Genomic DNA, 144,179 nt, shown 5'->3' on the forward strand with positions numbered 1-144,179 from the left:
ATTGTCAAAACATTATATTGCTATTTATGTTACAGAGTAATATAGCTGCACGCAACATTGTCAGTTAACATCTGCGTCATAAGCTTGCGGCATATGCGAAGCAAACTCATGTTCATCCTGTAATACTTTAAGTTATTAAAGTAACTATTATTTTTCAGCCGTAATAAGAACTAAGTGAAACTTAATTGATTAACCTGTTCGCAGGATAAAAATAGTTCTCGTCAACAATACAGCTGACCCTCAAAAAAAAAAAAAAAATTGCCTAAATTAATAAATAAAGCATAAATAAAAAGTTGAAAATGAAAATACTTAAATTAAATATTTATAATACAAACAAAAAAAAAAAGATTAATTATACATTTATTGTAGGCTATAGAAAGTAAAAGTAGCCACACCCAAAACCTAAAATGCGTCCCGAAATCTCATACTCATAACGCAGTATTCATAAAACTTTTTCTGAGCTAGCTAAAAAATTATTCTGAGCTAGGCTAAATTTCATGCAATCATTTAATTTCTGCTGTTTCAACAGTTACTAATATAACAAAATAAACGAATATATATAGACCTGAAGATTATGCAAACGATCATGTGCGCGCAAGTGATAGTCTGTTATACAAAAAGTAGCCTGATTTAATTAAAAAAAACTCTAATATTTAAGTTTCCGGCAGTGATAACAAGAATGAAAATTATTTTGGTTCAGAAATAAAATAGTTCAACAAGCGACAATAGTCTATACAGTAAAACAGAAAATAAATAATAAATAAAATATTTATAAATAAATTTAAATAAAATGAAAAAAATAAATGTTAAAATAATAAATAAAATAAAAACAAATGACTGCATGATTTTTAAACATGCAGACGTAGCCTAATGTATGAGGAAACGCATTTCATATTTAAGAGTCATGGAAAAACATCTGCAACGCAACTATGAATAAAAAGCCAGTATTGCAATTTAATCATTTTATATTTATCCTGTTTTGGACAGAAATAAGGGATAGAATCTTAGTTCATCCGACTTTATACAGAACCCAAGTCATCCCCGCTCTCATCCTCAGTCAGTCTTTGGTCAAGCTCATGGATCGCTGGTTTGCATTAAGAAATACAAGCGCATACAAGTGAGAGGGATGCAAGTTGCTCTTTGTCTGACAGTGTTGCCGGCCAAAGAAAATGTCTTTCTTTTCTGGTGGCAGGGATAGCAAGAAGTCATTTCACTAGCTTGATTAGTAGAGGAAACTGATGTTCATTACATTACTTGGTGTTTCCTATAGGATTTTTTTCCAGCTGTGGCAGCAGGCTTTTTTTTTTTTTTATATACAGATCTACCAAACACCTATGGCGTTATTTCAATCTCTTTGCTTGCGCGCAAAATTATTAGGATAAAAATCATAATATGCAGAGTGTAGCAAGGCAGAGGGAAAACACATACACAGTCGTGTAAGTTACAAACAAGTCCCCGGAGGGTGCTTTATTTACAAAGTGAATAGTGTGAAAATACGTTGATCTTCTTGGTTGTGGTGCTCTGGGGATAAGGTGAAGGATAGTGAGAGTTTGGGTGCTGGATCGTCATGAGCTGGAGTCCGCTGTGGGAGAGACAGAGAGACACAAGCGTTAGCACAGGGAGTCATCAGAGAACGAAGCTCGTCTTCCTCGTGTGTGGGGCTGGCTTTTATGTCTCTCTGGCTGATGAGGTCCAGTTGTGTGTGATCCAGTGCTGATGAGGTGCCAGCTGGGGTGAATATGGGACCAGGGTGACGTGGCATCGGTACACTCGCTACAAGAGCAATAGAACTTTATCTATAAAGTATACTTATGGAAACTGTTAATCTAACTGAATGAAAGCTATTTCGTGTTTGCTGGCCTCACGCATCAAGCACCTGTCAGTCAGTCAGTCAGTCACACGTATGAGGGCTAAACAAATGACGCACATACAGTAAAGTTTGCGCTGTTATAATTCACATACTTTTTCATACGTTTTGGTGCAATTATAACCAGCTATTTAAAAAACACAACTGAATGTTTTGAATGGAAAACTGTAATGTTTTTTGGTGTGGTGCCCCGCCACGGAAGAATTAATGTAGCGGAGACCATGTAACTACCATTCAAGAGGATTCCCTGTGGTGTTAATCTTGATAATGTAAATAATCTTGAATTTAACCCTCAGATGTAGTTGGAAGCTTTAACCTTGGATCGTGATGTTTGTTGGATACGTTTGTCGTTTTGATGTCATTTTTGGTAAATGCACGCTCGAGTAGTCGATTGCTTCTGAGAGCGTCGACTAGTGGTTGAAGTAGTCGATCGCTCGACTAGTCGACTAGTCTATGCAGGCCCTAATAATTAGTGATTAATTATCAGCACTAGATCCAGTTTTCCTTTTTGAATGGTAATACAGAATGGTATGGAAAAATACATCCTCTCACACAGGTACAGAATACACACTGTTGTTTCATTTGGCTGTTGTCTGTTTAGTGTGTTCACATACAACTTTTTGGTCCAGACAGAACCAGATGCAACTGATGCGAAATGGTTCTTTGATGTTGGCTTTGTGTGTCCTAGGCTTTAGACATGTATGAACCTTAATCACAATATTACCATTGTATAGGATATTTCACTGTATTTTAGACTGGAATACACAGGGCAGTAGTCGACATTTTGACATATTGCTCCATGCTATTAGCAGGTTTGGCATGCTGTCCCGGGAGAGAACCCTGAGCTCCCGCCTGTTCAATAAGCATATAAGAGGGACCAAGATCAGGTAGGTCTCGAAACCTCCCCCTGCTAAAGTGAGGAAAATGAGGAGATGGGGTTGAAGGAGGGATACTTCCAAAAAGAAGATGTTTATTCTTTTTTCACCAGAATGGGAAAGTCCCAGGGTAAAATGAGAAAATACGATACACCGGTGTTTTGGAATATGGAAAAATTATTTATACTTGTCTCTTTTATTCCTGTTTATGTAAAGCACTTTGAATTGCCGTTGTGTATGAAATGTGCTACATAAATAAACTTATCTTGCCTTGCCTAGTAGGGCGAAATATGTCTATTTATTGTAAGCTTAAATCAATCTGATTGGATTATTGCTGATTACGAATGAGAGACCAGTCACATTCAATCATATCACATGCTACTCTCAAAATGTGTTTGTAAAACACTTGAAACTTGTTTTAAATAAAAAATAAAACATTACTTTTAAGTAATAATTAGTTAATTAGAAATTGGGTAAACAATTAGACTACATGTGAATGTATCATTGGTCAATGCACCTCAGACTGACTGCAGCACATCAATTTGGTAACATCACCACCTACTGACCAAAAGTGAAAACCCTTCTATCATATTAGTAATCGTTTCAGTGAGGTTAATAGTTGGCTTGTAAATTATTTTAATTTCAGTTGACTGAATTTTGTATGTTTTCAGGGATGTAAACGTGCTCACTTAGATGCAGTGCATATTTTGTGTGCTTGCATATGTGATTCTTCAATATACTTCAAAGGATTATGCTTTTCCATTGTCTGTGTGTGTGTAAAAACAGGCAGAAAGAGCAGGTCGGAGTGTGTGTTTGTACACTCTGTGTATCTGTTTCACCTGGCTAAGCATTGTGGGTCTGCACTAACCTGATAATACCTCGGTCAACATGCGGCACTGGCTCTGAGAGGCAGGAGAGGACTGTAGTTAAAGACGCTTATTATTCATAAAGGCAACTCCATGTCTAGATGTCGAAAAGCAGACATTGAAGTTTTTAATTAGGTGATTTTTCTTTGACTTTTCTCACAGACCATTAAAAGAAACAGTACAATTTGGTGTCTCACTCATATGGAGAAAATCTAACAGTTTGATCCTTAATAGAAACTAATGGGCTGAAACTTTTTTTTACGTAAATGTCATATGTTTGGATCAGATTTATGCTTATACGTCTTGACTTATCTTATGCACCTTTATATAAAATACACCTTCTAATGTAACTTTTTATAAGATACCTTTACACAAGATACCAAAAAGATGGTGCTACAATAGTTAGCGTGAATGTAAACAAAAAACTGTTAAGCCAATTCATAAAGTGTTACTATATACTAGTTGTATATATTATCTTTAGGTTTGTTTTTTTCTCTTTATGCTCTTTACAATAATAACCTAAATTTAGGTTTCCCTTTTACTATTTTGGTGAGGTTGCAATGCTAGTGCATGGGGAATAACAAAAGTACAACACTTTAGGCTGTGATTCAGTTTTCATAGATGGTACTGTTTTTGTTGATGGATATACTTTTTCATCTGGATCCCAACTCACGCTCATGCTGCTCTCAATTTAAGCTACTGTCATTTCTAGCAGGCAAATGTTGAACAGCACCACCAGATCAGGTTGGTTGGAGCCACCATCTGTAAAAGTTAGTGCCACTGGTGCCAGTGCTCTCAGATGTAAGTCTCGAGCCCTGCATAACATTAACATAATCATTAAGCTGCAGTTTTGACATTTGAATGATTACCATATTCCTTTGTGTTCTTTTTAAACTTTTTTGGTATTGCAGTCTGTTATATACTTCATTCAGTTGACAAGGAGAATCAAAAGCTCTTTACTAAATTGGCACCTGTTTTCCATATATTTCAGTTTTAAAAAAGTATGGTGGGTCTTGAGGTTGATACCTGTCTAGATGGGTTTTGGTATAATAAATAAAAGAAACAGGATAATTAAAGTTTGGAACCACTGCAAAAAAAGATGGAGGATACCTGTTTTGTATTAAAATGCTATTTTTTTCTATCCTTGGTGCATTCCAAGCAGGACATATTGCCCTACAAAGGGCACTTTGGTTTAAAAACAATCATGATCGCCATTGAAATTCCAAACTGAAGTGCTCAAATCTGAAGGACCCTTCAGAATGAGGGATTGATTGACAATTTGGGCCCACATGATGCACAGGGAAATTGTTTTGTGTCACAAACAGTGTTGCATTTGGAAGGGCTCGTCTCTATTCACCTTATTATTCGCCGACGAGCGGGCGCAGCCATTTGAATTTTTTTGGCTCGAAACTTTCGGTCTCATTCACTTCCATTCATTTTTAGACATTACAAACTGCTTGTTTCGCTGTTTGATGTTGCAAACTGATATTTCCTTATTATATTATTCTACTTGGTCTATATAGTCATGCAAACATTTGTTTGTAGAGCAAGTAGTTTGACCGTTTTCTGCCGTTTATTATACCTAGTCATTTATCCCATAGGCAACTTAATCGGAATATCTAAAACAATCGCGAAAACAGGCACACTCCAACAATTTTTGAATGAGGTCAATACCCTAATCCATTTGAAGCTGTCACTCTAGAGAGTAAATTCTTTGAAGGGTTTGGGTCATAGGCATGGCCGGAGCAAGCTGAACTGGCGCTCTAGGCAAACAATGATCACGCCACCCTTAACCTGAAAATGACCAGTTCGCGAACTGAGGACAAGGGGGGTGGGATTTTGGGGGTATCGTGGATTTTAGGGGGTGTCACAGATGAAAGTGAGGACTGAGGGGGTGAGGTGGGACAGGCACCACCCTCACTATTCAACCTAGGTCGCCTCTATGGACGCACCGGCCCTGGTTATAGGGATGAACCCTTCTAAATTGAACACAGTGCTCATTAGAAAACATGTTTTAGGAAACTTATCATTGAATTCAGGTGGTCCAATCATTTCATGGTTACTGGAGTGTAAAGTCAAGCACCCTGGCAAGGGCTAGCCCAAGCTTTTAGGGAGGCCTAAACAAAGGTTTATTTGGGGACCTCTCAGTGCAAACAAATATGACACATCATTGTTAAAGGTGCAGTATGCAAGATTCACATCCAGTGGTTGAACTAGGTATTGCAGCTCAAAATCATAACACTTTTTCACCTAACACCTCTGCTGATGCTTCCATGCAAAAAGGAGGTTGCTAGAGTGATGACACAGACAGGAGTGTGCCTGAATATCAAGCCTATACTGTGCCCTTACTAGATGCAATGAAAGGAATATTTTCTAAATTAAATGGAGTTTTTGTTCAAACCATCCCCTGAAAAGGCTATTTTAGAAACGGTTACAATTTCTCATAGCCAAACAACAGCATAAACTTGAATTGCTTTAGCTTTGTTGCATACATTAGCCTACATGGTTTACATAAGCCTGAATGGTTTTATTTTGCAAAACCAAGTACACTACTCCACTGAAGGCTAAATTATTTTTCTGCATTGAGTGTATGCGAATGGTCAGGTGTAGCCTTCGCATACCTTCACTGTCACTGATGCCGATGCTAAAGCGCACCAAGGTTATTATAATTAATAAAAATGAATGAAAAAAACGAAAACTAAAATGTAAAATAATTGTTGTTAACTGAAATAAAAATAAAAATGAGTGTTTTTTTTTTTTAACTAGAACTAACAAACTGTATTGTGTACATACAAAACTAAAATTATAGCAAAAACCTCCTTTGTTTTCATATTTGTAAATGTATATAATACATAATCTTACTGTTAGCGGTTTAGAAGTAAATCTTATTCACGTTGCAGGTGTTTGACCTGTGCGGCACCTCAGAGTCTGTAGTCTGTAGTCCTGAAATGCGGCCAGGTCGAGCCGGTTCTCCTCCAGTCATTCTCACTGTTGCTCCTGCGACAAAAACAACGAGTGGACATGACGGCAGCACAGTGACAGCATTACAGACTAGTGATGTGTGATACCACTGGTTTCCTTTCCGATCTGAAGTAAAATGAAGTAGAGTATCGGCGATACCAATCCGATACTGATACTGCCCGAAAATTACTGTTTGGGAAAATAAAGTAACAAGTAGTGTACTTAAAAGTGTCACTTCATACTAAATACGAAACATATTACGGGTTATTCTTTTTTTGTTGATGAAGAATTATCATACAAAACAAGAGCCAACTTACATATTTATTGACAGCATTTGAGCATTTATATCTTAAAACGCCTGCCTGAACATCTTTAAAAAACATTTACACTTCTACGTTTAATGACATGTCAATCTGGTTCACCTGAAAGTGTTTTGAACCTTTTTTCATTGTTTTATCATTGTCACAAAAACCCAAGCCCCCAAAATACAGCCACATCACCGCATTTTCTCTCTCTGTAACTGGATAGTGCCTGCCTGCTGCACCTAAGAACTCTGAAAGTTGTATAGTGCCATATTACACATATGACTTGGCAGGCAGAAGAAGTAGTTCCAACTAAGTTGGCATTATTCAGACAACTAGGGTAATTGTGGTTACTTTCCACTGTATTTCTATTTTAAAATAAAATACATTAGTTCCAGAATTTGAAATATCGATATTTTGATAGGATAATCGATTCTAGAACATACAAAGCTGGTATCGGGGATATCGATATTTTAGTATCGATCCACACATCACTATAGACACTTTAAACTATTACTTTAACACATTTGTGCCCAATAATGGGTTTTATTTCTGTTTCACGATTGTGAACTAATCTTTTTAAACGTATCTTCTAAGTGAACTGGTTGAACTAGTTTACCAAATTGAACTAAATCATTTGAAACGATTTGTGTCTAACAAGCCTAATACCCTAATATCTCTGACTCTAAACAATCCAATATATACTCTTATTTAGTTATAAGAACAGTAACATTACACTGAGATCAAATTTGAGAAGTGGTTAACTGTGTGATTCAGTGAACCAAACACAAACAGTACATGACAGTCTGCTGTGAGTGAACTGATCTCGAACAACTGCAGTAAACCGAGGGCTTAAATGAGAAGATCTGGTGAAAAACTTAAATTTATTTCATAACAGAAAATTGTAATGGAATTTAAATAATTGAATCATGCTTCAGTTGGGTTGCAAAACTTTACTGTAAGACATTTTTTAGATCGTAGTGATGTTTTAACTGACTAAAATTACTATTGCTGACTACATAATGTTGAGACCTAACATCCGCGTTAAAGATCTTAACTTCCCATCATCTAACCTCAGAAGCAGCCTTGCACACATATTGTACTCTAGGCTGCAGTCTGTTGTATTTGAATTTGAGGATGGGTAGATGATAGTGTTCATGTGTCTTCTGAATACAGGTTTAAAAAATGTATGGCTTAGTTTTTATTATACAATATTCATTCTGTTGATTTTGAATCTTGCACCTAACAAATGTCCTTATTTAGTAAAAAAAGGCTAAAACTAATACTGAAACTAATAAAAACTAAACCAAAACGAAACAATTTCAAAATATAGAAACTAATCTGCCTCTAAAAACTAATTAAAACTAACTGATTTGAAAACAAAAAGTCAAATCGAAATAGAAACTAAAACTAATAAAACATCCAAAACTATTATAACCTTAATGCGCACCTCTCAAAAAAAAAAAAAAAAAAAAAAAAAAAACAATTACTACACCTCATGACTGGGATTGGTTCACTTGGTATCGCTGATGAGCGTGGGTGGAGCTGAGGGCCACAGGAGTGGAGCTAGCCTGTTAGAATGAGTATTTACCAAGTGTTGAATCCCACTGAGGAGCTCCAGATGGAGAGTTTTCTTTAGTGTTTACTTTATGATTAAATATGCCGCAAGCATCTTGTACAGTAAAGTAGCATTATAGGTGTAAAAAATAAAATAAATAAAAAAATGCCTGTGAAGAAACTCGACACAGAGGAACATAGGAAACCCACTGCTAGCTAACGTTTTAAATGTGTTATTACAGAGCACAGGAGTATAAATGCACAACTTACTGCAAGGCATGTGCCATGGGTTACACAGAAGTATAAATCAGCCTTTATCATATGGCCACATGCCACAGTTGTTTTTTTCTTTTAAATCCAACAATCAATGTTTCATGTTGTGTAATGAATTAACCTCCAATGTCAGCTTGCTATTAAGCCTGATTGTTTTCAGTTTACCTTTTTTTTTTTCAGAAATAAACATCCTTGTAATGAGAGGGATGGCACCCTGGCCATAGGGAAGAAGGAGTTTACCAGACTTTAAAATAGTTTTAAGAATCAAAGTGAAGTGAAGTAAAGCTTTAAGCTGCGGTCACACTGGGCTTTTACCCCCATAGACTCCCATTCATACGCACACGAATGCATCAGACTGGAAACGCAGGGTCATGCGCTAAGTTTCGTTGGTTGCTGCGGTGCAAAGTTCAAGCTTGGTGAACTCTGACCTGTGAAATCGCATCACTTGACTGCGTGAGACCAACCGAGGATCAAAACATGACCTCTTTGGACAGAAATTTAAAACATGGAGCAATCGCTCGCTTTTTTTAATGCCTAATAATCTTGTTAATTCCCACCCCTTTTCTCAGCGCCGCACAACAGAATTTCGCATTATCAAACTCTAGTGCAGGGGTGGCCAACCCTGTTTCTGGAGAGCCACTTTCCTGCAGATTTCAGTTGCAACCCATATTAAACACACCTGCCTGTAATTATCACACGGTGTTCAGGTCCTAATTAATTGGATCAATAGTGTTTGATATGGGTAGCAACTGAAATCTGCAAGAAGGTGGCTCTCCAGAAGCAGCGTTGGCCACCCCTGCTCTAGTGTGGCCACAGCTTTATCCTCCACTGCTTTTAAGATCCAGAGCTCCTCTGTGAGACTCGAGACAGGTGGTGCACACAGGTGACGGTCGTTAACTCACAATTCACTAGCCTCGCAAGCTGAAACTGCGGTCCCACTGGGCTCTTCCTCCGCTAGATTTCCATTCATACGGATGGGAATGCGTCAGACCAAAAACGCAGGGTCATGCGTTAAGTTTCGCAGTGCAAAGTTCAAGCTTGGTGAACTTTGACCTGCGAAATCGCATCACTTGACTGTGTGAGACCAATAGAGGATCAAAACACGACCTCTCTGGACAGAAATTTAAAACATTGAGCATCGTGCATTTTATTTGGTCAGTTTATTGACCTATACTGTTGAACAAATTTGGATTCTAAAAAGATGTTATTGTTTTTTTTATGAGCAGACTGTTTATCCTATTTTGTGGTGCAGATAGATGAGAGCTAAAGCGAGAATACAGGTGCTTTAGTACAGCACAGGGTCATATTTCACTTTTATTGTGTAGATCAAGACAGAGAGTGGCCCCCATGAAACTGGCCATAATGGGAAAATGCGTAAAGTGTTTAATTCCAATTATCCTAAAGATGAGCATGAACATGACTGGTTAAGCTACATCTTATTAATTTAAATAGAACGAATGTGCTTAGTTATGGTTTAAATTAATCACTTAATTTCATTGGGATGAAATAACTGAAAACCAATGACCAAATATAAGCCTAACTAATATATCTGTGCGCAGCTTAATCATTTTATATGATAACCACTATCCATAGAACATTTTGTATAATCAAAAGCTTAAACGGTGTGTATGCTCTGTTCACTTGGGATGGCAAAGCTCACAAAGGTATTACAAAATGCTGAGAAATATGTTCAGTATTTTTAATGCATATATTCCTCCCATGAGTTCTTCCCCTGTCTGCTTTTATTCAGCTCAGGGATAAGCAACATCAATCACATTTGCATTACAAATGTAATATCTGGGGAAAGAACTGATTTGATTACTGACTTCAAGGCAGAAGGATTTATGGTGGTGCCCTGGCAAACCTGCTCTTTTAGCCAGATTTTGACGATTTTACGTTTCTAATTTTGTTCGTTTATGAGGGACATGAATAACAAAAATTGTCAACAGTTGTTCAGCTGGAAGTGTCATGGCACAAACATTCATCAAATACAAGCTACATATTCCCAACCGACATGACCACGTTTTATTCCCTTCACCCTTCATTCTGAAGATTCTCAATACGAGGAAATGTTTTGTTCTCTTGTCTTTGACTCATTTGTCTTAATAATTCTGTCATTATAAGCTATAAATCACAGAGACAACAATGATGGATGTAACAATAATCAGTTCCAAATAAAAAAAAAATAATAAAAAAATAAAAACATACAAACAAGCAAAAAACAAAAACATACTGTGTCTGTGTATAACTAGATATCAATTTTTTTGTAAATCAAATAAATGTATTTAACTGTAATTATAACAGTTTTAGTGTTACAGTAGTTCAGTTATGTAGTATGTTAGTTATTTTACAGTAAAAATATACAATGCTGTCAAAACATGTTTAGTAAGATAATGGTGCTTTAAATGTAAATGCCAGTAAGTTACTGTAGATTGTACAGGAAATTGTTAACAATTTAGATGGATGGATGGATGGATGGATGGATGATTAGATGATAGATAGATAGATAGATAGATAGATAGATAGATAGATAGATAGATAGATAGATAGATAGATAGATAGATAGATAGATAGATAGATAGATAGATAGATAGATAGATAGATAGATAGATAGATAGATAGATAGATAGAACGCTAACATACAGACACACACATGTGTGTCTGTATAATTACATTGATTCATTATTGTTAACCATACAAAAGGAAAAGGATAATTACTTTGTTAATATGATTTCATTTAATCTTTCAGTTTAATTTCATGAATTTAAATGCCTCTGTGGATGGCATCTACCCACACGTTAGTCTGTCTGTTTCTCCTATCCCTAAGGTTCACAATCTTGGATCTGGCCTGTACCCGGATTAGATGTTTTCTGTGGTCAAAGTCAAAAATCTGAAATTGATTCCTGCAAATGCCAGAGAAATCTCTGCATTGATCTTGTCAGCTAGTCTGAATACCCACCCGGTGACCTATTAGGACAAGCACCTTGACCATGATGGACGCTCATCACTCTAAGGCCTTGTTTGCTCTAATACATTTTGTTTTAAAATGCATAACTTTTGCTACGGTTATGCCTTCCATACACACTACCCCAGAGTTTTCGAATCCCGATAACAGAGCGTTTTGTAAAAGCTGAAGAGGCCATTTTCATTTTAAAATGCTGCTGCTTTGTGTCAGTGTGGATGGGGGAAAACGAAGATATCTGAAAACGGAGGCAAGGTTGCAGACGTTCGCGCTACCTGATTGGGGCTTTTTCTTCATATCAAGAACACAAAGTTCAGATTGCATCTTTTCTTTGTAAGTTAAGACTTCGCAAGTTTATAACAAACTCCCAAAGACACGCTGGGTCTTCAAATGTAACAGCAGTGTACTTTTATAAAGTCATTCACCCTGGCTATGTTTTACTATCTTAACAATAAATGAAAACATGACAAAGCACTGTCTCTTTTAATTTTTATATTAACAACTTAAACATAACAGAGACCAAAAGTATTAAGGCATCATGTACATATTTATATGACCGTCAACTTCAACTGTCAACAAAACAGAGCTAATAAATGCTTGCTTTCCTTTTCATTGAAAAATAAGAAGTGTTAGGCTCACTGTGTGGTTTTGGCATTATGTGCCTAATGTCAGGCTATATGCACAAAATAAAGATTATCAGGGGAAATGGTGAAATACAAAATAAATGTCTCTTTTGCTGAATATAATAATCAGTGAGCTATAATTTTAACAATCAATAATAATTGTAAAAGTATAAAGTACAATAAATGTATACAAGATAGGAAATAAAGGCAAGCAATCAGTCAAACGTGTGGATTAAAACAGCTGAAGCAGCTTTCAGTGCATGCCAGAGTACGTATATGGTCATGTGATGTACATTTTCAGTAGTGTGGACAGAGAGCTTTTCAGAAACACTAGATAAAACTTTTGTGTGGACTTGGATCGTTTTCATTCTAAAACGGCACTTTAAAATGAAAATGTATTGGTGTAAATGGGGCCTAAAGGATTTAAATGTCTTAGACTGCAAGTCATTCCAAGTCTTGGACTTGGTTGTGGTTGGTGGAGCTGCTCGTGACATCTTTATAAAACTGAACTGAAACAGTTTTGATTTAACTAGAATTACACCAGCAGTCCACCACAACACTCCTGCCTGCCTGATATACTGAAACAACCTTTTTAATCTCAGTTATTCTTCTACTTTATAGTCCTTTTGGGGGCGAAGCAGTGGCACAGTAGGTAGTGCTGTCTCCTCATAGCAAGAAGGTCACTGGGTCCTAGGTTTTAGCATCGGCTCAGTTGGCGTTTCTGTGTGGATTTTGCAAAATGACTTGTTAAATAGATGTTTTTTTTTTTTTTTATTTGCTTTTATTTTCTACTGTGTTAGAGCTTATAATATCAAATATTAACATAGACCTATTGCTGTTATCAGTGTAAAGTATAACTAAATAAAAACATTCAAATTACTGTAAAGAAGTAGTTTTTCTCTGGAATTGTAATTTACTAAGCAGTTTTTAAAGATTTGTACATTTACTTTTCATTGAGTAAATTTTAGTGCAGTGTCATTCTTTTACTCCACTACTTTCCTTAACCTCCAGTCACTACTTTGTTTTTTCCTGTCTATGGGAATTAGAAAGATCAGTCTTGTGATTCCTGTCCAATCAAATTGCACATAGAAGGTAAATCGCATTATAATGAACTACCTCAAGATATGTGCGCTTTATAGTTGCAGCAAACTGTTTGGAAGCATTGAAAGTGTTCAAGAATATGCCCAAAATCTTTAAACGCATTGATACAGAGACTGTTTAGACGCATGTTACTGATGAGAAGATGTTTACTGTATAATGACCGAAATTACCTTAAACACTGAGCAGGCAAAAGACGTCAGATTGACGTTGTACCCTAACGTTATATGGACGTTGCATTTTGTATGGAAATGAAAATCAAGTTGATGTCAGAACTCAATGTCAGGACAATGTTAATGTCCAATTTCCAAGCTAAAACCAACCAAATATCAACGTCTGATGATGCTTCAGCTTGACGCTGTGAACGTTACCACTATAACGTCTATAAGATGTTGAATTTTGGTTGCCATACCTGATGTCAGTATTTGATGTCACTTTCTAACAACCTTAAATCTATCAAATATCTTCATTTGACGACGTTATTGGACATCAAAATAATGTTGTCCTAATTTTGGTCACCTGACATCACAAACTAAACCTAACGTAATTATAACGTCATATGTTGTTGTGTGCCTGTTGGGCAGTAACTAGATGCATTACATACATTACGTTTAAGCACTCATGCACAAATGACAGTACATGTAACATCAGCTTTTAACAGTGTAATACTCACTATTCACTACTCTTGAATACTTTTAAAAGGGCTAATTTTTACTTATACTTTGAGTAATATTTTCAACAGATATTTTTATTCTACTTACACTACACTTTTGGCAAGTAATGATACTTGTATGTATAATTTTTCAGTACTCTTTCCATAACTTGTTATTAATCTAACAATCATTAATTATTAATAACTAATTGATTTAGATTTTTTTTTTTTTAACTGATTCCACTTTGTGGTCCCTTTAACTCAGGGGTGTCCAAACTCGGTCCTGGAGGACTGGTGTCCAGCATATCTTGGTTCCAACCCCAATTAAACACACCTGAAACAGCTAATCAAGCTCTTTCTAGTTATGCTACAAACTTAAAGGCAGTTGTGTTGAAGGCAGTTGGAGCTAAACTATGCAAGACACCGGCCCTCCAGGGCAGAGTTTGGACACCCCTGCTTTAACCAATTCAGAGTACACATAGTATGTGAACTTAATGCAACATATTTAAAGTAGCCTACTAAATAATTTTGATGCATGGAGGCACATTGACACTATTCTTAGAGATTATGTCCTTGAAAATTCACAGTGTGATTTTCCTTTACTTGACAGAGCACAATTCCACAGTTCCTGGCTTTTTGTTGTCAAACTCTGTGAAAATTGACTAACTGAAACTGAGCCTAGTGGTTCCAACATAATAAGTATTAGTCAGTTGCAGTTTAAAGCTTGTTTATATTGTTTGCTGTTTCCTGTATTTACTTAAATGATGTTTCAGTCATTTTCTTAACCTCTGTTCTCTTTGACTCCCAGCAATGTGACAGCTATGCTCTCACTGGCAGCCGAAATCATCATGATATTAGCCAAAATATTACATAAACGCCCGAGGGGGGACAAGATCGTGGATTCAGAGACATTATAATTGCACTCTTGAACCTGTCTGGGCCATATGGAAAATCAAATGTAAACCTTTAATCTCTGAGAGTGATTACATTTGCAGGAAATGCTATTTTAAATGATGAGAGTGGGCCATAATGTGAGATGAGAGACTGTGAGAATTATGCAGTGTGGTGAAATAACTTTTTATTAAAAATGGGTTATTTTTTCTACATTTGTCTGATGTAGCTGTTCATCAGGAAGAGACGACATGCATATATGGCCAATCCAGAATGAGAGCTTTAGATAACACAGCATTATATAAGTACTTCAGTGGATAAAGTGCCTCTCTGTGTTCATCTGTTTTAGTCACAGGACCTGTTACTCACCGCTGCCGTGTTTATGACATTAGTGCGGATGGAATTATGATAGAGGACTCTCAAGCATCTGAGTTAAAATAATAATAATAAAAAAATTATTGTCAGTTCTGATCTAGGAAAAAAGTGTCATAATCAGCAAAGATCAGTGTTATTTTAGTGTAATGGAGGTATTGTAGTTTTCAACCAGTATTTTATTCTTTTACATACATACAAAATCATTAAACCTTCTGTCCAATTTGTATTCTTTTTCAATTTTTCAAGTGATACTTAGTGGATTGAGATTTTCACAGTATTTCCTATAATATTTTCAGCTAGAACATAATCTATATTATTATATCTTTATTATATTATTAAATACTATTAAAACATATTACATCTTTTATATTTTCAACAAAAATTTGAATTTGGGGAATAAAAATATAAAATAATACAAATTTTGCATGAGGGCTAATACATCTGACTTCAACTATATATATATATATATATATATATATATATATATATATATATATATATATATATATATATATATATATATATATATATATATAAAAATCTTCTCACCGTTGAACAGAAATTGGGGAAAAATAAACAGGGCTTTGGGGAAAAATTGAGGAAAAATAAATAGTTCTGACTTTAACTGTATATATACAATATATATATATATATATATATATATATATATATATATATATATATATATATATATATATATATATATATATGTATATATTGTCATTGTCACCATAGAATTATAAGGTTCTATCTGACATTTTTGTCAAAATTTAGTTATTCACATATTCTTAATAAATGACAACTCATTTATATTATGGGATGTTTAAATTTTAAGGCTTTTTATTTAAAAAAAAAAAAAAAAAAAAGGTTTCACACATACTGTTTGCTATGGAAGGGAAATACTTTGAAGCTCAATATCTCAAAATCATTCAGAACACAGATAGAACCTTATGATATCATGGTGACGGTATGCTTTTAAATGATGATTCATGTTTAAATTATTCATACAATCACTTTGCCTTTCCAGTAATATTTATTTTCATAGATGTTCAAATAAAGGAGATGTACCTGTTTTATGAGAGCAATCGTGTACCTTCATTTCTATAAAAGGTACAGAACAGTATCATAAGAGGAATTTTCTGTACCATAAGATACCATAATGTACAACTTTTACAAAGGTACAAAACTTATAATACAAAATAATAATGTTTCTTAAGGAACATCATTTGTACCACCATGTACCTTTTTCTGAGAGTGCAGCATGCTTTGTGTGGTATTAAATTAAGATAGAGAAATGTTGACAATAAAAGTAATCTTAGGTATTTAAAGTTAACAGAAATACATGTTAGAGTTTAATCTTCACTTTAGTTGGAAGATTTAGAAGATTTACATGTATTGCTTTTAGTTTTGAGATTACCACCTTGCAGAAGCACCTGTGCTTTGCGTATTAGCACAAATATTATCAGACTTTTGAGTTTAAGGTAAATAAAAATACAAATGTATTTAAACTTGTGATAAAATCATGTTGGACCAACTCAATTTTATTTAATTGATTAATTGTTTTGTTTTTTTTATTTGTTTTTTTTTTGTTTTGTTTTTGTTGGTGCTAAACAAATATATTAGATGAATATCCTGCTCTCAATTAAATTGAATTCATCCGATGAGTTATTTTTTGAGTGTAATGTGTTACTGTACTGTTACTTTTGAGTTACTTTTACTTTTTATTACCTGGCTAAGGCTTGATCTCTAAACTTGTTTTTTTTTTTCTTTCTTTAATTGAGGTGTTCTGCAATTAACAACACACTGTATAACCTACATCTACGTTTACCTTAAAAAAACACATTTAAAAAATAGGATGATGTTATCTGAGAACTTCCTGACCCCAGTGCTTTACATACCGTATATACAGAAAATTGAAAGTTTAAAGCAGTGTGTTTGCGACTTTTGTACTATTTGTCTATTCAAATTGACTGATAAACACATTCTCTAATTGACAGGGTGATTCATTGTGACTACTTTAATTTTAATTTGTTTTTTAAAAGCTAATTAATTAACTTGCATTACATTTTTTTAAAAGGAACTTAAAAATTATTACATATTTTTTTTAAAGTAATGGTATACTTCACTCGCTACATAGAAAAGTAATATGATTATGCTACTCGTGTTACTTGTAATGTGTTACCCCCAGTACTGACAATTTCATTTAGTCCCTTTATTAATCTGGGGTTGCCACAGCGGAATAAACCGCCAACTTTATTCATTCATTCATTCATTCATTTTCTTTTCAGTTTAGTTCCTTTATGAATTCAGGGTCGCCACAATGGAATAAATCGTCAACTTATTCAGCAAATGTTTTACGTAGCGGATGCCCTTCTATCCACAGCCCTTCTCTGGGAAACATCCTTACACACTCACTCACACTCATACACTACGGTCAATTGAGCCTACCCAATTCCCCTGTACCGCATGTCTTTGGACTGTGGGGGAAACGGAGCACCCGGAGAAAACCCACGCAAACACAGAAAGAACATGCAAACTCCACACAGAAACGCCAACCAACCCAGCCTAGGCTCGAACCAGTGACCTTCTTGCTGTGAGGTGACTACCGCGTCACCCCATTTGAGTTTTTGGTGGCCTATATTCGCATACAGATGGAATTATAACGGCTCCTGCTTTCCTGATATTTTATTAACAATTTAAAAAAAATACTTTATGGTACATTTTAAATCTTGGAAGGGTTAAAACTGAGTGGTTGATTTTACCATCATTTTTTCTGTATTTTTGTACATTTCTGTACATTTGTACACCAGCACATTCAAATCTTGAGCAGGAAAAAAGGCTTACACTATTACATACTTTGGCTCACTAGTGATCCAATACACTTTTAGCAAAAAAGTAATGAGAAATTCCTCATTCATTATTTATTCTTTACTAATTGCATTTTTACCATGTTATATTTTGTGTTAATTATATAAAAGTATATAAAACAGCAAAGAAAATGTTATTGAAATTAAAGTAAAATGTTGCATTTGATCTTGTATTAAATAAGCTTATAAGCAAAAGTTAAACACTAAGTAAAATGACACCACTTTAATGTTTTGATTACATTTTCAGCATCCAAAACCTCAATACATGCGTACACCGACAGTAAATATGTAACAGCAATGTCACATGTAACAGATGAATAGAGGAAAGGTTTGAAGAAAAGATAACAAATATTATATCACTGTCTTTAGCTCAGATGTTAATTGATGGATTAAGTCAAGATTTTTCGAACAAACCGCATCTGAAGAAAAGCACTACCCTTAGGTGCTTCCTCCTCCGATCCTCTCTTTTCATTTCATTCCTCCCACAGTAAAGATCTCCTCTTTCCATTGCGTTGCATTTCCAAAAATCTAAAAAAAAAAAAAAAAAAAGGAGCTTCAAGCACTTCATCACCCACCAGCTGAGAGACATTTATCATCCGTACAAAATACTGTCAGTAAAGTTAATGGAAGTGCTCAAGTAATCCATTTCAAACTTCCAACTCGTCTCTTCACTCTTATGGGGTTCAATCAGATTTCAAACCCCCTCAAAACTTACTAAAACATTTAACTCCGGGTTGCTTTGCAGGTTTTGTCAAGGTTGCTGTAAATTTTTAAGCAGCCCAAACATGATGTCTGGGGAGCTGCAGAGCATCTGGAGTGTCTTCATCTGGTGTTTCTGCAGAGTTTTACACCCAATTTACAGAAGAGAGACAGAGTCCAACCTGAAACTTTTCTCAGTTTTTGTGTAACAATTGGGAAGAGAAGGTGAGCGATGGATCCACGTGCAATAAAATAATTATTGAAATCCAAACAAAAACACAATGTTCAAGGCAGAACAGCAGGGGAAACCAAAAAACAGAAATTCACAAATTCAATGACCAACAAACAATGTATGAAGCACTGGGGTTTTAAATACACAAGGGCTAACAAGTAAACAGGGTAAAAATGAGTTGTGGCAATCACTCAGGCAACGAACAAGGGTTTCTGTGGGGATAAGCTGAGTCTGGTTTCTCTCAAGGTTTTTTCTCCATCACTTTCGTCAATATGTGAAGGTTTGTTCCTCGCCACTGTTGCCACTGGCTTGTTTGGTTTGGGACTTGTGGAGCTGTGCATCGGTAGACTTGTTTGAACTTTCAGCAGTGAAATTTAAACTGAACTTCAACTCTGAAAACTGGACTGACAGTTTCAATTTACTAGAACTTTTATGCAATTTACTTAGACACAATCTACATTGTAAAAGCACTAAAGAAATAAACATCAATTAAATTAAATTAAATAGACATATTTTAATTTCTAGATACATTTAAAACCATTGAAGTCCACCGCCAACTGCAGTTCCTGAATTTCATAGTTGCCATTTTTCTTTTATAAGTAATTTTTACACGTTATTCATGTTTCATTTCTCAAGATGCAAGCAAACAACTAAATAAAAGAGATCTCAAGTTTTTTGTATACTTTGTCAAATGTTCAAGCAGCATCTGTGGTTAAAGGGTTGGCAAATAATAAAGTGATAATAAGTTAATAAATCAAGGTTATTGGTCCTGTTTAATAATTTTGGCTTTCATAACACCACATCTAAACATAACCATTTAACTGATATCTTTACCTTAAAGTAGTCTTTTTTTGATACATAATTTGATACACAGCTAAATCCTTAGAGTAAAATTAACTTCTCCCACGGGTCCCACTCTAACAAAGAGTTAAAATGACACTAGAACAGAGTTAAAGTGCTAAGTGAATGAGAATAATGAACTCTTGCTGTTAAAAAGCAGAATCAGTGAAAAACAAACAAATATATATATATATATGTATATTGTCAAAATTTTTACACAAATACGCAGTACCAGGTCACTGAAACCCAAATTTTTGAAAATTCTTGTCAGGGGAAAGATTTTCAAAAGTGCTGGGTTCTGTGTTTTTTTAGAAAATTGAGGAAAAAAAATCCACACAAAAAATGTTGTGGACATGGTTTTAGGAACTCTCACTAAAAACTTGATGAATCTCTAAATCTCAGCTCATCAGGATCATTAAACAACTCCATAAACAAACTCAGCAGATTTATATATATAAAAAAAATAAATTTATCTTTTTGAAACAAAATAGTCTGTTGAGGAAACTAGTGTATGCTTCACCATTGTAAGACAAAATAATTACTTATTTGTGTTGTTACATTCATTAAATTATATGATAGATAATTTCTCATTATCAAATCAAATTCATATCAAATATTTTTTATTATTATTTTAAACATAATAAATGCATTAATTGATATGAATTGATCTGTTAAAAGTTGTTTTGAGTCAGAAAGCAAAATGTTCTCTATTCAGTTTTAACATTGAAGGGTTCTTACAACACATTTGCCTATTCAAATACGATTTTCTTGAAAAAAAAAATAATAATAAATCAAGAACCTGGAAAAAAATAAATGCAAAACATGTTCATATAGGACACTATTAATAAGGCTAAATGCATGAAACCATTTTAGAAAACTTGGGCACACGTGTTTTACTTAATTTACAAACTAATTTGATCGTTCTTTTTAAGTGGCACTTCTTGTCCTCCATATTTGTAACTTCAAGACATTTTTTTTTATAAAATCCATCATTAAATGGCTTGAATTATTGTAAGTACATTGTCACAAGTTGGTATTTCTTCTCTCTCTTGGGGGAAAAATACTACAGTCAAATTACTGACTTGTAACAACAGGATATTTTTGGCCCAAACGAAAAAGAAAAAAAAAAAGAATCACAATTAATTTAAGATCTCATCTGTGTTCATTTATTTATTTAAAATGCAGTTTAATTCATGCATTTCTAAAATATTAGACTTTTGACCTTTCGATTCTTGCCAAAAGTTTGTTTTCTTTTGAGAAATCACTCAAGTATAACACAGCTGAAATTAATCAGATACGTAATGTTCTACCAAGTGGAATTACTATTTATAACATGTTTTTTTTTGTAGTTTTTCTTCTTTATTTTCTCACAATTGTCAACGAAATACAGTCTACTAATGTCATAAAAATACTGATGTTCTGAAGGAAACTTGTAATTAAATTAACTAGATGTGTTTAAAAATGGGTTTTGAACATTTAATCCACCCTGTTTGGATCCGTTTGACACTTTAATTAAATTCAGCATTGAACTTTTTAAGTATAAAAGCAAAAACTTTGTAAAAGGATTTATTATAAAGCGATCATCCGGTCGTAAAATTGCTGTCTTCTCTCTTAGGAAATGTATCGCTTTTGAAGCATCTTTAGTTCTGAATCAGCCAGTTTGCTGACACAAAAGAACATGATACTTTGGATTAAAAGGAAATCACCATTTGTATTTCAAGATCTCATTTATTACCTTTAATTTTTTAACATGTAGTTTAAGTCCTCCATTATAGAAGATTACCAGCTTGACCACTTGATTATAGTCAAAGGTTGATCAGAGACTTTATTTCTCTTTGACAAATTACTCTAGTATATCCAAAACACACTTTAAGGTAATTAGATAAGTAAAGCATATGTACTTTTTAAATTGATTACTTTGTCCTGCTATCTTCAACACTAAACTTACATTTATTTTACTCCACTCCTATGTTTGATACAAGAAGACACTTTAATTAAATGCAGCATTAAACTATTTGAGTATAAATGCAATGAACTCTGTAAACGGAATTATTATAAAGAGATTGTCCAGTCGTAAAAGATTGCTGTTTTCTCTCTTAAGAAATGTATCGCTTTTGAAGCATCTTTAGTTCTGAATCAGCCAGCTTGCTGACACAAAAGAACATGATACTTTGGATTAAAAGGAAATCACCAGTTGTAATTCAAGATATTATTTATTATCTTTAATTCTTTAACACGTATTTTAAGTCTTCAATTATAGAAGATTACAGCTTGACCTCTTGATTATTGTCAGAGGTTGATCAGAGGCTTTATTTCTCTTTGACAAATTACTCTAGTATATCCAAAACACACTTTAAGTTAATTAGTATTGCTATTCTCTACACTAAAGTTGCATTTATTTTACCCGACCCCGAAGTTTGATACAAGAAGACACTTTAATATAATTCTGCATTAAACTATTTGAGTATAAACGCAATAAACATGGTAAACAGAATTATTATAAAGAGATTGTCTAGTCGTAAAATTGCTCCTCTCGCTCTCTTTTGGGAAACGCACTGCTTTCGAAGCATCTTTACTTTCTTTTAAATCAGCCGGTTTGCTGACTTGGAACAACAAGATATACTTTGGATCAACCAAAAACGGATTAACTCTCAAACCTCATTTAAGATCTCATTTCTTTGTTTGTTTCTTAAATTGTACTTTAATTCATGCATTGCATTTGGTTTGGTACAAAAAAAAGCCAACTTGGACTAAGAACTTAGAATAAAATGCCCTGTTTTTCAATAGCGACCTCCTTGTTTAATGTGTTATGAAAACACGAAGCTATATTTAATTCAAAAGAAAGTTTCACTAGATGCTTTTACCTGCTTGAAAATGTAATTTACTGACTGAAGGTTCTTGATGCATAATTCTATATGCTGAACACAATTACCTGCTTCAGATAAGTAAAAAAAAACAACATAAAAGCCTGGATGAGTAAGTGTTTTTAACCCTCTTGAAGTGAAAACAGCGGCTCGTCCTCTGATCTGTGAACAGAAATCAAAAGAAAATGGCTTGTACGTGTGACGTGGATGTGTCTGCTGTTGCTCACGTCCTCTATGATGAAGCGAATAGAGTACTAACTAATAGCACTGCCTCTGCTTTTCCTTACACACTGCAGTCCTGCAGCTCTTGATGTATGGAGAAGAAAAGTGAAAGTGATTAGGCAAAACTCTGATTAGGCAGACCTCAGTGTTTTATCCGCTAGACTTTATTTTGGTCTTGTTCTGTGGTTCTATTCTGAGTCTTGATTGACCGGTCAGTCATTAGGTTGTCGTGTCTGGGATTGTGTTACCCTGAACATGGATGGATTTTGTGCTTTTACGTACTGACATCCAAGCATTAGGTGTCTGTGATTTGTCTAGGAACTACTGCTTGCCTTTTGGTAATAATTGCGGTCCGAAATAGCTCATAATCACCTTCCAAATATGGGTCTGTAAGAGACTATTTGGGCTTGATTTAGTCAGAATGTGAGAGAAAACATGTTGACTGCAAACAACCAATTTATTTGGTGTTTTAGTGGTGGTATCTCTCTTCAGCTCAGTATTAAGACTGCTACAAATAGCAAACGGACAACATTAACGTGCTGTCTTCTGAATTATTGGTTTCCATATACTGATTAATATGAAGAAACTACGATAAAAATATAGGTAAAATAGAATGTGTCAGTGCTTTCATTTGTTTTTATTATTTATAATTTAATTAAATAAGTACACTTTAAAAGCTTAACTAAGTTAATCAAGTTAAATAAGCAGGTTAGGCAAGTAACAACATTGCTTTGTTCTGTAGACAATTGAGAAATAAAATGAAGTGATGGTGAACTTAAAAATGCATATTTGTAAATATAAAAAAAAATAGGAAATGTTATGAATATTTTATTGTTGTAAAAATAGCTTTTTTAGAATAGATTATTTTTTTTTTAAATCACACATTTATGTACACACAAATACTGTAAAATTTAAAACATATACTGTATATACACTCACTGGCCAATTTATTAGGTATGCCTTACTAGTACCAGGTCGGACCCCTTTTTGCCTTCAGAATTGCCTTAACTCTTCGTGGCATAGATTCTAAAAGGCACTGGAAACTTCCTTTGAGATTTTGGTCTATATTGACATGATAGCATCATGCAGTTGCTGCAGATTTGTTGTCTGCACATCCATGATGCGAATCTCCTGTTCCACCACATCCCAAAGATGCTCTGTTGAATCAGGATTTGGTGACTGTGGAGGCCATATCTGTACAGTGAACTAGTGGTCATGTTTAAGAAACCAGTCTGAGATGATTTGTGCTTTATGACATGATGCGTTATCCTGCTGAATGTAGCCATCAGAAGATGGGTACACTCTGGTCATAAAGGGATGGAAATGGTCAGCAACAATACTCAGGTATGTGGCATTGACAAAATGCTCAATTGGTACTAATGTGCCAAACTGTGCCAAGAAAATATGTCCCAAACCATCACACCACTACCAGCAGCCTGAACCATTGATACAAGGCAGGATGGATCCATGCCACCAAATTCTGGCCCTACCATCTGAATGTTGCAGCAGAAATCTAGACTCATCAGACCAGGCAACATTTTTTCATTCTTCTACTGTACAATTTTGGTGAGTCTGTGCAAATTGTAGCCTCAGTTTCCTGTTCTTAGCTGATAGGAGTGGCCCTCAGTGTGATCTTCTGCTGCTGCAGCCCATCCGCCTTAAGGTTGTTTGAGTTACTGTTGCCTATTCTATCAGCTCGAACCAGTCTGGTCATTCTCTTCTGACCTCTGGCATCAAGAAGGCATTTGTGCCCACTGAACTGCTTCTCACTGGATATTTTCTTTTTTAGGACCATTCTATGATGATTATAAAGATGATATAGAGATGATTGTGCATGCAAATCTTAGCAGATTAGCAGTTTCTGAAATACTCAGACCAGCCCGTCTAGCACCAACAACTATGCCACTTTCAAAGTCATTTAAATCAGCTTTCTTCCCCATTTTGATGTTCAGTTTGAACTGCAGCAGATCGTCTTGACCATGTCTACATGTGTGTGTGTTTGCAGAGTGTGGACTACAGTGCTAAAATTACCATGTTAATACTGTACACATGGAAAGAAAGTAAAGTGGTTCACTCAAGACATCAAATTTAAAGTGTCTAGCAGGAATGTCAATGGTTGCATGTGTAATGGCATATGCACTTATATATGTATACAGTGTACACCTACTGTAAGACAGTACTCGGTTAAAATCAGATAGGTCTGAATCTAAAACATTTTACACACCAAGTATGTAAAATCGTGTGTGGAGAGCTTAGAAGGTTGTTTTTTTTTTACCTTGCTTTAGCGAAATGTCTAGGAGTGGAAAGCACTTTAAAGTGTGCATGTGTTCAGCATATAAAAAACCATAAAAGGACAGCAAGACATCAACATCAGTCCTAAAAAGATGACAGCAATTTAGTTGCACTTACCTGCTCACTAATCTCCAGAAACAACAACTGGGAATTTCTATATACAACTTTTAACAATTTATGCAGTGAGTGTGTCAAGTTTCGACGTTTTATTTTCTTTTTTGTATAAAATATCATGGAAACACGAGCTCAACATGCTTTTCAATATGACTCACACAGTATGATCAGGCTTAATTTAGCCTATTCACCCCACGTAATCGAGTTTGAGGCTGCGTTCCATTCTGTAGGATTCTGATCGTTTTAATCCCTTCAAAGTTTTCACACTCCAGAGTTGAGCTTTGAAGGTTGAAGGGTGTAGGCGGACCAAAAAATCTTCATTTGAACCCATTTCGGCATCATATTACGTCATCTGCGTCTCAAGTTAAACAGACGCAAAAATCCATCAGTTGCACACTTTTAAATCCTCTTTTTTTCCCCAGTGGGCCCTTTGAATTGGCCCGTTTGAGCACTTTAGTTTGGAATCTTTCAATATGGCGGCCATGATCTCATGCTAAAGTCCCCCTATCGAGACAGATTCCAAACCAGGCTTGTTCAGCACTGATAGAATATATGAAATTTCTGCACTGTGGAAAAATGTAACATTTTATAGTGCATTTAGTTATTATTTATAAGGCCATTTGATGATTTCAGTCCCAGATTTCAGAAAAAACTATGTATTTTTCAGCTTCTCTCCAGTTACATACAGTTTAAACAGTCTCTCGCTCATGTAGCAATTTCAAAAGCATCTGGCTGCAGCCTCAGATATGCAGTCTCAGACATACTGTATGCACTCAAAAGCTAACATAACATGCTACTGTTTACAATGTGTAAGCTATTGAATAATGAATGATGCATATTCTGACAAAATTAGAGAGTGATCAACTCTTTTAATTAAATTTTACAAGCAAAATATACATACATTGTACTGTAGAGGAGCATAGTACACAGCTCACACAGAATTCACATTCAACCCATAACTTTCTATAGATCATCACAGAGAATTTAGCAGCCAACTTGAGCATAAGCAGAATATACACTACTGAACAGATTTCAGACCACTGCTATATAAAATAGTATGTGAAAGGAAGAGCATGTCCGATTTCACAGGCTTCTTTCCATTCTGAAGGTTCGTCCCTATGCCCTAATCCCTTCAAAGGGTTTACCCTTCAGAGTGAGACCTTCAATGGGATAAAGGGAGTAGGGATCAAAGAAACTGTTACTTGGAATGCACTTTTGTATCACCTGTCACAACTTAAAGATGCACAAAGACTGATCAGAGTTGTTGTTTTTTTAGCCAGTTTTGAGAACTTCTGTTTGAAATGACCAGATGTTAAGTTGGAATGTAAGGAATGTCCAGTGCTGAGGCTTATGCTGGTGACCCATCAGTGAACAATTTAGGCTGTGATTTTACACTAAATTAATTTAAGATTGCAGATTTGTTTCTTTGGAGCACACAATGCATGAGGTGTAATCATGTTTACAAGAACACATTAGAAATTTAGCAAACCCTTCATTTCACTGATGCTATTAGCAGGTTCGGCATACTGTCCTGGGAGAGAACGAAGATCAACTCAATTTAACCCAGGGCTCCCACCTGGTCAATTAGAATGTAATGGGTAGGTCTCCAGAGCTCCCCCTGGTAAAAGGGGGGGGGGGGGGGGAGCTGGGGTGAAAGGGGAGATTCTTTCAAAACAAAGATAAGGAAGTAGGGTAAAATCAGTATATTTATTGTATGCTTGGATCAATCTGATTGGATTATTGCTGATTACGGATAAGAGCCCAGCGTGATCACATGCTCCTCTCAAAAATTAGTTTGTAAAACTTCACTTATCAGCACAGTTGGAGTGATGGTTCATGCGCTTGACACATTGGCATGAAAGAGGATGAAGCAATGGACTACTTAAAAAAGTAAGTTAAGTCTGTTGCTAAATCATTACTTAACTATAGAATCATAAAGGCTACCTGTTTGTTGACACAGCCTACATTTTAGGTCTAGAACTATAGTTCTATATAAAATAGATTTGTTACTACATGTAAGTAAACAGTGTCTCTTTTTTGATATGGACATTGATTTTAAGCGACCATAAATGTATGTTGACACTCCTCCCGTCAGATTCTACTGGCAGTTTTCTGCAGTTGAATGTGCTGCCCAGAATGACCATGTCAGAGCTTGTGGACTCATTATTATTCAATCAACATTTTTCATAAGAACAAAGTTTGGCTGCCTCTCATGAAATAGTTCCAAACAGTCACAGCAGAGCCTCCGGTGTTTTGTTGAATAAAGAATTAGCATTTGTTTAACAAATCAAGTGAGTTGTAGTGAGCCATTCCTACAGACTGCAACAAAAAAAATGCATATTTTAGTTAAAAAAAGGGGGGGGGGCATATGAAGGATTAATACATAGAATTTGAAAGTCATAAAGGTTTAAAACCACATGAGGGCGAGTAAATGAAAATTAATAGTATAATTAAATAATTAAATATTTTTTTAATTAAAATTTTTATTTATCCAATAAAACATTATGAAAACATAAATTAATCATAAACAGTCAATATCTTCTCTCATCACAGAAAAATTGCGCAGTACCCTGCACTAAATCAGCAATGGTTTTGTCGGACTACAATTGATGTCTGTGCCATCACAGTTTGGCAAGAGTGAGGGGTAGGAGATGGGGAGAGCGGGTGTTGCCGTTTTAGCCCCGAATAATATCGCAGGGGTGCCCCTTAGAATCGTAGTATCGTGCCCCTACGTAACCCCAAACACCCTCCCCCTCCCCCACCGTAACCCTGTTAAATTAGTGACGTCTTCTGCTGTTTTGACGTCAGCTGTAATTGTGAATGAAGGCGGAAGAAAGTAGTTCCTGATAGAAAAAAAAAAGTTTTTAGACCTTCTTATTTATATACATGAGTGTGTCGTCAAACTGTTGTTTAAACGCAATATCACACTCGTAGCAGTGCGATACAGCTGTATATCAGCACTGGTGACCCCCAGCGACCCCTCTCCACATTAAATTTTCTAAATAAGAGTATGAAACAGTACTGAGCCCTGTTTACTGATATCTGGTGATCTTGATAGTTTTGATGAAGCAGTGCTTCAAACCTAACCATCACAGCATATGTAATGGAGTGAAGAGTGTATGAAATGTCCATTTACTGTACCATCAATGTTACGAATGCACCTGCTCTCTGATGGCTAGTACACAATGGTAGGGGTTGAAATGAGGTATGTGTTCATGTATATATGTGTGTATACTGTATGTCTTTATATGCCGCTCACAACACAGAAGAGCACTTCTTAGGGGATGTAAAGTAGTTACTTTTTTTTAATGCAAGTATACTTAAGAGTATGTGATTTTGGATGGAGCCAATAACTTTCCAAATCACATACTACTTCAGCCCTCAATAAATCATCCACTTTGTACAAATCTACTGAATGAATGATATAGTGACAAAGACAGTGACTTGCTGCCATGTCTAGGTAATATTAATTAAAATTTTAAAGTATCATTTCAATAATTTAAATAACTTAATATTTAAATATTGAGGGAAGTCTAGGGTTCTCTCCTCTGCCCAGCCCAGGAAAATAAGATGAAAATGAATGAATTTATATATTGAGCATTTAAAATACAATACATTTAAACTAACAGAAACGTAAGAATTACATGAAATATAACACATTTAAGGTTTGCTTATTTGCTTCTTTAACACTTTTTAAAGAACAAATCCATTGTACAAACAGTGTCAGTGTTCATAAAACAGCATCACGAAAAGCATCTGGATTACAAAATACATCTGTCAAGATTCTAAAGTGTATATCCACTAGAAAAAAAAATGCTTTAGGGTTCCACAATACAAACTGTGAACTTTTCAGCCTTAGCCAGCTAGTTTTTTACTGAACAATTGTAAATGTTAATGCGCAGTCACTATTGTTAACCAAACGAGTAGGCAGTGGCAAGCTATTTCATTCCAAACATAGCTTGTAACAAGCCTCCCTTCTGCTTCATCTTGGACTATTGTGGCAACATTTCCAGGTGAAGGGTCACTCACTGCACATGCACTATAAGTAATATATGTCTGTCCATGACTTAAACCCACAGCTCAAGGTCTGACAGAGAGAGATCTTCATATTCCATTCCCGCAGAGTGTGTGTGTGATCGTGCAATATCAACCCGACATGATTCTGGACAACATCAGGAAATCAGGTAAAGATTCTCCATAATGCTTTAATAATGTTTCTACTGTGTTATGTGATCCATGAAAATAGCATGATTGTACAAGAGCACATTTTTCTAGCATACCGTCAGCTTACAGTTCCCTATAATTTGTTTCCTGAAATCATATTTTATCTTATCCTTTTCCTTAATCATTTCGGTGTACGAAACCCTCCTCCACTAAATGGCTTAAAGCCAGGATTTGTAATATTTAAGTTACATCAGCAACATTATTCATATATCTTTTGTATGACTGCCTTGCTTTCAATGCTTGTGAGAACACACTGCATTAAACTCCCAATGGGGATTTCATGCACACAGCGGGGTATTTATATATTGAGGCTGCCATGTTTTATGGCCACAAGAGTAATTAATTTAATATAGCTCACTGTTCAAATTTCCTATAAAGACGCATTTGATCTAGTGTTGTGCAACATCAGAGTGACTTGACTGAACAAAGGCTTCTTTATGGTTCAACAGTATATTAAAGTAACCAGAGAAGCTAAGTGGTTAAAATTATATTAGCATTAGCACCATCAATAATTGTCAACGGCCTGCACTCTGGGCCACTTTTAGCATTCTGCTTTCAGTGACCACATACACGCTCCAGTGTTTTGTGAAGGACTGAATTGAAATGCAGGAGTGAACTGGATTTATAAGGTCAGTTTTTGTTCTGGCAGCGACTGAATATGTATAGGTGAAAAACTGTCAAAAAAGTAATATAGGCCTATTATAGTTAAGTCTTTTGAAAACAGTATTGGCAATAATACTCTGATTAAGAACTCTTGAATTCTTTGGAACACACTGCATCATTCAATGTGTTGAAACAAGCATGCAAACTGGGTGGAAATATTTAGCAACTCTTCCACTTTTTTAAAAGAACCAATAGCATTTTGTTTCTATCACATCTTAATGACAGCTACAGTCTCAGAGACTGTTTAATTGCTTCTTAGCTTTAATAATTGAACTACCAGAATGTATAACTACTAGAATGGCCATAGTGGCCATTCTGACTGTACTAAATAATTTTTTTGCCTAATTTACATTTGAAACTTCAGAATTTTAAAATTAAGTTTTGAATGCTATGATTTATTTATTTTATTTTATTTTTTTTGTAATATTGCCAACAGTGCCTGCACAATGTGGCTTACTGAATGTGTTTAAACCATGTATGCGCACAAGATATCCATTACTTTAGTTTATGGACTCATTCTCTGATTCACACCCTGAAGCTGAACATGGTGGTAAGTGCTGAATGCCAACCGCCGTAAAAATGCAAGAAGTTGTTGTCCTTTACACAATGACGTTGTAACCATAAAAATCTACTGAAATTTCTATAAATTTGCCTATAAAAGCTACATTGCTCTAATTCTCTGGTAATGATCATGCTCTCAATCTTATTGTTATCTTTTTTTTTTTTTTGTTACACTGCAAATTAAAAACAAAAAAAAATTCTAAAGGCAATACCTAGATTTAATATGTAATGTAATGTAATGTAACGTGTAATTATATAGCGCATTTATTGTGTATGGCCATACACTTAAAGCGCTTTACAATCATGAGGGGGGTCTCTCCACACCACCACCAGTGTGCAGCATCCACTTGGATGATGCGACGGCTGCCACAGGACAACAGCGCCAGTGCGCTCACCACACACCAGCTATTGGTGGAGTGGAGGGACAGTGATCATACTGTGAATACTTTCCTTGCTGAAATTTCGTTCAATATTGAATCTCTTAAGCTTATTATTCTTGTTAATAATGTTAATAACATGTTTCTGAAAGCTTATAATAATCTTTTTTCTTAATGATTGAGGCTTTGTAAATATCTTTTTTCCCTCTTTTTTCTTTCCTAACATTTATTATTGTATTTTCAATGCATTGATGTTATTTTTATTGTATTCAATAATATATATATATATATATATATATATATATATATATATATATATATATATATATATATATATATATATATATATATATATATATATGTTATATAAAGAATATGAATGAATGAATGAATGAATGAATTATAAACATATTTTTGTAAAGTTAGGGTACTATTAAAACAGGTTTTATTTTGATGCAGTTAATGAATTACAACATTTGAAAGCAGTCCAAATGACTGCCTCTGTAGTTATATTGTTAAAACTACATTTACAAACAATGTAAAAACTTTCTACTTAACTACTAGTATGATCGTGAGTCTACCATAACTACCACAGTAACTAACTAACTAGCTAGTCATTTGTTTCCTGAAGTGAAGTGAAAAAAAATTCTGTTGAAAAATTACAAGTACAGTTCTTCATGTATATGCATACACAGTTTTGCACCTAAAACATAAATGTACTGTTAATTAATCAAGCATTTAATCAGTCAATCGATAGCATATTTAATAAAGTTTTAAAATTTTAAAATCATGGCTCACTTTTAAGTTTATTTTATTATTTTTTTTACGTGATTGTTTTTTGACTATTTAAAAAAAATAATAGTGTAGGTTATTTTGAGACAGCATATGTAGGTTATAACACAACTATAGGTTATTATAGCACCTTCCCATCTATGGGTTATTTTAACCCAATGCGTTGGGTTATAGGATTTAACTAACTAAATGTATTTTATTATTATTATTATTATTATTATTATTATTATTATTATTTTTATTTTTTTATTTTTTTATTCTGGTATTACCAGTACTAGCGCTACTATTAGGTTTAAATTTATGGCTGGGTAAATAAATACTATACAAAAATATTGAAAATGCTTTATTTCCATTTCATTTTAGTTCCAGACACATTTGTTAAAGGGCGAGGCAGTGTCGCAGTAGGTAGTGCTGTCGCCTCTCAGCAAGAATATGTGGAGAATATGGAGCTCTGTGTGCTATAGAGGCTGTGCAGCAGCTGCAGCAGGCTTCAGTCAGTGTCCACAATGTACAATACATTTTAACCTCATCCACATGCTTCTAAAAGACGATCTTGGATGGTAAAACGGATATAAAAACCATGACACAGTGGTAATTTGTAAAAAAAAATGATTCGATATGGCTTAAATCAACTTTATAACACAAAAACAATATGCATGCATAATACGGCTGTTTTGTGTCAGTTAAATCAGTTTATTGTTGAAATTAAAATTTTTAACCTAACTAGTTGAGTTATCAAATAAATACCCAAATAAAGGTTAAAAATAACCCAACAAAGCACCAAATATGTTTAACTCAACCATTTAGGTTAAATAAATAATTCAAAATTTTTTAGAGTGCGAGTTTCCATCATAATATAGAGCATGTAAGTACATGCACACTTGTCAATAACTTATCAGGCTTGTACATTTAAACTGACATAATTAACTTCATGGGCTTTTTTGGAAGATGGAGCTTTGAAAAAACTGGAAAGTATTTCCAAAAGACTGGAAATATATGTGATGCAATAATGTACGGTATGCACAAAACAATGTTTTTTAGAAATATTGAAGTATGTTAACCTTTTCTACTACACCCAATAAATAAAATAATGACCTTTTGAAACAGCATCATATAGCCTTTTTAAAAATTAATTGACATCCTTTAACTGAAAACCCAATTAGTGAATTTTAATCAACAGCTATGAAAGTGTATAAATTATACACTTCATCTTTAACATTTACTAGCAATCCAATTTTGTAGTAATTAAAACCCAAAGCTGTAAATAAGGATTACTGATTCAGTTTATTAGCAGTAATTTAGCAGCTGGCATAATCTGCATTTCCCATACTGCAGTGGTTGTTTATCAGCTTTTTTTTCTTTAACATCTTCTGAACAGAACTCCGTGAGAGACTTTAAACAAGCTTGGACACATTAGGGTTGAAAACGAGCAGCATAAATCAGAAAGAGACAGGATACAGGAAGAAAAATGGTGGCATATTTGTGCATAAAGTTGAAGCGCTCTGAATCATATTAAACAGCAGAGCGGATGCCAGTTTAGCTAACATTATTAGCAGCTAAGTTTCACATCAAAGTCCTCCCCTTTTGATTAACCTCATATTTCATCAACCTCAACCAGTTGGGAACCAGTTGGGAGTCTAAACATTGCCACTGGCTATAGGATTATGAGAGTCTCTTATTGCCTTTCTGCTCATGAATATCCAATGAATACAATAGAGAGAGAAAATAAAAAAAACAAATGAAGGAACTTGATGGTCTTTGGTGGCAATCTCTCTCTGCGTGGGACGCCAAAAGGGGATTTCTCTTGTGCTTTGCTGTTTGTCTGTGATTACTGTCTTGCAGGTGGTCAGACATCCAGAGAGCAGAAATGGCTGGGAGGCTAATTGTTTTCCTCTGCCCCCTGATGACCGGCCAGCGTGTTTTCATCCGCATTTGCATTTCTTTTTGTTTAAGCCCAGAATCCTCTTCAAATCCGCTTCGTAGATCCACTGTGTTATTAAACATTTACGGAATTTGTTTGTCTGATATTTCATAAAAGGCTAAGGGGGAAAAAACTGAATCAAACTATAGTCTTTTATTGGCTTTTACAGTGTTTGTTGTTGTAAACACTGCTTTTAACCCTGAGTAAAGGAATGTTTCACACTTGTTATGTAGAAGTGAGGTCGGCATAGCTTTTTACTCCAGAGAGAGCCTTTGTTTCACCTAAATCAGTCCTCACAAGACCTCAACATCACAAGATGCACACACAAGGATTGGAATCTACTAGATGCAGGGTAAAAATGCCAAAAATATGAAGTATAGCTGTAGGTAAGCAATGTCATAAAAGAGAGTGTATCATCATCATCATCAACAACATCAAAGCCTGCAACCCCTATGGGGCATAGACATCCACAAGCTCTCTCCAGACATATCATCCTAGTGCCAATTTTTCCACCTGCATCCACATAGTTCATCTTCTTCAAGAGTGTATCCGCTCACTTGCAAATGTCATACAATCACAGAGAGAAAAGATACATGAGCTGCGACTGGGCTGCATGCTAGTACCTAAAGGGCCCATATTTGGTGTGTTAATATTTATATTATAATTTTAATTATCTGTTTGAGGTATGTCAATTTATTTTTATGCTATTGATGAAGTAGTATTCAACTTTAAAGCTCTTTAGACCATGTAACTTTAGTAACTTTTTGATTTAGTGGCTAATTCGTATGAATTTGTACGATCTAATTGATACAATTCATTACGATTTGCTCATTCTTCAATGACGGTTGGGTTAAGGGATGGGGTTTGGTGCCACGCCTCCTTTTTAAAATCGTACAATTTCATATGACTAAATGTGTACAAATTCATACGAATTAGCCACTAAACTGTATAGTTTCTGGTAAGATCAGGCTGGCCGTACCGTTTCTCTGCGTTTCAATGGTTATGTCTTTAAATAAATTATTATTTAGGCCTGTTTAATTATTAATTTATTATTTATGACAATAATTAAGAGATAAAATGAGTAAGTAAAATATAATCAACAAAAAAATGTAAATGAAAACTGTAAATGGAAACATAAATGAAAAGCTTACTTATTGAATGTTTTAGTCCCATCACACAAATAACAAACACTGCACATCTCTGTATTTAGGCTAAAACACTGCTTTATTCATGTATTTGTTTATTTGTTTATGTTTGTACTGTCATTTTAGTTGCCTTTATTTCTTCATTTTTTAATTTCCAAAATGAATCCTCATTGCACTAAACAAGTTTGCTGAAATAATAAAGCTTGTTAACAAGTTTTTAATAATTTATGAAGGAATTATAATGCTTGTTTCATTATTTCATCTTCATTTACAAGTAGCAGAATACTTAAATCTACTGTAGAATTATGTCTGTTCGCATCCCGTCTCTTTGTGCCTCCTGGCGGTATTGTCACAAACTGCTAAACATGTTTTTTTAATCCCTTGAGGTGGATTTATACTTCTTTGTTGAGTGATCGACGTAACCCATGGTGCCAGCTTTGCCCAAAGTCGTGCATTTAGTTCTGCATGCTGTTTGTGTTGTTTTGAAATGGCACTTTCGACACGCTAGCTGCCAGTTGGTTTTTATGTTTCTCTGTGGTGAGTTTCTTCGCTGGTATTTTGTTTTTACTAAATGGTATAAGTAGGCAAAACTTGCTCATTCAGTGGCGGTAACCGGCAGACGTGCAGCAACTTTAATCATAAAGGTAAACACAAAACAACAGTTTCCATCTGGAGCTCTTTCACAGGACTCCACACTTGTAAACAATCACTCCATCAGGCTCGTGGCTCTCAGCACCGGCCATGCTTGTCATCGATAACAAGCTGACCAATCACAGCGATACGCATCGTTGTAATGTGTAGTTAAATTTTTCGAGAGGCGCATGTCAGCGCCGGTGTCAGCCAAAACATACAAGGGGACATAGCTATATTTGTTTGATTTGTTGTTGCAATTTGCAATTTCTTAATTGCATTGTCACTACTGTATTTACGATACACGTATTCGTATTGAACCGTTCGGTATGAGACTTTCGGTTTGGTACGCATTGCAAACTGAACGATTCAGACTAATATCTAAATTTTGCCCCAATGCTTGCCTCGCCTTCAAGCTCTTCTTATTAGCCCTATGCGATAGAACCAAACGCAAAGGAATTGGTTAATATCAGCTGTCAATCACTCAGTTCCGATGACAGGGTGCTACATCCGCAAAATTGCCAAGGGCTAGATCTGAGAGATTGAAAACAAAACTTACAGATTTAGTTTTAGAAACCAGCTAGAGTTACAATTAATGGCACATTTGATCAGTGATCATGTGCTGAATGTCAATCCAGCATTTACACTTTACGAAGAGTGGACAAAAGACTTCCAGTGGTTAAAGTCCACTATGAAAATGACTAAAGAATTCATCGTGAAACCGGTGGGACAGAGTTTTCAGGTAGGCTAACAGTGTTTGCCACTGAATCTACACAAGAGATGTTCTAACGTTATTTAATCCTTCATTTAATCATCACAATACTGTCAATCGTGCGACATACACCACGTTCGCCATCGCTAAGGAGCATGCATTCACTGAGATAAAACTAATCTTGTAGCTCATGAAAAGACTTACTGCTTTTAAGATGATGTATGCAAATAATACGTTATATGTCAATATCATCTGTGCAATATCAAACACCACTCGTGAGAACAGCACAGTTATTATTGTTAATTCAGTTCATCTCATTCATGTCAAGCAGTGTGTGCAGGGCCGGGAGCGCATGCAGATTTTTGTTTATTTGTTAGTTGTGTTTAGAGTGTTAATATATAATATAATCTGTTAATATAAAATGTGTAGTAACGTGGCTTATAATTTTTGGTGGGTGCGACTACATTTTGTCTGGTGCACCAAAATTTTTGAAGTTAGGAGCGCCAGAGCTACAAAGAAAAAAAGCTTCATTTTGAGCCCTGTGAGACCTTAATCGGTAGTGGAAATGTCGGGTTTTAAAAAAATATGAAATGTAATAGAGCCCCGTTACATTATTCCTTCATAAGCCCATTTCAGTCAGATAATTCCTGTTTTTTAGATCCACTAAAATGGCAGGTGATAGTCAAATCAAGCAGATCTGTGCTGTCTGAAGGAAAGGTGGGCACTCGTCTTTCTAAAAATAAAAAATTGCTTAAAAAATTATTGAAACTCAGTTTCATATAAAAACTAAATTGATCTTTTCTTTTTATTTGTTCAACTACTACAATATTATATTTATTTTTTATAGGAAGCTTTTTGGTTTTGAGTATAAAGAAGGATTTGTTTAATTTGCTGCTAAGCAGACACCTCAGAAGTACAGCTCTATCACTGTTTAAAGTAAAAGAAAAAAGCAAGATCATACTTCTCTCATGTTAGTTTTAATACATTTAAAAAAAAATTAAATCAGATAAATCCTTTGGCTTTTTTCCTTTTTTGTTTTATCGAAAACATACTGAACCATGAGACCACTGTGTCATATCGAACCAAACCATGATTTTTGTGAACCGTAACACTCATGCGAGTAGATTTAAGCTCTGGCGGGTTAGACAGCCAGACCCTGCCGGTATGCTATCCTTAATTTTGAGCTCTAAAAAGTCATGTGAAATAAAAAAAAAAATTGTAATATGACCCAGTTGCTTATGCTCATACACGACACACAAAAAGTGATTTTTGTGAAATGAATGAGGACTCGAGGACATAACACAAAATCTAAGTCAAGTAATTTTAGCATGTCAAAGTCAAATGTATGCATAAAAAAAATGTATTTTCCCAACAACAAAATTGTGGCTTGTGAAAAACTATTAGCCACAGTGGCAGGTGATCAGAAAAGTTAATATCAAGCCCTGTGTGTGTGTGTATATATATATATATATATATATATATATATATATATATATATATATATATATATATATATAATTATTATTATTATTATTATTATTAAACTTATTATCTTACTAACAAAAATATCCAACTTATGTTTATGCATGACTTTCTTTTTACTGTAGAACAGAAAAAAATATATCACTAGTGGTCACAAAAATGAAATACTGAAAAAATGTGCATTAATTATGCAGCATTTGTTTTAAATAGCTTAAAGATTAGATTTTTTTTTTACATTCCACAACATAATCCTTATACAGTGTATTGCAAATAATAATAATAATAATAACAGCTAAGCATGAAAATAAACTATGTTTCAGCTTAAATATTGTTCAAGGTGTTCATCTTCAAGACATCATTATGATAAATATGTTGAAAGCAGTTTAAGATTGTCATCCAAAGAAAACAAACTTTAAGGAGGAGGAGGAGAAGGGGGATATTAAAGCAGCTGAAAGTGTTGAGCCAGAACTGTGACTTGTGCTACAACTAATTTCCAGGAAGTAAATAGCTAAACATCAATCATGACCTATATCATAGCTGTGGGTGAAGTCAACATCTTTTGCAGCATCATTTTACAGAAAATGAACAAAGACTTGAACTCTTGTGTTGTTTTTGCTTTGTTTTTTTGTTTTTTTTGTTTTTTTTTTTTTTGTATTTTGTTCTTCTTTTCTTTCAAACAATTTTCTTTCAAGCACTTGGAGGGAAAGAAACTTTTTAACGACATAGTCAGACGCATCCATATAAGACAAATTGATTTGATCTATCTATCTATCTATCTATCTATCTATCTATCTATCTATCTATCTATCTATCTATCTATCTATCTATCTATCTATCTATCTATCTATCTACAATATTTGTTGATTTACCAGAACATTGTAAATATCACTCTGAAGGAACTAAGTCTCCTTTTATTGATATTTTGAAGTGCTGTAGGAGGTTAGATTGGTAAACACAAAGGTAGTTTGGAAGTATTAAAAGCTTTGTCAAACGTGAATCATCCAGTGTCAAGTATGAGTTATTTTGACTCTGTAACCTCAATGCTAGCTTCATTTTCACTTCAATATCATCAAATTTGCTTTAAAACTGTAGCTTTTCAAGACAATCACAGCTTTTGAAGCCATTCAAGACAAAAATGTTCAAAGATCTAGATAAATGCCATTATTATGTACTGCATTCATTAATTCATGCATTCATTTTGTAACAAGGGAGTCGTATGACAACAGAATTGAGGATCTACGTGCAGCTTATTAATAAGATTTATTACCAAGTAATGAGAGGTGATCTGGAACTGGTGTGTGTGTGAGGTGCCTGGTGGCAAATATAGCGCAGTTCAGTGGCAGAAGTGGCACAGGCTAAATCACTGGTGATTGTGACACATTTAATCTGAGCTCCCATTGCACCTGGTATTAACATGCATTTTTGTGCTCTGTTTGGGTTAATCAATACATCAAACAATCATTTAAAAATATATTTATATATTTTACATAATTTTAATATTTTGGGTTTAAATAACAAAAAAATGTTAAGAAGCAAGTTTTACTTTGTTGGATACTTTCAATAACAATTGTCTCTCTCTTTCGCAGATATGGATTGGAACTTGACCTAGAATCTAAAAGGACAAACTCAGGTAAGTCTTTGATAAACTTAAGCCAAGAGCAGATTAACTTGATTGAAAGGTACATTACTTGATTGAACACATTTCATAATTACCTCATTTGCTTAAAACTTTTTGCTTAAAAAATAAGATAAAATTGTTTGTATAAGCTAAATATATGGTGTTTGTGATTATAAATATTTAAAATATGTTTAATTTCAACCTTCATACACTGCACCAAATACATGCATTTCAAAATTAATTTAGGACTTGTTTTTTATTTAAAATAAAACATTATATATATATATATATATATATATATATATATATATATATATATATATATATATATATATATATATATATATATATATATATATATTTGTAGAATTATGTTTATTTGTAAATTATTTTTATATATGTAATATATATTATATAATATATATGTAATATATATTTTATATATTTAAATATATTTGAAATACATTTGAAAATACATTTTCCACCATATTTAATATAATGGACTGCAATCTCTGCTAAAATCTGCTGAAAATGTGCATTTGCTTAATGGAATCTTGTTTATTTGCGTCCTACAGTAGCATCATAGACATAACTCTCATGCTGTTAACTTTGCAAACATTTGCAAATCCAGTTATTCGTTTTTCAAAAGTTGCAACTATATTTAATTACTTTAGTTCCTCCCCAGCGTTGAATATAATACGCATTCTATACTGAACAAGTGATCAGAGTCCTTGATCCATCTCTCAGGTCAAGCTCTGACAGAAAGGAGTGTAAAAAAACAGATAAGAATCGGCACATTGGATTCTCAAACAAACCCATGAGACAAGCTTTTTGATCATCCACTGTGGTTCCCTCATCACCAAGTGTGCAAGAAAGAGAGCAGTGGATGAAAGAATCTATTAGATTTGAGTATCACAGTGTTTGTTCTGCATTGTGAGCAGTCAACATGACTCACAACCCCCTGAATCTCTCATGTTTAACCCCTGTGAGCTGCGCATCTTTATTTCTGCCTTCCTCAAAGGACTCGCTGAGGCCCAGAGCACATTTCATCCATCTGTCCATCCACTTTACCCGCCATTTTTATGCCAGCTTTTTCATTGCTCCACTTTCATCACCAAGATATTGTCCAAAGATTCATTTTCTCTTTCTTTCTTTCTTTCTTTCTTTCTTTCTTTCTTTCTTTCTTTCGTCATATTTAGATGTTTGTTTAAATGCATTTTACATTGATAATGACAGGCTGCAATGTCAAGCAATGATGATGATGATAATAATAATAATATATTACATTTTTGGGGGGAGACTCCTTATCCACCACCAGTGTGCAACATCCATCTGGATGTCACAACAGCAGCCATATTGAGACAGACAGCACACCACACACAGAAGATTGATGAAGAGGGGAAAAAGTGATGAAGTCAGTTATGATATGGGGATGGTTAGGGGGCCATCGTGGTCAGAGGTCGGTGGGCAAATTTGTCTAGGATGTCAGGGTTAACCCCTACTCTTTTCGACCGCAGAGTGTCGAGACCTTGGTTTAACGTCTCATCCGAAAGATGGTGCTCATTGAGCAGTATAGAGTCTACTTCTCTATACTGGGGTGTTCGGACCCACACAGATCAAATGTACGTATTTTATCAGGCTTGCTTTTGTAAAACAGTTGATGATACTGCTGACTGTCTGTGTGACTAATATGAAGGAATATTTGAAACTGTTTCCACATTATGATGATGAAATGTGAGACAGAGACATTGCAGCCTGCCAATGAAAAGAGGCACTGGTGTAGTTAGCAAATGCTCAGTAGCAATTTGTGGGCTGGTTTGTATGTAATTCCAAAACAACACTCTTCAAACCAGTTTGATCATGTCAGTTACTGTAAGTAGGTGTAAATCCCTAAAAGCGAGTGCTGGGTAACAGGTTAAAGGAATAGTTCACACTAAAGTAAAAATGTACTCACCATTTACCGACCCTCAAGTAGTTTCAAACCTATGTGAGTTTATTTCTTATGTTTAAAAATCTGAAGACAAATTAGCAACTGCTATTCATTTCCACAGTAACCTGTAGCCATCTCTTTAACCTGTAATGATTTTTTTTTATTTTCCTGCAGAGCTGTTTCATCAGGTAAGATGAGGAGTGTCACTGCATAGCTATTTTTAGATTTCACCAAAGATGTTCACTAGGACTCAAGTCTGGGCTCTGGATGGGCCACTCAAGCTTATTTACAGAGTTGTCCTGTAGTGACTTTTTTTTTCTTAGCTGTGTTCTTATAGTCGTTGTTCTGTTTAAGGATGAACTGTTGCCCCTGTCTTGAGGTTCAGAGTTCTTTAGAGCAGGTTTTCATCAAGGATGACTCTGTACATTCCTGCATTCATCTCTCCCTTGATCCTGACTAGTCTCTTAGTATCTGTTGTCACGATTGTTTTAGAACTTCGGATTCAGTCGCCTATGAAATTACTAGGAATAATAAATGGCAGAAAACGGTCAAACTACATGCTCTACAAACAAATGTTTGCATGACTATACAGACCAAGTAGAATATTATAATAAGAAAATATTAGTTTGCAACATCAAACAGCAAAACGAGCAGCTTTTAATGTAAAAAATGAATGGAAGTGAATGGGACCAGAAGTCTCAAGCCAAAAAGATTCGAATGGCTGCGCCCGCTTGGTAGCTGGACTTGTGGATGAGGTTTTGGAGTTGATGAACTGTACAGTAGATGCACAATTTCATCATCATCAACATCATTTTCATCTGCTTATCCAGGGCCGGGTCGCGGTGGGCAGCAGTATTGTTAGAGAACCCCAGACTTCCCTCTCCCCAGACACTTCCTCCTGCTTTTCCAGGGAGATCCTGAGGTGTTCCCAGGCCTGCAAAGAGACATGTTCCCTCCAGCGTGTCCTGGATCTTTTCCCAAGGCCTCCTCCCGGTAGGACATACCTGGTAGGTGTCCTGGAGGCATTCGAAACAGTTGCCCGAGCCACCTCAGCTGACTTCTCTCGATGTGGAGGAGCAGTGGCTCTACTCCGAGCTCCTCCCGGGCGACAGAGCTCCTCACTCTGTCTATAAGGGTGCGCCCTGCCACCCTACGAAGAAAATTAATTTCAGCCAATTGCATCCAAGATCTTGTCCTTTCGGTTATAACCCAAAGCTCATGATCATATATGAGAGTAGGAACTTAGATTGACCGGTAAATCGGGAGCTTTGCCTTTCGGCTCAGCTCCTTCTTCACCACAACGGACCGGTACATTGACTGCATTACTGCTGCCGCTGCACTGATCCTCCTGTCAATCTCACACTCCATCCTGCACAATTTCTGTATGCAAATTAAAGAAAAGTAGTATAGCTGCTGTTACTAATATTTGTGAGCAAGATATATTTAATAAATTGAATGGGGTGTACTAAATGATATGTACAGTAGCATACAGTTATAGGATGCATTGTGTATATACTTCACTCAAAAGACATGTCTTTAATCTAGATTTTAACTAAGAGAGTGTCTGAGCCTCGAACATTATCAATAAGATTATTCTAAAGTTTAGGAGTCAAATGTGAAAACGCTGTTCCAGTTCTTATGGAAGCTTCTCCTCTCTCCACAGAGAAACACAGGAGGTCTTTCAGAGTGAATATTGAGTTTTCAGTCACCTTTCTTGTCTCCCCCAATCATTCAGTTTGAGTCTAGGAAGAGTCCTGGTGGTTCCAAACGTCTTACATTTATGGATGTTGGAGGCCATTGTGTTCAAAATGACCTTCAATGCTCGAGAAAATGTTCTGTTTCAACTAAAATTCAAGGAAAATGTTTCCTAACCCAGCTTCTCCGGGGGGTTGTAACATAACATAAAAATTTGGGTTGAAACATAACCTAAAAAGTTAATTTACATAGTATCCATGACACACCATTAGTTGGTAATTTCACTTAGAAAACGAAATGTCTGTAAACACGTTTATGTGGTTTTGGTTGTCAAACACTCACACAAGACTAAAGCTTGAACAAGTAACATGCTTGCTTTAACCATTTTCAGGCCCCCAAAATGTTGTTGTTGTGTAAAACTACAGCCAAAGCAAATACGGAGATTCAGAATATTCAAAACCAAATGCATTTAGCTACTAATGCATAACTACAACTGCTATATCCATTTGTAGATCTACTTTGAAATCTAGGTCAATGATAAAACATCAGATGCATATTCCTGCACAAGTCCCACATTGTAGGTTTATAATAACTCATATCTAGGGCACTCAATGAAAAAAGAGAAACACAGATATGTTTTAAAGCTTCAATATGAATTTTCAAATCTATTCTGGCTTTATGAATTCCTCTTAGGTCTAACGCTCCTGGGTACAGTACATACAGTACTTTAAACACCAGCGGAGGAACAACATACAGTACAGTGAGGTGTAGTGATGAAACTGGAACAGAGATGTTTCAGTACAGGCCTCAAGGTTCAGTTCACAACATAACCATTTTGACCCTCAGTTTAGAGTTTCAGGCAACCAGCCAGGATTAAATAAAACAAGTGGAGGGAATATACAGCACCTTATCATTTTATTCATCGATCTGGACCTTGACTAAAGTCAGTTGAGGATGCAGCATGAGATCAGCTATGACTAATACAAAAAGTGGAAGAGGATGCTTGTTTTGCTTTAGTTTTTCAATCAATGAAACAAAACTTTGGCCACTCACACTTTTTTCCAACTGTTAGAACGATTTAGCAACTAAGCCGATAAGCACCAAGCCAAAAACAGTCAAACTGCACACAATGAGCTTCATCCTAAAGGAAACGGCAAAGCAGATATGCGCTATAAAACTCGATAACCTTCAAAAGACGTTGGTGCATTTTGGAGCCCATTAGAGCATCTTGCTGCAAGCTTCAGACGCAAAGACCTCTTTATCTCAAAGTTAAACTAAGTGAAAAGCACGGTACATGCAGTGAAAGAGATAAACGGAGAAGGAATAGAGGGTAAATGTGATGAAACGAGGTTTGAGGAAGTGAATGAGGACATCAGCACTGGAGGACTGATAATAAGATTGATGTACCAACAACAATGAATTCAAACAGTGCACTAAAAACAAGCACACAGCACAGAGTAATTGAGTGTTTCCTTAAAGGGGTTGTGATTGGATGAGGATTAATGTATCCCCTGTTAGATGATCCATCTTATGCTGGTAGTTTCTGTGTTTTGAAATGTGATAGCTGTTTTTTTGCTTGTCTAAGCAGGTCATTAAATGGACATAGCAATTTTTTTTATCCAGCAACCGTGCTCTAAAAACCAGCTGGACAACTGGTAGCTGGTTTGCAACTGGTTCAATGTAGTCTACCAGTTTACACCAACAGCACAGTACATAGAAGAGTACATCAAATATATATTTTTTTACAATCATTTTTGATGAAATAATAAAATAAAATAATAGATCAATGATAGTGTTTTCAAAACTTTCAGAAAAAGAAAAAAAAAGTGTGACTGATTTGATTGAACAACAAATTTATTGTCTTGCCCAAAGACACTGCATTAGAAACACCTCACACAAGCAGTAGTTTTGGCAATTTGATGAAAAGATTATAGAACACATACTTAAATACATATAATTGTTCATTCATTTACTTTTCGGCTAAGTCCCTTTATTAATCTGGGGTCGCCACAGCGGAATGAACCGCCAACTTATCCAGCATATGTTTTACACAGCGGATGCCCTTCCAGCTGCAACCCATCACTGGTAAACATCCATACACACTCATACACTACGGACAGTTTAGCTTACCTATTTTACATATACCACAGGTTTTTTGGACTTGTGGGGGAAACCAGAGCACCCGAAGGAATGCGAACACAGGGAGGACATCAAAACTGCACACAGAAATGTCAACTGACCTAGCTGGGCTCGAACCAGTGTCCTTCTTGCTGTGAGGCTACCCACTGTGCCACCGTGCTGCCCCAGGAATGTTCATACTACATATATGTTTTATCAAATTATTAAAAGCTTCCAAGGGTTTAGGATTTATGACTGTTAAACGTGTCATAACAGTCTTGTGAAAAGGGTCCATTACAGTAATGACCAGCTAACTTAATCAGCTATAACTAATGTTGTGAAGTTTGAGCTTGCAAAATACTGTCTTAGGGTGCTGCGAAAAGGGGTGAGATTAAACAAGATGATTAGACATTTAAAAAAACGAGTGATCAGACAATATTTAAAATTTCTGTACAGAAAAGTGTGCAGCATAAACACATTGAATTGCCAACTAGCTTGCTTATACAAAAACAAACCAGCCTGGTCACTATAAGCTAACATGCTGATAATCAGTGGTGTAAAGTAACTTATTACAAATACTCAAACTACTGTGAGTAGTTTTTCTCAGAAATTGTAATTTACGAAGTAGTTTTATAAATGTGTACGATTACTTTGCCTTGTGTACATTTTTTGTGCTGTATCGGTACTTTTAATCCACTACTTTTCTTAAACCTGCAGTCACTATTTTTTCTTGCTTATGAAAAATCAGTCCTGTGAATCCAATCACACATAGAAAGTAAATTGCATCATAATTAACAACCTGGAGACATGCACTTTATAATTTCAAACTGTTTTTAACAACAAACTATTTGGAAGCGTTAAAAGTTTTTAAGAAGATCCTAGAGACTGTTTAGATCAGGGTTGTCAAACTCAATTCCTGGTGGGCCGAAGCCCTGCACAGTTTAGTTCCAACCCTGTTCCAACACACTTACCTGTAGGTTTCAAACAAGCCTGAAGGACTCAATTAGTTTGATCAGGTGTGTTTAATTAGGGTTGAAACTACTTTGCAAAGCTGCAGCTCTTTTGGAACTGAGTTTGACACCTGTGGTTTAGATGCATGTTACTGATGAGAAGATGAAGGATGTTTACTGTATGTTGACTGAAACTGCCTTAAACTCTCAGCATGCACAAGACATCAACATGACATCAAATTGACATTGTACCCACTATATTGCAATTCTTTGGAAATGAAAACTGGGTTGACGTCAAAACTCAACATCAGGCCAACATCAATGTCCAACGTCAAACCTAAAACCAACCAAATAGCAATCTCTAATGATGCTACAGCTTGACGTTGTGTGGATGTTACCACTATGACGTCTATCAGACATTGGAATATGGTTGTCATACCTGATGAATGAATCCTCAGTATTTAACATCAATATGACGTTGGTTTAAGGTCACTTTTTAACAACCTAAAATAAACCAAACATCAACGTCATTTGATGTCGATATTGGACATCAAAACAACATCCTTAGATTTTGGCTAGACCTTGAATTTTGGTCACCTGACATCACAACCTAAATCTAACCTAATAATAACATCTTATGACATGTGCCTGCTGGGAAATGACTAAATGCACTACAGAATGTTACGTTTACACTAGGGTTGGGCATCTAAGCTATAATGCCGATCCGATACGCATCTCGATACAAAGAATACGATCCGATATATTAGCGATACATTTGTGACATATTGCGATGCAACACGATACGATTCACACCCATATCACGATACAATGCGATAATTCAGCACTAACTAATTAAATCAAGTTTATGAGATTTATGTAAAAGAGGATGCTGTGCCATTGAATGAGTTTGATTATTTATTAACCAAGCAAAACCAAGATTTTTTTTACAAACTGGCTTTTCTCTCAGAGCCAGAGTGTCAGTTTACAGTAGAGGGCCATTTTAGAACATATAGCACATATTATTTAAGTATTTTCAAGATAAACAGAATGTATAAGTGCAATATATATTAAAATATATATATGTGCTCTCTTTTAACATAAAGGTTTAGCATTGCACAACAAGAATTGTGATTTAACTTTTCAACTATGAAAACAAGTTTTACAAAGATATATTTTGCCACTGAATATTCAAAACTTAAGGTCGTGAACTAGCAGTGTTATGCTGCTTTGAAACATCACTGTCACTGTAAACAACAGGCTAATAAAAATATAACAAACCAGCAATCTTCTTGCTGTGAGGTGGTCAAACTACCCACTGTGCCACCGTGACACCCATTATTTTTATCATTATTATTATTAATATTATTATTATAATTAATTAAAAATTAACAGGAGGAGGTGTTTAAAACCTTCGTTCTCCGTGACACTAGGCTGAATATCTTTGCAGATGGACAGGGCTGGCACGTCCATAGAGGCGACCTAGGCGGCCGCCTAGGGCGGCAGTATAGAGAGGGCGGCGTCCGCAACACCCAGTTATATCCGCGCATAGGGTGGCAGAATAGAGGTCCGCGACACCCGCGCGTCCTCAGTTATATCTGCGCATAGGGCGGCAGAATAGAGGTCTGCGACACCCGCGCGTCCTCAGTTATATCCGCGCATAGGGCGGAAGAATAGAGGTCCGCGACACCCGCGCGTCCTCAGTTATATCCGCGCATAGGGCGGCAGATTAGAGGTCCTCGACACGTCACTTCATTTTCATAACCGGTCACTTTCGTTTTCACATTGGGGTTGAGGGCGGCGTGATCGTCCTCTGCCTAGAGCAGCAGTTCAGCTTGCTCCGGCCCTGCAGATGAACAATGCAATAACATCCGTTATTGGCATAGAGCGCACAAAACTGTTGCGCATGGAAAAAAAACTTGCAATGCTTTTCTCACCACTTTTGGAGCTGGTAGCTACAGTGAAGCAGTGCAGGAAGCCGGGGATGCAGGAACACTGGAAGATGCTTTTACAACAACACCGTGGCGCCGCTTCAAGTGAGATTTCAGATTACTCGTACTGCCCGCGTATTTTATAAATGCGCGGCACATTATGCAAATTGCATCTGTCCTGTCAAGTCGTCCATCCTTAAATCCATAATGTTGCCATACTTTAGATTTAAAACTCAGTGGGGAATAAAATGTTTGTTTTGCTTCTCGCGCTTTCTGAGGGCGCACCACTAGCTTCATCCGCACACCTAATACACTGAGTTGTAGTGTAAGTGTACACATCCGCAAATCCGTTGCTAAGGCTTACTTTATGTAGGTCGATTAAATTATGCGCCAAAAACAGGTCGACAACACTTGTTAATAAATAAAAAAATACATTCTATATTAAAAATATAAGGTGTATCTTGGAAAAACCGATGCATCTCGCAAAAACCGATGCATCTCGATTTGCTTCCAAAATTTCATTTATCCTCTGCTGCTCAACCGATGCACTCGCATCGTGCACGCGCATGACCGCGTATCGATACATATCGATTAATCTTCCCATCCCTAGTTTACACACATGCACAAATAACATGTAAACGCATCAGCTTTTAAGAGCGTAATACTCACTACTCACAACTCTTGAGTACTTTTGAAAGGTCTTTTTACTCATACTTTGAGTAATATTTACAACAGATACTTTTACTCTACTTGCACCACATTTCACAAGTAATGGTACTTTAATTGAGTATGATTTTTCAGTACTATTTCCACCACTGCTGATAATGCAGGTTTGCTTATTAGCTTGGACCTGCTAATGCTGACATTAAACCAATCAATTTCTAGCTAGCATCTACACCAATTAGCATCTAAACTCAAATTTAGTTGTTTTTAAACCAATATTTTTTTAGAATGTGTATTAAACATGAACATGGCCAGGTGGTAGTAATCTAATGCTAATTCAAAGTAATTGAAAAGTTTGCAGTGGCCAATTATCATTTTAAAACTGAGAAAAAAAATTCAAAACTGGCTTAACTATCTAGTTAAAAAATTACGCTTGGTTCAATATGGTCAACCAGCTTATAACAGCTGAAGCCATGGTCACACTGGACTTTTCTCTCCATAGACTTCGATTCATATGCATGCGAATGCGGCAAACCGGAAACGGAAGTTAATGCGACAAGTTTCACAATTTGCTGGGTTGGAAAGTTAAAGCTTGGTGAACTCTGACATGCAAAATCACATCATGTGATTGTGTACAACCATTCAAAAATCAAAAGATGACCTCTCTGTAAAGAAATTTAAAATATGGAGCAATCACTCACTTTTTTAAGCTTCATCTACCAGTGCCGATTCCTTGGTTATTGCAGATGACTATTAACCTTTTAATGTGTAAGTTTTAAATACCATTTAATTTAAACACCACAATCCCATGATTAATACTAATTATATTTTGAAACATCTGATATACTGATCCTCATTTAGGAATATGTATCATCATTTAAACATAGTTAATAATAATCATATTATGTGATCCATGATGGGTGATGGCTGCCACCATGCACCTTGCAGTGGAGAGATTAGAACTGCTGGGTTTACAACGTGTAAATTTATCAACTTCTCCCAAAATCCATTTCGAGAGTTTACACTTAGCTGATGATTGATTATAAAGCTTGCTTGGCATGCTGTCCCGGGAGTGAGCCCTGAGCTCATAAGATCCTCGAGCCCGGGGCTCCCTCCTGTTGCAAGACTCTTAAGAGATAACTTTTTACTAGGAACATGTCTATAGTGCCGATTTGTATTAGTCAATTATCTTAAGTTGCATGTTTTTGGACAATGGGAGGAAACCCCGGGGAAACCTATGTGAGCACGGGGAGAAAGTGCAAACTCTGCACCGAAACATCTGCTGGTTTGGTAAAGCCTGGATCCAAACATATTCTTGCTGTGAGGCAGCACTGCTAAGCACTGGACCACCGAGTCACTCATCTAGGAAGAAGGAGGAGTAGTGGTGGAAGAGGGATTCTTTAAAACGAAGATATGAGTGATACGTAACCCAGGGTATTAGTAGTAGCTTAGGAGTTGTCTGATTGGTGCATTGAAAATTGGATAATGTGGATCCAGCCACTAGCAATCATAAGCACGTGATCCTCTTGCAATTAGTTTAAAAATAAACTTCACTTAAAATAAGTGGCTGTTTATTAAGACAAATAATAGAGTATATGTAGTAACCTAAACAGTGTGTATGTTTTTAAAATAATTATTAATGTGTCCATAAATATCAGCATTTGTTTTTTCAGTCTGTAAATCTTTTCCGTATCTTTTGCGAGTACAGGGTTATTCAATTGTCTGGAAGCTCAAATATACGTTATTTATTTGAAAAAACTTAGAAATGATATATGACATTTCCCAGAGATGGGTTGCAGCTGGAAGGACATCCGTGGTGTAAAACATGTGCTGGATAAGTTGGAGAATGGAGAAGTCTTCTGAGCCATTTGTTTAATTGTTTCTTGTTCTTTTAGGTGCTCTGGTGAGACGCTACAGGAAAAAGATGACAGGGCGGCTGTTGTCATTCTCTTTCACAAAACATGCCTCCTGATTCTCTGCTCTAAGTATTAATGCATATTTCATTACATTCTCACACATTTCACAATGGAACAATGTGTGAAACTGTGATTGTGAAACTAAAGCACCTGCTGCAGAGTAAAAAACAGAATCTACCTCGCAATAATAGGAATAATATACATTATTTGTTTGAAACACTTATAAATGATATATGACAAGTGCCATACTTGATGCAAAAAACTACCTTATCACACAGGTGTGATCAAACACTCCATTGACCGGCCTAGACTGATCAAACCATTGTGATTGTACACATCAAAGAGTTAATGTACTTAAACCAGCTTGAATCAACTAATGGCCAACTATACTATAAATAAGGTACTTTAATCAGATACTATATTCACATTCATGATATATCATATTCAAGCAAGGGAGAATGCAGAAGTCTTCTGGGCCATTTGTTTAATTGTTTCTTGTTCTTTTAGGTGCTCTGGTGAGACGCTACAGGAAAAAGATGACAGGGCGGCTGTTGTGTTTAATGAAGTGAAAGATATCATCATCTCCCCATGTAACAGTGCTAAAACAGTAGTCAGCTGCTCCTCTGCTAACTTGTGAATGTGGAAGTAGGACAAACAAACTTGAGTGGATGAAAGTGTTTTCTGTTATGAGAGTAAATCATGCTCCTCCATCGTGACTATTATCTTTTATCAGTGTCGCTTGCTCTCAAACTTATCTCTATTTTTGAACATAAGGCCCTATTAACACACTAGATATTTAACCTGAAAAAGGACCTGTAACACGCATATCTGTCAACAGCCCTCAGGTAGATTATGTTTTTTTTTTTTTACTCTGCAGCAGGCGCTTTAGTTCCACAATCTCAGTTTCACACATTGTTACATTGTGAAATGTGTGAGAATGAAATGAAATATGCATTAATTCTTAAAGCAGAGAATCAGGAGGCATGCTTTGTGCAAGAGAATGACATTCATTATGTAAAAGATAAAAAAAATAATCCAAGAAAAACAGGTAGACAAGGGTTCAGTGGAGAATAGCTGGAATTAGGTTTGTGATTTATTATAATTGTGAACCACTAATTCGAAACAATAGATTTGTAAGATTTTGTATGTAGCGGCAAGGTGGCTAAGTAGCTTGTATAGTTGCCTCGCAGTTAGAAGGTTACTTATTCGAGTCTCAGATGAACCAGGAAGCCTTTCTGTGTGGAGATTTCACATTTTCCCCGTGTTCCCATGGGTTTCCTCTGACAGCTCTGGTTTCCCCCACAGCCCAATGTATAGCGGAATTTAATAAACTACTGTAAATAGGCCATAGTGTGTGTTTCCCAGCATTGAGGGTTGTACTGTCAATGCTGAGTTGTGGCAGGAAGGTCATTTGCTGTGTAAAACAATTACCAGTGGAGGTTTATTCCACTGTGGCAATCTCTGACAAAGCAGAGAATAGAAATTCAAAAGCAGCCATCACTAATCCACATATATGCAAACTAAATAGAAAATTATTCAATTCAATTCAGCTTTATTTGTATAGCGCTTTTACAATGTAGATTGTGTCAAAGCAGCTTCACTTAAATGGTCATAGTAACTAGATCAGGGTAGTTTTAGTGTTTCAGTTCAGTTCAGTTTTGCTCAGTTCAGTGTGGTTTAAAATTAAACTAAGAGTTATTTTTTTTCTACAAAGAGTATTACAACTATAATAGTGGCTAAACATACTCAGGATTACAGGATTTGATTTGAGCTGACAAAACCAAACCTGTGTAATCAGGCTTTTTTGGTACCATGATGTTGATTATCAACTTTCTCTGTCAACTCTGGCTTTGATTATGATGTGCGATGAAGAGGGACAATCAGTGAGCCAATCATGTGCCTTGAAACAAAGATATTGTGATTGACATCTTGAAAGAGGGTAAGTGCAATTAAATTCACAGGTAAATATAATGGGTTTTAAAATTAGAAGAATGTAAAAACATTTAAACAGTAAGATGAAAAGGGCTGTTCATGAAAGAGGAGAGCTTAAAAGAAAACAGCTTGCTCATTTAGGGTAATTGAAGATTTAATTTTACATCAGTTTAGTCTCTTTATTCATCAGGGATCATCACAGCATAATGAACACTCATACATTACAGCCAATTTTGTCTATTTAATTCACCTATACATGCATGTCATTAGTCTGTGGGGGAAACTGGAGCACCCGGAGGAAACCTACGTGGGAGAGCACACAGGGAGAACATAAAAACTTCACACAGTAATGCCAACTGACCCAGTCAGAGCTTAAACCAGAGACCTTGCTGCTGTGAGGCAACAGTGCTAACCACTGAGCCTGTAACGAGGAGACTGACACGGAGGGATCCATTATGCAGTATTTATTAGTCGAGCTCTCACTCAAAACATACAATATGCACTAAAGTGCAAACACACGTCAACAATAGTCTGTGAAGTATCAAGACTGGCGTTAAATTGACACAGAGGGGTTTACCAGGCATTGGTCGAGGGCAGGCTGCGAGTATCAGAGTCCGTGTATCAGGTGTGGGTCGTGGGCAGGCAGCGAATATCAGAGTCCGTGTATCAGGCGTGGATCACGGGCAGGCAGAAGGCGAAGCAGGGTCAGGAACAGGCTGGAGTAATACACGAGGAATCAGGCAGGTAATAACGCTCAGTAATGCTGGCCGGGGCTAAACAAGACTTCGTACTAAATGAGTGTTTGTGTGCGGCTTATATAGGGTACGTGGGTCGTTAGCTAGATTCAGGACAGGTGTGTGCACAATCAGCGCAAGTGGATGATGTCATGCTAGAAGTCCGGAGATGGCGGCCTCTGCTGGCCAGTGAGGGGAGTGACTGGGACCGAGTCGGTGACAGAGCCCCCCACAACAAACGGCTCCTGAAGTGAGAAGAGTCTCGACGCCGGGGTCTTCCACGGGGGCGAGGGGCCGGCATATCCGGATGCTGCAAGTGGAACTCATCCAACAGAGTTGAGTCAGGAATGTCCTTACGGTTGATCCATGATCTTTCCTCCAGGCCGTACCCCTCCCAGTCGATGAGGTATTGAAGTTGACCACCCCGGCGTCTGGATCTCAGGATCTCGTGCATCTGATAGGCTTCCTCTCAGTCGATCATGAGAGGCGGGGGACCCTGTTCACCAGCTGCCACCTCCCTATCCGCCTCGGCTGGACCAACAGCAGGCTTGAGCAGGGAAACATGGAAAGTAGGAGAAATGCGATAATTGTTAGGGAGTGTCAGTCGAAAGGAAACAGGTGATATTTGACGTTCAATTTGAAACGGACCCACGTACCTGGGACTGAGCTTCTTGCAGGGTAGTTTCAAGCGAAGATCTCGAGCGGATAGCCATACCCATTGTCCTGGGGAATACGTGGGACCAGGACGACGGTGACGGTCGGCTTGCTCCTTGAATCTTCGGATGACATGTGACAAATGGGTGTGAGCTGCGTTCCAGACTTCCTTGCATTTTCTGAACCAGGTGTCGACTGCTGGGAGTTCTGTGGCCTCACCTGACCAGGGAAATAGGGGAGGTTGAAAACCTAGTACACATTGGAAGGGAGTCAGACCTGTAGATGCCTTCCTTAGGGAGTTCTGTGCATACTCAGCCCACATGAGGAATTTATTCCAGTCTGATTGGTTGGAATGACAGTAGGTGCGTAGAAAGCGACCGATCTCCTGATTGAGGTGTTCTGTCTGTCCGTTAGACTGAGGGTAATAGCCGGAAGTCAAACTGATATTTACTTGGAGGTTCTGGAAGAAGGCGGACCATAGTCGAGATGTGAACTGGGGACTTCAGTCTGAAACAATGTCTTCAGGAAGACCATAGTATCGGAAGACATATTCGCAGAGAAGTTCTGCTGTTTCCAGAGCTGTAAGTAATTTGGGTATGGCAATGAGACGACAGGCTTTGAAAAAATGGTCCACGACCGTGAGAATGGTAGTGTTCCCCTGTGACTGGGGTAAATCCGTGATAAAGTCGATAGTTATGTGAGACCATGGGCGACTGGGAATCTCTAGCGGCTGCAACAGACTAGCTGGACGTTGACGGGAATGTTTAGCCATTTGACAGGGGAACATTTGAGGAAGTTGATCACGTCTTTATTCATGGACGACCACCAATAACGGGACTGGATCAGTTGAACAGTATGCTGCCTGGATGACCTGAACTGGGGTGATTATGTACTTCAGCAATCAATCTTTCACGGAGCAGGGGGGGCACATAAATCTTGTTCTCGGGACATGCCTGCGGAGTGGGGTTTTGGTCAGAAGCCTGCGTTATCTCATGTTCAATATCCCATCGGATGGGTGTTATAATTAGCGGATTCTTCAAAATGGACTCTACTTCCTCTAGCGAAGTATCCTCCTCAGAGATACGAGAGAGCACGTCTGCCTTTATTCTTTGAGCCTGAGATGCAAGTAACTTGAAAGTCAAAACGAGTAAAGAACAGCGCCCATCTGGCTTGTCTGGGGTTCAAGCGCTTGCAGGATCTGATGTACTCCAGGTTTTTGTGATCTGTGATGATGATGAATGCGTGTTTGGCGCCCTCAAGCCAATGTCTCCACTCTTCGAGAGCCGCCTTCATGGCGAGGAGTTCGGTTACCCACGTCATAATTTCTCTCAGCGGGGTTCGGCTTACGGGAATAGAAAGCACAGGGATGGAGCTTATTTGAGGTCGGGGATCTTTGGGACAGGATGGCTCCGATACCGGAGTTGGAGGCGTCGATCTCAACAATGAAAGGTCAAATGAGATGAGATGGTAGAGAACCCGGTCTTCCACTCGTCTCCTATGCGGATACGGACAAGGTTGCAAGCGCTGCGGAGATCCAATTTGGTGAAATATTGGGCTGAGCGAAGTTGTTCAAGGGCTGCTGGAACTAGGGGTAAAGGGTAACGGTACTTAACGGTTATTTTCATTTAATCCTCTGTAGTTGATACAAGGGCGCAAACTCCCATCCTTCTTCTTGACAAAGAAGAACCCGGCTGAAGCAGGTGAAGTAGACGGTCTTGTATATCTCTGAGGAGCTGGAGAAGGGATTTATAAGTTCATGGCTTCAATTTCTGGTTGAGAGAGGGGGAAAATACGACCACGAGGAGGCGTGGTACCGGGTAATGAATCAATGGCACAATCGTACTCACGATGAGGTGGGAGCTTGGTAGCTTTTTGTTTGTTAAAAGCTTCGAGGAGATCATGATAATTCTCGGGGATTTGACAGATTTCGGAGTCCTCCATACTGGATATGGTGTTGATCTAGACAGGGGAAACAGAGTGTAGACATTGGGTAAAGCACTTCTTGCTCCATTTAACAATCTCACCAGTCTTTCAGGAAACTTAAGGTCATGGAGTTGTAACCAGGCGAGTCCGAGTATAACATGGTGTCGGGGAGAGTCTATAGCAAGGAGGGAGATTTCCTCTACGTGGAGAGAGCCTGTGCGAAGACATAATGGCAAAGTTCGGAACTTTACGTGTCCATCCCCCAGGGGGCGCCCATCTATAGCAGTGATGGCTAGAGAGGAATTACAGGAGGTTAGAGGGATGGAGTGAGCAGAAGCAAACTTGCAGTCAATAAAGTTACCAGCGGCTCCTGAATCGACCATAGCCAAAGTCGAAATCTCAATCTCCTTATATTTTAGACAGACAGGAACGCTCACAATGTCATTGGTAGTCTCGAAAACTGTGGTGGCACTCACCGGAAGAGCCTTAGGTGGAGGTTTGTTGGGGCACAAGATCTTCATATGACCTGAAAGTCCGCAATACAGGCATAGGTGGTTCCTCCTCCTCCGTTCATGTTCTTTGGGGATTAAGCGAGTCCTGCCCAACTGCATGGGCTCCGTGGGAGTTTCAGGGGATACAGGGCTGGAAACGGCAGAGCGCAAAGCGTTACGAGTGCGAAGTAATGTGTCTAACCTGATTGAAAGCTCAATGAGCTGGTCCAGTGTCTTACCCTCATCTCGATATGCCATCTCCTTTTGCAATTCTGGTCTCAAAGCTTTCCGGTAGAGTGTAGTGAGTGGATCATCAGCCCAGCCTGTCTGCGCTGCCAGTGTGCAAAAATGCAGCGCGAATTCAGCTGCGGGTCGATCTCCCTGTTGTACACACAAAAGCTCCTCACCAGCATTACGACCACCCTCAGGATGATCAAACACAGTGCAAAATCGTTTGAGAAAGTCATTAAATGAGGGAAATATCGGGCTACTGTCTGGCCAAACTGCAGTAGCCCAGTCTAAAGCTTTTCCAGTGAGCAGTGAACATACAAAAGCGATTTTCCCATTTTCATCCTTAAATAGATGGGGTTGCTGGGCAATGAACAGCTTACACTGCAGTAGAAAGCCTTTACATTTAGCTGGGTTACCTGTGAACTTATCGGGGAATGCCAAACGAACTCCTGAGGCAGTCTGGGTCTGTGTCAGCAAGGATTGGCTCGTAGAGTAATTGGCAGTGAGTTGCGCTGTGGAAGCAGCTTGCAGGTTTTGCAGAGATTTCACCAGTTCATTTGTTAACTGAGTCAAATGCGTTAGTTGCTGTTGATGTGTGGTTAGTACCTGAGCTTGAGCTGTGACTTCATGTGACAAAACCTGTATGGCTGCGGGATCCGTGGTGGGCGAAGTCTTCTGTTACGAGAAGACTGACATGGAGGGATCCATTATGCAGTATTTATTAGTCGAGCTCTCACTCAAACATACAATATGCACTAAAGTGCAAACACACATCCGTGAGTCCGTGTATCAGGCGTGGATCGTGGGCAGGCAGAAGGCGAAGCAGGGTCAGAAACAGGCTGGAGTAATACACAAGGAATCAGGCAGGGAATAACGCTCAGTAATGCTGGCCAGGGCTAAACAAGACTTCGCACTGAATAAGTGTTTGTGTGCGGCTTATATAGGGTACGTGGGTCGTTAGCTAGATTCAGGACAGGTGTGTGCACAATCAGCGTAAGTGGATGATGTAATGCTAGAAGTCCGGAGATGGCGGCCTCTGCTGGCCAGCGAGGGGAGTGACTGGGAGCGAATCTGTGACAGAGCCATTGTGTTGCCGTATATGAAGATGTGAAGTTTATATAGCTGGAATTTAAACTGAATAAAATTAGGCTTTAAATTGCAGCTATATTGGAGGATAAGATAACATAGCAACAAGGGAGATTAAAGCTGAGCTACTTTCATGGTACCTAAAACCCAGAATTGGATCAGACTAAACTTAACTGGCTAGCAAGCTAATTTGTTTTCATGGTACAGGCCCCATGACATGTGCTTTGGTGTCTGCATGACACACACACACACACACATATATATATATATATATATATATATATATATATATATATATATATATATATATATATATATATATATATATAAACCCAAATCAGAAAATCTTTATACAGTATGTAAAACAAAAAAGTAGTGATTTCCAAATTTACTTAGACTTGTATTCATTGTAGACAATATGAACACAACATGTTTCATGTTTTGTCTTGTCAAAGACATTTTCATTTGTAAATATACATCCTATGAGTCATTCAGACCTGCAACACATTCCAACAAACTTTGGGACAATTTAGGGCTAGTAATCAGGTGAATTGGTTAAATAGTTATGTGATTTGAAATGGGTGATGTCAACAGGTGATTATAATTATGATTTGGTACAAAAGCAGCATCCAAGAAAAGTCTAGTCCTTTAGGAGCAAAGATGAGCAGAGGATTGTCAGTTTGCCAACAAATACGAACGAAAATTATTGAAATGTTTAAAGAAAATGCTCCGAAAAGAAAGAAAAAAATATGTTTGGATATTTCACCTTCAACAGAGCATAACATAATTGAAAGATTCAAGAAATCTGGAGGGATTCAGTGCATGAAGAACAAATATGCAAGCCATAGCTGAAGCCCATAACCTCCGATCCCTCAGGCGGCACTGCATCAAAAATCGTCATTCATCTAGAAGCGATATCTCCAAATGGGCTTAGGACTACTTTGGCAAACCACTGTCAACTACCACAATAGTTACATCCACAGATGCCAGTGAAAACTGCCAAAATTAAGCTGATCAAATTGATCAGATGAATCAGTATTTCATGTATTTTTGGGAGAAATGGATGTCAAGTGGCCTGTCTGCAGTCCCGACATGTCTCCAATAGAGAACGTGTGGTGCATTCTGAAGCACAAAATGTGACCACAAAGACCCTATACACTCAATCGTGAGAAACACAAATAATGTACTGTATATATTGTCTGTAAAGAAATAAAACACAAGTAAATTTTTAAATCACTTTTCTCTATTTGCATTTTCCATACTGTCACAACTTTTTCTGATTTAGGGTTGTACATACAGAATCCCTGCTGAAAAATCAGTCAGGGTGGGAGATGACCAGCTAAAACCAGCTTGACCAGCCTAGCCAGGCTGGGAGCCCAGCCAAAACCAGCTAAGTCCAGCTTAAACCAGGCTGGTCAAACTGGATTTAGCTGGTCATTTTCCAGCCTGACCAGCTAAGACCAGGCTGGAAATGGCTGGAAACCAGCCTGGAAATGGCCAAAACCCCTCTTAAACCAGCCTGGTCGACCAGCTAAAACCAGCCAACCAGCCTAGGCTGGTTTAAGCTGGATTTTTCAGCAGGGATATCAATAACATAACATACACAGCTAAAATATCCTGTAACAAAGGTAAGGAAGTTTGCACTTGTCAGTGTAACACAAAACTGCACATTAACTCTGTACAACAAGCCAAGTTTGCCAAGCAATCACTCCTGTGTTCTTGCGTACAGTACAGTACACTTCTGGCTTCATAACAGGAAGTGGGAGAGTGTAAATGTGGAAATCAGTGGGTGGAGGTTGAAAGTTGGACACAAAAGCTTCTTGAGTCTTCCCATCTTCAACATAAGCTAATAGGCTAGCGCTAATACTCCTTTCAGCGGTTCAATAGCATAATTCATATGAAGCTTTGTGTTTTTGTATAATTAACTCGGATGACAGTTTGTAAAATGAAAACGCCACAAAGGGCTGGCATGGATATTGTTAGTCTTCACAAAAAGAGGTTTTCACATTTTTGTTTTCTTACTGAATAAATGGGATTGTGTCATAATGGGGATAATGGACTTTGATGAAAGGATTAAGCACCTTTTCAATAAGCACCTATATCCCACACGTTCATTAGCACATTGTGTGAAATAATTTTCCAAAAGCAGCAGAATAAAGCTGCCTGTTTAAAGCATTTGGTGGAACAAACAAAATCCAAGTGCGTGGTTGATGTGTCGCTGTTGTCAAGAGATGAGAGAGAGAGACGAACGAGCGGAAAGAGGACCGAGAGAGGCCTGCAACAATAAGATTCAATATAGTTACGCAATTTCACCTGTGAGGGTGTGATTTAAAACTGTATTACACTGTGGTGGCCTTTAACTCAGAAAGAACATTGCCGTCCTCTTTCCCCCTCGTGGGACTAGCTATTAGAGAAAGAGCTAAATGAAAGACTGTTGTACTGTTACTTATTGTGAACGGTGTTATAATGTCTGGCATTAGTGGATATAATAGCTGTAATACTCCAAATGAATGCCCTGAATCAAAGTTTCATCATCTGGTGCAGCGTTTTAATTGTTTTTGTGATGACTGCTGAGAAAAATTGATTTATCCCAGCGCATGGTTTAGCAATTCAAAAGAAACATTGTGTAATTGGACACAAATAAGGGTAAAAAAGCGTCCTTTAATTAAAACATTTCCCAAAGGTGCTTTCGGGACAAGCCAGTTTGACATATTTAATTAAGCTCTTATTTGGATTAACTGCCAAATATGATATTCTTAGCATTCATAAATTAGTTTCTAAACAAGATGAGGCGATTCATTTGAGCGCCGTCATATGGAACATCCTCTGTTTTACGCACACAGAATATTTTGTGATAAAAAGATGCTCAATCCTCAAGTCTTTGAGTGCTGTTAGTAATCATTATTGTAACAGAGGACAGATCAATGACAAAAAACAACTTTGCAATAATTAACTTTCACATTAATTAAGACTATAGTTTGGCACTTTTATAGATGCCTATAGGAGTGAACAGAAATTAAATGATAGAGATAAAACCAGGGGAACAATAAATTAGTTTAGACAGACTCACATTGCCCACACAGGTACAGTTATAAACTTTCCTGATATAAAGGCTCAGAGTTTTACTGTATGTCTTTTTTTCCCTTTTTGAATCTGACAGCTTCTCATTTCCCATGCCATAGCAAACATCTTAAACTTTTCCAGCTTTTCTTTAAAGATCTATGCAAGTAGTTCTTATTCAGGTGGTTGAGGCCCACTAGGGAGCCTCAGTAAACTCCCTAGGAGGCCACATGTAGACTTGGGCCCATTTGCAACAAGGAAGATAACTACAGTATAAGCATACACTTTTTAAAATGAAATGGTAATTCATTCTGTCTGTTTAATGTGCACAATTCATCTCTGCATGTTTCATTTTTTTTTAAAGGGATTTTTTTTCTATTTTTTTTTCTCAGCCTTGCAGTATATAAGACCTATACAGCATATAAGAGTTGACTTTTTATTCAGTAAGCCAATAAATACAATTAAAAAAAAAAACATGTCCTTTGTGATTCATGAAATGTAAGACAATGGTCACTGGCTCTTTTGAATCTATAAAAACAATGGCTAACTGACTGTTTTCAAAAGCAATCCAAAGAAGGCCACATGATTTTTAACACGTTTACTGATCTTACCATGTTCTCTCCCTGTTATTTACTTGTTTAATAATTTTTGCCTTTTGTTTTTTTTTACCTGCTTTCTGGAAGCGTTCATCACCGTCAACTCCTCTCTGCATCTCAAGTCCGCCTTTGTACATGGCGAATAACTGGGCAAACTGGTAACAGCGGGAAAGCCATCCACACAGAGTTAAGCGATCATAGTGCATAAAGAACGCTCTGGTTACTAAAGTTACCCTCGTTCCCTGAGGAGGGGAACGGAAATGCTATCAGTGGATTTTAATCCACGAATGGGGATTTCGTTTCAGAAAGCCAATCGTCTGAAAGAGTATATAACGGGCCAATGAAATGCCAAATGAGTTGGCAGCGTAAGCTTGCGCACCTGGAGCTTATTGCCAATTAGCTCCGCATATAAGCACAGGGAAAGCAAGGACACGCTATCCTTTTAAGCTGAAGAGACTGACACTTACAGCTAAGTAACAGTCATTATGGCGATGCTATATAGCATTTCCGTTCCTCTTCTCGGGGAACGAGGGTTACTTTAGTAACCAGAGCGTTCCCCTTCGGGTGGGGAACTTCAATGCAATCAGTGGATTTTAATCCACGAATGGGGAAATGTCTGGAAAACGCTATAATGACTGCACCTTACCTTTGCCTCCGATGAGAGGATAGCCAGTCATAGCGTGAGCGCTCCTGCATCAAAGAGAGGCGCGGTCTTCCAACGTAATCCCTGGCCCTTACTTATCCCACTTCAAGGAAGTTTTACGGATTTAGATATATTTTTTGGGAGTCGCAAGCGTCTAGATAATTCTAGGAAAATACGACAGTACATTGGGAAAGTGCGCAGTCCCAATAGGGAAGACGCTGCGGAGGCCACCTGCTACCCAATGGGGAGATATGATGGCAAAATATATGGACTAGCCAAAAGAAGGGGGAGTACGCATATAATAAGATGGTTAGCAGAGAGGGAAGACACGGGTCTGCCCGTGAGGGGGGACTGCACCGTGGCTGAAAAAGCATATGGGATCGCTTAGTGGGGGGATCACTCATAGCGGGCACCTATACCCAAAACGCGGGCTGACCGGCGGGCAGACCTAAAATGTAATGGGCCAGCGTGTGACTCCTCCGCTGAGCAGGGCTCACCTAACGGGGAACTTTACTGACAGATGAAAAAGCGCACGTATCTCCGTGTTGGGGAGAAAGGCGCAGCAAGCGTGTTTCAACACCTTAACCGAGTTATTTCCTCAATCACCAAGGGTTACCTAATACCCTTAAGGAAACCGGCTCCACTCGCAGATTGCAAATGTATTAGGTGTCTCCCAGCTTGCAGCTCTACAGATGTCTGTTAGAGAGGCGCCGCGTGCACGCGCCCAAGAGGATGCGATGTTCCGAGTAGAGTGCTCTCTCGGGGTACACAGCTCGCCATGGCTCTTGTAGGCGAGAGAGATGGCATCTACTATTTAGTGGGCCAACCTCTGTTTCGATACGGCACTTCCCTGCCGCCGACCGCGCAGACGAAGAGCTGCTAAGATGATCTAAGCTTTGAGTGCGGTCCAGATAAATATGCAAAGCGCGAACTGGAAAAAGTAAGAAGGGGCTGGGTCTGCCTCCTCCTTGGGCACATATCCTGGGCGGGGTCTCAGGAACGTGAGAGTAAGCCAGCCCAAATTACAGGCACGAGTCACTAACCGAAAAATGCCTCCAGGTCCCCAACCTTCTAATCGATATCAACGCGACCAGCAGAGCTGTCTTCAGGGACAGAAATCTTAAAGATACTGAGTCGAGGATCGAAGGGATCTGAGGCAGGCTCGTGAGAACGAGGGCGAGATCCTAAGAGGGCATGAGAGGGGGGGGGGGGGGGGGTGGATTAATTCGCCTAGCGCCTCTGAGGAACCGGATGATGAGGTTATGCCTTCCCACGGTGCTGCCAGCCACCGCGTCATGAGAGCAGAGATGACAGCCACGTAACCTTGAGTGTGGAGGGCGACTGACTGCTCTCCAGCTTCTCTTGGAGTAAAGAAAGCACAACGCTGATCTGGCAAATTTCAGGGGTCTTCTCTGTGAGAGAAGCACCATTCAGTGAATAGACTCCACCTCAGGGCATAGGCGCGGTCAAAGAGGGGGCTCTAGCCCAAGTGACGGTATTAACCACCGCAATCAGTAGGTTACCTAAGTCTTCCTCACATCTAAGGAGGGCCATCGCGAAGAGGGAGAGCTCTGACATCCAGGTCTGGTTGGGCCAGAGGAGCGCCACCAGCAACCTGTTTTTCTTGTCCTCTCTGACCTTGCACAGTACCTGCGCGAGAAGGCTCACTGGGGGAAACGCATATTTGCGCATGCCCCGAGGCCAGCTGTGGGCCAGTGCATCTGTGCCGAGAGAGCCCTCGGTCAGGAAAAAGAACAACTGGCAATGAGCGATCTCGGGGGAAGCAAACAGACCAATCTGTGCTTCCCCGAATCGCGCCCATATCAGCTGAACAGACTCGGGTGGAGTTTCCATTCTCCAGGTCGTACTGCTGCCGTGAGAGCATGTCGGCTGCACGGTTGAGCTTGCCTGAAATGTAAATGGCACGCAGCGATTTCAGCCGCGGATGACTCCAGAGGAGCAGACGGCGGGCGAGCTGAGACATGCGGCAAGAGCAAATACCCCCCATGCGGTTAATATACGCCACCGCCGCCGTGCTGTCCGTCCTGACCAGCACGTGTTGCTGCTCCAGCACCGGAAAAAAACGGTGGAGAGCGAGGAACACTGCAACCAGTTCCAGGCGATATGCCAATGCATCTGCGTTACATTCCATAAGCCTGCAGCTGCATGCCTGCAACGCACAGCCCCCCAGCCTGTGCTGGAAGCATCTGTTAAAACAACAACATGACTGGACGCCTGTCCTAGAGGCACTCCGGCCTGTAGGAACGAGGGGTCGTTCCAACGGCTGAGGGCGCGGCGACAGCGCAGTAGCAGAGACTCAGTGTGCGCGTGCGTGCCATGCGCGTCTGGGGACTCGATCGTAAGCCAGTGCTGGAGTGGTCTCATATGGAGTAATCCGAGCGGCGTGAAGCAGCTGCGGATGCCATATGCCCCAGGAGCCTCTGAAATAATTTCAGTGGGACCACTATTTTGCTGTCGAGCTCTCTCAGACGGAGAGCCGCGCTACCATGGTGACCGAGTCCAGTTCCAGCCCGAGAAAAGAGATCCTCTGCACAGGGGCGCATTTGCTCTTTTCTCAGTTGACCTGAAACCCCGACAGGTGGAGGTACCAGATCACCTTGTCTCTGCATAATCAATTGCTCCGAGAGTGGGCTAAAGTCAGCCAGTTGTCGAGATAATTAAGTATGGGGATGCGCGCGAGCCAAAGGAGCACTAAGGCACCCTCCGCGAGCTTGGTGAGGACCCGCGGAGACAGAGAGAGCCCAAAGGGGAGGGCTTTGTATTGCCAAGCTCGACCTTCAAACACAAACGGCAGAAACTGATGGTGGCAAGTAAGAATGGAAACATGGAAATACGCGTCCTTCAGGTCTATTGCTGCAAACCAATCTAGAGGACGAATGCACCGGAGGATGCGCTTCTGCGTGAGCATTCTGAACGGTAGCTTGTGCAGACAGCGGTTTAAAATGCGCAGATCTAGGATTGGTCGTGACCCACCGCTATTTTTGGGCACGATGAAGTGCGGGCTGTAAAACCTGCTCTCCATCTCGGCTGGAGGGACTGGCTCGATTGCATCCTTCGCCAGGAGGACAGCAATCTCCTCTCGCAAGACCGGGGCGGACAGGGGGCTGACCCTGGTGAATACACACCCGTGAACTTGGGTGGCCGTTTTACAAACTGAATCGCATAGCCGAGTCTGAATGTGCGTATGAGCCACCGCAAAGGGCTGGCCGCGCCAACCAGGTAGGAAGAGCTCTCGCTAATGGAATCATCGCTACAATCGCTGACGTACCAGCAGTGGGGCAGCGCAGAGTGAGTGTGCTGATCCGGGAAGCGCGAGGGTCCCGCAGAAGAGCTGGAGGTGAGAGATTTGTTCTCACTCTGCACCTAAACTCCGGAGGGCAGGCTCGAGGGGTTGGAAAAAGGAGACTGTCCTCCCAGCGCTCCTGAGCCACTGGCAAAATGCACCGGACCTGCGAGCTAGAAGCATAGCGTCCCAGACTGGCAGATTTCGGGCTGTCACATCCGGGGAAGTGGAAAAGTGCTCTTTCATTGATGTTTTCATGGCAGTAAAAAGTGCCGTTGGAAATGGGGCCCCGCCCTCCAGCGGGGAAAGAGCAAGTTCTCTCTTCTCCAAATGAAGCGGACTGTCGACTTCACGCATATTAGCCAAGTTTAGCCCGAGGTGGCGCTCCTGGACCACTAATGTGCATATCGTCCTCCCCAACGCACATGCAACAGACCTAGTAGTTCGAAGAGCATAGTCGGATGCGGTGCGAAGCTCACAAGCCTGGGTTGGACCCACCCTCGTGCAGCTCGGCCAGCGCCTGCACTTGGAAGCGCTGGTAGGTAGCCATCGCGTGCAAGGCGGAAGCAGCCTGGCCCGCAGCCTGGTAAACTCTAGCTCCGAGGGAGGCAGATAACTTACTGGCTTTGGACGGAAGACGAGGCAAACCCTGCCAAGAAGAGGCGCCACGCGGACAAAGATTGACCGTAATCGCGCGCTCGACCTGAGAAATTGCCTCATACCCTCTGGCTGCTCCACTGTCAAGAGTGGTGAGGGCGGAGGGACAAGCAGCATGGGCAGAAAAAAGTGCCCTCCAAGACTGAGTGAGCCTACTGTGCACCTCCGGGAAGAAGGGGACGAGAGGCTTCGAAGGCTTAGCACTCTGGTCCTCTACGCAGCACCAATCTAGTCGGTCCAGCCGAGGAGCTGGGGGATAAACCATCTCCAACCCTCAGCGAAGCAGGCCAGGAAAGCACGGCTAATATGTCCGTTTCAAGATCCGTTTTGACAGTGCTCACCTGCCCGAGGCGGGCGAGCGGGCCTGGATTCCCGTAGGACAATGAAAGCCCACCCTCCAATGCAGCAGTGGATGTCTGGTCCCCGGTGTCATCGAACGTAAGGGCTATTATCTGTATAGACAGATTGCTTCCTCCGTTGAAGCTTTGATGGAGCGTTTGGAGGAGCGGGTGTCCACGGGCCCGGAGGCGATGGATTATCTCCCACTGGAACCCTCAGATCTGCCCGAGTGCCCGCTGCAGTGCAGGGGACATTTGGGGTGGTTCGCCCTTTTTCAAAGGCTAGCCGCGATCTTAACTGCGCAACAGTCATGGCATCGCAATGACGACATGAACAGCCCGCAAGCACCGCATTAACATGTTGGACCCCCAGACATGCAACGCAGTGCTCGTGCCCATCATCCGGGGATAGGAAACCACCGCATCCAGAAACGCACGGTCGGAGCGCCATCCTGAAAAGGACGTTGCTCTTTTTGTGAAGTTGCAACTTTATACGCTCTGGAGGACCAGACCCAAAGAACGCCAGGCAAGGGAGAAACCCAGCTCAACCGTCTGCCGCTGCGAGTACACACTCTGGACCGGGAGAACGCTCTCGTTTGCTCGAAATCGCTGGATCACGGCAGGAAGAACCCTCATCGACTCTCTTAGAAGGCTGTAATAGTCTCTGAAGTGAAAAGGATGGCATTTCCTTGCTTTCCCTGTACTTATATGCAGAGCTAATTGACAATAAGCTATAGGTGCGCAAGCTTACGCTGCCAACTCTGGCTTTCTGAAACAAAATCCCCATTCGTGGATTAAAATCCACTGATAGCATTGAAGTTCCCCACCCGAAGGGGAAATAGAGTCATACAGTGTCATAGTGTCAAACCGCCCAGTAGCATTTATTTTATATACGAAAGAATATAATTAAAATTATAAGAATTAGAATAAGAATTAAAATAAAATGATAATTCATTCTGTCTGTTTAATGTGCACAATTCATCTCTACATGTTTCATTTTTCTTAAAGAGAAAGTGTTTTCTTTTCTTTTTCTTTTTTCTCAGCCTTACGGTATTGAAGACATATATGTCATATAAGAGTTGACTTTTTATTCAGTAAGCCAATAAATGCAATTAAAAAAAAAAAAACATGTCCTTTGTGATTCATGAAATGTAAGACAATGGTCACTGGCACTTTTGAATCACTAAAAACAATGGCCAACTGACATTTTTCCAAAGCAATCCAAAGAAAGCCTCCTGATTTTTAACACGTTTTTTGATCTTACCATGTTCTCACCCTGTTATTTACTTGTTTATTTTATTTTTTGCCCTTTTTTTTATTTGATTTTTTTTTACCTGCTTTCTGGAAGCGTTCATCACAGGACTTGAACCCCGTCAACTCTGCATGTCAAGTCCGCCTATGTACATGGCTAGCTACTGGGCAAACTGGTAATAGCGAAAAATCCATCCACATGGAGTTAAGCGATCATAGTGCAAAAAGAAACAGAGGCCATCTGCAGTCTCATACCGCCCTGTAGGGTTTATTTAAAAAACGAACTAGGGCCCACTGGAAAGCCTTAGTAAACTCCCTTGGAGGTCGCTTGATGACTTGGGCCCATTCGCAACAAGGAAGATAACTACAGTATGAGCATACACTTTTTAAAAAAACATGTTCTCTGTGATTCATTAAATGCAAGGTAATTGTCACTGTCACATTTGAATCAATAAAAAAACATGACTGCTGTTGGTCTGTGCAAGAAAATCTGCACAATTTACCACATTATTAACTTTAAATCACAGCCTCAACAACCCATATGGAGCATAAACTTCCTTTCTTGTCATCACATATGTGCAGGCACAAACTCACATGTGAGCTGAACCATTACATTTAACCCAGGCTCATTACTGATAAGTACCCCATACATTTCTGGAGATTGCGAAATTCGTCCCAGGAGCTTCGTTCTCTGCAGTTTTTGTGAATTCACCACAGGCTGCTGTTTACACATTTTCAGATCTCAAATTTTACTCATAAGTGCCATTCAGGCCTGGTGTTCTTGTTTAAATCCACCAGAGGCCACTGTCGACTGACTGACCGACCAACCGTTCCCCAACCAACCCCTTCCCTAAACCCAACTAATAGTGTTTTCAAAAACACTAATTGGCCCAATAACCCCCTGCCCTAAACCCAGCTTACTGTTTTTAAAGCAGTCCTGAAATAGAAGAGCCCTCGCAGCCGTCTGATTTTTAACTTGTTTTCATATATTACAATGTTCTCACCCTTATTATTTACTTATTTCTTTTTTTGTTCCTTTTTACCAGCTTTCTGGAAACCTTCATCACCCGACTCAAACTGCATCAATGTGGTCAACTCCTTTCTGCGTCTCAAGTCCACCGAGGTACATGGTGAGCTAAACTGGTAACAGCGAAATAGCCATACACATGGAGTTAAGCGGTCATAGTGCAAAAAGAAACAGAAGCCAGCAGTGACATCATACCACCCCTTAGCATTCTTTTAATAGCTCTGGCTGCATAATTTGCGCTCTCCAGAAATGTATACAGGGGTACATTTTTACAATGAGCCTATGTTGATTTTATTTTTGACTTGTTGATCATCACAATGGTACTTGGTGTTTGATTCCTGCAAACTATACATAAAAAGTAAGATTTGTCTGAGGGACATAATTACTAGTTTTACAACGAACTACTGCAAAAAAATCCAATGGTTAGCATTACTGTTGAAACTTTGTCAAACCAGCATGAGTCAGCATGCAATGTTTTCTAAATGGGTGAACACATGGCAGAAGGAAGTTAAGCTTCTTTAAAGAACCCAATCTGAAGCAAATTGTCTTATAGATTTTGACATTTTTTCCTTTATTTTTATTTTTGTGTGCCTTAATTTAAATCCACTGATACCATTCATTGTTGAAGTGAACTTTTGCCTGTATGGTAAGTAGACTCAACTAAGGCCCTGTCTTTTTAAGGCCCTACCATGTTTTTCTATGTGGGTTGCTTGTTCATCTATATGCAAATACAGCGCCAGGTAACTGAAAACAAAACATTTTGAAAAATCCTGCCAAATTGAAGATTTTAAAAACCTGTCCTTACAGTGTTGTTCTGTGGTCATTCTTGCCTCCTGACGTTAATGTGCTCACTGTTTCCTCCCTTGTTTGACATCAGATTTTGCGCAGATCAACTTTTGCAGGGTTCTGATTGGCCAATGTGGCTTTATGCATAGGGTTTTATCGCCACCTGTTGTTTTGGCATGCACTAGCATGTTTTTTGCATATTAATCTGCATGGAAATTGAATAAAAAAATTTAACCTGTTTATAGAAATGCTTATAAAATATAAATGTGCATGGCTTCGAAAACCCATTTTATTCTAGCATATTAACACTTCCTTCACCATTGGAAAGTATTTACAGCAATCCAGGTTTTAGTTGTATTACTGTGCGTTTACAACGAAGGTGGTGAGAGTGTCAAAGCCAGAAGTTATTCATTTTGAATGAGAGCCAGCGGCGAGGCACGTCTTCGGCAATGTGGGCGGCAAAGAGAGTTGAAATAACTTTATGGTAATGAGCTATGACACGGTTCAGCAGCAAGCAATCAGAATGTAGAAGTCCACTGCTTGAGAGGATTCCAGAGAACACAGTCTTGTGAACGTTGGTTCCGACCACAGTTTTTCCCAAAAGTTTGAATATTGCGGTTGCTGGATTTCCACTTTCTTATGATGTTTTCTTACAGGGACACACATTTAAAAGTTACTGGCAAGTTACTGATGTGCATTAATGTTATTTTACAAAACAGTATTGCTTCTTCAGAATATCTCAGACAGATATGGACATATTGGATTAGTGGAGCAAAGCCACACCACACGCAATAACTTAATCTTCCATAGTTAAATGAATTTGATAAAAGGCATGCAACATTATCACGCTAGAAAAAAGCACATCTTTTAAATACTGAAATGTAATATGCTGCAATGGCCCCTTTAAATACAAGACGCTCTTGCTACCGAAGTTTTGAATAGACAACGTTGTCACCAGGGTGACCAGAGTGAACTTTGACGCTCACGTCGCCTTCAGCGAGAACGCACAGTTATGATAAGTTAAGCTCTAGCCTATTCAGATTAAGATACAGAACTTTTGGGTCTAACAGGTACAAAACACAAAGATGATTAGAGAAAATGTAGATTATATTGTATGTATAAAATAAAAGTGATCAGATTGCATGTAAAAATGAAGAGGTAGATGAATATGCAAGCATTAATGCACTCTGAAATGAAGAACACAATACATTCTCAGACATATGCAAGCTAAGCTGCATGCAATGTTTTTAATGTGCAAACCTAACCCCGCCGCAAACCCTACAGTACTCCTCTCAGTGATGGCACTAGCTTCATCGGATACATTGTGTCTGAGATTGCATGTCTGAGAATTGCGTGTCTCAGCTTGCATAGGTACTATTGAGTCAGTGACAGAGATCTATTTAGACACAGAAGCTTCTACAGTAGCTGTGTCACTTTCCTTTTACATAGTAATAGAAATAATCTTTAACCATTTTAACAGCAGAAAAAATAAATCATATATATGTTGTTGTTGTTTTTTTATCTGGAAGTTTGATCCCTTTTTTTTTAAATGACTTTACATAACATTAGAATAAAATAAGCATTTTCAATGTTTATATTATCAGAAAGGCTAGAGTACAATGTTTGTCTTTAGGGTCAATTTTGACCCCTTAGCTTTAAAGTCAGATTTACACCACAAAGGTCTCGTTTACACTGTCAGTTAGTTTTGCTCATTTGTGACACAGATTGAATCTGTTCTATAACCGTGTAAACACAGGAGAAAAAAAAAAAAAAACGCATGCATTCGGATATTCAGAGGTCAGTTTCAGGATCTCCTTCATATGTGGAAATATGTGATAATGTGACTATCAAGTAAACAAGCAGATCGAATTTATTGAGGCATTCCATTTTGTGTGTCATTAAACTTGTGACAATGTGGTACTCCTCCACGATTTAATGATGTAGAAGGAAAAGCGTGTGGAGATGCCGTTGTAAACAACAACAACAAACGAAACATGGAGAAGGAAAGTGGTCAGTTGCCACAATTTGCTCCCACCAGAACTGAGTCTCATACCCACATACTTCTCTGAGTGGTGGAGGACACCATATATAAACCATAGACGCAAGCTGCGAAGATGGCCCTTTCCCTTCTCCTCTGACCTCAAAATCATTTTAAAGTTGGGCGAACTTATATTTAGCAGAGCTAAAAGCAAGACAATTACTTCCATTGTGGCTTGTGTGGCGCAGATACTAGAACCCGCCTTTGTGTATTTGCGGCTTCATAAATTGTATAGCAAGTGTAAACACATTAATCAGGTATGGGTCACAATTAAAAGAACGTGTAAACAGAAAGGCAAAAAAAAAAAATCCGATATACAGTAGGAAACAAATCAGAATTGGGCATGATGACCTGACAGTGTTAAACGAGCCAAATACTGCAGGAACGCACATGTACACTCCAAAACTCGCTCACTATAAAAATCTGCTGCTTTAACTTTTATGAATTCTGTTTTGCTAAAAAGTTTTTACACCTATGTAGGTACCTTTAGCGTTAAAAAACATAAACCTTTTTTTACCTTTACTTATAAACCTTCACTTAAAATTTTAATAAAACAAGCGGTGCCGTCTGATTAAATATATATGAAATATAGCACACTGACAAGGGAAAATCTAAACATTCACAGGGTTTGTGATGAATATTGAAGTTATTTTTTCATGCAAAATAGATGTGAGAATTAAAATAAAATTTTGCTGCTTTATTTTAGAGGTTTAGTCAAGGCTGGTCACTTCTGCCAAGCTGAAAATAAAAAATTCAAAGGCTGCACAAGGGTTAAAATGTGAACATGCCTCTCTTTTTATTTTAAATGATGAATTAATTTGCATTGGTTTTATATCGATACAGTGGGAGCTCTTCTCCCCAAATCCCTACATCCCCACCTTCACAAAGAAAAACAACAGCAACAACAAGACTGTAACTGATTTTTAAACCACAAGAGGCTAGAGAATAAATATTTTTTTTGCCAACCTTGAACACCAAGTTGTCAAGGAATGCTGCAGTCACAGCGGAGTAAACAAAACATATATCACACACGTCTGCTTTAATGAGAGTTTTGTTTAACTTTGTTCTATTACTAGACCATATTAATACTCTGGATTTCATATTTAATGACTCAAAATGTCAATTGCATTAGTGTGGATATTCCAGATCTCTGGCACTATGTGATAAAATAGAAAAGCCAGTTCTGTTTCGACCCTGAAAGCTTCAGTCAAAATGAGAATACATTTTATATATGTAGAGAAGAGCTATGCAAAAGTGTGGTTGTTTAGATTGGTATTGTTTTGTTGATGCGTGCTGTTAATGGACCCTGGTGAATAGGTGAGCATGATAAAACCCTGCAGTATGTGTTGAATGAACTTTTTTTTTTTTTTTTTTTTTGCATCTCCTGTGCTCTGCAATCCACATCAACCTCTTTTGTCTGTTGAACTGTTGAATGCAATTTATGCTGAATGCACTAATTTACTTCCTCCTGCCACAAATTCCCATATATAGCATATTCTCTGAAATCCTCCTATTTATGTGTCAATCATTATGCTAGTTAAAGGTTATAGCTCTCTGCCTCCATAGGGTTGGTTTTATGTAATTAAACTTTTTTTGGCAATATCATGCAATTAGTTCCCTGCTATATTAAAGTTATCTCTGAAATAGATGTTTTCAGCTTTGTGAAATAAATAAATAAATAAATACATAAATAAATAAAAAATTCTAGACTCTTGCCAGGTAGGCGGCACGGTGGAGCAATGGGTCGCCTCACAGCAAGAAGGTTGCTAACTCAAGCCCCGGCTTGGTTCTGTGTGGATTTTGCATGTTCTCCCGTGTTCACGTAGGTTTCCTCCGGGTGCTTCGGTTTCACCCCAAAAGTCCAAAGACATGTGATATTGATAAAATATTACAATATAGTGTATGTATGTGCTGTATTTTCTAGTCCTTCAGGTTGGGGGTTGAGCATTGGGCTAATGACCCACCTCTTAAAAATATATGACATTAAAAATTATTAAGTAAAAAATGTAAAAATTAAATATTATAACTAGGTAGTGCTGTTGCCTCACAGCAAGAAGGTTGCTGGGTTGTTGGTTCGATCCTTGGCTCAGTTGGCATTTCTGTGTGGAGTTTGTATATTCTCCCTGAGTTTCCTACAGGTGCTCTGGTTACCCCCACAGTCCAAAGACATGTAGTACAGGTGAATTGGGTAGGCTAAATTGTGTGAATGAATGTTTGTGGATGTTTCCCAGAGATGGGTAACGTCTGGAAGGGCATCCACTGCATAAAAACAATCTGGATAAGCTAGCAATTGATTCCGCTGTGGTGACCCCGGATTAAATAAGGGACTAAGCCGACAAGAAAATAAATGAATGAATGAACATGGTGCGGCTAAATATTAATTTCGATATAAACGCAATAGAAGTAAGTAAGCCAGAGTTTACTGTAAATTTCAAATTAACCAGGGGCTTCCTGGAGCAGACTCAGGACAGTTATTGTGAATCATTTTGTTTATTTAGGTTTCCTGACACATCTTTGAGGTACATTCTTAGGCCCAATCCCAATTCTACCCCTTATCCCTTCCCTCTACCCCTACCCCTCGTTTTGCGTTTTTAAGGGGTAGGGGTGTCCCAATTCTTTTAACCATGAAGACAAAGGGCTAAGGGGAAGGTTTATACTGTATACCCCTTCGAACTGAGATTTTTCAGGACCACACTTTAAACCATAGGGTAAGAACATTTCCCAGAATACACCAGCCACAACAGCAGCATAGCTTTACCCGGAAGTAAGGAGATGCACAAATTATTATTTGTATCATTATTATGAAATTTTACAACAAACAAGCATATGTTTTAATACATTCATAACCGCTTTCTTTTTTTACAGTCATGCTAAAAAAAAAAAAACACTAAAATAAAAACAGCTGAATTTTAATATCTAAAGCACCTAATTATAACTCCTGTACAGTAGTCCCACAACATTCTGTCACTCGATGACACTTGAACTCAAAAAAGTCTAGTGGCTAAGAATGAGCTTTTTACAGTGTCAGCTATAAGGTAATGTTGTTTTAGTGTGTTTACATAGATGAATATGGCCACTGTGTGAATACACAATACAGTTACGATCTATTGCCACATTAGATCATTATGATAACATGATATATGCCTTCAGTGATTTCCTGAAGATAAATACCAAAAAATTACACAACTGGAATAACTACAGCAGTCGCGATCATCGATTTCATATGAAGCAAGAGATCGCCATGACATATGATGAAGTGTGCTGTTGTAGAGTTGTCCCATTCCTTAGGGGTACATTTTGAAGCCCTTCCCCTTCACACTCTGTTTTAAGGGCCAAGGGGAAGGGGTATGGGTACAAAAATACAATTGACATTAGGCCTTGGTGTATATTTAATTTCTAAGCTTAATTGTGTTTTTTTTGTGATTGTAAAAGGTCTGGAAATTTTTGAGTAAAACCTGTATGACTTTTTTGTATGCCTGAGGTGAGTCACCAGCAATTACAGCTTTACTTTCTGTGGAAATGTTTTTTAACATGTTTGCAAAAAGTCAGCCTTTGTTCTTTACTTTGAGCTTTTAACAACATCTAATTTGACCATTAAACATAGAACTTAGATTTTAGATCTCTGCGAGGGGGAGGGAGCCCTGGGCTTGAGGATCCAACGCAATCACACGGCAATTCGTAACTTTTTGATTTAGTGGCTAACCCGTATGAATTCATACAATCTAATTCATACAATTCAATATGATTTGCTCATCACCCAATGATGGTTGGGGTTAGGGGGGGGTTGGGTCTCACCCCTAATTTTTTAAATCGTAGATTTTCGTACGACTGAACTCGTACAAATTTGTACGAAATAGCCACTTAACTGTAAAAATGTTAAATACTTACGTTTTCTCGTAAAATCAGGCTGGAGAATTCCTTGAGCTCACGGCTCTCTCCCAGTACAGCATGCCAAACAAGCTTATGACAAATCATCCGCTAAGTATAAACTCTTGAAACACTATGTAAACGAATGTTTTATCAAGGTTCTTTTTACATGGATACAGACTTATATTTACCTCATGAACACTGAAAAAGCATTCAGTTAATTTGCTTTACTTTTACCTCACTTCACTTAACTTTAGTTTACAAACAATAGTGAGTGAACCTTTTGCCTGAAAAGCAACAATTTGACTGATTGAATAAACACCTTGTAACATGTAACAGTTAAGTTGACTTTCTTTATAATTAGGCACATAGTTAATTTACTTAAAAATATATAGACAACTGTTTAATTTTTTTTTTTTTGTAAAGTCAAATAATTGCTTTAAAATCGAGAGGTTTACTCAGTTTTTTAAGTCAGATAATTGCTTTTTACAGTGCATAGTCTAATATTTCCAGAGTACATCCTGCAAAATATACTTCACAAACACTCTGTTTAGAATGCACGCTTTTGTTTTTGGTGAAGCATACAGTTGGCAACCACCAGTGTTTCACAAATCTCAGTTTGGGGAGCTCTGTTATAAACTATGAGGGGCCTTGGAATTTAAAAAAACTGAGAAGCGCACAGCGTTAGATGGATTTACAGTCATACGGTTTCATTTGTTCATTTAAGTTAAGGGATGTAAATCTCTGGAGTGCGCTTGGGTGACACTGCAGATATATAGAATCAGATTCCATTTTCAATTTGTGTCTGTGTGGAGAGTTTCAGCTGCAGTGAAGGGCTCTCACACCACAACACACACTCAACGATGGGCCTGATGTATGGCTGTAATAGACTGGTGGGCAGTTCGCTTTATGCTTCTGTGTCCTCTCTCTCCTCATTTAGTGATTTTGTGTGGGCTTTTGCCAGCCTGAAAAGGACTGGGTGTTCATTTTCAGAGCCTGTTTGAAGGAAATTATCTTTTTCTGAAGAACTTCTTTCAGTTTTGTACATTCTTATGCAAGGCATTTTCTGAAATGTACTATTCTGCCCTATAGTTTAATCAATAGTGCATCTGTTTCTTGTTGTGCTTGTGAAAATGATGAAGTGTTGGCTTTAAAGGAATTTAACATATTTCCTGTTGGGTGAGGTGCGTATTTGTTTCAGATTAGCTTTTTGTGTTTTATTGAATGTGTTGAATGTGAAGTGTGTGTTTGTTTGTGGGTGTGGGTTTTAATGGATGAAAGTGATCTGCTTTTTGGGAGTCTGTCCCAGCGTGTGTGCTGCGCTGATAATGAAAGCGTGCGTAACTGTGCCAACACTAAATGATGGAACGCTAATTGTCACAGCACGCTAGGGCACACGATCCAGACTGCACCCAGACTGGTGAAATTGCTCAGCTGTCTGTGTGATAGGGTGTCTTTTTGATATGCACACTTCTGGAAATGGTGGAAATGACAGTCCTGGAAATGACATATTTAGAATGAAATGCCTGACTCGTGTGTGTTGACTTTTTCAATAAATTACTCGATCAAAATAAGAGAACAACTTTCAATTTCCAGAATTTCATGGTTCACCAAGGTCTTATTTGAGGTTTGATCTTAACAGCACTTAAAATAGCTGACTTCTAAGCATATTTCATGAAAAGAACAGCTAATAAAAACTTAAATTAGATATTTTTAAAGGAACACTGAAATATCTTAAAAATAAATAAATAGATTTGCATTCCTGATTGATGTTAATTTTGCACATTCTGGTAATTTCCTCAGTTATCTGACAAATTTAACTGGAAGCATGAAGTCGCAGTCTTACAGTGCACTTTTCACCCCATAGACTTCCATTTAAACGCATACAAATGCGACAGACCAGAAACTAGAAGCTCGAATGAAAAGTTTCTGAGTTTTTTGCACTGCCAAGTTCAAGCTTGGTGAACTCTGACCTGCAAAATCGTATCATGTGACTGCACGAGACATATCGGAGGACAAAACATGACCTCTCTGGACAGAATTTTTTTAATACAGACCAATTACTCGCTTTTCTTTGTGTCTGATCATCATTTAATCCTGCCTCATTTCACAACGACATATGACAGAATTTCGCATACTCAAACTCTAGTGTGACCACAGCATAGGTTTTCATTTTTCACCAAGAGTATCCAGCTGTAGACCTGCGCACATTTCCGAACACATCCAGACCATTAAAATCCAGGTTGGATTTTGATTTTAAAAAATGTAAAAAGGCTACTGTAAAAATCTGTAACAGCCTATTCCTTAGTATATTTCAAGAGTTTCCACTTAGATATGCTTTGCGTTTATAGCAGGTTTGGCATGCTTGTCCAGGGAGAGAACCCTGAGCTCGAAGATACTTGAGCCCAAGGTTCCCGCCTGGTCAATGAGCATATCAGGGGATCCGAGATCAGGTACGTCTCGAGAGCTCCCCCTTAGAAAGGGGAAAAAAAGGAGGAGATGGGGTGAAGGGGGGATTCTTCCAAAACGAAGATAAAGCAGTAGGGAGAAAACAATCTATTTATTGTAAGCTTGGATGACTCTGATTGGATTATTACTGATTACAGATGAGAAGCGAGTCATGCTCAATCATATCACGTGCTCCTCTCGAAATTAGTTTGTGAAACTTCACATGTTAATAACCCTAAATTGACTTTCTCAGAATTCCCTGCATAACATTTCATTTATTTGCCCTTTGTCAACATTACTATGGTTCTTTTTAGTTTTCTTTCTAATCAGTGATATACAGCATAGTTTTATGTTATATATACAATGTTTAATTATGTTTATTGGATTGATTTAACTATATGTGTATTATCATGATGGCAATTAGTAGTTGGGTAACACTTTATTTTGATGGTCCATTTGAATATTAGTAGTATTAATATTTGTTGATATTGCTTCTTCAACAGACATTTAACTGACTATAATAAACTTTGCAAGTACATGTCAACTTACACTAACCCCAACCCCAACCTAACAGTCTACTTATAATCGAATGAAAATTAGTTGCTGTGTAACTTAAATTCAACAAACGGACAATCAAAATAAAGTGGTTGTGTAGTTGTTTGAAATATAGTAGTTTATTGTATGTAAAATTAATAAAATTATTTTACGATTTCCACTGTATTTTAAAAGATAACCACAGATGTTTTTTATCATGAATTTTACCATAAAAAACTACTGACAATGTACGCGTAAAGCATAATTTTTGTGATGCTGTAAAACAATAAATACTATGGTAACACTGTATAATAGCTGCACACTATAAATCATTTATCAAGCATTAGCAAATAGTGAATTCATTATCCGTTAAGCATTAACTCTACATTAATAAACGTTAGTAAGCAGTTTATAACTGCAGCTACAAATGCTTTATTCTTAACTTATAACCACATTTAAAATGTACTTAATAATTGTATTTTCAAACTTGGTAAATTATTTATTTTTTATTACTAAATAAAGTATTGCATTATTTACAAACCAGTTGTATTTAAGAGTAGTTGAGGGTTTTTTAGGATCATTCAGAATGAGTTAGTAAATGATTCATAAACTATTGAAATTAACGTTTGTATGTCTTATTATTCAGGCATATATTAATGGTTACCATGTATGTTAACAAATGCTTTATTAACTCAACTTCACCTAGTTTTGTGACCTAAAAAAATCGCCGCCCACAAAAAAAAGGAGGGGTGGGGGGGGTGATGGGGACAAGGGAGGGAGCTGTCGCAGACGTCACCCTCTCTATTCTGCTGCCCTAGACGCGTATATAACTGAGGGCGCAGGTGATAAGGGTGTCGCGGACGCCGCCCTGGATGTGTATATAACTGAGGGCGCGGGTGATGAGGGTAGTGTCGCAGACGCTGCCCTCTCTATTCTGCCACCCAAGACGCAGATATAACTGAGAGCATGAGAGGTGAAGGTAGTGTCGGGGACGCCGCCCTCTCTTTTCTGCCGCCCTAGACGGCCGCCTAGGTTGCCTCTATGAAAGCGCCGGCCCTCATATTATCTCATATTTTTATGCATTAACATAGAAAGCACTGGACATTTTGAATTTGTCATTGAAAGTGTACATGCTTTTTCTTTATATATCTCAAACATGCATTGTTTGTGGGCTCTTACAGTTGTTTCTTGTTTGCTTTGACCTGGTTACACTCCATTTTCCTCATCACTATCCCAACAGAGCAGAAGACAGGTCTTGCAAATGTGTAAACTCTTTCTCATTGGATTGACACATTTTCCCCTACATTTTTCAAAACAGGTAACACGGATGTCATTCTCTGTCGTATATATGTGTCCCATGCAGCTAAAAACTTTATTAGGGCACATATATTTCACTAAAAAGTTCAAATTTGTTCTTTTTCCGTTATTTCGAGCAAATCTGTACTACCGGTTTGAAAGGAATTTTTGAAGCTGCGTCATGGCCATGAGATCTTAGCGTGTATTCCAGCGTGTAGACTGGACATCTGTACCTGGGAGTACCTTATTACATCACTGAGTGTGCTGCATCCATTCATGAGTAAGACTTTGTTTAAACGAATAAGCACGCTCTATTGTGTATGCAGTGCAACTTTATTAATATGCATGATAGATTCCAAGACTGTTTTTACCTGTCACAGAGTTCAGACGGAAGAGAGACGCCACGTTGTGTTGACAAAACAAGCATGCAGTGTTACTTTTATAATTCGCTGCAGTGAAGGTTTTGTTTTTATTTTCCTGCAACGAGAGCGCAGCTGGACTCACGTGTGGATTTTAGTGCACGCGACACTTTAAAACAATACATGTCTTAGGAACATTGTTTACCCGAGAGCTTTTCTCATCTGGAAATGGTAAAATAGGGATTTGCTGCTTGTCTCCTTTTAATAAAGACGAGGCTCCAGTTGTTGTTGACTGTCATGTTTCTACAGATTTGGTAAGTGAGCGATCGGTGGTCTTTGTTTATTCAGATGGCAAAGTTAGTTCATACCCTCAACGTACTCTTTCAGTGTTTAAAGACAGACCTTAGTCAAATGATTTCTAAGTTACTAAAGTTTACCATACGTTAATATCACTACAATATTATGGAGTGAAAGATTCGCTGTAAATGCGACTCTCCAAGTGTGAACATGCTAATGCATCTAAGTTTCTGAGAAATGCAGTTTTTTTTTTTTTTCTCATTCGCCATGCGGTAACATTGCATGAAAAATACATGCTTAGAGCAGTTTCTCGGATCAAATATCTCATTTGTCATGAGGGGCATGAATTAAATTCCTGAATGAAAGAGCCAGACTGCAGTTAAAGTCCACCATTTAATAATTTGTCAAACAATTTGATTACTGATGTCCATGTAAACAAAGTCACTGTCTTTCTCCCGTGTGTGTGTGTGTGTGTGTGTGTGTGTGTGTGTGTGTGTGTGTGTGTGTGTGTGTGTGTGTGTGTGTGTGTGTGTGTGTGTGTTTGTTTTGCCTCTGTGAAAATCAGCGTGTGCCCAAACAGTCACTCAAATTTTTATGCAAATTTTTTTACGCCCACTTTCCTGACTTTTTCCAAAGTATAGGTGTGAAAAAAACCTGCCGAAACAGGGAGGTTTCATGGCCCTATATGCAGTCCAAAACCCATTGTTTTAGTTGTGGTTTTAATCAAAGCATTTCTTATTCTGGATCCCATTCTTTTCTTAACAAAAAGGAAAATTTGGCACAGCCTACATTGAAAGACAACAAACGGCACTGGCAAAAGGCTACAATGTCAAGCAATGGTGCACTGATTCACACTGAGTTCTGTATTTTGTATTTTGTTGTCCGTTGTGTAATGCTTGATTGAAAGAGGTCATGCACTTGTTTGCAATTTGTGTTGTTTGAAGGTAAAATTTGCTTTTGTTGCATGTTTAAATGCTTTGGCACAGTTAGAGCCTTTTGCATGAGTGCCGCTGTTTAAGCCTGTGTGTAAACTGTTTTGAAAATGTGAAGTTTCAGTTTACGGCTGCATCAAAGCAAACAAGAAAAACTGTAAAAGCCTTTTGTATAACTTGAAATTTCAGAAATGTATAACATTAATATTTCTTTAAAAGGTAACAAAATTAAAGCTTAATCAAAATGCATGGGATTTTAATTTGTTTAATTTTACCCATCACTTGCATTGTTTGCTAAAAATGACAATACATTTAATTTTGAAGGGTAAAAGTTGGTGACCCAACTATGATTTTTTTTTTCTTTTTGTTTTTTGTTATGACTGGAAGTCTCCATTGGGGACAAGGGCGAAGATGTAAAGAGTTAATAAATTTTAGCAAAAATATGTATGATAAGGTATAAATAATTTATAAAACTGTTATGCATGAATCATTACGGGAAAAAAATACTGTAGATTAAATAAATGGATTGCCTGACACCCTTTGTCCCCTCCAGCTTCTTCAGAAATGTTTGTTCATTTATTGGCTGTTTACTGTTAAGGCAATCATGCAAAGATCTCGCATTTGTTCTTTTGGCAGAGTTTAGACCATATTGCTTATTTCTGCAGTTTCTGTAACAGTGACTCACACTCCTGGTTCCAGTCCAGCTGATTTATTATATCATGAAAATGTACAGCTCCATTATAAATTTATACTGTCTGAAAAGTGAATAATTTATGGTCTCTGGGAAAAGATGTAGTACCCTTACACCTGTAGGATGACTTTTGATCTTCCCACCTTGCCATCTTTCCTAATTGATAGTGAGGTCTAAACCTTGGGAAAGGTATAGAGAACATTGAGCTTGATATTGTTATTCCGGTGTGCATTATGAGTTTTACTCCGCTTTTTACACGAATAGTGAGTTTGAATATCCCCAGCAGGTACAGGACGTCAGCATGACGTTAGATTGACGTTGTACCCCTATATCATGTGGATGTTGCATTCTGTTTGGAAATGAAAATTGGGTTGACGTCAGAACCTAAAGTCAGGCCGACGTCAATGTCCAACGTCCAACCTAAAATCAATTAAATATCAATGTTTAATGATGTTACAGCTTGACATTGTGTGATTGTTACCACTATGACGTCTATCAGACGTTGTATTTTAGTTGCCATACCTGACAATTAAATGTCTGTCTTTGACATCAATATGAGGTTGGTTTGAGATGTTGTCTCAACATTGGATTTTGGTCACTTTCTAACGCAACCCAAAATTAACCAAATATCAACATCATCTGACATCATTGTTGAATGTCAAAATATCATCCTTAGATGCTGGCTAGACATTGAATTTTGGTCTCTTGACATCATGACCTAAATCTAAACTAATATTAATGTCTTATGACATTGTGTGCATGCTGGGATAGTTATTTGCTCAAGCATTAGCTTTATTTTTAAGTTTCTAAAATGATTAAAAGATTGTCTCCTTCATTCCACAAATATATTCTATATATTCCTTCCTGTATGTTGTGATTAGTCTGCTGCTTACGTTATGTGTCAGAAATTGTTTAATTTCATATCTGAATTTCAGCAGTCTCACCACTTGTACATATAGTTTAAAAAAAAGAAAATTGTTGACTCAACTTAAAATTGTAAGGCAACTTGCTGCAGAGCTTTTTGAGGTGACTCAACTTAAATCGGGTCGAGTGGAGTACACTGTAAAAAAAAATGCTGGGTTCCACACTATTTCTTCATTTAATAGTTTTTACAAATTTAAGTGTACTGAACATACATTAAAATGTCCCAAGAATTATGTAGATTCAGCTTCTTTTAAATAAGTAGTTGGTACAAGCAGCAAAATTATTTTTTGAGTGTCCTTGGGTTGAGTCAACTCAAAAAAAAGCTGTGCAGGAAGTTGCCTTACAATTTTAAGTTGTCAAATTTTTTTAACAGTCATGGCACCAGTTTTATTGTATTTTTTATTGTAGATCATTTTATCGTATATCACATGCTTCAAAGCACAAAAACAGCATCTTCTCAATATGTCGACAACAAACTATTCATGTCAGAGGCCTTGGTTCAAGATGCGTTTTCCTCAATCCAATCACATGTAAACAAGGTAGACACATAACTGTTTACTCCTGGCATTTTAATGAGTCTGTTTTGACCACAACAACTTATCTTATGAGGGAGGATCTATTTGTGGATAATAACTTTCTCTGATGTTTCAATCTAAAGCTGCAGTCACTACAGTTTGAGCTTGCAAAAGTCGTACGTCGCTGCGAAAAGGGGCAGGATTAAAAAAGACAATTAGACATAAAGAAAAGCCTGTGATTGCTCCATATTTTAAATTTCTGTACAGATAGGTCATGTTTTGATCCTTGATTGGTCTCACGTAGTGAAGTGATGCGATTTTGCAGGTCAGAGTTCACCAAGCTTGAACTTTCCAACACAGCGATCTGCAAACTTGATGCATGACCTTACGTGTCCAGTCTGACACATTTGTGGGCGTATAAATAGAAGTCTATGGGGAGAAAAGTGCAGTGTGACTGCAGCTTAACGTTGGGGTCACACATATATTAAGTACTCACGTTTATTACAAATACAATACATACAGCTTAGTAATTAAGTATTTGCATGTCTATAGAAAGTCAATGCGAACAGAATTTGCCTCAAGTCCAAAAAATGTTTCTCAAGTGGAAAGTCAGTGTGAGGGGAAAAACGTTCCATAAGTAAACTAATGTAAGTGACACATTGTTCTAGGTTTGATGTGAACACAGCATATTACTGTGAATGCTAGCGCTATCATTCTGTAAACATCTTTTTAAGAGAAGCAGATCAGTTAAACACACATTATAAATAACTAATAAAATTATAATTGATTTACTTTATTTACAAACAACTTATTAAGTCTACACACTTTATTATGATTGACAGTTTTAACATGTACTGTATGTGTGCTTTTGATCATTTTTGCTGTGAGGCGACTATACTAACCAATTAGCCACCTTACCACCTTTTTATACAATTAGTTTAACATATATTTTACATAATCAAATGTAATTAAAGTAGGTATCTTTAAATGAAAGCATTATGTAAAGAATCATGAATTAATTACACAAATAGAATGATCATCAATATGATCCAAATGATGATATTAAATTCAATTAAATTCACCTTTATTTGAATAGTGCTTTTACAATGTAGATTGTGTCAAAGCAGCTTCACATAGAAGATCATAGTAAATTGAAACAGTGTAATTCAGTTTAGCTCAGTTCAGTTTGGTTTTATAATCACTGCTGAAAGTCCAAACACTGAAGAGCAAATCCATCGATGTGCAGCTCTACAGATCCCAATATATGCAAGCCAGTGGCGACAACGGCGAGGAAAAAACATCACCAATTGGCGAAAGTGAAGAATTATAAAACCTCGAGAGAAATATAAATGCAAACTAAAGTTTGGACACACACAATAAGAATGAAGCAGTCATAGCCTATTTCAAAAAACTAATTTGCAGTCGGATATATTTCTTTTAGAAGAGGAAAAAGATGAAACCTATCAGAACTAGTACTAGAGCTTTGTAATGTATACATTTTTAACTCATCATTTTAACTCATCATTCTTCCCGCTGAGTTTATTATTGAGCAGGTGGAGATTCAATGTTTGAGAATGATTGAGACAGTTTTTGCCATTAGGAAGCCTGGTTTGTTTCCAGTAACGCTAGTGTTTTTCTTTTCTAAGTGTATGTGACTCATGGAACAGAAAGGGAGAAAGATATTAGGGAAATTGGGGAGATGGAATAGGGAAGAGATGGCATAGCCTTTAACTATTTTGCACAGACCTAGCTTAAGTATATCAATCACTTTTCTTCATTACCATTCACAGAAAAGCCCAAAACAAGCCCTAAAACACTAGTAGGCAGTGTAGTTTCTATGTTCTACTGTGTCAAGTATCTTTTTCTATGACTAAAATGTATTTATTTATATTTGTTGCACATTGCATGTGTCTTTTTCTTTATCCAGCCTTCTTGTGTTGTTTTTTGTTATCCCATAGGCTCCCACTTTAATATGGTCCACGATCTGATTGGCTGCTGTCTGCGAAGGGAACTTTCGGCTAGTTTCAGGGAGATCATTTGTGGTGCAACGGTTGGTGGGAGTAGAGAGCTCCCGGATTTCCCTACACCTCCAGCCGACGACCAACCTTTTGTCTTGCACACCTTATAAATATAAACCATTACATTAAACAGTAAAAGAAAGTATTATTATAATTATTATTATTATTATTATTATTATTATTATTATTATTATTATTATTAAAATTTCTCTTAAGGTTATTTTGCTCACACATAAATTACCCTTGATTCAAACATTTTAGAAACATCAAACATTTCAGTATTTTTTATGCAAGGCATGCTCGAAATTATTTTTATTTTTTAATCCCCTGTACATTTTTTTCAGTATATGCAGCCAAATGAGTGCACAAAAGTTACATGAAAGTTCATGTTCATATGAGAATACAGAGTGTTCTGCTCTCTCCCTTCAGCTTTTGCAATTTCATATACAGCATGTCCATTTTAGTCAGTATCATTAACCTTACTGGCATCATATGCCACATCGCCATCTGGAGATGGGACATTTTCTCCCACACACTCATGCGAATTGCAGTGTGGTCATGTCTATGAAATGGAAGTTTTGTTAACTATTAGTTTTTTTCAATTTATTTTAGCTATGATTTTGAGTTTTTTTAGATGTACATTTCTTATGTGTGTGTGTGTGTGTGTGTGTGTGTGTGTGTGTGTGTGTGTGTGTGTGTGTGTGTGTGTATGTGTATATATATATATATATATATATATATATATATATTGTAGTAAAAGTTTTTTTTATTCTGTCTGTCTATCTATCTATTTAATCCATTTTTTATTGATTTTCCTATTGCTATTATTTTATTTGGATTGGTTTAGTGTGTGATAATAACCCTGGATTCAGACCACTTTCTTTCACAGACCCAAAACAATTCCAGCTCAGTCTCCAGCACATTTGCTGCCTGTCTCCATTGAGGACATTGTTTTTCATTATAGTAATTACGCTTCTAAGAACACGCTCAGCTCCACAGAGCCTCTGGAAGTGAGCAGTAGCCACGGCTCATGTAAAATTGAAAAGGCAGTCAAATGTGATTAGAGACGAAGGGACATTCTGTTTTATTTGTTAAAAAGTCGCTTTGAAACTTCGCTGTTTGATCTGTTATGGAAAAGGTCTGGCATGACACAGAGTTTAATGGATCCACAGGTGAATAGCTGTCTCCTGTTAATTTTTTATTTATTTTTTTACTTTCTACTTTAGATTAATTAATTCATTCATTCATTCATTTACAATTCAATGTATAACCATATTATAATAAAAATATAAGTGTATGTTAGATTTTAGGGTTCTTTATTTACCTCATTGTAAAAATTATTAGATTCTTTACTTTAAAAAAGTGAGTAAACATGTTGCTTTTTATGTGTATAAATTATCAATTTAGTATTATATATAAATCCTATAATATGTGTATTAGTTGATTTTTGATGACGTTAGGCTGCATCTGCCATTAAGTTTTTTTTTTCTTTTTTTAATTTCCTCTTTAGATTAATTAATTATTAATTTATTTGTTTTATTCATTCATTCATAGTAACACTTTAATTTATTACTATATTGTCCTAAAAATATAATTCTATGTTAGAGTTTAGGGTTCCTTATTTCCCTCACTGTAAAAGTGATTAGATTCTTTACTTTAAAAAAAGTGAGTAAACCAGTTGCCTTAAAACAAATTAACATGGTAAACATGGATTTTCTCCCCTAATTTTTCGAATATTGTTTATTTTATATGAAATACCTGTAAACTATTTATATATATGTGTATTAGTTGATTTATGACTTTAGAATAAAAACATTTTGTCCAAACTTTGTCGCTTGTGTCTTTATAAGAAGAAAATTAATAGAAAATTCCTTATTAAAGGTTTGAGTTCATGGAACATTCAACAAATATAAAAAAATTCCCTGAATAAACACTTGATCTTTTACCTTTTAATTGTCAGTTGCCACTTGAAACTATTAGGTTGACATACTTTTTTACCAGTTACTGTAAAATGTATTTAATTTTAGGGCAGGGGGTTTCCTCACTTTTTATCTCTTTCAAAGAAATGTGTACCAAACTTTTATAAATCGAAGTCAACCAATTGCTTTTAACAGTACTTATTTATTTATCATGTTACTTATGTATCAGTTTTTTTTTTCTCACATTTTTCTGAAGCATAACCATCATGTACACCAGGGGTGCCCAAACTCAGTCCTGGAAGGCTGATGTGTGTGTGTGTGTGTGTGTGTGTGTGTGTGTGTGTGTGTGTGTGTGTGTGTGTGTGTGTGTGTGTGTGTGTGTGTGTGTGTGTGTGTGTGTGTGTGTGTGTGTGTGTGTGTGTGTGTGTGTGTGTGTGTGTGTGTGTGTATAATATAATGTGTAAATGTTTTGCTAATAAATACAGCTTTAAAATAAGCATTTTCTCTAGACAATAAGTTTGGTCATTCAAAATATATTCCGAGAAAAAAGTGGGCCTCGAAGTGAAAAAGGTTGAGAACCCCTGATGTACAGCACTGATTTATCGAGCTTCCGACCTTTCATAATCAGTTTAGCAAGCATTAGGCGGTTCAGCAGCAGTGTGTTGTGTGGAGTTTATGTGTTTAAACACACACACTCCAGTTTCTCCCTCGCTGGATGAAGATTGACAGACGCAGCAGCAGCACTCAACACTTCAGGCTCCGAGTCTAGCAGGAGCAATGGAGGGGGTTGATGTGCTTGACAATCAGCACAGGAGCCAAATTAAATCATAACAGGATACACAGAGTACAGTAAGAGGAATTGTATTTACATGTGATGCAATTCGGGAGGTAAGCGATCTATACCAGATGTGACACAGTAAAGATCAAAATATGGCTTCAGTTTAGATCACTCTTCATGCTATTGACTACTGGCTTATTACTTGTCTATTATTTAGATATTAACTGTTCATTTGTAGATTCAATTCAATTCAATTCAGCTTTATTTGTATAGCGCTTTTACAATGTAGATTGTGTCAAAGCAGCTTCACATAAATGGTCATAGTAACTGGAACAGTCATAAATGGTCATAGTAACTGGAACAGTGTGGTTCAGTAACTGGAACAGTGTGGTTCAGGTTTTAGTGTTTAAGTTCAGTTCAGTTTAGCTCAGTTCAGTGTGATTTAATCATTACTGAGAGTTCAAACACTGAAGAGCCATGATATGAAGCATGTGATCTTATTCTGCATCCTTAATCCTACCTGAAGTCAAAACCCAACTATATTATACTGACTATTAATAAAAAGCTAATTAGTGGTTTATTAAGCTTGTAGTGTTAGTTAATGGTTTGTTTATAACTTGATTTGTGACCAAAACTGTTACCAAAAGGAATATTGTTTATGTACTTTGGGCTTTACGAGATGCAAATTCTGCAGATATGACAGCCATTAAAAAGAGTTTGTGTAAGAAAAAATGTAAATAATTAAATTCATGAATATTATATATAATATTTATTTGTTTATTTATAAAAAAAACATTCTCTGAAACAATCTTGTTTTTTTTTTTTTTTGTTCACAGAGTGTGTTTTGAATGTACTCATTTTCTTCAATCTGCTTTAAATATCTGATGTAAATTAATCATCTTCTGTCCATCATTAGACAATTTTACCCTTAAATAAAGCACATAACCATCATCTGAGATTTTCAGTTTAAGAGTATTTGCTGTTGTTCGAGTCACGAGCCACCGAAATTGACATTTGATTAAAGATTTAGAAATACTGCCAATACTAGCCAACAGAAATCTATAGTATAGATTTCATGTTTCGATATGTAGATCCTGTGGACAGACGAAAATATAAAAAAATATATGCAAATTAGTCCTCATAATTTCTGATTTAATATATGATTTAACTGTATATGAAGAGTTAAGCATTTAGAGCTCTAGGCCAAAACCTAGAGCTCTAAATGCTTTTTGATAGACTATTTTCTTCTAAAATTAGCATTTTTCTCAGACTCCTGTGTTTATGCTCAGTCATTTTAATTTTATAAAGCCGAATAAGTTATTTTTACGGTTTTTATTTTAATTAACAAACATATATGAGCAGGTCCAGATTGGCTAATCGGGAGTACCGGGAGATTTCCCGGTGGGCCGATCCGTTTTTTGGCCACGAGGGCCGGTGTCCCTAGCTGCTTGCACTCTCAGCAGTCACACTTTTTCCATTTATTTATTTATTTGACCGTATAGCCTTATTCATTTTATTCATTATTTTACCGCAGCTCCGCTATTTTTATTTATTTGTCACAGCCCCATGAGCAATAAAACGCTATTGGTTGTTGCGGACAAAGTGAAGAAGGTTGGGAAGTTGCGGAAGTGGAAGTGAACAGCGGATGGGGGAGGAGTGCGTTTGAGGAGGGGGATCGTTAAAAAGAGGTGTCGGATAAGATTTCAAGGGTGCCTGCGTGTTCTGGCACAGATGAAGCCCTGAATCAATGGATATTACACCCGTTCAATGAAAATCAGATGATTCACTACATTAATAAATCTGACATAACTTGATCAGAAATCTAAAAAGCCATTAATAGAAAGTAATACTGTGGTTAAGAGTCTTGTAGATAACAGTGCAGTAATTGTTTTATTCTTTATTCCAAACACAGTCATAACAGCACCATTGTGGTTATGACGCCGCCGACCAGGATTCAAATCTTATCCTGATTTTTATTTTTGTTTTTAGTGTTAAGACATGTAATACTGTTTGGGTTACTTATGTAGATGTACATATTTTATTTATATTTTTTGTGTGACCACTGTTACAAATGGCTGGACATCTTTCAAGAATTTTGCACAAAATATTTATTCAGATATTGCAGGAAAGGACCTTGTGATGTTTTAAAGAATAGTGTTGGAGATTTAGCTACCCTTTAATGTTCTCATATTTATGAAAAACATTTGAAGTTCTAAAGCAGCTGTGTCCCTGAAAAAGACGTGATAGTGTCATTAGAAACTGAATTGGAAATAACCTTATTTTAATATAGTCAGTCGTGAACTGAGGTGGGCCGGTCTAAGGCTTGAAACTCCAGGGCTAAAAATGAGTCACTCTCCGGCCCTGTATATGAGGTTAAAAAAATTCTCATTTAAGGAGAAAATTTCAGATGGCATTTAGAGTTTTTTGCAACTAAACTCTTCATATTATTTCTTTCTAGTTTTTCAATAATTTTATTTATTTAGCTGATAGTTCACCCAAAAATGTTCCCTCGTGAGTTTCTTTCGTTAGTTGAACACAAAAGAAGATATTTTGAAGAATGCCGGTTAATGGGACTTATTGACTTCCATAGTATGAAAAAAACAACCCAGACTCATTCTGATTACATACCCCTATATACATTTCTGAAGAGTGCCAAATACATACATTTTTTTGCAGTTTTTGTTTGCGCGAATCTGCCAGAGGCCACTGTGTATGCTTTTTGAAATCTCAAATTTTCCTCATGAGTGTTATTCCTGCCTGCTCTTCTTGCGTAAATCCATCAGAGGCTGCTGTCGACTGACTAACTCAACTGACCCACCGTCCTGCTTCCCGAAACCCAACCGACAGTGTTTTCAAAAGCAATCCAAAAAAAAGAAAAGCCCTCATAGCAGACTGATATTTTCCATGTTTTCAGATTTGACCACATTCTCACCCTGTTATTTACTGGCTTATTTATTTTTTTGGTTTTTGGTTTTGTCTTACTTGCTTTCTAGAACCATTCTTCACCGGACTCAAACACTGTCGTCAAGGTCAACTCTGCGTCTCAAATCCTCCGATGTATGCAGCAAGCCACTGGACAAACTGTTAACAGCAGAAAAGCCATCCACTTAGGGGTAAGCGTGAAAAGGAATGGCGTCATACCACCCCGTAGCATTGTTTTAATAGTGAAATGCAGCCATAAGTACTTCTGGCTACATACAGTAAGTAATTTATAACTCCAGATATGTATATAGGACTACGTTTTCAGAATAAGCCTATGTTGGGAAAAAAAAAAAAACATCTGATGTGGAAGTCAATGCATGACCGCAACATTTTTCTAAATATCTTATTTTGTGGTCGACATATAAAAGAAGTTCAAATAAGTTTGAAGAAGTGAATGGTGAGTAAATGATGACAGAATTGTATTTTTGGCTGAACTGTCCCTTTAATGGATCTTACACAGTTTTTCTTGACATACAAGAAATAATTAGCTGTTTTGTAAAGGCATCAAAGATTATTCTTCATTGAATGCAATCCCACCACTTGGTATAAATTATAAGATAATTGTTAATAAATTAATAGTAGACCTAAATCAAACAGTTTTATAGTGTTTATGTTATATTGCAGTTATATTTCGATCCATGGCCCTTTACAGAGTGGTGAATGAGCTGCCAGCTTTTCTCATTTCAACAGTATGAATGAATGGATATGACCTTATCAATGATTTCCAATCCAGAACACATGAACAGATGAATTAACAGACTGCAATGAACTGCTCATCCTCTGAAAGCCATCATTAGGAAGCTAAACTAAATCTAGCCTTGAAATAAACAGACAAAGATCAGCAATAAACTGATATAATTGATCTAAAACCCTGTAAAACCCATAAGTTAAGGTAGCTCAAACCATTTGAGGAAACCAATTGCAACAAACCAGTTAAGTTCAAAAACTGATCTTAATGAGTACTGTGAACTTAATCCATTTGAGTAAATGAAGCAATTTGAGCACATTAAAACCCAATAAATGAAGAGAACTTAAACCAGTTTATTGTAAAACCCAATAAGTTAAAGCAACTCCAACCGTTTGAGGAAAAGATTGTTACAAACCATTTCAGTGAAAAAAAAATAAAATACAATACTAAAATACTATATAATAAAATACTATTTTTTTAATCTTAATTTACATCTAACAAATCTGACTTCTCAGCAATCAGAGTTTACATGTTGAAATTGTGACTTTGTTTCAGAAATCCAGATTTATGTCCACGGTTATGTCTTATGAATTCTGATCATTTATTAAAAATAAGAATTAATATTTCACAATTTTCAATTGTCAACTCACAATCAAATAATTTTTTTTTTTCAAAATCAGTTTACGTCTTCTGAAAAATCTATTTACATCTCACAGTTGTTACTCCTTCAGAATTTAGTTCACATCTGACAACTCTTACCTTTTTTCTCAAAAACAAAGGTCAGAACAGTTTTTTTTTTCAGAAATGTGTTTACATGTAGCATTACAGACTATTTATTTCATCAATATTTAAAATTTATATCTAAATAACAGACATCTACTGTATGATATAAATGTCATGTTTTAATAAAAGGTAATACTTTAATACATTCAATAATATGTGTCCAAATATATATTGCTGCTGCACTGCCGTGAATTCCTATAGTGACACGAATAAAAAAAATCCCATAAATCAGGGCTTACATGTTAATATTGTGACTTTTTTTCTGAAATCAGGATTTATATCTTGAAATTCTGACTTTATCAAAATTAATAATGCATATTTTACTAATTTTTTTTTAAGTATAAAAAATTATATTTCACAATCTTAATTTTACAACTCACACTCACACAAAAATCAATTTACCTGTTACATTTATGACTTTTGTGTTCAGAAAATCTGTTTAATCTGTTTAATCTCACAATTGTTACAACATCAGAATTCCATTGACATCTGACAACTCTCAACTTTTTCTAAAAAAAAAGGTCAGAACAGTTTTTTTTTTTCTTGGAAATGTGTTTACATATAGCAATACAGATTATTTTTATCAAAAGTCTAAATTTACATCTCGCAATTCTGACTGTTTTTTTTTTTTTTTATCCTAAATCTTTTTACATCTTGTAATTCTCATTTTTGTCTTCTTAAATCAAGGATTAGATGTTAAAACTTTGGTTGGTGTGGGTTTCCTCCGAGTGCTCCGGTTTCCCCCACAGTCCAAATGCATGAAGTAGGTGAAATGAATAAGCAAAATTGGCCATAGTGCGACTGTAAGAGTGTATGGCAGTTTCCCAGTGCTGGGTTATGGCTGGAAGGGCATTCGCTGTGTAAAACATATTCTGGATAACGTGGCGGTTAATTCCGCTGTGGTAACCTCAGCTAAGCCTAAGGAAAATGAATGAATGAATGAATGAATGAATGTATTTAGAATTTAATTTACATAATATAATCAGATTTTTTTTCAGTTAACAATAACAATTATTACTTAAATCTTCATAAAATACGTTTAAACCTCACAAGTATTGTTTTTTTTAAGTTAACATCTAAAAATTCTGTCATTTTTTGTCTCGAAATTCAGTTTCCACCACTCTTACTTAGACTATAATTTAATATCTCCCAGTTTTGACTTTGACCCACAAAAGACTTTGATGCTAACTTTGTTAAATTAAAGTTAACATCTTTAATTTTGACCTTTTTTCCAGATTTTTTGAGCTAAAAGCTTAATATACAGTTTAAGTCAAAATTATTAGCCCCCCTTTGATTTGTTTTTTATATATATTTTCCAAATGATGTTTGACAGATCAAGGAAACTTTTGCAGTATATCTGATGATATTTTTTTTCTTCTGGAGAAAGTCTTACTTGTTTTATTTCAGCTAGAACTATTTTAAGGTCAAAATTATTAGCCCCTTTCAGCCTTTTTCGATAATCTACAGAACAAACCATCATTATACAATAGTTTGCCTAATTACTCTAACCTGCCTAGTTAACTTAATTAACCTAGTTAAGCTTTTAAATGTCACTTTAAGCTGTGTAGAAGTCTTGAAAAATATCTTGTCAAATATTATTTACTGTCATCATACGATGTTATTCTGTTGGCTTCTTCAACATGGACCTTCAGCATGCACTGGGGCGGTTTGCTGATGAGTGTGACGCAGCTGGGATGAGAATCAGCACCTCCAAGTCCAAGGCCATGGTGCTCCACTGGAAAAAGGTGGTTTGCTATCTCCAGGTTGGAGGAAAGTCCTAACCCCAAGTGGAGGAGTTCAAGTATCTTGGGGTTTTGTTCACGAGCGAGGGAAGAATGGAATGTGAGATTGACAGGCGGATTGGTGCAGCGGCAGCAGTAATGAAGTCAATGTACCGGTCCGTTGTGGTGAAGAAGGAGCTGAGCAGATCAATTACCGGTCAATCTATGTTCCTACTCTCACATATGATCATGAGCTTTGGGTCATGAACGAAAAGACAGGATCTCGGATACAAGGGGCTGAAATGAGTTTCCTTTGTAGGGTGGCAGGGTGCACCCTTATAGACAGGGTGAGGAGCTCTGTCACCTGGGAGGAGCTCGGAGTAGAGCCGCTGCTCCTCCACATCAAGAGAAGTCAGCTGAGGTGGCTCAGGCATTTGTTTCGGATGCCTCCAGGATGCCTACCTAGGGAGATGGTCCAGGCATGTCCCACCGGCAGGAGACCTTGGGGAAGACCCAGGTCACGCTGGAGGGACTTTATCTCTCACCCAGCCCCGGAAAAGCAGATTAAAATTATGATGATGATAAAGAAGAAAATATTATTTACTGTCATCATGGCAAAGATAAAATAAATCAGTTATTTGAAATTAGTTATTAAAACTATTATGTTTAGAAATGTGTTGAAAAATCTCTGTTAAACAGAAATTGGTGCAAAAATGAACAGGAGGGCTAATAATTCAGGGGTGCCAATAATTCTGACTTTAACTGTAAATGCTTAAATAAACCATTGGGAATTGGTGTGTTTTAATATGGTGGTGTAAACAAACTTAAATACATTTTTAAACATCTGCCTACAGAATAAATAGTGTTTAAATAAAGAGAAAAAAAAAAGGAACATTCTGCTTTAGTTTACAGGTATACCAAAAACCTTGTCCTGCAGAAGTAAGCATTGTGTTTTACGTAGTATTGGGAAAGAGGCTGTTTTTATTGTTCTAATGTGTTTGTTGTTCCAGTAGTGCTAGCGGTGTGGCTGCGTTGGGGCTGAAAGAGGGCGGCTAGTGTTACTCTGCTGAAGGCAAAGGTGATAAAACGGTGATTGAGATTCTGCAATAAAACCATCGCTGCAGAAACAGTGAGATTCAATTCCACTGCTTTTATAAACCTATACATCTCCACAGAGGGGCCGAGTGTGGAAAATGAGCGAAACAGAAAAACAGAACAAGCAGCACACAAATGTCAGCAACTTTGACCATTGTCATTTTCACGCACATTCATTAAAACTTGGAGCTTAAGAGAGAGTCATTTTGGTGGTTTTCATTATCACTTCATAATGGGATTGTGTCTGTTTTTTTTTTTTATCTACGGTGATAAACAAAAGAGAGAAAGTACAGATAAAAAGGTTGTGCATATGCTTGCAAACTCCACATGTGCATATGAATTATCTCTGACTCCCATGATACTAGAAAAACAAAGAAATAACAAGGTTTATTCATCTGAGAGCTGAATTGTAAAGTAGGCTAATTTAGTCTCAATACAAATTTACAAAGACTTCGTTTAGGAACAAATTACTTTCAAAAAAGGTTGTAGTCTTCATTTCTGAAGTCTTTTCTGGTTAAAAAGAATCTTCCTATCCCTCTAACTGCCTGTTCTACCAATGGTCGACCATGTTTTGATTATTTTAAATAATGACTGTTAAAGTAATTTAAAGAAAGACTGTTTTAAATAATGGTTTACACGCACGCATTGTTGGTTTACAAAAAAATCAAACAAACAAAACCCTGTTGCACTACTACACTTGATTTTGGTTAATCAAACAAAAAAGCATGTTAAATAAGAATCTGAAATCTTTTATGGCATACTTTAAAATTAATGATGATTTAGTATTCAAAATTTTTGGATTTTGATTATGTTTTTAATTAAATTGGCATGTATTGTTGACTAGTTTGATCTTTTCTTATTGTTGTGACAAATCAACTCTAATCTGTATATCATTCTATTGCCGTTTTAAAGACGTCATTTTTTTAAATAAATATGTATATATTTTTTTCTCTCTGAATTAAATGAATATTTATATTAAGGAATCAAGGTCAAATTTAACTGGATATATAATTATAAGAAATTAAAATTTGCATGCAACATGATGGGATGATGTGATATTAATTTGTTTAGTTACAGCAAATAAAAGCTAACTAAGATGTGTGCTATAGAATGAAAAAGTTGTATCATCATGTGAGATGTAGTTTTCATCATATTTGTAGTTTAAAAACTGAAAACTTCAAGTAATTAAGTGTTAAAAATATTTTTAAATGTGCGTTTTAAAAATGTGCTTCTGCAATTTTAGCACAATTAATAATAATAATAAAATAAAAAAAAAAAAATATATATATATATATATATATATATATATATATATATATATATATATATTAATAATAATATAATAAATATTATAATTAATAATAATATTCATATTATTATTTCATTTGATTTTAACGTTGTATAATATGTAATGTTACATTTTTTTATATTATTATTTTTACTTTTTCTTATTATTATTATTATTATTATTATTATTATTATTATTATTATTATTACTATTATTAAGCTGTTAAAGAGGAATATACAGAGCTTTTAAAAGATTAAAAGAGACAGTGTTGAAACGAAAGGTTGTGCCCTTTAGTATCAAAGGACTGATACATATCAATGCACAGCAATACTATCAGCCACCAGCACTGCAATTATCACACTGTTCAGTCTCTATTGAACAGTGTGTGTGTGTGTGTGTGTGTGTGTGTGTGTGTGTGTGTGTGTGTGTGTGTGTGTTATTGTGGTATCGAATATATTGAGTAACTCGAGGTCTCACATCTAGACTGCACGGAGTGGACCCACACACACACAATTGTACAGCTATCTTTATGAGGACTACCTATCGACTGCAAATTCTATCCCTCTACTCAACCCAACACTGATAAAACATTCTGCAGTTTTACATTTTCAAAACATTTCATTCTTTGTGTTTTATGAGCTGTTTTCCACATGAGGGACAAAGAAATGACGCCAATGTCAAATATTACTGGTTTTTCTATGTGTGGAGATAATTTGGTCCCCACAATGCGATAAATGCAAGATACTCTTACATACACACACACACACACACACACATTCAGACATGATCAGATTTGAGGTGATGTGCTGACGCAAACACTGCTCTCTGACGCCCTCTGATTCACACTCACTTAAAAAGCTGCTGCTGCCAGGCCATTTTATTCTCACCCGCTCTATGTAATACAGATGAATCTATACACACACACACACCAGCTTGACAAAATACACTTAGCCTCTGTTATGGATAGCACTGCTATCATAAACATCTACTTTGACTTCCTTTCTCTAATCACTTAAAACTTCTGTTCTGTTTTACCCTCAGATCTTGCTTTATCAATAGCCTATGAGACAAAGGTTTTTATTTTAACAATGAAGTATCAGTGAAAACATTTCTGGCTTTTTCAGATTTCTTGGAATATCTTTTAAGTTTGAGAAATCTCTTTAAGACCCCAGGGGTGACACAAATGAGATTATTAAGAGGTTTTTTGTATTTTTTCTCAGTGGAAAAGTCAGAAGATTTAAGTAAGTCCCATCCCCTGTCTTTATTCTTTCTAACATCCTAATTGGGTTGCATGCCTTTCTGCTGTTATGTCGTAATGGAGTTGAAATCCTGCATATAAATCAATTTAGTCCAGTGTTGGGCAATAGCTGTTATCTACACTTAAAAGCAGTAATGTTGCTCGTTTAATGGGTGAGTTCACCCAGTTTATGAACATTCTGTTATTAATAGTGCCATTCCAAACCCTTGAGACCATCGAATTAAGATGTTTTAGATGAAATCTAATTCTCTAAACACTTTACATGAGTTCTCTCATCCTCCATAGACAAGGTTCCAGACTCCTCAAAACAGACCATATGCCTTCAGTTGAAAGGCATTGACTTTTGTACACACATACATGTAAAACAAAAATAATGACCTTATTCAACAGATACTTTTCCCCAGTGTCACTATATTGTGCACATTAATGAGCACTGTGAAATGATGTGATACTGTGTTATAGGCCCAATCCCAATTCTACCCCTTAGCCCTTCCCCTTACCTACCCCTCTTTTTGCTGTTGTTTTTGGTGTGTTTAAATAGATAAATGTGGCCACTGTGTAAATGCGCAGTTACGATCTTATTGCCATATTAGATCATTATGATAACATAATATTTGTCTTCAGTGATTTCTTAAAGATAAATACCAAAAAATAAAGCAAATGGAATGACCACAGCAGTCGCGATCGTCTGATCTCATATGATGACATATGGTGATGTTTGCAGGTGCTGTCCCATTTCTTACTTACATTTCTACTTTTGAGGTGTGACCAAGCACTATATGTGAATGAGTCCCCTATACTGACACTGATCAGAGCAAAACTGATGAACAGAGTCGCTATTAAGTAGCTTGTAGTTTTAAGTGCCCACAAAAGTATTTGCATAGCTTAATAATAGTCTCAGGGGGTTGGAATGACATGAGGGTAAGTAATTAGGGAAAGAGCACCTACCGTGTGTAGGCCCTATTGCAGGGGTGGCCAACCCTGTTCCAGATTTTAGTTGCTACCCATATCAAACACACCTGTACCAATTAATTAGGACCTGAACACCACGTGATAATTACAGGCAGGTGTGTTTAATATGGGTTGCAACTGAAATCTGCACGAAGGTGGCTCTCCAGGAACAGGGTTGGCCACCCCTGCCCTATTGAAATTGTTCCGTTTCTTATTATTGTCCGGAATTAATCGCGATTTTGAGGGTTTAAACATGCCCTAAAACTCATGAAACTTTGCACACACCCCAGAAGTGGCGAAAATGTATGTTTGTTATAGATTTCGGAAGTGGGTGTGGCAAAATGACTCGACAGCGCCACCTATGCACATTAGACGGACTGGCCCCTAAGCTACGTTTCACGCACGAAAATTGGCACACATGTTAAACATGCCAAAACCTACAAAAAAGTCTCTTGGATTGAAATCTCAAACCCAACAGGAAGTCAGGTATTTTTAACTAACCTGTGCCATTTCCAAAACGTATTTTAACAAACTCCTCATAGGGATTTTATCCGATCAACACCAAAATTGGGTTTTGCTATCTAAAGGCCTTGGCGATGTTAAATTGTGAAGATTTAGAGTTTTCGTCGAAGGACATGTCCTTGGCAGCCTCGCAAACTTTGACGATTCGCCACAAAACAGGAAGTTGTTATAACTCAGGCACATATTGTCAGATCTGCCTCAAAATTCACACGTTTGATAACAGTCCTGACCTGAACACGTTTACATGCCAATATCCAGACACATTTATAGCGCCACCTGCTGGCAAAAGGAAATTTCATGTTTTACAATGTAACAAACTGCTCCCACAAATTTTATTGTATCAGCACCAAATTTAGGTGGTATTATCTGAAAGCTCTAGTAATAATATATTGTGAAGATTTAGAGTTTTTCAGCAAAGGGCATGTCCATGGCAGCATGACAAACCTCAGTGTTTATCCATGGAACAGGAAGTACTTATAACTCAACCACACAATGTCCGATCTGCCTGAAACTTCATGGTTGATAAACGTCCTCTCCTGAAGACATCAACATGCCAATATTGAGTCACAGTCATAGCGCCACCTGCTGAGAGAAGGAATTTTGGCTTTTAACTCAACCAAACAATGTCTGACCTGCCTGAAAAATTGCTTGCTTTATATAAGATTCCTCTCCTGAAGTCATCTACCTGTCAACATTGAGTCACAGTTATAGTGCCACCTGCTGACAAGAGGAAGTTTGGCATAAATCTGTGATTTTATTTTTTTTATCAGCTTGAATTATTATTGTCCGCTGTTCGGGGTTGTCCGGGGTTTATAAACTGTAGGAAATTAACACACAAAATGATGAACATAATTAACTAATAATAGGTTAACAAGGAGGGTGGGACTAGACAATAGACGGGAGAGCGCATGACACAGAGAGACAACACAAGCCATGCGCTCACATAAAACGAGACTAGAACACGCAGCCAATGAGAACTCAATAACTGTGTGTTCATGACAACACACGCAACAATGAAGCACACAACAAAAGCACGTGACCACAATGTAAACACATAGCCACATGCTTTGACAACAGATGCAAGACACGAGCACACGATGAATAAAAACACTCACCGTGCGCTCACACACCAGCGTGCATGCTTCATCCCAGCGCCGACCAAAACCGAAACCAACTAGACTGAGACGCTGGGAATGAAACACCACGCTGCAGACAGATGAAAACACAAACACGAGCATCAAGCGGGAGCAGAGACAGAAACAGGACCAGACAGAGCTAGTGTCCGAGCTCTGCCACCAAAACAAGAATTTACAAGACCAGAGTGGCAGAACCCTGACACCACGGGGCAACGGTGAGCCCGGGTGCAAGGTTCCTTTCATCGCTGCTTGCAGCTTTAATTAGTAATGTTATTTTAATTTTTTTTTTTTTTTTTTTTTTTGGTGAACAAACACTTTTACCCCAAATCAGTTAGTTTATTGGTTAAATTGTTTTCGCACTTATGGCTTCCAAAATCATAAGACTTTTTTGTTCAGCCACTAAACATAAATGAAGATATTTTAATCATGTTTGAAAGATTTATGTTCCTATAGGTCTATTTACTCAAAACTCAGGCTCTCTATAAATAGAGAGTTCAGAAAATAAACGTTTATGAATCAAGCTGTTTTTTTTTTTTTTCAAGAGACATGATCAATTTTTTTTTATTTTGGATTTTTATTTTATTATTTATTTATTTTTATTTTTTTGATGTAGACATTAGTTTTAGACTAAGCTAGCTGTCTGCAACTCTCACATTGTCGCTCACTGAAGCTAAGCAGGGCTGCGCCTGGTCAGTACCTGTATGGGAGACCACATGGAAAAACTAAGTTGTTGCCGGAAGTGGTGTTAGGCCAGCAGGCATCTGTGTAGGCCCTAAAGCCCCAGTAAACTGAAGGAGACTCTATACTGCTCAGTTAGCACCATCTTTTGGATGAGACGGTAAATCGAGGTCCAGACTCTGTGGTCGTTGATAATCCCAGGATGTCCTTCAAAAATAAGTAGGGATTTAACTCCAGCATCCTGGCCAAATTTGTCCACTGGCCTCCTTACTATCTAACTACTCTCCTCTCCACCAATCAGCTGGTGTGTGGTGTATGGTCTAGAGCAACATGGCTGCTGCACCCTGGTGATGGATGAGGAGATTCCCCTCAAAAATGTGTAAAGCACTTTGAGTGTCCAGAAAAGAGCTATATAAATGTAAGGAATAATTATTTTTATTATTTACATAATAACGTTGATAAACATTTGGACTTTTGAATGTAAAGCATGTAAAGTGTTTGACTTTGACTGTTAAACTCTTGCTTTCATTATTACTTTCACTATTAAATGTTTCTTTATGAATGATATGAGTTCAATGTGTTCATCATGCACATTTAAAAAAGTGTCCTTCAAGCTGTATAGGAGTACAGAAATCTGTCAGATTTCTGGTTCATTTCAATAAAATGTCATATTAAAATAATCTCTACTTTAGTCTCTCTGTTTGCTCTCCACTAGCTTTCCAACCACATATTAAACTGTTGGTCAAATTAATCTATTTCAAAATGTTGCAAAGTATCAACAAAATTATGATGTTCTGTGGATTATCGGTGCTAGGATTTCTGTGGGTCAGGTTTGACCCACATACAGCTACTTGCATGGTTAAAGGCAGCTGCAAAGATTTAAAATAAAAACTTTTCAGATGCATTTTGTTTGGCTAGATTCTCAGTTTCTCTCTAAGGGTATTTGCATTTACATTCATGCTTTTGGCAGACACTTTTATCCAAAGAAACTTGATACAACATTGAAAGCATACTTTTTTTATTATTCATTCGGTTTGCTGGGATTCATCAAACTCGTGATTCTGGCATTGCTATAAGCTTGCTCTATTTTTTCAGTTTCTTTAAACAGAAAATGTGCTTCTGTTTAGAACAAAATAATACACATTACTTACTAAAACACTAATAATGATTTTCACTGCAACAGAAAATTATTTTAAGTAATTTGAAGATTGTTATTTTTTTTAAAGTATACACTATACAATTTTTAAGATCTCTTACAAGATTTTATTGTTATAATTTTTTTATAGAGCAGCTTTGGCCAATCAATCCTGCTAAAGCCAGTTTGACCAACACTACATTAACTGCAGCATTTTTTAAAAGCCCAGTACTAAACCTAAATCCATAACTAAATATAAATACTTTAATATAATAAATAATTACTAATCAGGTAAAGAGTTGGAAAACAGCCCTCTCGTCCATTTATGGGAACTCTTATTACTTTCCTGCAGAGACTTAACGTAAACATTCAAAGGTAAGACATATTACCAAACTAACAGTACTGTTTAAATGTGACCAGTGAACATTCATGCTACAATTTATCATGAAAATTCTCATATGTAAATATATACACATTTTTAATTCTAATGGTGGGACGATATATGTAAATGACCAAGAATGTGACTGCAAAACACATTCATTTCTAGTAGCCCTGACAGCTAAACTAACTGATAAATCACTGGGATTAATCTTAGCACTGGAGCAGGCTAACTGCAAAGAATAAATATCCATGGTAACTAAATTTAGCTTAATTTAGCTGACTAAATTCAGCCAGAATAGCATGAAAATCCCATTTTAATCCTTCATATTGCTTTTGTGGACTCCTATATTCAACCATTGTTGATTTGGTTATTATATGGTATGATGAAAATCATCTTTTCTACATAAGCTGTTGGGACATAACAGTGTCCACTATCATATTGGGGTGCTATAAAGACAGTAAGTCTCTTTTTTAAATTTTCTGACTTTAAGACAGGATCATAATCCCTCCCATTTTGAGACACACATTAACATGACATAGGAGTGTGGTTTCCCTTCCCACCGAATTGATTGACAGCCGCGTATTAACATATTAACAAGACAGGATGTACACAAAGCAAATGGGATTAAAAGCTCTGTTGAGCTCGCTGTGATCATTAATCATTATCAAATGTGATCAAGAATGAGTTTTACTAGTTTAAAACGATTTTAAAACAGTGCATGTTTGTAATGAATTACAGTGTTTACTTCAGCTTTACTTATCACCACAGTATCATGTCAGTACAATTCTAAAACAAGACGCTTCAATCCTGGTTTGTGGACTTTAAATCAGGTTTATTTTGCACATTAACATAAAGGATATATATATATATATATATATATATATATATATATATATATATATATATATATATATATATATATATATATATATATATATATATATATATATACTGTATATAGCAGTGGATATTAATGTGGATCCTGTCACATTCTGCTTGCAAAAACAGTGCAAAGTTAAACGTCTGCGCTGTGTGTGTGTCTGGGTGTGTATGTGCACACTCAGGGCCCTATCATACACCCGGCGCAGTGTGGCGCTATAGTCTTTTGGTAGTTTCAGCTTGGTGCAAGAGTCGTTTTGAGGCATTGCGCTACGCTGTTTAAATAGCAAATGCATTAGCGCTCATTTGTGCGCCCATAGGCGTTCTGGTCTAAAAAGGAAGGCGTTCTGAGGCGGACCGCTGGCGCGTTGCTATTTTGAGAAACTATAATAGATTTTTCATTAGACCAAAACTAACCCGGTCTAAACTCCAGCCCAGAGTTGCGCCTCGCTTACGCACTGCTTAATACGCACAAGAGAGCAATAGGCAAATATCTTTACATATGAAAAAAATTAAATATTAAGGATGTAGATAGGATATAATAAGAATAGATATAGAATATAAATATAAAGGATTAAAATATTACAAAACATATTATTTTCTAGCCTACATAAATGTGAAAAATCACTGCTTTTATTTCTTCTTTATCTCGGGAGGCTTTTTCAGTTCATTCATAACAATTTGCTTTTGTATAATGTTATTATTATTAGCAGTATTATTTATTATATCCATATTTATATTTGTTTTATTAAAAACAAGCTTAGATTTGCCCACCTGTCAGGTTTTAGACCATATGGGGCACAGCATGTGTTTTAGGATATAACTCAGGTTTTTGAGCACATTTTGCTATTATTATTCATTTATTCGTTTGCTGAAAATTAGTACTGAATTTAGAAATAGTTTTGAAACGAATATTTGCGCTTAACAAAAAAATTATTTATTTATAGACTAATTGATGTCTGTGCGTAAAGGTTTCCCTATCCAAGAGCGAATGTGAAAGTAGTTCAATTATCTCTCATTCTCACGCAGTAGATGCTCTGTTTAACAGTTTTCTGTTAAAAATTTGTTAACTGTTTGCTTGTGAAATGCTCATTTTTTCCACTTAGACTTACTTTGCGTCCTGTAAATAGCGAATGTGCTCTTGGCGCGACGCAGCTGACTCTTAAAGGGAATGGGAGATGAGACTCTAATTGGTTTATTCTCAAAACACACCTATAACTCATTAAGAAAATAAACTCAACCCTTTTAGAACATGCGCCGCGGCGCAAGGCAGATTTCCCATCCTTAAATTAGCAAAAACGCATCCTGACACGCCCTGAAAGCGTTTGCGCCCTGCGTTTTGCTCTCTGCGCATGGACCGTCAAAATAGAGCCCTCATTGTTCTCTACACACATTGTTCTCATCGACTTATTAACTCCATAAAAAATACATCAAACAATAATTCGGAAAGTTCTTACTGTATTTCTCACAAACATTAAGTGAGATCTGCTTCCTTCATTTCTGTCACTGTGCTGTTTATCTGACGCAGCCGAGGCAGAGATTGAGGCACACTCTGACAGGCACAGCCAGGGAGAACTAGCATTGAAGGCACAGGCCACAAAACAGCTACATATTGTTAAGGATGGGTTTTAACCACAGCGGTTCGAACTGTAGTTTTGACGAATGACTAAATAGTTTTCAGCATGATGGTAAAAAACTGTACATTCTAGTCAAACCATTCTTCTGTAATATTTTACCAAAAATGGAAATAAGGGCAGTTTTAATAGCTTAGAATGTGGGAGAGCGTTGATATTTTATTGCATTGTATTACAATATGGAGCAATTAAGTAATGATGTTAAAACAAAGTAATTCACAAATACTTGAAAATTAAAGGATTTAATGACAATAATTCTCTATGGTTACAACTGAATCAGTTACAAATAACTGTATAAAATGATAAAGTATGAAATAATAAAAACATGATGATAATTGTACCCTGCTCAAATGTAAAAATAAAGTCACCAGATATAGAAGGAGAGACAGGGTGGGAGAGACAAAGAGAGTAAGTAGGCCTCAAAAAGCCTGAGAGCAGTAGAGCCAGAGAGGAGCAGAGCAGGAGAGAAGCAGACCGGGGAGAGGCAGACCAGGAAAAGAGATAAAATTTACCAGTTATTTTTTCTCTTTCTTGACCATGTGACCAAATTCCAAATACTGAAATATGTAAACTGACCAATCAACATATGACCACGTCGTAAAACCCTTAAAGTCCAAATACCAGGCCCTGATCTAATCAGTATCTGCCTTTGGAATTTGTGTGAGCCTTCTTTGGTGAAAAAGACCATATAAAGAAATGCATATGATAATTGGTAACACTTTACAATAAGGTTCATTAGTTTATGCATTTATTAACATGCATTTATTGACATGAACTAATCATGAACAACACTTGTACAGCATTTATTAATCATAATTGAACATTTACTAATGCATTATTAACATCCAAACTCATGCTTGTCAACATTAGTTTATGCACTGTGAGTTAACATGAACTCACAATGAACAACTTTATTTTCATTAACTAATGTTAACTAACATGAACAAATACTGTAGTAAATGCATTGTTCATTGTTTGTTCATGTTAGTAAATGCATTGTTAGTAAATGCATTAAGTAACATTAACTAATGAACCTTATTGTAAAGTGTGACCTGATAATTTAGACTCTTACAATAGCAGAAAATTTCTATATTCTGAAAGGTATAAAAAATAATCTGATGGGTGTTTTGACACATTCTGGAGAAAAAAAAGACTTATCTTAAATTTTGAAAAGGGGGTAAAATAGGTGCCCTTGAAATACTTTCATATGCCTGTAGATTCAAACAAAATTGTAATGTTTAAATAAAACATTTTTGATAAAGTATAATTTCAAAAAACAAACTTACACTCTGAAAAACTATTTCAAAAAGTTGTCATACTGATACACACTCAGAAATAAAGGTACAAAATCTGTACCTCTTAAAAGTCTGAAAGTGTGCTCTAAAACATTGTTTCTCAACCATGTTGCTGGAGAACCAGAAGCACTGCATGTTTTGGATGTCTCCTTCATCTGTCATACCTATTACAGGTCTTTCAGTCTCTGCTAATGAGCTGATGATCTGAATCAGAGGTGTTCGCCTAATACTACTACCAATTTAAATGTACTACATGGCTGAAAAGTAAGTTCTATACAGTATGAATGTGTGCAGTATGAATGTAAAACAGATGTACTACATCTGCCATTTTCTGCCATCATGTGACCTATCCTTGTGAGTTGCATCAATTCACTCCCATTCATGAATTCTCTCTCTCATGAGATGAGCAGCATCATGAGCAGCATCAATACAGATATACTACTCAGCTCACATACTGATTTTAGTGTACTATATGGTTTGTACCCAACCATGGAAAATGTGCAGAGCTGGTGGTCCTTCAGGAACAGGGTTAAAAAACACTGCTCTAAACAACATAGGCTCATTCTGAAAACAAAGCCCTTTATACATTTCTTGAGACCACAAATTTTGTAGTTAGAGCTACAAATATATAAACAAATGCTACGGGGCGGTATGACGCCATTGCTTTTTGTGCTTAACAGCTGACCGCTTACCTCCATATGGACGGCTTTCCCGCTGTAACCAGATTGTCCCATGGGCTTGTCATATACATCGGTGAGCTTGAGACGCAGAGAGGAGTTGACCACAACGACAGGGGTCGTGTCCGGTGAAGAGTGGTTCCAGACTGCTGGTAAGACAAAAACAGAATCCAAAAAATAAACAAGTAAATAACAGAGTGAAAACGTGGTAAAAATCAGACAAGGACTTTTCTTTTTCTGGATTGCTTTTGAAATTGTTGGCTGAGTTTAGGGAAGTGGGTGGGTGGGTCAATCAATAGAATTGGTTGGGTTTAGAGAAGGAGGAGGGTGGGTCAGTCGATCGTTCAAATCAGTCAAACAGTCAGTCAACAGCTGCCTCTAGTGGGTTTACGTGAGAACAGCAGGTTCGAATGGCACTCGCTAGAGAATTTAAAACTGCAAATAAACGTACCTCTGGGGATGTATTTCACAGTCTCCAGAAATGTATATACAGGTACATTTTCAGAATGAGCCTGGGTTACCACCCAAGTGATGGATTTTGTAACTTTCTTTCTCAAAGTGAAAAATATCAAAGATCAATTGCAGTGGACGCATAACAAATCCAATTAAATTGGGATTCCAATTCTACTTCAATACCCCGTTTTCACAATTTGGCACAGCAGAAGCATATAAAACTTATCTTAAACTTGCTAAAAAGTAGCTAACACTTTAATAAATGTGCAGCGGTAAGCTCAGCAAGACATTTAGTTTCAGTTACTGTGTTCAGCAAAGTCCAAATAAACCAACTCTAAACAAATACTAATAGTAATAACAAACCACAGAAATTCCCATTTAGACTGAATAAGATTCCTCAATAGATCTTGTCAAAAACAGTAATTTTCTTGGTTGTGTGAGAAAAACACTGAGATTTACATTTGGGATAGGTTTAAAATAACAAAGAACATCTGTGCACACATTTACCTCAGAGAAAACTAGTCCAGTCCAAATAGGGTTTAGGAGAGAAGAAGTGATTTCATTTGGGATTATTCTTTGGTGCAGGTTATACTTCTCTCTCGCTCACACGCTCTCTGGCTGAGGTGAGAGTTTCTTCGCCCACCACCCAGAATAAAGAATGACTCTGCAAAGGAGAAGAGAAGAGACAGGAAGGCAGAAAGAGACCTCTGCCACCTGCTCGAGGCACCGCTTCACCAGCCTCGGCGCAAGGGTGGACATTAATTGTGATTGAAAATGACATTCCCCTCTCACACACACTCATATCCCCAAACACAGATCTACACAGTCAGTAAATCTTCATTTGGTTGCTGTGGAGGTTCATAATGTTCGCGAAAGAGAGATCCTTCAATTTCTTTTTCTCGTATTCTTTTTTTCCCACATGCTTGGTCCCGCAAGGACACTGCCTGTGAAACCTTATCTTCTTTTTCCAGGCTATTCACCTCTCTCTCGCTACATCGGGGATTGGAGAATATGTTTAAATTTTAATTTAGCATTTGAGCTTGTCATTATTATCACAAATCACATTCCTAAATCTCTTTCAAAATGACATGCTTAAAAACGGACAAAGAAAATTCTCCAATTCGCTTTACCCAGGTGGATTGAACGCTGTCGTGAAGTGCAGGATTTGCAGTGAACTTTGTGCACCACAGAGACTTTTTTGATGGACAAAAGGTGCAGACTGTGGCAAAGGTTCTTCTTCAGTTTGAGAAGATCTGGTCCATGCTGTCATTTCAAAGCTGGGGTTTCTCAGTGATCAATATTTTTATTCTTCTTCGTTGTTTTATAGAACTATATTGATATTCTACTCCCTATACTCAAAGTCTTTAGTTTGTTCACCCCTTCACCCAATGTACTGTCATTTTCAGACACCATTAGTCGAGGAAAGATTAGTTTCTGGCTTAGAAGTATCTAATCAATGGAAAAAGTGAGACTACAGAACTTGCAAAACTTTACTGTTTGGGTTTAGTTATCATTTGAAGAAGTTATAATGATTGAATTTTCATTTTTAGGTGAGCTACACTCTCAGGAAAAAAAGGTACATGGGGGTACACATAATGTTCCTTAAGGAACAGTTTTGTACCATTTTAAAAGTTGTATCTTATATGGTACAGAAAATACCTTTTAGAATACTGTTCTGTACCTTTTATAGTACAATTAAAATGAAGGTACACAAGTGTTCTCATAAAAAGGTGCATAAGTGTTGGACAACTCCTTTATTAGAATATCTATGAAAATAAATATTACTGGAAAGGCAAAGTGATTTTATGAATATTTTTCATATTAAAACATGAATCATAATTTAGAAGCTTATGCTTAAAGAAACATATGCATTAATTATTAAGTTCTATAATACAAAACAACTGGGGAAACAAAACATTTAGGGCATTTTTAATAAACATGTGGTAAGCACATTTTTAAGTAAATGACATTATTCATTATTGATATCCGCACCTTTTGGCGTTTGCTTTCCACTACACATGTGAGCTGGCAAAAGTGCTGCATATGCAAAGTGTTTATGCAGACATTTTAATATTGTAAAACTGATCAAACAGTGTGCCGATCTCATTACAATACTTTTGCATAATTATATTTCTAATTCCAATTAAGTAAATTAAATTACTTTTTAAATGATTCCAAAAGTAGTGTGTAAAAACGGGGGTGGGGGGTGGGGGGGTATATTAACAACAACAACGACAAAATAATAACAAAAAATAATAATAATAAGACAGGCCTACTTTGACGTTGCAATAAAAATATATTAATTATCAAATAAATATTTACAATAGGCTAAAGGCATATATTAAATTAAAATAGGAGAAAATCCAATAGAAACAAATGGTACCATTTATTATAGCCCCATGCAGGGTCCAATGTGTTCTTACAACCATTGAATAACTAAGTAAATAATAATAATAACAATACTAATAATTATAGGCCTAATAATAATAATAATAATAATAATAATAAATTATTATTTTATACAGAGTAGGCTATTATTTAGGCCTACAATAGCTCTGAAACAATCATGTAAACCAGGTGCTCCTCGGAAATGGCTTTCTTTGCTCTGCATCAGGTGCACAGCAGCAAGAAGTTTGGCAGTGAACTATGACCTTATTTTAATGACAAATGTCTAAGAATACTGCTTTACATTTTTATTTAATTTATACATACGCAATGAATGTAAGCCTGCTAACTGTGTGTGGTTCAAATGATAGAATATGTAAACTTAGTTAATATATAATTAAATAATAATAATTAAAAGCCTGCGTGTAAGGCTTTTATTTTGAGGACGACGTCACGAGCGCAGATTTGGTTAACCAATTAGAGGAAAGTGGGCATTTCAGCACCGCCTACATGTGTAAAATGAATTTTAAAGTCGTTTATCCGTTTTCCTACCCTAAACCAAAAAACGAAAATCCAGCCAAAATCTCGTTTTTTTCGTTTTCTCGTGAGCAAAAGAAAAACGGAAAAACGGCCGTTTTCTCCATTTCCTTTATTCCGTTTGAAAATGGAAAACAAATTAACAAAACGTACACGGACCGTACACGGACCATTTTTTGACTCTTTATTTCGTTTTGGTTTTGTGTTTGTTTTAATATTTCGTTTTAAGTTAATAAGCAGAATAACAGATGAGTTTCCGTTTTTTCTGCCTACAGAATAAACAGAAAAACGAAATATTCATCGTTTTTCTGATGTTTCGTTTTCCGTAATAAAAGGAATAATCAAATGAACGGATGATACACGGACCTAAAATGTCAAAACAACAGCGCTGTTTTGTATTATTATCATCAAACTAAATTAATTTCCCTAAACTATAAACACTTTTCCCCTGCTTTGACAGGAGTCAGAGTTACTACAAAATTTGACACACAAATTCCTACATTTCTCAGCTCTTTACACCATGTGGTCCTTTAAAAAGTACCAGCCTTCAATATTGTTTACTCAAGTCAGCACAGTTTAAGATCAATTAGCACACAATTACCCAAGTGGAAGCACTAGGAGTCAAAATTTATCACGCACCAATCAGAACCTTCGATGGATATAAAAAAAAAAAGGACCAAAGGCAGCTTATTTAGGGTTGAAAAAAATGGATTCAGAGAGATGTTAAGGAAGAGTTCGTAGACACAAGAGATGAAGAAGAAAAGTGAAGGAAGAAATTGAGGAAAATGAACAATAGGAGGTAGAAGGAATAGGAGGAGAATGAGTACAAAGATGAAGATGAATAAAAAAGCAAGAAGGCAAGTTGTCTCATGCTGAGTTCACACTGCACGACTTTAGCAGTTTTAACTGTTTAGCAGTTTTGTAAAATCTCAGACAAATGTCTGATATCAAATGTAAGTCTGTGCTTGTTCACGCAGTGCGAATTATCAAAGACTCAATCTGTGTGAATATCCCAAACATTGCTGATGGCTGTGGCATATTAAATATGTGGACCTGTTGTCCATTCAAAATCATGCTGGTAAAGACATATTGGTAATGATATCCAAGTATGAAAAGTAAACTTATTCTGTTCAGGATGTTACAGTACACTGTAAAAAAAATCTGTAATTCTATGGTTTATTTCTGGCAGCCGGGGTGCCAGAAAAAAATAAGTAGAATAACGGTAGTTAAATTACAGAAATTTACTTTAAAATAACAGAGGTTGAATTACAGAAATTTACCAAAAATGTAAATTTAAGGAAATTTCATTAATTAATTATCCATTATTTTATGGTATATTTCTGTAATTTAACTACCGTTATTTTCCCAGAGATGGGTTGCATCTGGAAGGGCATCCACTGCGTAAAAATGTGCTGTATAAGTTGGAGGATCATTCTGCTGTGGCGACACCTTGATTAATAAAGGGACTAAGTCAAAAAGAAAATGAATGAATGAACAACCTTTATTTTACTTTTTTAAACCGTAAAATTACTGATTTTTTAACCAAATGGTATGGAATAGTGCATAAGTATGTGATTGAGGACACCCACCATCACCATAAACAGGTGAGTGTGAGTGTAATGTAAAGTCAGAGTTTATTTTGCAAATGCATTTTTATCTCCCAAACTTTGTCTGGGTTCTGTCTTATGTTCATTTAATTCTTAGCTTGTGACAGAACACTGACACTCTCTTGTTTGTTTTCTTTTCGTGAGTCCATTGATTTGAGTTTGCTTAAATCATGTACTCTTTTCTGTGTTGTGAGTGCACAGCATCAAGTCATCTTGACTTGAGCTGTGTACTTATGTCTGTAATTTATTTTCTGTGCTTTTGTTTTGTCCTGTTTAGCACATGGCTTGTGTTGTGTGTTTTCCCATGTGCTAATTTTTCTATTAGACCCCGCTCGTCTTGTTACTTGTTCATTTTGTTAATTTGTTTCACCAGGGGCCTGTTTCAGTAAGGAGGTTCAAACAACTCGGAGTTTAAACTTGAACTCTGAGTTGATTTTCCGAGATATTAAAAACTCGGTTTCAGAATAGCTGATCTGAGTTAGGTCAATCAACTTTAAGTAGACCAACTCAGAGTTAAGCGTGCACACCGTGACAATAAAAAGGCATTATCAATAGAGTGCAGATATTACGAGTGACTATGGCAACATCTTAAAAAAGAGATCACCATTTCTTTCTCCCGCTGAACTTGATCTGCTTATGCAAAGTTATAGCAAATGTGAGTGTATATATTTATAAAGAAGCAACCATCAATGAAACAGAGACATTTACATTTTACATTTACATTTAGTCATTTAGCAGACGCTTTTATCCAAAGCGACTTACAAATGAGGACAAGGAAGCAATTTACACAACCAAGAGCAACAATGAATAAGTACTAAAGGCAAGTTTCAGGTCTGTAAAGTCTAAGAAGGGAAGTATTAGTAGTTTTTTTTTTTTTTTTTTTTTTTTTTGTACAGTTAGTGTGATATTCAAAGAGGCAATTGCAGATTAGGAAGTGAAGTGGAGACTAAATAGTTGAGTTTTTAGTCGTTTCTTGAAAATAGCGAGTGACTCTGCTGTTCTGATGCAGTTAGGGAGTTCATTCCACCAACTGGGCAGATTGAGCGTGAGCGTTCGCGAAAGTGATTTTTTCCCTCTTTGGGATGGAACCACGAGGCGACGTTCATTCACAGAACGCAAGTTTCTGGAGGGCACATAGATCTGCAGAAGTGAGTGCAGATAAGAAGGTGCTAGGCCAGAAGTCACTTTGTAGGCAAACATCAGAGTTTTGAATTTGATGCGAGCAGCAACTGGCAGCCAGTGCAAACGGACTAGCAGCGGAGTGACATGTGCTCGTTTAGGTTCATTGAAGACAACTCGTGCTGCTGCATTCTGGAGCAGCTGAAGAGGTTTGATAGAGTTAGCTGGAAGCCCAGCTAGTAGAGAGTTGCAGTAATCCAGTTTGGAGAGAACAAGAGCTTGAACAAGGAGTTGAGCTGCATGTTCAGATAAGAAGGGTCGGATCTTTCTGATGTTATAGAGTGCAAATCTGCACGATAGAGCAGTTCTAGAAATGTGGTCAGAGAAGTTTAGTTGGTCATCAATCGTTACTCCAAGGCTTTTCACCATTTTGGATGCAGTAATGGTTGTCCCATCCATCTGGATTGAAAAGTTATGGTGTAGAGTCGGGTTGGCAGAAACTACAAGCATTTCCGTTTTTGCGAGGTTCAGCTGAAGATGATGATCTTTCATCCAGTGTAAAATATCCAACAGGCAGGCTGAGATACGAGCTGGAACCGAGAGAGACAGTTAGCATGGGAAAACAGCTGCTCAAGTTTATGCGTAATTTTTTATTTAAAGTATTTAAACATTTAAGTATAATAAAATAAGTGATGTAATGTGTGATGTTTATACTTTTTTTCTAAACTTTTATACACGTTTATCAGTTTTAATAGATTTAACAGTGCACTTGTATGTCTGCCTTTTTATTGATCAAGTGATAGAGGTTGATATAACAATAAGAAGGTAAGCAGTGCTAAAAATTATTTTTAGACAGAACAATAATCCAATTAATCTAGTAACAGTACATGTCGAAGGTTAAGCTATTATTTATAAATAAAAAAAGGACAAGCCTCGTACGTGACTTTGTTCTGTGTGTGACAAAAATGTAGGCATAGCTGTGTTTCCATCAAAATATAGGCTATTACATAAATTTGTGCAAAACTGGAATAACGCCTAAAAGATGCGAATAAAGCAGCGTTTTAATCAACGAGTCAAAGAGAACACAATCGTCACTTCCTGATTAACTTGCGCCAAATATCAACAGTAAAAGCAGAATTTACTGCGGTAGAAGAAGCTGCATAAATGATTTTTTATTTAATTAATGTACTTGCGCCTCAGAAGACAATTGACACACAATGAACACGTGGGGGCGTTTGAAGCCAGATGCAGAGACTCTTGACACGCTCCTCGGAGGTAATTAATAATCTACACTAATACTGAAACAGTTAAGGCATTTTAGAATGACTAAAACAACATTTAAGATGTTCTACAGTGTGCTCAGTCTGCTGGTTTGTCCATTCACACAAACCTCTAACAAACCTTTTTTTAATGCACATACTATAATTTGTTAAGTGCATTTCGTAGTTTATGTGCATCTTTTCTTATCAAATAGAAGTTTATCCTACTCGGTTATGCACATGTTTTATTATGCGTATTTTCAAAAGTTATGTAATTCATGACGTTTCCATCAATAGTTTTTATGGGCATCTCCAAAATGAGCTCTAAAATAGGTGTGTGGAAACGTAAGGCTAAGGCAAGAAATACCGCTTTATCTTTAAAAAAGGGGAGGAGACCAACAGAAACTCAGAGTTTGGAGAATAAAACCTGCTCCGGACCAGGTTAGATTCACAGAGTAAGTTACCACGGTAACTGACTCTGAGTTAAAGTTACCTTTCTTTTAGAAACAGGCTTGACTTACCCTAATTTCTTGAGTTTAACAAACCTGCCATTTTGAAACGGAAAACCCAGAGTTTCTCTCATTTCAGGGTTGAAATACTCTGAGTTTTCACTTAACCTCCTTTCTGAAACAGGCCTCTGAGCTCCTCTTTTCAGACTTTGTTTGCTCTTCTATTTATTCTCCCAGTTTACTGTTGCTGTGTAAAAACAAAAATATAGTAAATAAAAAGTATTTCATTTCTAAAATTTCTAAAATGGGCAGATGGTTGATTTCTGTGAGTAGTTCTGTAAAGGAATATGTCGTCCATTTGGTTCTCAGATTTTTGTTCTTTATTAAAAGCACTACAAATGTACAAACCCTGTCATTGTCCTTGTCCTCAGCCCAATTAAACCTACAGCTTTAATAGTTTTGTTATGCTAAAAACTGTTATTTAGAAGAAACTTCAGAAATAGCAAAGTTTAAGTTGTTGTCTGTCACATTGCATGCACTCTGTCTGTTCATGCTTCTTGTTGCCTTTCTTTGCCTTTTTGTTGCGTGTTTACATCACGATCAGCAAGGCTAACTTAGCTTACCTTTTAAGAATGAATCGGACATCATTGTGAGTTCGTTACTCTATTTTATGATCTCTCTGTGTCTTGTCAGGATCTGCTTGGGCTGGCCTCCTTAATGTCTTGTTGTGATTCCTTATCCTCCGACTTTTTTCCACATTGCTTTCGCGCACTGTTAGCATTGTTGTTGTACTCTTAATTGTTGATTAACTTTCACTTGCACTTGAATCCATTTAAATACTGTAACCTGACAGTTATCATTCACATCTACTGTTTAAAAAACATGAAATTATAAATAAGTTCTACAAATAAATACTAAAAATATATAATTCAAATAAATTTACAATTGTCCTCATGTTTCGGTCAGTCCTGTCACATTTGCAATAAATTTAAAATAAAAAGCAGGCTATACACCTTTAGGGCTATGGCCCAAAGGAAGTGGCATCATTTGATGGAGGAACTGACAGTGATAAAGGATGCATTTTATCATTGAATTGTGTGAATTTACAAGCTTAAATCTCAGGCCCAGTCACAATATTTATAAGTTAAAATGTACGTTTCTGGTAGAATGTCCCATAATTTACAGTATGGCGAGGATAACAAAATAGGAAATAGCCATGTTTTACCCATAAATTCTTAATACAGTGGGCTAAATAACAACAGGAACCCGAAAAGCCTGCTGACGAAAGTCTGGAAAATATTGAAATTCAGAGACTACACACTGTCATTGGGAATCAACAGTGTATTGATAGTTGCATAGTTGTGTCATGCTAACTGTTGTCTCAATTAGTTTTGGTTAGTTTTAATCCATTATATACTGTACCTTTCTATCAAACATATTTTCGAAATTAATTTGTTCTGAAAGAGATCAACTCTTGTCAAATATTAATATGATTTTTTACTACAAGAATAGTCACAATATATATATATATATATATATATATATATATATATATATATATATAAACTAGAACAATAAAAAAAATATGATTTGAGAAATGTTGAAGGTGTCTGAATAATGTTTGGTTTGACTGGATACATGTACTTTAACTTTTGCACTATGCTGCCGCAATAAAATGAAATGCCTCATATACAGATAGAATTCATATATGTGTTTCAGCTGCAGTGAAAGCTCACAGACAACAACTTATTTCTTGAATTTACCTCATCAGTGTGTAAGACTGTTGCAATGTGTGTGTGTTTGAGGGTTTATGTGTTGTGTCTGAGAGCAATGTTTGGTTTTTCAGCAAGACTATTTTTGTATTGAGTGGTGTGTTTAATTTTGATCTGAGCAGAAAGTTGGAGCAGTTGAAAGATATGGTTTTATCCAATAAATTAAATGATCTTTATTCATTATACTCAATTTCAATAACTTTTTTTCTATAGCACTTTTACAGTGTAAATTGTGTCAAAGCACCTTAACATAAAAGTTCTAGTAAATTGAAAATGTGTCAGTCCATTTTTCAGAGTTGAAGTTCAGTTTAGTTCAGTTTAGTGTGGTTTAAATTTCTCTGCTGAAAGTCCAAACTCTGATAAGCAAGTCCAATGATGCACACCAAGCAAGTCAGTGGTGAAAATTAATGGGGTTAAGGGGAAAAAAACTTGAAAGAAAAAAGCAACCATTTATCCTCTGGCTAAACTACTTGCGTAGAGTTGCAGTCTAGGCGCCGGAGGCTGGAGAACACTTGACATCCATCATGGAGAACTGCAGGTGTGAGTACTGTAGGTGACCGGCAGGTGTTTAGATTGGCCCACAGGACAAATGCAGAGACATGTCTGTCACTGTGGAATCAGTCTCAATCTCTCTGCTCCTGCATGAGCACCACAGCATCAGCACAGGATACGGCCTGGTCCAAGATTATAGATACCTTGACATCATTTTTTTCACAGGTCTTGGCTTGCATAAATGGCACTGCATAATCTCTAGTGGCCTTAGGATGTGTATCCCTAAGTGAAAATAGAGAATAAAAAATAAATAGTGTTTTTAAACAAGATGCAAAAATGAAGTTTTCTAAATAAAAATAGTAGTTATAAAAACAAACATTAAAACAAACATGTAAAGCATACGAGTATTTCTAACAAAATGTCTGGTGCGTTAAGATAGAAAGAGTGTGTCCTTACTGGTTGTTGTCAAGCCCACTCGTTATGTGATGCATTGTGTGTATGCTTTATTAAAAAGATAGGTCTTTAATCTAGTTTTAAACTGAGAGAGTGTGTCTGAGGCTTAGGAGACATAAATAAGAAGGCTCAACCTCCTTAGTAGACTTTGCTGTAGGTACTACCAGAAGCCCTGAGTTTTGAGATCTTAAAGTGCAGGTTGGATTGTAGCAAGAAAGAAGGTTGGTTAGATAAACAAGTGCTAAATTATTCAAAGCTTTATAGGTAATAATCAATATTTCTTCCATAAATCAATATTAAACTTAACAGGCAGCTAGTGTAAGGAGAAAAAAATTGGGTTGATATCATCATATTTTCTAGACCTGGTAAGAACAGCTGCATTTTGCACTAACTGAAGTTTAATAATAGAGGATGCGAGGCAATTAGCGAACAGAGCATTACAGTATTGAATGGATTATGCTCAGAAAACTTTTCTTCCTTTAACTTGACCGCATGCAGCAACCATGTGCAAAAACAAGCAACTTATTTAAAGTTTGAAGGACATACAGACTTGCCAAATGTATAAGAACCTGGTCAGCAGCTAGAAATACATGACAGCTATTGAAAAACCTTCAACAGTTCATAAAAACCCACTGTGGCATAAATAGAACCACGTTGACTATACTGTATACATGAAGGACAGGAAAAATTATGTGAACACAACTTAGCTTTGTTGCATGAACAATAAAGTATTACTGGCTTCAAAATCTCTCCTTAAAAACGTATTTTGATCAAGAATAGTCCACCATTTAAGAAATTTTAAAAAATAGTAATATGGAAGTTTTCAGTGTCCATACACAGAAAGATACACGCTGATTGCACAAGAATACCAATTTGAGTCATTTTTTAATGCTTTTTGGGGAGGCTTGGATGAACAAATATACACAACAACAGTATATCAAAAAACCTATGCTTAAATTATTTACATAGACATAAATCATAAATGCCTTAAGTCGGTATAAACAGTAAGTGTTACCTTACCTAAGGGCCATGATGACACTCCAAGAAGATAGTTGGACATCGACTGGTGTCTGTCAGGGTTTATTTTTGTGGTGTGTTCCACGTGTCAGCTCTAGGTGATCTCATATCAGTGGCAGTTTGAGAGTGAAGAACTTTTGCAGTAGCCTGTAGTCCTTTTGGTGTTTTGAAATGCAGCTTTTTGGCCTAGAGGCAATTGACATGAGAATATGACACAACCATCTTTTGCCTCAAAAATCACACTGAATATTTAAGTTACCTGCAGCTGCTGTTGAGTCAAACAGTCAAAGATTTTGAGTCAAAGGGTCTACAAATCAATGTGAACTATTTCCCACTATTTAATACTAATAGAAGTTGGGTAATAAAAAAATAGTAACTTAATACAAAGACCAACGAACGAACATTCGAAGCGAACGCGAGGTACAGTTCGTCCTGTCAAATGCACATCTCATGACAGCAACTACTTATATACCAACAAACTAATAAACAGAGAGTCGCTGTGATTTCTGGAAGACATTCGCCATCAAGACCAAGTTGTGGATTACTTCAGAAGAGCAGCGTGATCTGATGATCATTATCCAGAGGATTATAATGTGTAGAACCGGCATAAATGAGGTTTGTGTCGTTATCTCATTCCTTTTGAGTGCAGATGTGCAACCTGAAAATACACAGATTTTGTTTAATTCAGACATTTATAAACAAAACTTATAAGAAAGATGTTGTTTAATTTCATTGGTGATTACAAATATGTAATCGTAAGCTTGCCAAATAAATTTGGAGAATTTAATGTTTCCTCATTTAGACAGAATGCCCAACCATACTGCCTAAGTGACACTTCAAAGATGTCTGCCGCATACCTGCCAAGACTGCCGTTTTTCCGTGAGTCTCATTTCCTGTGAGACCCATCTCACAGACCCATCTCCTGTATTGTTCTTTCTCCTGGAAAACTCCCGTAATCCCTCCCCCCACCAGGATATTACGCTCTCGCGATCTTTCTCTCTCCTTAACATGCATAAATACTTGTGCTATTTGATAATATAAAAGTGTATTTAGTCCTCGTGTATGAGATTTAAGGTTTGAGACTGCTGAAGTCTGTACTGAAATGAAAGTGTCTGACTTGACGTCATTCGCTATGGTTTTTAATGACACGTGAATCGCCTTGACAGGTGAAAATCTGATCTACCTGCTTACACTGCAGACACGAGGTACAGATCATTCATATCGGATAAATTTCCACAAATGAACAAGGCCTGAATCTGATTTCAGTAAATCGGAATCCATGTGATTTTTTCCTGCTTACACATACATGGGCCATGTCCGATCTGTGCCACATGGGAGAAAAAAATTGGAATTGAGTCACTTGAACAGTGCAGTGTAAATGCGGCCTTAGACATCTATTTGACATCTTTTAAAAACAAAAAAGCTTGCTGGTCACTGACATGTTTATTAATCCCATCGAAGACTCCATTGTCTCTAGTGAAAGAAAATCCCATTATCCGAATTACAGCTACCTATGTTGTATGCTAGGTTATTTTGCTTGCTGAAATGGTGAGAACATCTGAAGTAATTCAAGTTTAATAACAGGTTATTTCTGATTCCTACTCATCTAGTGATATCCTCATCTTCTAAACACTGTTCAGCCTCAAAGTTTAATTTGTATTACATTTCATTAGTCCCTTGGTTTCTTAGCAGATATGAAAAATAAACATATATAAATCTATTACAGCAGCTGCACCCATGAAGATAATTATGTGGCACTTTCTTATGACCGTAATTAGTGCTTTTGGGAAAGGGGACTGTTAGACTGTTATTTCACGTTATGATCTGAGGCTCGAGTAGCGTTAGTGCAAATGCAAAAGAAATGAGATCATCAATCAAGGCCAGATTAGCCCCCTGTGGAGGAAATGCAGGGACTTCGAAAAACGAATAAAGGGAGAAACAAATAAACAGACAAATAAAAAGATAATCGACTAGATGAATGGGTAGGCAGGAGGAAATGGAAAGAAGTTGAAGTTGAGTGACAAAAACAATAGACGAGGGGAGAAATGTTGTGTTTAGGATGAAGGATAATTTGATGTGTGTGTGTGTGTAAGTGTGTGACAGCCCATAAGTTTGAATATATGTTGTATCCGTGTTGTTAGATAAAAAAAAAAATATATATATATATATATATTTTTTTTTTTTTACTGAAAATATATTTAATTTCTATTAAAATATAAAAATACATTTCCATTTCCATATTTCCCTACAAAATATTTATATACATTTTTGTATTATTAATTATTTTCATGGTTAGAAATTTGACTTCCTTGACCTTCTTTACTGTCAGGAACTTTGATGTAGAGACTGAAGTATAAGATGGAAGAAGGAGCGCTATCCTGCTGAAGAATTTGCCCTCATGTACCCCAGGCTGTTGATGTTGCCATCCACTCTACAGATCTTTCACATGCCCCCATACTAAATGTAACCCCAAACCATGATTTTTTTCTTCATTAAACTTCTGTAGGAAATCCATGAGGGTTCCAATAGACCTTTTGCAGTGTTTGTGATGATTGGAATGCAATTCAACAGATGATTCATTGGAAAAATCTACCTCCTGCCACTTTTCCAAATGATCAACTAGAAGTTAGGTAGTAAAGTAGTATAGTAGTATATATATATATATATATATATATATATATATATATATATATATATATATATATATATATATATATATATATATATATATATATATATATATATGAGGGCATAGATCATTTTTTTATCTAGATTAATCTAGAATAAAATGGCTCATATAAATTCTTCCTAAGGCATTCAGAATATGTGTGCTACCCAAATAATAAGTCTTTGAGAACAGGTTTCTCAAAGCCAGGTGGCACATTAGACCAGGGGCTTATCTCCTGTCTCCAAAATGCATCACAAACTGCTTGAGAAACTGTTCTACTATGATAATTGGTGATGAAAATAAATAATGTACAGTAAGATGTACTTGTGTTTACTAACTGTTCATTCAGTTAAACATAAATTTTGAACTGTAGGCTTACATAAGCTTGAAACTGTGATTTTCGATTACCTTAATCCAACTAAAGTCATAAATGAACTAAACAGAAATGTGGAGTGTACATATATTAGTGGCATTATTGAAGTAAACACCGCAATCAAACTACTACCATCATGTAGGACTTTTTGCCATATTTTCCGACAAGATCCACACACGCGGCTGTCAGTAAAGGACCGCACACACACACACATCGTGAAATGCAGACGTTTTTTTTTCTTTCCATCGACGTGCGTTTTTAAATTCCATAAAATTCTCTCCCCAGTCCTTACTCTTTTTTGCTTTTAATACCTCAGTTTGTCACGCCGGCATAAATAAAATCTTAATGAGTTAAAGTGAAACTGCCGAACAGCAGTTAAAGTCAGGCATCCTGATGATTTGATTCAGAAAGGCACTTTTTTGGTATAAACGTATACATCCGTGCTAAAATATCAAGGTAAAAGTCATCATAGCTTGCCTAAAACAGACCCAGCTCCCAGCCCAACTTTGAGAATAGATTAATGGCGCTATTTTTTTATCGTATGATAAGAGTCTCGTGTTAACACAGTACGTTAGCACCAATATATATATATTCAAAAATTCAAAAGGCTAATAATTCCGACTTCAGCTGTATATATATATATATATATATATATATATATATATATATATATTTATATATATATATATATATATATATATATATATATATATATATATATATATATATATATATTTATATATATATATATATATATATATATATATATATATATATATATATATATATTTATATATATATATATATATATATATATATATTTATATATATATATATTTATATATATTTATATATATATATATTTATATATATTTATATATATATATATATATATATATATATATATATATATATATATATATATATATATATATATATATATATATATATAAATCACCCAAATGGTTTTTAATGGAGCGAGGAAATTGCACAGTATTTCTGATAATATTTTTTCTTCCACAGAAAGTCTTATTTGTTTTATTTCAACTAGAATAAAAGCAGTTTTAATTTTTTTTTACAAACCATTTTGGGTCCAAATTATTAGCCTCTTTTTTTTTTTTTTATAATTATATTTATTGGATTTTCACTATAATACAGACATAACAACAATTCTTCAAAAGATACTCACACAACAACAACAAAAATAATGACAACAAAAAACAATGTAAAAGGAAACAAAAAAAAAGGCTCAGATTACCTATAAAACAGCACTACCCCACATGAAACAGATCGGAAAAAAAGGGATAATAATAACATTGTATGTTTTTCAGAAAACAATAGTTACAATATTCCTTTCAGCATGATAGGGCAAAGACTAGGTTCCAAATAGTCCAAGTATGGAGTCCAAACTTTGAAAAAATGTTCTGTTTTTTTGTGTAAAACATGGGTAAGATGTTCCAGAGGAATCAACTCAAAAATTATCTATTAGCCTCTTTAAGTTATATATTTTTTTCGATAGTCTACATCAGGGGTCACCAATCTTGGTTCTGGAGGGCCGGTGTCCCTGCAGGGTTTAGCTCCAACTTGCCTCAACACACCTGCTTCGATGTTTCAAGTATACCTAGTAAGACCTTGATTAGCTTGTTCAGGTGTGTTTGATTAGGGTTGGAGCTAAAATCTGCAGGACACCGGCCCTCCAGGAACAAGTTTGGTGACCACTGGTCTAAAGAGCAAACCATCGTTAGAAAATAAATTGCCTAATTACCCTAACCTGCCTAGTTGACCAAGTTAACCTTGTTAAGCCTTTAAATGTAACTTTAAATGTCACTTTAAGCTGTAAAGCTTATTATACGTCTTAAAAAAACATCTAGTAAAATATTATTTACTGTCATCATGGCAAAGATAAAATGTATTAATTAATTAAGTTATTAAAGATGAATTGTTAAAATATTATGTTTAGAAATGTGCTGAAAACATATTCTCTCCGTTAAACAGAAATTGGGGAAATAAATAAAAGGGGACTAATAATTCAAGGGAGCTATTAATTCTGGCTTCTACTACATATATATATATATATATATATATATATATATATATATATATATATATATATATATATATATATATATATATATATATATATATACATATATATACATATATATATATATATATATATATATATATATATATATATATATATATATATATATATATATATACATATATATATATACATATATATATATATATATATATATATATATATATATATATATATATATATTAGCAGATGTATTTTTATTATTTTTTGTATATTCTTTGAATGATATATTTATATTTTGCTTTTTTAAATGTTAACAATACAGAGCATCTAAACTAAGCAGCTAACAAACTGAAGTAGAACACACACAGTATAAAAAAAATAAGTAAAATAAAAATAAATAATTAAAAAGGGAAGGAGATAGAGTATAAACCAATGGAGAAAAACTATTTTGTCAAATGAAGTTATGTGGTTCTGTTTTAATATAATTTAAAATTGGATTGCAATTTATGGTATACAGTTGCAAACTCCTGAGATCCACAGTTTAAGTGGTTCATCAGTGTCTGTTTTCCATTTTAAACAGCCATGTAGAATGCAAAAATGTACCTTCTTCTATACCACATCTGAAGCAAAAGGGAGAAATACTGTTTTTAAATGTGAGTAATCTGGATAGAGTATAATAAAGCTGGTGTAAGAAAATAAACTGGAATAGTCTAAATCTGGATTTTAAAGTTAAGGTAACCCCATCTCTATAAAGCTGAACCCTCAGGTCATTTTTTGTATATTCCTAAATATATTTACAAATTTTTAAAAGTATTTCTCACCGTATGTGTGTGTGTGAGAGAGAGAGAGAGAGAGAGAGAGAGATTTTGCGTAAAGAAACAGCATGCAGGTTTGCATTCAGAAAAAGAAGAAATAAACAAAACAAAAAAGTGGACATATAAATGAAAAGAGCAGCATTGTGTACAACTCACAAAAGACTGATGTGAGAATACACAAATAAGCAAAGCAAGGGGAAAACAGCATAGGGTTGAATACATAGATCACGGTCAGGTGAATGCTTTCACATTTGTTTGATGTCAGCCAAACAAAAGGTGGTTTCACAACACACAAGCCATTACATACAAATCCCTGCTCTGGAGACACGCATTACAAATGAAATCTGTTTCAGCCAACCCCTCGCAACACCACTGACAGATAATGTGTTCAAAATGCACAGTCTCTGTTTTTCGGCTCATTGATGCTATTGAATCACTGAACAATAGATACTCTGCAAAACTGTTTGTGATTAGTTGTGCTTGCTAAGGTAAGAATGACTAGTCCTTTTGTCCATACTTCTGGCTAGACATATAACTCCAAATTTTGAAACACACTTTCATCTGTTTTGCTATGGATATGAGTAATACATATTTTCCGGTAGAGAAAAAAATAAATAAGTAAATAAAAAAGGTGTCAAGTCTAAAGCTGAGTCAAATTTGAAAAAGGAATTCTGACTCATATCTAGTGAACAGAATGTCATTGTGCAGTGAATAACCATGCAAAACAAAAGTTTTGGACAGAATTTCATGTACAGGCCATGTTCATATACATGTATAGGCACCAGAATAGAAAATACAAACTTGACGTGGCTTTTTTACCTTATAGCTTTGACTCACACATGACTGGGACTTTTCTCATTGAAATCATTATGGTCTAGGGCAGGGGTGGGCAATCTCGGTCCTGGAGGGCACAGTCCTGCACAGTTTAGCTCCAACCCTATTCAAACAGACCTCGCTATAAAGTTCAAGTGATCTTGAAGACACTGATTAGTTTGTTCAGGTGTGTTTGACTAGTGTTGGAACAGAACTCTGCAGGGACACCGGCCCTCGAGGATCAAGTCTGCCCATCCTTGGTCTAGGGTGTCCTTTTTTAGTTCACTACTCCAACTAAGACATATACAATATGTATCAGAAATCTTGAATGTAAACATAGACCATATTTATATATTCCATATTTTCCATATACTACTGGAAAATTGTAATCTGATTACATTACTTATTACTTGATGTAAAAAGTATTCAGATTAATTATTACTTTACTTTGAAGTTACTTTACAAATATATATATATAAAATATACTTATAAACATTCAAAATAAACTGCAGCTCCCTCTGTCACGTTTCAGGAAGGATGAGGGAGCAAGGACTCAGATGCAGCATAAGATGATTTAACAATTCATTCTTAATGATTTAAGAATTATTAAGACCTAAGTGGCAGAATCATGGAGACGGGTCTGGATGCAGACCTGGTGCAGTGCAATCTGAGCTGCATCCAATGCTTTTTGATGTGCTCACCTAACCTCACCCCTAACCCTAACCGTCACTGTGACTCCATTGATTGCATTGTATCTGACATTGCATCGCTGAGTGATGCAATCTCAGCTTGCACCATAAAAGCTGCATCCAGATACTATTGGAATTCTGACACCCACAGTAATTTAATATTCACCGAAAAACATTACAATGAGTTGATCGCAGCAGCTTGACATATTCAAAAGACTTAAAGGGACTTGAAAAATCTACTTTACAAGCTGTTTGGACAGACATATGTGTATGTATAGTGTATGGATCGTCATATTAGGATGATATAAATACACCCAGTCCTTTTTTTTTCAGTTCAACAACATAAAAACGGTGGACCAATTAGAGCGATCTTGAGATTGACCGCAACTTGAAGTAGGAGTGTGGTCCCCCCGCCCGCCAATATTGATTGACAGGTGCACATTACAATATCCTCAGTTTGTTGTTTCACATCCGCCACTTTCAGCGTGAGTGAAAGCCATGTCACCATTGTTTCTAACTTTAGGTGGGTTTGCAAACCTGTGTACTTTTCATTGCGTCTTCCTCAAAATTCTGCCGTTTGAATCTCCTGCGGTCATGGAAGCTCCCTGTCATCTTAACTAGGTGCAGCTCAAAAGTGCGAGCGCAATGGCTCACGTGCGTGTCCCTCCATTGGAAATAACAAACTTGCCTTAAGCAAGTTGCACACCTGAAGCGCCACTCAGCGACGCGCAGTATTGCCCCATGCAGTGCCATGTATTTTAGAATTCCAAACATAGGTTTCTATCAGGGTACACAAACGGCGCCGCAAGTCGACGGCTGTCCACAGCGCCCATCCACTACTCCGGACACTGTTCATATTTCTGCTACGCCACAGAGCGCAATCCGAATAGTTTCAGTTTAGATAACATGCGAATGTGCTTGTCTGGTGTGACGTGTCACGGCTCTGAGCACCGCATCCGGTGTGTGACACCCTTTAGTTATAGCCTCAGTCAAAGTTAATTCACTGTGCATGGTTATTAGTCTCGGTGTACAAGCTCTGAACTTTAAACTGGCATAGGGTTGGCTGTAAAACAATACAAAGACACAAATGATTTTGTTTGCTTGGTCTGTGTCAGAGTCGTACATGTATGGCTGAATGCTGCCAAAAAAAAAAAAAAAACTGCAAAAAACGCACCTCCTGGGACATATTTGGGGCTTTCCAAAAATGTTTATAGCAATACATTTTTAGAGTAAGCCTGGTTTTCAGAATTGTCTTGAGTGGCTTCTCTCTCACAGAGCAGTCTGATCCATCCAAAAGTTTCTGTGCATTCACTGCATTGCGTCTTTGTCTTCTGAGGCACATGTAAATTATTATATTTAAAAAGGTCCACAGTGACTTCTGTTACCAAAGAAAATGCTATTTTTTATTTTGATATTTGGTGCCAGTTTATCAGATGAAAACAGTACTTTTTTTCACTAATTATTATCTATTTAATTTTTTCCGGTTTTCCACATAAATCAAATTTGCATCTTTGGATAAAATCATAGCTGAGAGCTATGAAACTTAGCTATGAAAAAGAGCTAAGCGATATGACATAATGCATAAACATGCATTGAACACTTATATTCAACGTGTTTGTTACCTCATTACAAAAACAAGTCGGAAAACTGCACAATATATGATAAATTAGCAAAGGATACAGTTAAAACAGACCTTTAGCCTCCTCTAGGTGGCGCTGAAAAAAATGTATAGTGTATAAATAATTGTGCACTGTTTTACTATAAAGCTATAAATATTCGTTCATTTTCTTTTCGGCTTAGCCCCTTTATTAATCAAGGGTCACAACAGCGGAATGAAATGCCAACTTATCCAGCACAACCTTGCAGCTGCAACCCAATACTGGGAAGCATCCACACACTCCTGCAGCTTATTCAATTTACCTGTGTCGCATGTCTTTGGGGGAAACCAGAGCACCCGGAAACCTACGCGAACACAGGGAGAACACACAGAAATGCCAACTGACCTAGGAGGGGCTCAAACCAGCAACCTTCTTGCTGTGAGGCAATTGTGCTACCCACTGCGCAACTCCAACATCATAACACAATAAGTTTTGTGTGGGTAAGCACTTAAAATTCCCTTCAAAAATTGTTCGAAAATCCACTTGCATTTATGTGTAATGTTCATAATTAAATTCATAGCCTGGAAAATGACAACATTTTCTTAATAATAAGAAAGAAAACTCTTTCAAACTCCAAACTCATCTTCTCTGTGATTGCTTTCACTCTTCATCAAACTACTTCAACTAAACTGGGATATGTAATTTCACCAAGCATCCTGAAATGACTTCCCTGAGTAGCGTGTGTGGGAGTCTTCTGGGAAAGCTGTACCAAGAGACTGATTAGGCTATTATATTATGATTGGAGATGGGTCGTAAAATGTTCTGTTCTGTCTTCAATAGGTCTCTGTCATTCAGAGAAGTATTGTATCAGAGCTGGTATAGGCTCGCTTCCTCTCTCTCCATCTCTATTTCTCACTGCAGCTCTCCATCCTTCATAGTAAAAAGGTTATTTTCCTGAGAGAGGCTCTCCTGACAGAGCGTTCACTCCGTCCTTCTCACGCTCCTCTTTTCTTCCCCGTGTCTCTCATCGTTTCTGGGTCCTTTCACCCGCTCTATCTCTCTCCTCTTATTCATAGTCTCCAAAATTCGAAAGGTTAGTCTTGAGTGTGTTATCTCTCTCACTCTTTTTCTCTCTCTGTAGTGTTAAAGGCCTGAAAGGTTAACAGCAGCCCATTAGGAGGTAATAGACTCCACGCCGACTCCTTATGTAAGACAAATTCACATACCCCGGCTTGATAGTGTGAGGCAGTTAATGGACTTTTACTTCTGACCTCCTTTATTTTCTAATTCGTTTATTTGTCTAATAGCTTTAACTTATGTTGCTGTTCACTTTATTGTTACACATATTTACAGACTTGCTGGCTAAGAGAGCACATGATATACAGGGGGGGAAATAACTAATAAACACATCACCGTTTTGCTTACGAAACTAATTTCTAAACGTGCTGTTGATGTGAAATTTTCACCAGATGTTGGTAACAACCAAAGAAATCCATATATGACAGGAAAACAAAACTAATCAGTTTACAAATTAAGTTATGTGTAATAAAATGAAATGACACAGTAAAAAGAGTATTGAACACATGAAGAAAGGGAGGTGTAGAAAGGGAGTTAAAGCCCAGACAGCAGCTAAAATCTCTCAGTAGATTTTCAGCAACCCTCTGCCTTTCCTCAATGTAAATTAGCTGCTTCAACATCATCAGTCCAGCATCTACTGTACATTAGCAGGATGATGAAGATGAAACCAGGGTGGACATTTCAGCAAGACAATGATCCAAAAGCCGAGGAAACTCTCAAATGCTTTCAGAGAAATAAAATCAAGCTGTAGAATGGCCCAGCCAATCACCTGACTTGAATTCAATAGAAAATACTAAATAAAGATCAGGTTTTGTAGACGAGACCCACAGAACCATCGAGAGTTTTACAAAAAAAAAAAAAAAAAAAAATCACACCAGAGCTGGTGTTTTTAAGATGCTGTTATTATAAAAGGCCTTCTATATAAAGTATTAAATATGTTTCAGTAATTCAGTACTTTGTCATTCCATTGTTATTACACATAGAGTAACTATTTTTTTTGTTTTGTTTTATTTTTATGTTTGTATTGTTTGGGTTTTTACCAAAATCTAATTTAATTCAATGTTAACATCTCCTTTAGAAGGAAAAGAAAAGCAAGATGGCTGCGTGCAAAACCGCCTACTACTCAGTAGGTACTGCATTTGGTATTGCCGTTTGAAAAGTATGTTCTATACAGAATGAATGTGAAAAGTATGAATGGAATTCGCACGTACTACATCCGCCATTTTGTCATGGTCACGTGATCTACCTGCGTCAGTTGCGTCGCTTTACTCCCATTCATGAATTTGCTCGTGGGGCATCATGGGATAGCGCAGCATGCATGGGATGCGCACTCCAGAATCTCGCCGGAAGTATTAAGTCATCCGGGTACTTCTCGCATGCTGATTTTCGAATTCTATGAATTCGGACATACTACTCGGCTCGCATACTGATTTTAGCGTACTAAATAGTATGGAAGTATGCGGTTTTGGATGAAGCCGATATGTTCAATACTTTTTTCCCCTGCAATATACATAGATATCATTGAGATATTTTTTTAAAAAATTGACAGAACCCTTAATAAAACATAGGCTATGGATGTCATTGGTTATTGTCAACTGTTTATTGTTCGTAAATATCTAATTTTCCCTACAAAATAGTTCCAAAATAGGTTTAAAACAACTTGAGGGAGAATACACAGTGACTACACTTTTTATTTTATGACAACTTTCTCTTAATTTCAGGCTCACATATAAGGGCTGGTGATGGCTAACTACCTTTTCAAATAAAAATAAAAACATTTTTTTTAATAGGAGCATTTTCACACTGTATGTAACCCCAGGTTATTTCCTTTTCAAAACTTTGCTTTTAACCCTGAATAAAGAAATATTTCAAGTTACATTAAATGCACGCATTTTGCAGATATTTTGTTCCAAAGCCACTTACAAAAGATGACAAAGCAATGCGTCAAAGATCCAACAATAGTCCTCAAGGTGCCACAGAATAGAAATCTGGATATATCTAGGCATAGATGAATAATAAGAGTTCCGTACATGGAAATGACATGCAGTGAGCCCCAAACACTGATCCTGACTGTCAGGGTCAAACCTTAAATTTGATTCTGGTCACAACTGGAAGCCAGTGGAGTGAGAACAGAAGAGGTCTGACACGAGTCTTTTTTGGCTTATTGAAGACAATGTGCTGCTGCATTCTAAATCATCTGCCGAGACTTATTCATGCTGGTTGGAAGTCCAGTCTTGAAATTACAAAAGCTTGGACAAGTAATTGTGTTGTTTACTCTGACTGGAATGATCTGATTTTTATAATGCTTTAAAGCGCAGACTTACTGTACATGAGCAATCTGTTGCTGAGATGAGTACAGAAGCTCAGTTGGTCATCAAATTTTCCCCCAGGTTTCTTGCAGGTTCCAGCTGAGTTGTAGATGATGTTCCTTCACCTAAGGCAGATTGATGTAAAGTATGAGCCGAGATGATGGGACCTTCAGTTTAAAAAGAAAGAACTTTACAGTATATCATCTGCAAAGCTTCTAAAAAGTTGTTGCAAACAAGTTGAATTTAAACAAACAAATTAAATTTAGTGGTTTAACTAAATTTGTTTGTTTTAAATTCAGTCAAAATAAATTGTTTACAACCACTTCATGTAAAATTATTATTATTTATTTATTTATTTATTTTTTCAGTTTATCAGTGATGGGGTGTCTGCCCTCTGCCGATTCTTACAAATTCTTAAATTTCTTAGAGTTGAATGTAATTTAAATGTTCTAAATCTGTTTCAAAGGTCTTAAATGCAATCTAACCAATCTCATAAAAAAGATTTTGTTTCCTTTTTGAAATACACTTAAAATCTCTATTTGTAACCCAGAACAATATAGGCAAAACATGATAAAATACATGCTCGCTGAGATTTTGATTACGCAAACAGTTTTCACAGGGATTTCGCTCTTTATGACAGCTGCGTTAACTCGTACTTTTGCAAATAAAGAACAGGAGATGCACTGATTGGACTGGAATTGGCCCATTTTTCACATAACCGACCTGGGGTGCATTTCCGAAAATCATCGTTAGCCAACTAAGGTTGCAAGTTGTGTCGTTACAAACTTAGTTCGTTGATGTGGTGTTTCCCAAATCCATTGTTCTAACGAACATTCGCAAACTTGTATGCTTGCAACTACACCTGTAGAGCTGTAGTTCGAAGCGTAAAGATCTATTCCCAGTTACCCCCCCTATGGCAAATTCCTTTAAAATGTACTAACATTTAAACTTGGAATGGTTTAAAAAAAAAATAGAAAACATTAAGGTCATCTCTCTTGGCTGTAATTTGCTTTCAAAGTATTTTTACTTCACTGCAGCTCTTTACAGTGGCGTAGCGGACGGGCCCGCAGGGCACGCACCGCGGGGGGGCCCCGCGTGATTAGGGGGCCCCACGTCGTCGCGATTTTTAATAATTGAAAATCCAGGAACCGCAATAATCAAACTCTTGGGAACAACTGTTTACAGGTCTGTGTTCTCTGAATTCCACTCAAGCAGAATGACTACTTCATTCTGATTGCTTGCCGCCGAACCGCGTCATAGCCAATGAAGACGCGCCGCTGTTTCTCGCCGCCGGTTCTCGTTAAAAAATGAATGACTTCTGGCTACTTTGACGCTCTCGCCACTTTCGGTTTGTGATCGCTCCTCAGTTTGTGAAGGATTCCCCGCGTTGTCACGCCACCCAGCCTCCTTTCCCCGCTCCTCAATTTGTGACATAGATATATATACACTAGATATCGCATAGGGACCCTGAGCATGCGTCAATAGCGCCGCCACATTGGTACAGTGCTCCCAGGACAAATGTCATTGAATTCAACCGCACTAGTCAGGACAGTGTTATTACGTGAAGATGCTCAACTTAAGCGCTGTCTACGACTGTAGTAACGAGAAAACAAAGCACAAAGGCAGAACATTTCATAGGATTAAGTTTTTTACGTTTTTGTATGTTTTGAAATTTGTGCTAAACAGGTCACGTTATTGATAATAGCTATAGTCACTTACTGCATTCACCATAAGGCAAAGTAGCACCAACTCGCACTAAACACTCGGTTTATGCTAGGTTTGTTGAATAAATCAGCAAACAATGCAAAAGAAATATGACAAAGAGATGCTGCACTGCCAGAAACTTGTATTATTGTCGGCTAGCGAACGAGTCGTTCATAACGGAGATTCATTCACAAACGAATCGCTCCCTCCGTCAGTATGAGAAGTGAAAGCAGGAGAGGAGCTGTATTTTAGCACATGATTAGATCAAATTTAACAGGGAGAGTGAATAGAACATTTCCATACACACAAACACAAGCTTTTTGTCAGGAATGCCCGTGCGATAAGTGATCCATCAATGTAGAAAAGTGGTCAAATAAACATTTTCATAATTAAAAAAAATGCATACTAACATCCAGGAAAACTCCCGATCATAGATATATGTGTATATCTATGTGTATTTGTGTATATACACCCCCCCGGCTTCAACTTGGGGGCCCCGTCGGTGATCCCTGCAGGGGGGCCTCCGCATTTTGCGCTACGCCACTGGCTCTTTATGAGCTTTTATTAAAGCTTTCTGACATTTTTTGGCCAGAGAACTGGTCACCATGGATGAGCCTGCAATCATCCTTCAACATCGACAAACTAAACTAAGGGTGCTTTCACACCTGTGAATCAATTCAGTTGTTCCGAAACAGGGATTAAAATTATTACAATGTTACTCTTTGTTAAAACTGATCCTGAAACTGATGATGCACTAATCCATGTTCTGCCACAGTCCCTTATAGTCTTTTCTGATCCTTCCTTTAACAAACAGCCGATGAAGTCTTCTTTGTAAGCATGTAGTTTCCTGAAGCACTGCACAAGGCTGGGCTATAATGCTGAGGTATTTTTGCAAAAATAAACCTCAACCACTGACTCTTCACATGTTTGGGTAGAGACTTTCAATAATATCCTTCTGAGCACAGTGTGACTTCATTTAACCAGCATCTGTATGTGTGCCGTTTTTTCTGTGTTAGTAGGTGGGGCCACATGTTTCAAATCTGCTGGGTTTGCGCAAGCAACTACAGGGCGGAGCTTGTGTTTCGTAGCATTGCAAAGCACCTAATGACTCGTTATCAAGACGACTCGTTTGAAGCACTATGAGTCGACTCTTTTTTAGATGAATCAACAGTTTTAAATACTGCAAACTTACAGATTTAAGCCTTAGCTGGATATTTTACTTCACTTAGAGCTGTGTTACACACTACATGGAAGGTCATTTTCAAAAACCCATAATAGGGGCTCTTTACCTGTCTGTTGAAGGAGCATATCAACAGATAGTAAGCAGACAGTCTACTAATACTAAAATGTACCATCAAAATAAAGTGTTGCCTTAAATTTAAAAAAAGCCCAGTTCTAGAAATTCATTGTTTAAAAGATTTATTGGGTGTTACTTTTTCTTAGTCATTTTCTGCTCATGTTGTGAGCAAGATCGCATTACAAAGCAATGTAAGAGAAAATCAATTTGACAACTGAAATCCTTCCCACCAGTAAAATAATTGAATACTTATTGGTCAGTTGCAATAACAACCAAAAGGTATCTCAAAAGTATCTGAAAACCTTATATTAATTTCGTGTTCACTTTTTTCAAAGTACACCATACAATATTTTTCAGGGTGTTTTTTAAAGGTCGTGCTTTAAAAACTTCAAAATACTGCTGGTAAACAAATATAAATCCAAGTGCTTCAGTGGAATCCACTATATAAAAGAACAACTAGGCTCTAAAGCATTTTTTTTTTCTTTTATCAGCAGTGTTTTGACATTTTTAAAACAAATCTCAGAGTGGGCTGAAAGAAAACTTCACAACAAAAATAACAAAAAATTGAAGAGAAGTTTCTTTGGTCAAAATATCATTTTCTTTTTTTTGTCTTTGTTTTTCTTTTTTCTTCTTTTTTTTTTTTTTTTTTGATGCAATGAAAAATAAATAAAGTTACATAATTGTACATACAGTTTACCACATTAAAACATATACCACAACCTCTAAGGCTTTATCCACACACAAAAGGGGTGAACACATTTTTAAAGTGTGAAAATGTGGATTAATTCACTCAATTGATGGACAAAAAAGTCAGCTAACAGTCTATGGACTAATAGTGAGGTTTAAGCTTAAGTCGGTGTATGTTTCCCTTTAGTTTAATTTTGTTTAACCCCCTTGTTAGTTTCCAACCATTAGTTTCAAACTTACCATTCATTCATTCATTCATTCATTCATTTTCCATTGACTTAGTCCCTTAAGTCATCAGGGGTCAACTCAGCGAAATGAATCACCAACTTATCCAGCATATGTTTTACACAGCGGATGCCCTTTCAGCTGCAACCCACTACTGGGAAACATCCATACACATATACTATAGACAATTTATAGTAGCTTATTCGTTTCACCTGTACCACGTGTCTTTGGACTATAGGGGAACCCGAAGCACCTGCAGGAAAACCACATGAACACAGGGAGAACATGCAAACTCCACACAGTAATGCCAACTGACCCAGCCGGAACGCGAAGCAGAGAGGTGACAGTGCTGCCCACTGAGCCATTGTATCACAGAATTAGTTCTGTAACATGTTGCTCTTTATATTACCATACATTAATGATCATATGTTTCACATACCTGTAGTACTGCCATCATGGCACATACAAACATGGCACATATAAAACTAATGTATTCCAATGTATTTTTAGTAGATGTTTTTGTTCATCTGTTTGTTTGCTTGTTTAAGTTTACAGTATTATGGAAAATATTTATCATCTTGTTTCTCAACATTTTAAAATAAAAATCGAAACTGTTCACCAGTGTTGTTTAGGTAATGTTAATATACTATTACCGTTTTATTAAGAGTTGATATTATTAATGTTTTTATTTTAATGTCAGATAAAGTTTTAGCATGTAACTTTTGGGCAAGGCAATAGTGATGGCTGCTTTCAAAGCACTGCTTTATGAATCTTTGAAACCCTCATGAATCTTTTATTTCGAATCAGTGGTTCATAACACATAATAAATTGGCAAGGTCATGTGATTTCAGTAAACAGGGCTTTGTTACATCATTACTGTTTCAAAACACTTTGAAAACTCAATGGTTCTCTACTTAGGAGCATTCAGTGTAATAGCCTAAAATCCACATGAATCATGCGGTTTATTCTGATCATCCCCTAGTGGTGAATCATTGAACAGGTTTAATTTTTTTTTTATCTGATCTTGGATCAGTTTAATGAGTTTTCATAATAGACATTTTAACGAGGCATTTGGAAAATAGAAAAAAAGAATAAAAGCAGTTGAAAATTCAAATGCTTTGAAACAGTGAACAATTTTGTGTAGTAATTGGCTCAATTGTTTTAAGGCTTTAAAAAAAGCTTTGTTTCACCCATCACTAACAAGGCAAAGACTGAAGGAGACGCAGATCCACATAATGTAAGTACATAAAGAGGTAATAAGCGTGTAGACAATCACTGGGGGAACTATTTAAAGTTACCATGGGGATTAACAAGAATGTGGCACAGAGAGGTGGAGAGGTCAATGGAAGAACACAAAATTTAACACACCATTTCTGTGTGGAGTTTACAGGTTCTTCTTGTGTTGGCATGGGTTTCCTTCTGGTGCTCCAGTCTTTCCCACAGTCTAAAGACATGTGGTATAGGTGAATTGGGTAAGCTAAATTGGCAGTAGTGTATGTGTGTGAATGAGAGTGTATGGGTGTTTCCCAGTGATGGGTTGCAGCTAGTAGGGCATCCGCTGCGTAAAACATATGCTGGATAAGTTGGCGGTTCATTCCACAGTGGCGAACCTAGATTATTAAAGGGACTAGGCCGAAAAAAAAAAGAAATGAAGGAATGACATTCTTGAAAATATGTTATAATTTTTTACATGGGTCTCTGGATTACTTGTTTCTGATTGGTCAGTCATAACATTTCAAGGAATGTTATTCCGAGATAACAACTGGTAAAAAACTGGTAATAACACAATTTTATCCGAGTTCTTCAAATCATCTTGACTGTCAGTGAATAGGTTGACATCCATACAGCATTTGCATGTTTGTCTCTACCCTTGTTTTTGACTGTTTGGCACCATCTTGTAACTGAATAATATGTGGATTAGTATATACTCCATTTGATCATTTTTTTTTTTGTCATCTTTGCCTGAAAGGTGCTGTATGTACGTTTTTGACTATTCTTAAAGCATAAAAATACCATAATATGTTTGCAGATATTTAAGAAGCATTCCAAGTTAACATGCTCATTTATCTGAAAAACAATACTGAAGCCAGATATTCTGCTTTGAAAATGTACATTACATGCTGGAACGCTGCCTTTGTTTTGGGTTTTTTAACCCGGCCAAAGCCACTTTAGCCAGTTATTTCTCTGCACCCCAGGTTGCCTTGGTGGAAACTGCATATTTCATTCATTCAGTGAGGAAGGCTCTCAGATAATGCATCCATGACCGAAATGTGACCTCCGGTAGCAGAGAAATGAGATGCAGATTCAGAGTTACACATGAGGTTATTAATTAGCAAATAATATAAATATTAGAACGTAAACATTAGGTGAGCAAGTTACACTGTAACCTACGTGTCCTAACAACATGCTTCATGAGAAGATTTGCAGTGCTAATCAATTGGGCTGTTTGCACCAAACGAAACACAACAGAAATTTAACTACAGCCATTCAGAAGCACAGAATATGCACTCACACACAATATGGTAAGGTTTATAATCTAATTAATACATATTAAACCTCATTATTAAATGCAAATACTGAATCACTCATATGTGTTTAGTTCTAAAGTTCAATTTCAAAACGATTATTTTATTTATAAGATCTGAGGTAAACAATCTGCCGCTGCTTTCAGTAGTATCACAACAAATATGGCAAAAACTCTTTTAATATGAAAGTATTACTTCTATCGCGTTCCGTTGCTTTTATTTAAACACAATTTAATTCAACCTTAAATCAGCGTTTAGGCTCGATGGCACACTCATGTTGCTTCTCAGTCTGGCAACATGTGCTTGCATTTGTTTTGATCCAGGAGTGCAATATCTAGTTCAACCACTGGGTGTCAAACTTACATACTGCACCTTTATATAAAAGAATTAGTAAATTATTATGTCATTTTTTGGTTTTGTTTTGTTTCATTATTACATTTTTTATCGTATCACGTTGACCTTCAGCAAACATGTTCTAATTCATATACTTAGATCCACAGTTTTTTGACTGTATTTGCCTGTTTGGCTCAGTATTGTGAATAAATAATACATAGGTTAGTGTATAGACCATCAGCTGTTTTTTTATTTATTTTTTGAGTTTTATCTTCATGTTTTGTGGCAAGTAGTCATGTATTACAAGAGATAAAATTTGGGCTGTATTCTGCGCTGACACCCTCCTGGATGTACTTCATTTAGTTAGTAATTTATTTTAGTATTTAAAGAGATATAAGTAATTAATACTGGTTAAATGTCTTGTTCTCCCTGCGTTCGCATGGGTTTCCTCCAGGTGCTCCGGTTTCCCCCACAGTCCAAAGACATGAGGTGCAGGTGAATTGGGTTTGCTAAATTGTCCGTAGTGTATGATTGTGTGTGGATGTTTCCCAGAGATGGGTTGCGGCTGGAAGGGCATCTGCTGCGTAAAAACTTGCTGGATAAGTTGGTGGGTCATTCCGCTGTGGCGACCCTGGATTAATAAAGGGACTAAGCCGACAGGAAAATGAATGAATGAATGTCTTGTTATATCTTGATAAATAAATAAATATATCATCAATAAATAATCAATTTACTGTCAATAAATCATTTGGTCTGAAAATATGGATTGTTTTTGTTCATTTAAGGAAGTATTTACCTTATTTATTTGGTTAACTCAATGTTAACCACAGCTACTTTGTAAAATGGAGCTAGTTTATGTTACTATTCTTCATCTATATCATGCTGGGGACTGTAACCCTATATTAAACATGTTTCGTATTTTCATCGTGTAAGTGCGGAAAATATCAAAAAACAGCCTGCATCAGCAGAGTTTGTGGAAAGATTAGTGTATTCGTACAGTGGCTAAAGCTAACGTTAGTTAGAACATAAGTTACTTTGATGGCGATGTTTACAGGATGAATTGCTGTAGGGTCAAGTCAGCTTTGCCCTGTGAGACGCTGTAAATTGGAGATGACATTTATGGTTCAGTATGCCACATACACTGCGTTACCCTGCTGCAAAATGATCTAAATTCAAGACCCAGGAAAGCGAGCGGCCAGCTCACCGTGAATAATGACAAACAACCGTCTGCGTGTATGTGTGTGTGATTGAAGACTGGCAACTGATGGTTTATACAATAATTAAGTGTGTTTATTCCAGGGCCAGTGCCCATTTAGGGTGTCAGCATGGCACTCTGTAAAATGCAGCTGGCAGAGGAAAAGAGAAGGCACCGTGCCATCATCCATCTCAGAAGGAGGGAAAGAGAGCGGGGAAAATAGATACAATGTTGGCTAAGAGAGGCATACGCCAATATTAGTCATCACTGCTCTATTGCAGACCAGACACAATGGATATGATGATCTGAGTTTGTCTGCATTTACAGAGTTATATTTAATGGTGGCATTTTCCTTTAGCCTAAGTGATATTTTAGGAAGTTTGGTTTATTTTTATAGAGCAGTTTCATAACAAACACTTCTTGGAACATAAATACGTTTTTGAAGACAATTTCTCACTTTAGTTTAACGTAAGACCCATTCAGACCCATTTTTATTGTAATTAAATAAGCTGGGGTTAATCCTTTTTTTAATTTTCTTTTCTCTGGTCCTTTTAATAGCCCCATTTGTTCCCCAGTTCATTAAACTGGATGATTTCTGAACCAAACGTCCATTTGTTAAATGCTATATTGCACTTATTCCCCTTTAAATATCATTGCCTGTTGCCTGGAAACTATTTTAAAATGAGAAAAAAAAACCTTCATAAATAGCTTTCTAACCTTTTAATGTTCGAAACACCATTAAGTATTCATAGCAATATAAACTAGCAATAAAAGCTTTTTTTTTTACTCAATGTGGCACTTTTTAATTACTGTAAGCTTTTAAAAAGATTTAAATATTCACCTAGCTTGTGGTAAATGCTTTAAAAGTTACAAAACAAGACGTTTATGAAGTTGGAAAAGATTAATATTTCATATCAATCTTATTCTTGGGAACTTCCATGATAATACCATGCAGATAACTGTTTTAAAAACTGATAATCATATAAAATGTTTCTTGAGCACTAAATTATGTATATTGAAACTTTTTTTGTGCCAAAAAAAAAAAAATCCAGCTTAGAAAACATAACAAAACATAGATGTCAAACTGTCACGAGTATTAGCTGGAGTACCCAACAGATTCACAAGAGGGCACTCCAGTTTCCCCCAAACTACACATCCCATTATGCTTTGTGCTGATACAGCTGATCTCAATCTGGACACTGACACACACAGCTGCAGATCATTCAAACTGATTACAGATACTATTTTAGCACTACAAACAAACACATTCATTGCTCAGTATTGTTTAATGTTGGACATTATCTGGCCTGTTCTTGTTTTCTGTTTTTTTCTATGTTTTGCCTTAAGACTGTTTTTGGATTGCAATTGTTTTCTGCCTGCCCTGACCTTTGCCTGTCTCTTGAGTTACTCAATGTAGTGGTGGGCAGAGTGAGGCTTTTTGAAACTCTGAAACAGTCGAAGCAAATGTGTCGAGTCTTCGAAACGTTTCAAAATCCATCTCTATAAGGACACCTAGTGATCATTTTTAATAATGGTGTTGATGATGATAATGAAAAGCCTTTATTTGTCACATACAAGTTTACATGCAGTGAAATTGGACCCCCCTCAACCTTACACATATATCCCACATTCCAGGGGAAGACAGGTCAGTTTGTTGATAAGGGCAAGAACAACAGCTTTATGTTGAACTGCCATGCCCAATGACTCGTGCACACCGAGACGTTTTTTGCTCGCGTTTTCCATCAACGTTTAACGGCTCGTAACTAAATAAAGGGCATCAATGTGATTGTGCACACCAATGCGCAAAACGCCAGGCAAAAAAAGCAAAAAAAGCGTCATTTAAAAAAAAACACCTTGTTTTTTTTACCAATCACCAATCAGATCGGCACTTTTGTTCATGTGCACGGAGCTGCTGAAGTTATAGTAAACAGCACTTGGAGGCGCTCAAGCACAAAACTGTCAATGCGAGTGCACATTGAAGAAGTTGCCCAGAGGCGATATGAACGTGGAACTGCTTATTGCACTGGTGAACAATAATCATTTCTTCATCGCTAGAGCTGTAGCTGCTGCTTAAACCATCCATGCTTGTTTGAGTCACCAGTAACTTTATAAACAAATGTGTGAACTTCCTCTCCTCCTCTTCTTCTGTGTTATAAGCGCATGTCAGAAGCTTATAGTTGTGCAGCGCCATCTAACGACTAAAAGAGTGATTTAGCATACTTTTCTCCTTGACGCCAGTGAAAAGCGCTTGGGTTTGAACACTGAAAAACGTCTCATAAAACGCTGACGATAAATGCAAGTGAAAAACGTCGTGTAGGAGCCTTGAGTCAGGATTAGTCAGTCGCTGAGATAGTTAAGGATTTGTATTCCCTGTATACCTAGTGGAGCTAGTGATGAATAGATACCCTTTATGAAGGTGTGAAGTGGAAGCTTTAGGTCAAATGGGAGAACCCAGATACTGGTATGCTTTATCCCAAAAGCGAACCTCAGGAACTCTTGTGTTGAATCAAGTATCAGAAGTAACCTCAACCCCCCTGTTGACTGAGGACAAAATAGCTGTAACCAATGAGACAAACCAAAGTGTTTTGAGCACCACATTTTAAAAAAGCAGAAGAAAGCAATGCTAAATACACACTATTAGTTGTTATTGCTCATATTTCCTAATCTGAAATGTGTGTAATTACATAAGACTCAGACATGACTCTAAGGCTCTAAGCTTGTGGAAAAGCAAAGTAGTTTTGAAACTCTCACCATATGAACCAGTTCCAAACTGGCGATACCCCTGGCACCGAACTAGCACTTAGTTTATGCTGGTGCAAAAGGGATAATCTTGGCCCCAGTCTTGGCTCTAGAGTTGTCTCTTTTCACCAGCTTCTTCACTGAGTTCTCATTCACTGTGCCCTCTCAATAGTGCAAATCTTTCATTCTTACAGACTCTCAAACATTAAATAAATGAATACATACATTCATATATAAATTCAAAAAAGTCATATATAATGGATAACAAACATCAAAAATGTATCACAGTTGCATCCAGTGACATTGAGATAGACTTCAGTATGTCAATCCTATGCTTTTGGGAAATGGGAGAATATAAATATCCTCAAAACTATGTAATGGATCATAAACGCATACACTAGACACAGTATCTCTTTTTATATACTGTATGCAGCATAAACCAAACACTGAAGAAAAAAGGATGCATGTGCATTTGATCTTGCATAATAAATCCATCAGAAAGCTCCGAATCAATTGAGAATCAATACTCAGTAGTCTTCTTTCATCAGTGCCTTTTTTTCACTCCGAGCTGCTTGATTTAATTTATGTGGCAGCAAGAGCCAAACAACAAACATCTCATTTAAACATACAGCATGCTGCTCTGATAAATCACTGTAAAGTTTTCTCAAAATTTGAGATCAGAAATGCATCTCTGTCTGAAACTGTGCTGTATTTATCGCCTGTCTGAGAATCTGATCTGACAGGATGTGTTGTGATGTTGTTGCTGCCAGTACGTGACTAAGCTTGTTGTGTGTGTTGACCGGTTGATCCCACTAGCTGAGCTCCAATTTAAACAGTGCTTACTCGGCTGGACTGAACCAGAACACATTATCTGGATCTCTTACTCTGTGCCATGTTTTCCGTCCTTCAACATTTTTAAATTCTCCATAACCTTTCTCAATTTTTTTTTAAACTTTTGTCTTAGATCATGGGTTTTTTGTTTATATTATAGTTAAACTTTTTGCTTTTCCCTTGTCTCAAGAAGCAGGTTCTCCTATGCTTGTCTACCCTCATTTTCTTCACTCTCTCCTTCTCGGTCTGTCTCTTTGGGTTTGAATATCTATTCAGCACAGGGATAGGAACTGAACTGAGCTGCAGTGTTCTGCAAAGCTGGGGTTATTCTGAAAATTTAATGCCTCATGTGTAGTAGGTGACTTTCTTCTCTCTGTGTTCTGCTTCAGTTAATGCTTTTGAGAAAGTGTGGCATGGTAAATATCTAGTCATGAAATAAAAGGCAAAAGTAGTGCTGCATATATTTTTAAGCTATACAAATTTATCTGTTGAAATTCCTGATTTTGATTGGCTTGAAGGTGTGCAATAAAATTGTTGAATGCACAGGTAGATCCTGTTACTTTTGATCACAGTTTCAAATAAATGAACTACCTTTAAAAAATAGTAATCATAGTAACTCATTGACAGTTGACTGGCAGTTAGATATGCTCTCTCTCTCAGATGTAACATGTTGAATCTTTTCATGTTGAATTTAATTTTTTTAAAGTGAAGGGATGGATGGTTTTTACTCAGATTTAAATGTGCCATGTAATAAAACAACAAAAACTTTGGAATCGGAAGAAAAAGGCCCAGGATATACTTTGACACAATTAAGGTTGGAGGTTAAAGAAGAACATGTGAGGATCCAGTTGCAGGAAATGAAAACGATTTTATTTAACAAACAAAACAAACTTAAATCTCCTCATGGTGGGAAAACATGGCAAACTACACACTTTATGATACTAGACAGGACTTGGCATTACAAACTTTACAGCGTCCTCAATGATGGCACATGAGCACTGAATGAACGACAATGAACCAGCACAGGACAGAACACACAAGGAGAATAAATAGAGAAGGCAAACCAATGAACATATAAGCGGACAGGTGAACATAATGATTGAAAACAGGATAACAAGGTGTGTGTGGTAAGACAAAATAGCACATGGTACAAACAACACAACACAAGCCATGTGCTTACATACACAAAGCCAATGAGAGAACTCAATGACCCCGTGCTCCCATGAAACAAGAAACTAAAGCACATGGTTACAATGTAAACATGAAACCACATGCTACACAACACAACCACAACAGAATGCAAGACACAAGCACACAATTAATAATAATAAAGATACTTACCGTGCGCTTACATAAGCAACGTGAATGTTCACTCGCAGCGTCATCCGAAACCAACTAGACCAGGGTTGTCCACACTTGGTCCTGGAGAGTTTAGCTCCCACCCTAATCAAACGCACCAGAACCAGCTAATCAAGCTCTCCTTAGATATACTAGAAACTTCCCTGCAGGTGTGTTGAAGCA

The 144,179-nt window shown here is 36.8% G+C and overlaps 3 long non-coding RNA genes across 3 annotated transcripts; 1 reads left to right on the forward strand and 2 right to left on the reverse strand.

The window, feature by feature from the left end:
• The first annotated feature begins 29,467 nt into the window (after nucleotides 1-29,467).
• LOC110440018 (uncharacterized) lies at nucleotides 29,468-95,547 on the forward strand. The gene is made up of 5 exons (XR_002459408.3): nucleotides 29,468-29,616; nucleotides 39,526-39,569; nucleotides 68,704-68,780; nucleotides 91,080-91,199; nucleotides 95,271-95,547. It is a non-coding gene; the product is annotated as an uncharacterized lncRNA (long non-coding RNA).
• LOC141375528 (uncharacterized) lies at nucleotides 53,141-57,634 on the reverse strand. The gene is made up of 3 exons (XR_012383937.1): nucleotides 56,731-57,634; nucleotides 56,477-56,642; nucleotides 53,141-56,292 (listed from the first exon to the last, which is right to left on the reverse strand). It is a non-coding gene; the product is annotated as an uncharacterized lncRNA (long non-coding RNA).
• A 21,369-nt stretch (nucleotides 95,548-116,916) lies between the features above and the next one.
• On the reverse strand, nucleotides 116,917-120,839 carry LOC141375902 (uncharacterized). Its single transcript, XR_012384708.1, has 2 exons — nucleotides 118,737-120,839; nucleotides 116,917-117,545 (listed from the first exon to the last, which is right to left on the reverse strand). It is a non-coding gene; the product is annotated as an uncharacterized lncRNA (long non-coding RNA).
• Between the last annotated feature and the right edge of the window lie 23,340 nt (nucleotides 120,840-144,179).

This window comes from Danio rerio, chromosome 8 (genome assembly GCF_049306965.1).
Source record: "Danio rerio strain Tuebingen ecotype United States chromosome 8, GRCz12tu, whole genome shotgun sequence".
NCBI lineage: Eukaryota > Metazoa > Chordata > Actinopteri > Cypriniformes > Danionidae > Danio > Danio rerio.